Source organism: Rana temporaria, chromosome 1, assembly GCF_905171775.1.
Source record: "Rana temporaria chromosome 1, aRanTem1.1, whole genome shotgun sequence".
In the NCBI taxonomy this organism is placed as follows: domain Eukaryota; kingdom Metazoa; phylum Chordata; class Amphibia; order Anura; family Ranidae; genus Rana; species Rana temporaria.
The window spans coordinates 363,058,233-363,202,411 of record NC_053489.1 but is presented as its reverse complement, the minus strand read 5'-3'; the positions used below and the strand labels follow the sequence as shown (position 1 = coordinate 363,202,411).

The window sequence follows — 144,179 nt, the reverse complement described above, 5'->3', positions numbered from 1 at the left end:
ATCCCTCTCTCTAGGCTCACTTTACTCCCTTCCTCAACCTGTGAACCAACATCGAAGCCTTCAAATCGCAGTGCATCCTCCAGCAGCATATAACTGACACTATAGTTAAATAATTCTGGGCTCTCCTCTGTGCATGATGGTGGGGCTATGGAAGGAGTGACCGTGGACAATGAGCTGGGGGAATAGGCCACTTTGGCAGCTGTGTTGGAAGGCAAACTACTCTGAGCTTGGGTGACAGAGGATGAGGACGGCTTTGTTATCCATTCCACCAACTCTTCTGCATGTTGTGACTCAATAACACAGCCAGCAGCAGAAAAAAAGGACAAGTTTGCCCCGCGGCCACGTTCAGTGGATGCACCATGTCCATGACCAGCAATGTTGACTGTAAACACAGAGCCTGCTTGCCCTTTTTTAGTGGTCTGTGAGTGTCTGCCTCTCCTTGGTGGCCTTCCGGACATGATGTATTTTTTGTTTTGCAACACCACACTACACTGTATTAGATACTGTTACACCGCCTGAAGTGTACCTGAAGAAACTATACACCACGGAATGCACTGTATATATAGACTACACTGAATGCAGAGTATGTGTATTATATATATCAGGGCTCCACAAAACCTGGGCGCCCGTTCACAATTGCGACAAGAAATTGTGACCTGGCGCCCGGCGGTAATTGAGGCGGCGGCTTTGCGGTCTACAATGCCGCAGCCTCAATTACCGTCCGTCGTGGGCCCGCCACAATCGCGCGGCGGGGGAGGTGGGGGCACGCGATCCTGTGTCTCCGTGCGCCCCCACCTCCCCCAGGGCGCGTGATCGCTGCGGGCCCGCAACGGCCGGTAATTGAGGCCGCGGCTTTGCTGCCTTGTGAACGCCCAAGCTTCCTTCTGTGACTTGGAGCCATCTGGTGGTGGCCGTTGGCATTACAAATAAAACAGCAGCTCTAATTAGTTTTTTCACTGTTTTCACTGCCATCTCCTTCCCTCTAATGAGAACCCCCAAAACATTATATATATTTTTTTATTATAACACCCTAGAGAATAAAATGACGATTGTTGCAATACTTTGTCACACCGTATTTGCACAGCGGCCCTACAAGCGCACTTTTTTGGGGAAAAAATACACTTTTTTTAATTACAAAATAAGACAACAGTAAAGTTATCCCAATTTTTTTTTATATTGTGAAAGATAATGTTACGCTGAGTAAATTGATACCCAACATGTCATGCTTCAAAATTGCGTCCGCTCGTGGAATGCCGACAAACTTTTACCCTACCCTTTAAAATCTCCATAGGCAACGTTTAGAAAATTCTACAGGTTGCATGTTTTGAGTTACAGAGGAGGTCTAGAGCTAGAATTATTGCTCTCAATCTAACGATGGCGACGATACCTCATACAAGTGGTTTGAATACAGTTTACATATGCGGGCGCTACTCACGTATGCGTTCGCTTATGCGCGCGAGCTCGGCGGGACGGGGCACGTTTTCTGGCTCCTAACTTTTTTAGCTGGCTCCTAGATTCCAAGCAAATTTGTCAAACCCTGATTATATATATATATATATATATATATATATATTGTGACAGGAAGTCAGGTAAATCTGGGGGTGTTGTCACAGACGGGAGATACATTTCTGCCTTGTTTAGAAAATTCATCAATTACTATCAGGTGTCGGCTGAAGAGGTAGCCAGAAAGGTTTAAGGACGTTGGATAGCTTCAGCTGTTCAGAATGAGAAAATGAAGGCCTCTATAAGTTGTCCAGAGGATTACTACTGAATGCTGCATCCTGAGGCTTGTTGAGTTAAGGAGAGCAGTGAGCTGAGGAAGACTTCTGAAGGTAAAGTGGTTGTTGATATTTTTGCTGTGATAAGAAAATTAAAAAGACTATTGTTTTCTGCATGAAGACCAGCAGTGTCTGCCCAGCAGTAGGCTGTGCCAGACTCCATAGGTAGGTTCCTGTGTTGTGAAGGTAGACGGCCCAAGTGGCCAGGGTTTATTTTATGTTTTGTTTTGTTTATGCTGTTTGGATGCTTGCACTTGTTTCCAGCAATATGGAAGAATAAACCATAACCCTTGTTTTTTCAACCACCCACGGCTGCCTCTCTGTATAATTCAGTGTGTAGTGAACCCACTCAGGAGGTCACACACCCCCGCTACCGAGCTAACCCCTTGCAATATATATATATATACCATTATATATATATACTAGGCCTGCGGAAATTAACAATTAATCCTTTGATTACTTATTTTTTTGATCGATCAAAATTTATTTTAATCGGTTACTTACCTCTCCGCTGTCTTCCGGGTCTCCGCTGCCTTGCCCATAGGAAAGTCTGCGGCTTCGGCCTAGCTCCGGAGCGGCGGCCATCTTGGTCCACCCGGTGAGCTCCTAGAGCGGTGCGCTGACGACATCACCCCTCAACTGCTCGTGGATCCAGACGGAGGGGGTCTGCCAGCTTCTATTCTGGTATGTCTGTTGGGGGAGATGTCTATTACAGTGGGGGAGATGTCTGTTACAGTGGGGGGGAGATGTCTGTTACAGTGGGGGGGAGATGTCTGTTACAGTGGGGGGGGAGATGTCTGTTACAGTGGGGGGGTGTCTGTTACAGTGGGGGAGATTGCGGATATTACAGTGGGGGAGATGTCTGTTACAGTGGGGGAGATTGCGGATATTACAGTGAGGGAGATTGCGGATATTACAGTGGGGGAGATGTCTGTTACAGGGGGTGGAGATTGCGAATATTACAGTGGGGGAGATGTCTGTTACAGTGGGGGAGATTGCGGATATTACAGTGAGGGAGATTGCGGATATTACAGTGAGGGAGAGGTCTGTTACAGTGGGGGGAGATTGCGGATATTACAGTGGGGGAGATGTCTGTTACAGGAGGGGGAAATGACTGTTACAGGGGGGAGATTGCGGATATTACAGTGGGGGAGATGTCTATTACAGTGGGGGGAGATTGTGGATATTACAGTGGGGGAGATTGTGGATATTACAGTGGGTGAGATTGCGGATATTACAGTGGGTGAGATTGCAAATATTACAGTGGGTGAGATTGCAAATATTACAGTGGGTGAGATGACGTGGATATATTACAGTGGGGGAGATGTCTGTTACAGTGGGGGAGATTGCGGATATTACAGTGGGGGAGATGTCTGTTACAGTGGGGGGAGATTGCGGATATTACAGTGGGGGAGATTGCGGATATTACAGTGGGGGAGATGTCTGTTACAGGAGGGGGAAATGACTGTTACAGGGGGGGAGATTGCGGATATTACAGTGGGGGAGATGTCTATTACAGTGGGGGGAGATGTCTATTACAGTGGGGGGAGATTGTGGATATTACAGTGGGGGGAGATTGTGGATATTACAGTGGGGGAGATTGCGGATATTACAGTGGGTGAGATTGCAAATATTACAGTGGGTGAGATTGCAAATATTACAGTGGGTGAGATGACGTGGATATATTACAGTGGGGGAGATGACGTGGATATATTACAGTGGGGGAGATGACGTGGATATATTACAGTGAGGGAGATGACGTGGATATATTACAGTGGGGGAGATTGTGGATATTACAGTGGGGGAGATTGTGGATATTACAGTCTTCTTTTATAATTAATCGAAATTAGTTGATTAATCGATTAAAAAACAAATCGATTAATCGAACACGAAAATTTTAAATCAGTAACAACCCGAATATATACACACACACACATACACTAGACCAGGGGTGTCAAACTCAATTTCATCGTGGGCCGCATCAGCATTATGATTGCCCTCAAAAGGGCCGGTTGTATCTGTAAGATTATATGTCCAGCGCATCCCCTCCCCATATATTAGATATCAAGAGCCACCCCCCCATCAGAAGTTGAGTCCCCCACTCTCCCTTACATCACTTTCCTTATGCTGCTACTGGGAAGAAGCTGGATGCATTGCTTGAAAGAAAGTAGGGGCCTGAAGTAGGACCAGAGAAGGGCTGGAGCTCTCCAGCTGCAGGAGAGGTGCGAGGGCCACATGAAATGACCTGGAGGGCCGGATTCGGCCCGCGGGCCTTGTGTTTGACACCTATGCACTAGACTGACTGTGTATATATATATATCTCAATCACACTGTAACTAACTGAATAACCTGCCTGCCTAATTTAACTCAAGCTATCTCTCTGTCTACACCAACAACACTACATACACCCACTATGTAAGCCGCCTTATATAATGTGGGGTGTGAGGTGAGCCATGATTGGCCAAAGTAACCCTGCCTTTGACGAATTATGGCTCTCTTAGCTGAGCGTGCTGTGATTGGCCAAAGCATGCAGGTCAGGTGCATGCTTTGGCCAATCATCATACAGCAAAGCAGTGCGATCTCGCAGTGCATTATGGGGCGTTCCGCAGTGCTCAAATTTCCGGCAAACACCACATATGTTTGGTTTGTTGTAGAACAAACGAACGTCCGATGTTCCAGTTGAATATACGTTTGACTCGAACCGCTGGCTCATCCCTATTAGAGACAATCAGAATGTTACAGGTATGACTACTGCAAGTACTCAACATAAACTTAGCTTTTTTGCATTATGATATTACCATTTCTACTTTTATAAGTGCATACCATAAACTTAACATTTTTGCTGATGACATTCTTTACTACCCTCCCTAACCTCATGGATGTACTGTCCCAATTCACTACTGTGCCAGGACTTTACATAAACAACCACAAATCTAAGGTGCTTAATGTCATACTCTCACCGCAGACACTCCTTAACCTTTAATAGACCCACAATATTCAGTGGGCCACAAACACCACACTTCCCTATTTAGGAATCCACCTGACCTGGCCTGACCTTATGAAAGCCTATATGTGGTCAATGACCTCTGTTTCCTGCAGAAATGGAAAAATATGCTCATTACACAGGATAAATATCCAACATCTTGGCTAGGCACAATAGCACATAATTTTTCTATCGTTTTTTTAACCATAGGATAAATTTAAAACAGGTTCTATTTTTTTTCACCGATGGGAAAAAAAAACGATGGGGCACACACACGATCGGTTCGTCCGATGAAAACGGTCCATCGGTCCATTTTCATCAGACAAACCGATCGTGTGTACAGGGCTTAAAGTGGAGGTTCACCCTTTAAAAAAAATTCTGACATCACACGGAGTCGCGCCATCCTACCGACAGAATGCCAGTGTTTTTTTTTTTTTCTCAGGACATACCTCGTTATCACGATTTTGACCTCACGGCGATCCCGCGGGAGTGGGCGTTCCCAAGCACTGCCTCAGATTGACAGGCTTCCGAACGGCGCATACTGCGCGTCACAGGTTGCCCAAAAAAATCCGAACGTGATTGACAGGCTTCCGAACGGCACATACTGCGCTTCACAGGTTGCCAACAGAACCCGAACGTCGGTGAGCAGGCGCCGTATAGAGCCGCACCGACGTTCGGATTTTTTTGGGCAACCTGTGACGCGCAGTATGCGCCGTTCGGAAGCCTGTCAATCTGAGGCAGTGCTTGGGAACGCCCACTCCCGCGGGATCGCCGTGAGGTAAAAATCGTGATAACGAGGTATGTTCTGAGAAAAAAAAAAACACCGGCATTCTGTCGGTAGGATGGCGCGACTCCGTGTGATGTCAGAATTTTTTTTGAGGGTGAACCTCCACTTTAAGGCTGAGAACTGAGCAAACACCGCTAATCGCTCGATTTGCAGTGCTCCCAGAGCCGAGAGCCTGTGACTACTCTGCTGAAAACAGGTCACAGAAGTGCAGAATGATCTGCACTCCTGTGATCCACAGGAGAAGTACAGCCAAACGAGCTTTGGTTGTACTTCTCCTTTAAACTCAAAATTAAAAAAGGTAATATATTGCAGCTTACCAATCATTAGATGGTGGCTACATCAGTTTTATTTTTTTTCCCCTTTGTTTTCACCTGGTGATCTGGCGAGTTCTCATACAAATACATGGTACAGCAGGCACATATCTTGTATTGGAGTGCCCCCACCATGTATGAAGGAGCAATGTTCGTTAGTACTTGTAGTTCACCTATTCACAGAACTCTGTGAATGAATGACGTGGCCAGGTAATCAGAGCCCCGCTCGGCTGTGTTTTCTGTTTGTATTGTGACAGCGAGTTCAGAGAGAAGATCCCTGGCTTGCTGTCACTAGAGGCAGTGGGTTGGGGAGCGGCTGCAGCAGTGAGAACATGTTACATATTCCACTCTAAAAACAGCAGGAACATGGAACGTGTTGCCATAGATGAACTTATCCTTAAGGCCTGAATCACACTAGTGCGTTGCGTTTTGGAGCTCCGTTGTCTTTGCGAATTTCTCTATAAGGTGTTCTGCAGATCAACTGCCTTTTAGCTGCAGATCAGGTGCGAATTTGGAGACCTGGGAGAGGGGAGGGGGAGGGGGGAAGTGTATTGAACTGAATGAGACAAATACTGAAGAGAAATGAACACATCTGCGAATTCAGCTGCGTACCCATAGAAGATAATGGGACTGAATTCGTACCTGAGCCGCACCGCAAGACATAAAAACCGCACACGGTTTGGAGGCAATGCGCAGTGCGGATGCATCGCACATATGTGAACCAGCCTCATTGAAAACAATGTATTTTGAAATGTCCTGCGAATTAGATGCGGTTTAAGCCGCACTCAATTCGCATAGGTGTGAACCTGGCCTTAAAGTTCGGTAATTCACAAGTCCAGCAGGAAGGCAGCTGACTGGAAAGAATCACAGAATGCACAGCAATGTATATCAGAGCAGGTCTTGGGTGAGCTGGCCAGTCTGTACCAAAATAGGGAGGTCTCCAGGAAGGATGTTGCATTCCTATCTTTTCCCTACTTGTGTCAAACCTCTCAAAGACGCTAATCAGTTTCTATCAGACAGGTGACCTACACTTACATTACCCACACGCAAAATGCACACCAAGCTTGTGAGCCAGGGTCTTCAATAGGCTCTGCCTGACCGAAGATGACTGCCAGAGTCACACAGGACAGCAGCATCCAAATCAGATATTTCCTCTGGTGATGCAGAATACCATAGAGGAACCATGGTTATTTTGACTTCCCCTGCAACTACAATGCCGCTGTGGTCAAGTGCTGCATACAAAGGAGAAAATAGACTTCATCTGCCTACATACAGGATAAAGGAATATTGCCTAAATACAAGAGGCTTATGCATTCTTGCTTGAATCTCATATTTTGGCATTTCTTCCAAATCTATACATTAACTACTTCAGACCTGGGCCATTGAAAAAAGATGGCCACAAGGTGGCTCTACAATGCCGGGAGGCCGTCTTTTTACAGCCTCGGGTCCTCCGGCCACTGGGGGGTGCGCACGCGTGCCCGGCGTGTCACCGAGATGCTGATGCGCATGCCTGGCAGCCGTGATGTCCGCCAGGTACCCGCAATTGGCAGTTACAGAGGCAGGACGTGGAGCTCTGTGTGTAAACACAGAGCTCCACGTCCTGTCAGAGAGAGAGGAGACCGATGCTGTGTCCCTTGTACATAGGGACACAGATTGGTCACCTCCCCCAGTCAGTCCCATCCCCCCACAGTAAAAATCACTCCCAGGGTACACATTGAACCCCTTCCTCACCCCCTATTGTTAATCCCCTCCCTGGCAGTCACATTTATACAGTAATCAGTGCATATTTATAGCACTGTTCGCTGTATAAATGTGAATGTTCCCAAAAATGTGTCAAAAGTGTCCGATGTATCCGCCGCAATATCACAGTCCTGACAAAATTGCAAATCGCCGCCATTACTAGTAAAAAGAAAATAATAATAATAAAAAAATGTGAGCATTCTATCCCCTATTTTGTAGCCGCTATAACTTTTGCGCAAACCAATCACTATACGCTTATTGCGATTTTTTTTTTAACCAAAAATATGTAGAAGAATACAAAAAGGACGTCAATTTTGTTTGTGAGCCACGTCGCACTACCACACAATTTTCATTTAAAGTGTGACAGTGCCAAAAGCTTAAATTTCGCCTGGGCAGGAAGGGGGTATATGTGCCCAGTAAGCAAGTGGTTAATCGCTTTGTGCAGGGCAACTGGTCCCATAGTCTCCTGCAGGCAGCTTGTAGTGGGTGAAACTGATGGGTATACTGATTTCCGAGCACAGCTAGAGAGCTGATCACGGTGTGCTCTCTGCAAGGGGACTAGAAGGAACACCAGGGATTTCACTCAAAGTAAGCAATACAAAGGGAACAGGAGACTTTCCCATACAATTACATGGTACAGCAGGCACATATCAGGAATATGAAATGTTGGGGTAACAAATGCTTTAAGGGCCTGGTAGCCCACTTTTATTAAAACTGCAGAAAGCAAAACAACATTGCAAATGTCCCATGCAGGGGATCTTTTTCAGCTTCAAGAGAATTCAAAAACTGTAATGTAAAGGTGCCGCCCTCGCATCCGGACACATGGTGCCGGACACATGGATTTCAAAGTAGCATCAATGTGAACCAGAGCTTAAACTCAGTTGGTGCCCCCATATACAGTAAATTAGCCTCAGAAGCTGTGTCATTTATATGTGATCAGGTTTGATGAGGATAAAGTGGCCAGAGGCTCTAATAGGATTCAAAACAGGGTGGGTTTGGGGCGCAGAGTACTGCTCCCTGAGCCCACCCAGTTGTGTGACAATAGCGACTTGACTGACCGGGGGTGAGGGGTGGCTGCGGGTCCAAAAAAAAAACACCAGCCGCCACTGAAAATTTTGAAATAAAAAAAATCCTAAAATTCAAAATTTAAAAATTCGAAATTCAAAGTTAGGAAATTAGATAATTAGAATTTCGGAATATCGACATTTCGGAGATTTGGAAATTAAAAAATTCGAAATTAGGAAATTCAAAATTTTGGAAATTTGAAAAGTTGTAAAATTTTTATTTCTTACATTCACTAACAGAAAGGAAATTCCAATACCTAGAATTTAATAGTTATTATTAGTTAGTTATTTTTTCAAATTTTACTGATTTCCTTTATTTTTTCAGATTTTCGAAAATCAAAAATTTGAAAATTCAAAAATCAGAAATTGAAAATCAAAAATCAGAAAATTCAGAAATTCCAAAATTCAAAGTTCTGAAATTTAAAAATGCAAAGATCGGAAATTCCAAAATACGAAAATCTGAAAAATTAGAACTTCGGAATATAGAAATTTCGGCAATTCGGAAATTCCAAAATTCAAAATTTTGGAAATTTGAAAATTTAGATTTGTTACATTCACTTATAGGCACATTTTGAAAGGAAATTCCAATACCTATAATTTAATAGTTAATATTTGTTATTTATTTTTTAATTTTACTGATATTTCCTTTCTCTGAAATTCGGAAATTCGAAACTTCAAAAATTCGCTAATTCGAAATGCAGAAATTTGAAAATAAAAAATTTGTAAAATCGAAAAGTGGAAATTCGGAAATCAGAAATGAAAAAATTCGAAATTCGAAAATTAGCTTTTCGGAACATCAATTCCGATTTTCAAATTTTCGAATTTTTTCATTTCTGATTTCCGATTTTCCACTTTTCGATTTTACATTTTACAAATTTTAAATTTTCAAATTTCTGCATTTCGAATTAGCGAATTTTTGAAAATTTTTGAGAATTCTAAAATTTTAAATTATGAAATTCAACATTTCAGAAATTCGAAAATTTGTATTCGTTACATTCACTAACAGCCAAATTTTAAAGGAAATTCCAATACCTATAATTTAATAGTTATTAGTTATTTTTTCGGATTTTACTTATTTTCCTTTCTTTTTTTTCAGATTTTCAAAATTCGGAAATTCAAAAATTTGAAAATCAGAACCTCGGAAATTTAACATTCGGAAATCCGAAAAGCGGAAATTCCAAAGTCAGACATTCAAAAATTGAAAATTTGAAAATAGAAAATTCACAAATTTGAAAATTCATAAAATCTGAAATTTGAAAATTCAAAAAATCTGAAATTTGAAAATTCATAAAATCGGAAATTCGAAAACCAAGCATTTGGAAATTCCAAAATTCCAAATGAGGAAATGAAAAATTTCAGAAATTCGAAAATTTGTAAAATTTGTATTTGTTACATTTACTATCCGAATCCGAAAATTTGAAAAATTAAAAAATTAGAAGATTCGAAAATTCGAAAAGCGGAAATTCCTGAAAATTTGAAAATGTGTAAAATTTGTATTCGTTACATTCACTAATAGCCAAATTTTAAAGGAAATTCCAATACCTATAATTTTATAGTCAGAAATTCAAAAATTCGAAAATCAAATTCGAAAAATTCCAAAATCGGAAATTCAAAAATTGAAAATTCGAAAATTAGAAATTCGATATTCGAAAGGCGGAAATTCAAAATTTCAAAATCCAAAAATCGGTAGTTCAAAAATTTGAATTTCAAAAATTCGAAAATCAAAAATTCTAAATTTGAAAATCGATAATTCTAAATTAAAAAAAATCGGAAATTCGAAAACCAAACATTCGAAAATCAGAAATTCAAACATTTTACATTCAAAAAATTCTAAAATTCTAAATTCCAAATTCCAGAATCAGAAATTTGAAAATTCCAAAATCGGAAATCTGAACATTCCAAAATCGGAAATCTGAACATTCCAAAATCAGAAATTAACGTTATTTTACGGATTTACTTTCTATTTTTCAGATTTTCAAAGTTCAGAAATTTGAGATCCAGAGATTTGGAAATTCCAGAAATTTGGAAATTCAAAATTTGTAAAATTTGTATTCCGTTACACCTACTATCCAAATCCGAAAATTCGAAATTTGAAAATTAAAAGAAATTAAAAATTCGAAATTCGAAAAGTGGAAATTCCCAAAAATGTGTAAAATTTGTATTTGTTACATTCACTAATAGAATTTTCACATTTGGATTTTAGAATTTCTGCATTTTTTTAATTTCCGAAAAAAGCAAAAAATTTATGAAACAAATGATACATTTTTCGGCAGTGCAAATTCGAACACTCGAAATTAGGAAATTCAAAATGACAGAAATTCGAAAATGTGTAAAATTTGTATTCATTACATTCACTAACACATTCTAATATCTATAATTTAATAGTTATTAGTTATTTTTTCTAATTTTACTGATTTTTCTTTTTTTTTTTATTTAAAATTGGATATTCGAAAATCTAAAATTCGAAAATCAGAAATTTGTAAATTCGAAAGATTTTAATTTGGAAATTCGAAAACAAGAAATTTGAAAATCCCAAATTCACAAATAGGAAATTCCAAAATTTGAAAATCTAAAATTAAAAAATCCAAAAATTTCTAAAAATCGAAATTCAAGTTAGAAAAATCCAAAATTTGAAAAATCGAAAGTTTCTAAAAATCGAAATTCAAGTTAGAAAAATCGAAAATTAAAAAAAATCTGAATTTTTGAAATTCGAAAATTCGAAAATATTGAAATTCCATAATTCCAAAGTCGGAAATTAGAACATCAAAAATTCGAAAATTAGAGATTCCAAAATTTGAAAAAATCGGAAATTCCAAAACTTTGCAATTCGAAAATCCAATACCAGAATTTTTCGAACTTCTGAAAAAAGCAAAAGAATTATGAATTTTTCGGCAGGGCACACATTGAGCTAGATTCAAGTAGATTTGCGCATTTTTTACGGAGGCGCAGGGCAACGTTTTTGCCCTGCGCCCCCGCAAAATTACTGCGCTGCCCTTGATTCACGGAGCAGTAGCTCCGTAAATTGCGTGGGCGCGCCGGCAAAATGCCCGGCGTAAGCGCGCGCAATTTAAATGATCCCGTAGGGGGTGGGAATCATTTAAATTAGGCGCGTTCCCGCGCCGAGCGTAGAGCGCATGCTCCGTCGGGAAACTTTCCCGACGTGCATTGCGGCAAATGACGTCGCAAGGACGTCATTTGCTTCAAAGTGAACAGCGTCCAGCGCCATTCACGATTCACTTACGCAAACTACGTAAATTTCAAATTTCGCGACGCGGGAACGACGGGTATATGTAACGCGAAAACCACCGTACGGAAACAACGTAAATTGCGTACGCAGGGCTCGCGCAACGTTGTGAATCGGCGTTAGTATGCAATTTGCATACTATACGCTGAGCACAACGGGAACGCCACCTAGCGGCCATCGCAAGAATGCAGCCTAAGATATGCGGGCATAAGAGCCTTATGCCGCGCATATCTTAGGCTGCAGTCGGCGTAACGAGGTTCCTGAATCAGGAGCATTCGTTATGTCGGGGCAAGTAAACAATTGCGCCTGTGTAACTATGGTTACACAGGCGCAATTGCTTCTTGAATCCAGCCCATTATGTCTACTTTGAAAGGAAATTCCAATACCTATAATTTAATGGGTATTCGTTATTTTTTTCCAATTTTACTGAAGATTAAAAAAATTCCAAATTTCAAAATTTCGAAATTCAAACATCAAAAATTCAAAAATCAAATAATTCGAAAATCGGAAATTTTAGAAAATTCAAAAATTTGAAAAATCTAAAAATTCTAAATTTGGAAACTCAAAATTCAAAAATTCTAAAATCGGAAAGTCAAAAATTGGAAATTCCGAAATTCTAAAAATCAGAAATTTTAAAATGTTAGAATATTCGAAATTCCAAAATTTGAAGATCCAAAAATTCTAAAATCGGAAATTCAAAGTTCTAAAATCAGAAAGTCGAAAATCGGTAATTCAAAAATTCTAAATTAAAAGATTCCAAAATTCGAAAATCGGAAATTCAAATTTAGCCATTTTCGATTTTTCTTTAAATTTCCGAAAAAGCAAAAAATGAATGAAACAAACACTCTGTCTCTTGGATTCTGTCTGGGGTCCCCTGACCCCTGGGCGAGACTTTCCATCTCCCACACTGGGATCGGTCTCCAAACTGGAAGCTCTAAGCTATCCTCGACCCGAGTATATAATGACCCTGCACACCTGTGTAATCAGTTACTTGCGGGTGTCTGGCAAAACCCAGACACAGGATTAAATGTTCCGATCCAGCACTACAGGATTCGGAGACAGCAAAATACACAGCTTTCTCTGCCCAGAAAACATCTGTTCTGGAACGTTGCACTTACCCTAAATGCGAATCCTGTGCCACATTTTTCTATATTCATAGGGGAAAATTTACTAAAACTGATGCACACAGAATCTGGTGCAGCTGTGCATGGTAACCAATCAGCTTCTAACTTCAGCTTGTTCAGTTAAGCTTTGGTAATAAAACCTGGAAGCTGATTGGTTTCTATGCAAAGCTGCACCAGATTCTGCACTCTCAAGTTTTAGCAAATAAACCCCACAGTGACGACAGGGCTTCTCACTGTCACACTAGCCAATCACCATGTCCTTAGGCAACAGAGATGGCATCTGTGCTATGTATCTTCTCATGAAGCTGAATAAGGCCCCTTGCACAGTGTTGTCAAGCTGTGCATTCCTCCCAGTATTTAAAGCAGACCTCTACCCAAAAACGGAAGCTCCACTTGTTTGCCTCCTCCCCCCTTCACTGCCACGTTTTGGCACCTTTCGGGGGGAGCAGTTACCTTGTTTTGACAGGTACCCACTCCTACGTTCTGGCTGATCTGGCCATAACAAAGTTTTGCCCCCCTCCTCCTTCCCTCATAGCCAGACCATTCACAAAGCGCAGCACACATGCACAGCAGGGAACAGCTTTACTGCCAGTTTCTCTTACAAGAAGTGCCCGAGAGCCAACTGAAAAATCAGCTGGGGTGAAGACACCGCTGGATTCATGGACAGGTAAGCGTCCTAACATTAAAAGTCAGCAGCTACAGTATTTGTCTGGAGCGCCTCTTTAGAGCCGGTTCACACTGGGGTGACCTGGGATCTGACTTAAAGTCGCCCCAAGTCGTGTGGTCGAGAAAATGAATGGAAGTGAATGGAGCTGTCTTATTGTACACTACTGCAGTCGCTCCGACTTCAGAAAAGGTTCCTGTACTACTTCAATCCGACTTGTAGGCGACCTGTACCCATTGATTTCAATGGAAGTCGCCTCTAAGTCAGATGCCCGTTCACAGTAAGAGTTGGTTCACACAGGGGCAACACGACTTCCAGCATGACTTTGGGAGGCAACTTGGACACGACTTGAGTATGAATCATCAGGCAACTTACAAGGCAACTTCAAGTTGCCTCCAGGTCAGTACAAGGCAACTTCAAGTCTCCTCCAGGACAGGAGACTTTCCAGTGGCCAATCAAACAACAATCAGCTCTGTGGGAGGGAGGGGTTTGCCTGAGGAATGTATGTTATCTTCCTGTAATGTTGCTTCAGTGAAGACAGTGATCCGACTTCTGAGGCAACTTCCATTGAAATCTTCGGGTACAAGTTGCCTAAAAGTTGCCTACAAGTCGGATTGAAGTAGTACAGGAACCTTTTCTGAAGTCGCCCCAGTGTGAACTTGTTCTAAGGCAAGCACCTCCCTCCCACATGGGGAAATCAACGCCAAATTTTAAATAAAAAACCGGCATGGATTCCCTCTAGGAGCATACCAGGCCCTTAGGTCTGGTATGGATTTTAAGGGGAACCCCTGCTCCGAAAAAACGGCGTGGGGTACCCCCCAAATCCATACCAGACCCTAAGATTTATTTATTGTATGAGACTTTGGTATATGATCACTAGTCTTCTTTGTGGATATACACATTACCATATTTTCTTGCAGTCACACGGTGTGTATGTTAGTGACTTGTCATCACTTGTTTTCACGGCTATAAGCACTCCCAACACATGGAGAGTGCTTCATACTGTTAGGTTAAAGGCGCTGCACTTTATTTTCACATTTTGGTAAAAGAGCTGAAAGAAGACAGCGGTGGTGCCCGGCAGAAGGGAGAAGTCGGAAGACGCCCGAAGTCGGAAGAAGACCCCCGGAGCTGCCTAATAAACTACTCTAAAAACCTGTGTAGTGTTTTTTTATTGACATTTTCCTTCCACCAGGTAAATGGGTAGGGGTACGACGTACCCCATACTCATTCACATAGGGTGGGGGGCCGGGATCCGGTGCCCCCTTATTGAAGGGGGCTTCCAGATTCCGATAAGTCCCCCACCCGCAGACCCCAACAACCAATGGCCAGGGTTGTCGGGAAGAGGCCCTTGTCCCCATCAACATGGGACAATTGGAATCTGGAAGCCCCTTTAACAATGGGACCCCCAGATCCTGGCCCCCCACCCTATGTGAATGGGTATCGAGTACATCATACCCCTACCGATTCACCAAAAAAAGGCGTGTAATGTAAAAAAAAAAACAAGAGATCGTTTTTGACAATTCCTTTATTAGTAAAATAGCTCTGAGCCGGCGTCTCTCCCAATGTCTTCTCCTGATGTCGTCACTCCCGGTGCCCTCACCTTCTCCCGCTGCCTTTTCTCCATGCTATCATCTCTCGGGGTCGTCATCTTCTTCCTCTTCCTTGCCGCCGCCTTTTTCTTCCTTGCCGTCGCTGGTTACCCGCTAAAAAACAAAAAAGGCTGCAGAAGAAAGCGAGGGCACCAGGAGAGACAGCGACTCAGAGCTATTTTACTAATAAAGGAATTGTCAAAAACTGTCTCTTGTTTTCTGGTGAATGGGTAGGGGTACAATGTACCCGATAACCATTCATATAGGGTGGGGGGCCGGGATCTGGGGCTCCCCTTGTTAAAGGGGGCTTTCAGATTCCGATAAGCCCCCCCCCCCCGCAGACCCTGACAATCACCAGGCAAGAAAAAGAAAAGTCGCTCTCAAAGCACAGGTTCCAAGTGATACACACCCTTGATAGGCACTCAGGTGCAGGCTCTGCTGGGATCAGAGAACAAACTAACAAGCCTGGATGGCAGCACTCCGATACAACATCTTTTAGGTTAAAATCCAGCGTACTCACCAGGCAAGGGTTGCCGGGAAAAGGACCTTGTCCTCATCAACATGGGGGCAAGGTGCTTCGGGGGGTATTTTAGTTAGGGGTGACAGAGTAAAGGGGGCTAAATAAAAATGCACGCCACACATTTCACATATTAGGTTTTTATTTTTTGTTTACAAATATTTATCATGTTCTTTCCACTTCACAACACAATTATGTGCCACTTTGTGTTGGTCTATCACTAATAAAATACATTTACCCTTTTGGTTGAAAATTTCAAGGGGTATGAATACTTTAAGGCACTGTATGTCTGCATATCTAAGCCTATTATGTTGCCCTAAGATTCTACAGCTTCCCATTAACTGAACATGAATGGAACCTTTTTTGAAATAGCACATAGAGACCCCTGGTGGACAAAATTAATATTTGAATTTAAAATTTGAATGATAGAGAGCCCATCTAACTAACTTATTGCTTCTGATAATTTTCTTTTTTTTTTTTTTTTATCAAATACGAATAAAAAAGAAAATTGTAAGGCACACAGCTCACCACATCATACAAAATAAATTGCAATAAACATAAGAGGCTCTTTAGCAGCGTACATTATACATCAGTAAAAGGATCAAACGGAGTAGAACCTTGGAGAATGAAAATAGGAAAAGTGGATAAGAGGGGCAGTACTAGGAGGAAGAGGGGGAGGAGGAGGAAGGGAAAAAGGAGGAGGAGAGGGGGTGATTGGGATGTGATGGGTAGAAACAAGGAGGGGAATAAAAAAAAAGGAAAAAATGGGCAGTGGGGGAAGAAAAACAAGGATATAGTACCATCCCACTACATTAGTATCACAGCATGTAGTACAGTAGTATACAGTGGCCTTTACCCATTCTCCCCAGATCTTGTTAAACTTTTTACAGTCGACCTCCACTGCAAGGTCGTTGGGGTGGGCCAGTCTGCTTCAATTTGGACAAAATTGTTTTCCTGGCATTAAATGCTGCATAGAAAACAAACAGCTGTTTGTGTATACTGGGAGTAATAGTGTCACATATACCCAGGAGTATCCTAGGATCTACATCTACAGACAACTCTCCCACTACCTCTCTCCAGAATTCCTGAATCAGAGGACATGACTAGACAACGTGCATAAAAGTGTCTGTGTCACTCAAGCATTTTGGGCAACAGTCAGACTGTGTAGGGTAGATCTTAGAGAGTCTCTGAGGGGTATATTATGCTGTGTGAAGAAACATGAGCTGAATATATCTATCTCTAGTAGATATCACCAATGGAATGTATTGTTGAACCCCTTTGTCCCAATCTTCTGAGTTAAGGGAAAGTTGATCCCTTTTCCAGATGGTAAATAGCTGTGTATTTTTACCAGTGTCTCTGGCAGATATTCTAAGGTAAAAGGGACGACAGGATCTTGTCAGCATTGCTAGAAGTCAGGAAACGCTTCAGTGTGAGAAGTGACATTTGAGACATTAGGAAATTGTGATAACACCGCATTTCACACCTGCAGACAGCATAAAAACATCCAGGAGGGTAGATGAAATGTGGCTTTTAGAATATTATTCGACAACAGGTGTCCTTCAGGCATTATATGTTGTATTTTATGTATACCAAACCTAGCCCACACATTGGGATCAGGCATGGACCGGAGGTGCGGTAATCAAGGATTATCCCAAAGTGAAGCGTGGGAGGAGATCACCTGTGGGTCACTTACTAGCTTCGTCATCTGTCCCCATACTCTAAATGTAGTACACATTAGCAAGGTAATGTTATCATGTGCCTTTGGGCTTCTAAATACTAAATTGATCAGGGCCGAGTAAAAAGCCTGGGATGGCTGCCTCCAGACTGACAGTTGGGTTTGTTCTTATCTGCTCAAACCACCAGCATACATCACTAAAACCGCTGCCCAATAGTATTAACGAATACAGGGCAGCACCCCCCCCCCCAATGACAGAGGCAACTGGAGCGTAGAATTAGCTATTCTAGGGGTAGATCCAGCCCAAATGAAGTTACTGACAATCTAATCAAGTTTAGTGAAAAAAGAATTAGGGACTGGGGAATTATGAAACACATACAAAAACCTAGGTAGAAACAGTGGTATACCTGGCTAGGAAGGCACAACGCAGGCTGCTGTGAAAACTGTAGACAGGGATTGGAGAAACGACGTGCCCTGTATCATAGGATGATAAGCACGTTCCATACCCTAACTTCCCTAGGTAGAAAAGGTTTAATTTGTAGAAGCTCAAGGTCAGCTCTCCAGACTAGGGGGATCAAGTCCTGTATTGTCAACAAGTTGGCAATAGTTCAGTAAACATAAGGCAAAGCCTAGCCCCAAGGAGGGCCTATATCAACTACTTCAACAGGCTAAAGTTACAATAGGGGCTAAACAGCCCTTTGGGAAGCTTACGCTTCAGATTAGATCCCAGCAGAGCAAAAGATGAAACTATGAGATCCTCAATTCCAAGGGAGATTCTCCAGCCATAGGGAAGCATCTTCAGGAGATGTGAAGAAACGTACTGTTTCGCCATCTTGCACCCCTAATCTTACCGGAAATAGCATGCTGTATTTAATCTTTTTGTTGCAGAGGTTAAGCTTGACATGGTCGAAAGATCTTCTCAGCCTCTGGGTGTCGATGGAGTAATCCGGGAGTTTAGTAGCTTCATACGTCAAGGTATTGATATTCCTGGCCCCCCTCAGAACTAGGTCCCTGTCACAGAAATTGAGGAGTCGCAGTATAAAGGTGAGTGGGGGTCTGCCCGGACGGCCTCGTGTTGCAGGCATTTTACGTGCCCCTTTCACCACAAAGTAGGCCGAAAACTGAGCCTGAGGCAGTAGTAAGCAGAGTAGACGCTCTGTAAAAGCTGTAGGATCGCCCCCTCTGGAAGACCCACTATACGGAGGTTGTTTCACCTGTTCCTATTCTCTGCATCCTCCACTCTGGATTCAAGGGATTTTATCTTGGTCTTCAGGGTGTGTAACGCTGCTGCGTGGTCATGCAGCATGTCCTCCGAGTCGCCCACGTGGCGTTCGACCTCCGTCATGCGGGTACAGATTTTGTCCATATCCTTGGGAATAAGGCCCACCTCCATTTGTAAGGAGTAGATTTTCTTTGTGAGGGTAGCCTTACAGTCAGTAATCGCCTGCATGAGCGTGGTGAAGTTGCCCTGCTCCAGCAGCGCGGGTTTAGAGTCTTCTGTCTGCGTCGACATATTGTTGTTAGCATACCTCCCACCATTTTGAGATGGGAATGAGTGACACCTACTAACAAATGTATGTAGGCATAGGACACACGCCTGCCACACCCCCTTAAAGGAGAATTAACAAAAAAAAGGTTAATTAAATCCACAAGGACTATTTTTTACCACTACTATTAGGTTTAGCACTGGGAAACACCTTTTGAGAGATAAAAAGTGCATTTTATATACAACTATATAGATCAGACCAAAATGAGGGACAAATGAGGGGGAAAGAGGGACAGAGGGACATTGCTCCAAATCAGGGAGAGTCCCTCGAAATCCGGGACAGTGTTAGTGGCAGGATAAGCAGCTGTTCCACTTGCAAAAGAGGAAGATTTGCCGGGGTTGTGAGGGACAGAGAAGTTCCTACTTCTGGTCATGCTATGCCAGGTGGTTGTTAAAGAGCAGACTGCAGGGAAAGGAGCATATAGTAACAGATATAGGCTGGAGCTCTCTCAAGGTGCTGCTGCTCCAGTGGCCATCTTGGACAAGCCCCCTTCTGATACATTTTAGATGTGGTACAATTTATCCTGGTAAAATTTTCACTTGTTAGACACTGCACCAAAACCAGTAAATGTGATTTTTATTTTGTTTAAAGAAGAATTCTAGGCATGGTCCTGTAGGCCAAGCACTTCTTCCTCACAGCCTGGCCAAAAAACTACCATTGTGAGTGATGCACCCCGTCCTCCTGCCTAGGATCTGGGAAGCACTTTACGTAGAGCAAGGCCCTCAACACACACACACATTCTGAATGAACCCCCTGCACACAGTTGCAGTGTGTTAGGCCTTGGACAGAACAGAGGAAATATTCTGGGCTTTGTGGTCCCCCCAGTTGTAGTATAGCCTTAGCAGTCCCTGTTTAGGACACAGATGAAAGAGCTTTGTAATCCCCCCTGTTGCAGTGTAGTAGGCCTTGATGCCGAGCAGAGGAATACTGGGACCTGTAGTCCACCCAGTTGTAGTGTAGTGAGCCCTAGTAAGGACAAAAGGGAATGCAGGGACCTGTAGTCCCCCCAGTTGTAGTGTAGAAGGCCTTTGTAGGACAGAGGGAATGCTGGGACCTATAGTCCCCCAGTTGAAGTGTAGTAAGCCCTAGTAAGGACAGAAAAGGAATGCTGGACCTTGTAGTCCCCCCAGTTGCAGTGTATAGGGCCCTAGTAAGGACAGTAGATAAATGCTGGGACCTGTAGTCCCCCCCCATAGTGGGAAAATGACAATGTCACTTCCTGCTGAGTGAGAGCGATACCTGAAATGCACGCTAATACAGGGGAACGTACGCCGATACAGCTACCCCATACAGACTGCTGGAAAGGCCTGGTGGCACATAAAATTGTGATCGCAATAGTTTTAAAATTTTTATTAAACAAGATTTTGATTTAAGTTGTTTGGTGGTTGATGTTTGGAACAAAAGACATATCTAACTAATGCTTCACTATTGAATGGGAATGTGGTGAGTATTTGGTTATAATTTTTGTCATAGTTAATAGGTTTATATTCCCTGCCATAGTAGAAGTGTTGCAACATGTATTTAGTAGTTAGCGCAGTTAGCACTTTTCTTTCTAGTCCCCCCCCCCCATTGCAGTGTAGAAGGCCTTGGATAGGACAGAGGGAATGCTGGGACCTGTAGTCCCACAGTTGCAGTGTAGTAGGCCCTGGTAAGGACAAAAAAGGAATGCTGGGCCTTGTATTTCCCAAGTTACAGTGTAGCAGGCCCTTGTCAGGAGAGGGGTGCTGGGCCTTGTAGTCCCCCCAGTTGTAATGTAGCAGAACCAGATTAGGACATACAGTGCCTTAAAAAAGTATTTTATACCCCTTGAAATTTTCCACATTTTGTCATGTTACAACTAAAAATGTAAATGTATTTTATTAGGATTTTATGTGATAGACCAACACAAATGTCACATAATTGTGAAGTGAAAGAAAAAATAGGATTTTTTAATACAACTTACCTGTAAAATCCCTTTCTTGGGAATACATCACGGGACACAGACTTAATTACTTAATGGGGTTATGTAGTCACCACAGGTGATTGAACACTGGCAAACCCAATTAAAATTGAGTTTCTCCCCTATATAACCCCTCCCAAATGGAGAGTACCTCAGTTTTGTAGCAAAGCAATAGGTGTTCCACGTTAACTCCGAAGAGGTGTGGGAGCTCTGTGTCCCATGATGTATTCCCAAGAAAAGGATTTTACAGGTAAGCTGTATTAAAAAATCCTATTTTCTTGATCATACATCACGGGACACAGAGCCTTAATTACTTAATGGGATGTCCCATACCAATGCTAAAATTTGAGGGGAGGGAGACACAGATCATAATAAGGCCGTCATCGAGCCAGAGGATCTATACTGCTGCCTGCAGCACATTACGCCCGAAGGCGGCATCCTCGTAACCTCTCACATCTATCTGGTAGAATTTAGTAAATGTATGGACTGAAGACCAAGTACAGCCTTACAGATCTGACCCATGGATGCCAGGTGATGCACTGCCCATGAAGCACCAATTGCTCTAGTCGAGTGCGCTTTCACCTGAAAAGGAAGGATCTTCTTTTCTAAACCATAGGCCTGAATAATGACTCGTTGAATCCACCTTGCAATAGTGGATTTTGACGCTGCCTGGCCCTTCTTTGGGCCTTGTGGCAGGTAAGAAATTCAGGTGAGGCCGCAGCACCACCCTGTCTTCATAAATAATCATATACAGTTCTTTACATGAAAGAGCCGCCAATTCTGATACCCTCCTTGCCGAGGATATGGCTACAAGAAAAATAGGATTTTTGTACTCGCCGTAAATTTCTTGTCTTGACAAGTGGATTATGTTCCGTCTATTAGGAGAGGACTAGGCAGACATGTTGGGTATGTGTAAAAACATGCAATTATACCAAAGCTGAACAGCCCCGCCCAGGGGGCGGTCCCTCTGGTAATAACCCCTCACCCTGCACTCAGCAGCTCAGTTCGTCAAAAAGCAGTACAAACTCAAACAGGAGGGGTGGGTGCTGTGTCGGTCCATGGACTTCAGAGAAAAGGATTTTACAGTGAGTACAAAAACCATATTTTCTCTTGCGTCCATGGACAGACACATCTCCTTTAGTCTTGACAAGTGGGACGTCCCAAGCAGTGTCAAAAAAACGAGGGGTGGGAACAGCAAGCAAACAAACTTCACCTCAAACAAGCAGAGCTCCTCAATGGAGGAGTTGCAACCTTAAACAGCGGCCTGCAAAACCTTGCTGCCAAAGCAAGCATCCGCACATGCATGCATGTCAACCTTGTAAAATTTAGTGAAGGTGTGAACAGACGACCAGGTTGCCGCCTTACACACCTGTGAGACAGACGCTTGATGTCGAAAAGCCCAGGAGGCAACAATCGCCCTGGTCGAATGCGCCGTGACAGGAAAGGGAGGCGTCTGCCCTTTTAGGGCATAAGCCTGAATCACAATCTGTTTGATCCTTTGAGAAATGGTGGCCGGTGAGACCACCAGGCCTTTCTTTGGACCAGTCACCGACACAAACAGTGAGTCTGACCTTCGAAATGGAGCCGTAGCAGACAGATACACCCGCAGAGCACGTACCATGTCTAAGGAATGTAACGCAACCTCTTTGGGATGCGACGGCCGAGGACACAAGGATGGAAGTACAATGTCAAAATAAGAAGAAAAATTTGACTGAGCAGGCGATTGCCTCCTCAGAATATATAGGACAGTGTGAAGATGGTGTGTCTATTATTTAGGTGAGCAAATACAATACAAAATATATGAAAAAATACAAAATGTATTGCTGGTTACAAAGTAGCTAGATGATGCTGATGCTGGACACCAACATATTTCGCAGTCATGCGTCTTTGAGTCTGATCATACAAATCAAAGTATATGTCATTAGTATAGATCTACATTCACAGATCTTGTTCCATCATTTCTCAAATAATTACATTACTAACAATTATTTACATAGATTGGTGCTCACCAAATCTATGTGGTTCAAGAAAGACCGCATATGCCGCCAAGCGAGTACCTACCAAACACTGAATATTCCCCAGGACCAATACATCTGGTAGGGGTCAGACCCTCCAGTAGGGGTCACACCCCCGGGTTACCGTGGAGCTGTTGGACCGTGCCAATAATCATATAGCACATATGGGGTCAGAATCTACAATATTTAATGTAATAATTTATAGATTATATATTGGTGTATTAGGTATACAAAGAGAAAAAAACAAAAAATATATATATATATATAATGATAACTATGAACATGAACATACCTGCTAACTCAATAGCTCTGCTCCCATAAGATTACCGTATTTATCGGCGTATACCGCGCACTTTTTTGCCCTGAAAATCAGGGCAAAATCATGGGTGCGGGATATACGCCGATACCCGCGCTGTGTTTGAACCACTGCGCCGACATATACCGAGCGCAGTACACTCGGGTATAGTCGGGCAGGTTCGGCTCCTCTCGTGGTCACGTTCTGTGCGTCCTGTACGTCCTTTATGCGAGAGGAGCCGAGCCTGCCCGACTATACCCGAGTGTACTGCGCTCGGTATATGTCGGCGCAGTGGTTCGAACACAGCGCGGGAAGTGGGGATCGAGCGGGGAGGACACCACGATGGCCGCAGAAGGACGCCGGACCGGACGAGGCCGCCGATGGACGACGGGCAGGGCGCGATGGACGACGGGCAAGACAGGGGCATCCAAACTAAGTATTTTTTTTTTCCAGGAATTTTCCTTCAAGTTCGGTGGTGCGCGCTATACCCCGGGGCGCGTTATAGCAAGATAAATACGGTATATCCCTATATGAATGCGGGGCTACTGGCATAAAACAAAGTAGGACCAGCAGGTACTCCACCACAGAAGCACTGGAACGATAATAGTAAAGTGCTATTTAAGAAACAGCCAAATACATTATTTACTGGCATAATTTAAGTAATAATACTATAATATAATGCCTTACTTTCAAGATGGCATTCTGTGCAGTGCAATGATTAATTAAGCACCGACAGAACAGCCATCAATGCTATTTGTAATCAAAACGGCTATTACCTGTTGAGTGCAGCCAGGGTCTTCTGCGGTTGTCTTGGTTGTTCCCCTTACATCTATACTGACACACACAAATGTACTCACCAGTGAATGAGTCGCCAGGGGTCGTTGAAAGAAAACAGCCAAGGCGGAAATCTGCCCCTTAATGGTGCTTAAAGTGGATGTAAACCCACTCTCATCTTTTTTAAAGTAATGGCATAGTGCTCATTTATAAGGATATACATGCCTCCTGCATGTATCCTTACCTTTCAAATATCTCCCCCTTCTTTATTTGGAGCCCCGTAAAATTGTGGATTCAGTGGGCAGGCCTGATGTACGGCGCTCGGTGGGCAAAGTCATGACATCTCCAAACTCTCCGCCCACCTCTACACTCGCGCCTGGCCGGAGTGAAAAGTGCGCGCACAGGAGAAGAAGAGCGCGCTCATGGCCGCTGTCAATTCATGTGTCACTGTCCAGTGACAGTCGGGCAGGACAGCTGTGACCACGGATCCCCCTGAATGTCTTTTCCACGGAAAGCCAGGGGAGGAAGAGAAGCACGGCTGTCCCTCCACTGTACCGATCACCTCTGTGTTCTCCTACACCAACTCCCCTCACCTTCTTCTATGTCCCCCCTTCTCTCCTCCTTATCTGCTGTGTCTTCCTCCTACACGCCCCCCCTTCGTCCCCCGCAGTCGGCTCCCCTCCTCTGCTCTCCCGCGGGCTGGGGGGGTTAATCTGTCAGGATGGAGACCGCTATATATGTCATTTACCGGTCCTTTCCTTTTCTGAATGGGACATAGAGAGAGCGTTCGTTACCGAACACTCTCTCTGTCTTACGATAACTGAGCAGAGTAACCTGTGTGTTACTCTGCTTCAGTTTATGAATGGAGGGGAGAGGCTGTCTTCTCTTTATTCATCTTCAGTGTGAGAAAGGGAGTGGGGAATCTGTGACCTCATTCCCATTCTCTGTCTCAAAGGATGGTGTCAGAGGTCTGTTTTGACCCCTGACATCTCACCAAAGCCCCCCAACAGAGCTCATAAAAAATAAAACTACAATGAATATTAAAAAAAAACTGTAGAAAAAAAGATAAAAAAATAAAAAATATGACTGTGAAAAAAAATGAAGAACAAATTAAAATGTAAAAAAAAAAAAAAAAAAAAAACACATGAAAAACAAAACAAAACAAAAAAACTATTGACACCGACCACTGACGCCGACCATTGCCCTATCCCCCCACCCCCTTTCCCAAAAGCACTGTGAAAAAATAAAACCCCACCCTCCCTTCAATAGTATAAAAATAAATCGTAAAAAAATAAAATTGTAAAAATGTATAAAAATAAAAAAATCCACTGGTCTCAAAAAAAAATGAATTGTAAAATAAAAAAATTATCTGACACCATCCTGCACGTACTACCCACCACTGTACACTCTGCATTCCTGTGATTCACACCGCAATGTAACTGTATGGCTGAAATCGCATCACATTCAGACCAAACACGCACAGGACCCTTTTTTTGGTCCACACCAGAATCGCATGGGTGTTCACACCCATGCGATCCGATTCATGTCCTAACTGTCAGTTCGCAGTGCAATATGTGAGCTGAAATGGGGGTGTCATTACCATTGTATGACACTCCCCAGCAGTTTCGCATATGGCAGTGTGAACTGCCGTGCGAGTCGGGTGCGAGTTGGGAACCCGCAGTGGATTCGCAGGGTTCCCGAATTGCACCAGTGTGAACCAAGCCTCAAATCATACAGCCTACAAATGTCACCTGACTGCTCCCACCAAGGTTTGGTTCACACTGGTGCGATTCGGGAACCCTGCGAATCCACTGCGGGTTCCCACATCGCACCTGACTCACATGGCAGTTCACACTGCCATATGCGAACTGCTGGGGAGTGTCATACAATGGTAATGACACCCCAATTTCAGCTTGCATATCGCACTGTGAACTGACAGTTAGGACATGAATCGGATTGCATGGGTGTGAATACCTATGCGATTCTGTTGTTGGACCAAAAAAAGGGTCCTGTGCGTGTTTGGTCCAAATGTGATGCGATTTCAGCCATACAGTTTGTATGGCTGAAATTGCATCGCATGTGAGATGAACAGCAGTGCGGTGCGAATCACTTGCGATCTCGCACAGCGTACTAATGTGAACCATCCCTAAGTTCATTCAGCCTTACTGGGTGTAAGTATAAAAAGTGAGAAATTCACCCCTCCCCCACATAACACATCCTGGTAATATAGGAATTTTGTCTATGTGATCAGGTGACCTCAGACACACACTGCAATATAACAATAATAATAAGATCACTCAAGCTCGGACTAAATACATCTCCCCTAATCACTTGTCTATGTATATTCTGATGGCTGTTCACTGGAGAATTTTCTCATCACACTGAACTGTGAATCACCCATATTTTGAAAACATTTAGTCAAAACACAGGAAAGACAGACAATCCTAGGAGAGCTGGAGGGGAGAGGAGAGGAGGAGAGGGGAGGGGGATGTGAATTGGGCACTTTTTACAGAAGCTGTGCATTTCTGCAAGCTAGAGCACGAGATATGTAAATAACCTATCAGTTTGTAAATGGATAGAAAACTGGCTGAAAGACAGAATTCAGAGAGTCGTGGTTAATGATTCTTACTCTGAATGGTCTAAGGTTATCAGTGGTGTACCCCAAGGTTCAGTGCTGGGACCCTTACTTTTCAATATATTTATAAATGATATTGGGTCTGAGATCAAAAGTAACATTTCTGTCTTTGCAGATGACACCAAGCTATGCAGTGGAATAACGTCCTTACAGGATGTCACCAATTTACAAGCCGACCTCAATGCTCTGTCTAATTGGGCGACTGAGTGGCAGATGAGGTTTAATGTAGATAAATGTAAAGTTATGCACTTGGGGGCTAAGAATATGCATGCATCACAGTGGCGGTTCGTCCATAGAGGGCGCTGGAGCGCCGCCCCCTCTGGCTCTCACCGCCACTGAGTGAAATAACATAGATTCATGCATTGCACGAATCTATGTTATTTTCGCCGCTGCCGCTGTTATTCAGATGGTCGGCGCTCAATGTCCGGCCATCTGAATAACGCCAGCTGGTTGGCTGTAGGGAAATGTCTATCAAAGCCAACGGCTCTGATAGGCTTTCCCAATACAGCCGGAAGCTTATTCTCGGAGCGCACAGACTGTACGCCCCTTGAATAAGATGACAGGCGTCTCAGCCAATCACGTTGGCCGGTTCTGGCTACCTGTAACCTGATTGGCTGAGACGCCTGTCAGTAATCGAGGGCGGGAGAAGACATCGTGGGACGTGGATGCCTGACTCCAGTAAAGGTAAGTGCCGGGCAGGGGGGGGGGAACACAATTTACAGGTCACAGTGGGGACAATTGGCACAGCGGCGACCATTAAAGGGCACAGTGGCTGCGTTTAATGGCATGGCACAGTGGTGACAATGGATGGCACAGTGGCTGTGTTTAATGGCATGGCACAGTGGTGACAATGGATGGCACAGTGGTGACAATGGATGGCACAGTGGCTGCGTTTAATGGCATGGCACAGTGGTGACAATGTATGGCACAGGGGCTGCGTTTAATGGCATGGCACAGTGGTGACAATGTATGGCACAGTGGCTGCGTTTAATGGCATGGCACAGTGGTGACAATGGATGGCACAGTGACTGCGTTTAATGGCATGGCACAGTGGTGACAATGTATGGCACAGTGGCTGCGTTTAATGGCATGGCACAGTGGTGACAATGTATGGCACAGTGGTGACAATGGATGGCACAGTGGTGACAATGGATGGCACAGTGGCTGCGTTTAATGGCATGGCACAGTGGTGACAATGTATGGCACAGTGGCTGCATTTAATGGCATGGCACAGTGGTGACAATGGATGGCACAGTGACTGCGTTTAATGGCATGGCACAGTGGTGCGAATTGATGGCACAGTGACTGCATTTGATGGCATGGCACAGTGACTGCGTTTAATGGCATGGCACAGTGGTGCGAATTGATGGCACAGTGGTGCGAATTGATGGCACAGTGACTGCATTTGATGGCATGGCACAGTGACTGCGTTTAATGGCATGGCACAGTGGTGCGAATTGATGGCACAGTGGCTGCATTTGATGGCATGTAACAGTGGCTGCGTTTGGGCACAGTGAGACTGCAATTTTTTTTTCCTTTGCGCCCCCCCAAAAATTTTGAGCACCAGCCGCCACTGATGCATCATACATACTAGGGGGGAGTACAACTGGAGGGATCTGTAGTGGAGAAGGATCTGGGGGTTTTAGTTGATCATAAGCTCAATAATGGCATGCAATGCCAAGCTGCGGTTTCCAAAGCGAGCAAAGTCCTTTCTTGTATTAAGAGAGGTATGGACTCCAGAGACAGAGATATAATTTTGCCCCTGTACAAATCATTAGTAAGACCTCATCTGGAATATGCAGTTCAGTTTTGGGCACCAGTTCTCAAAAAGGATATCGGAGAACTGGAGAAAGTGCAGAGAAGGGCAACCAAACTGGTCCGTCCTGATCACCGTCCAGTGAAAGGGAAGGAACGACTTTCCGGACTGAAGGGCCGGAGATGTCAGCCACCAGACCAGGGAAGTGCTGACTAATTGGCTCACCTGGATTTGACAATCCAAGGACAACGAAGACTTGTCCCACTTGGACAGGATCTCATTCTGCAAGACTTGAGTGTGGAATTGAGCATACAGTACCGCCTCGCTATAAAAATGCACTGATCAATGTAAAAATTACACTGGCAGGGAAGGGGTTAACACTAGCGAGCGATTAAGGGGTTAGGCGTGTTCTAATTGTCGGGGGGATGGGCTGCCAGGGACAGGACAGAGATCACTGTTCCCGAACCCTGGGAACAGTAGATCTCTGTCATGTCACTAGGCAGAATGCGGAATGGCCTGGTTTACATAGGCAGTTCCCCATTCTGGCTCTCCTCACCGTGATCACAGGTCGCTAGCAGACATGGAGTCCACGGGAACCGCGTGTACGCTCCCGTTATCCTCCTTGCATGCACTGATGTACAGGTACGTCGGTTCACTCAGGAGAGCCGACCTTCCGCACTATTAGCTAGATTGAGGTAGGCAGGCTTATCCTTGCGGTGGCATAGTATATCGTGTTTACACTACGCCGCCATAAGTTAGCGAGGCAAGTACATGATTCACAAAGTACTTGCCTGCTAAGTTACGGCGGCGTATCGTAAATGAGGCGGGCGTAAGCGCGCCTTATTCAAAATAGGCTGAGGGGGCGTGTTTTATGTTAATTTGGGTTGACCTGATGTGATTGACGTTTTTTTTGGAACGGCGCATTCGCCGTCCTTGTACATATGCCAGTGTGCATTGCGGCTAAGTACGCCGCACGGTCCTATTGGTTTTGACGTGGACGTAAATTACGTAAATCCCTATTCACGGACGACTTACACAAACAACGTAACATGTTCACATTTTGACGTGGGAACGACGGCCATACTTAAAATTACTATTCCAGCTATTTGATGGAATAACTTTAGGCCTGATAATGCGTTACGTAAACGGCGTATCTGTACTGCGTCGGCCGGGCGTACGTTCGTGAATAGGCGTATCTAGTGATATACATATTCTACGCTGAACGCAATGGAAGCGCCACCTAGCGGTCAGCCTAAAAATTACACTTTAGGATACGACGGTGTAAGACACTTACACCGCTCGTATCTGAGCCTAATTTAAGCGTATCTGGTTACCAGAATACGCTTAAATTAGCGCCGGCGCACATTCAGACCTAGGCTGGCGTATCTACTGATACGCCAGCCTAAGTCTTTCTGAATCCACCTATATATCTGCATGAGCTGGTCGGCTAGTGGTTAAACAACCCTAAAAAAAACATAAAACAAAACAACAAAAAAACACAACACAGGTGAACTGTAATTTAAAGAGTGTCTTAGGATAAATGTAAGATAATAAGCAAAATGTTTGAAAAATACATGCTTTTCTTAGTTTCTGTTATAGGTATAGTTATGTAAAACATTAAAGCGGGGGTTCACCCTAAAAAAAAAAATTCTAACATTACATTCAGCTCACTACCGACATTGACAGTATGCAGATCTTTTTTTTTTGTGATTGACTAACTGCTGCATAGGAACGCCCACTCCTGCGTGATTCACTACCTGGAAGCCGGCTAAGAAAATAGCTATACAAGGTATGTACAGCAAAAAAAAAAAAAAAAAAAAAGATCTGCATACTGTCAATGGCCCAGATTCAAGAAGCTATTGCGCCCGCGCAACCATAGGTTGCGCGGCGCAATAGCTGTTTTGCTCCTGCGTAGCGAATGCCCCTGATTCAGGAACATCGCTACGCGGACTGCAGCCTAGGATATGACAGACATAAGCCTCCTTATGCCTTCATATCTCAGGCTGCATTCTTGCGTTGGCCGCTAGGGGGCGCGGCCATTGTGATCGGCGTATAGTATGCAAATTGCATACTACCACCGATTCACAAAAGTTGCGCGGGCCCTGCGCACGCAAGGTACGGAGTTTCCGTACGGCGACTTTAGCGCAAGGTTGCTCCTGCTATAGCAGGGGCAGCCAATGCTAAAGTATAGCCGCCCTTCCCGCTCGTGAAATTTAAATTTCACGTCGTTTACGTAAGTGATTCGTGAATGGCGCTGGACGCCATTCACGTTCACTTAGAAGCAAATGACGTCCTTGCGACGTCATTTGCCGCAATGCACATCGGGAAAGTTTCCCGACGGAGCATGCGCTGTTCGCTCGGCGCGGGAGCGCGTCTAATTTAAATGATTACCCGCCCCCGGCGGGATCATTTACATTAGGCGCCCTTACGTCGGGCTAATTAGCATAGCGCCCGCGCAATTTACGGAGCTACTGCTCCGTGAATCGCTGGCAAATCAAAATATTTGCGTGGGCGCAGAGCAAAAATCGTTGCCCTTTGCCCACGCAAATATTGCGCGGATCTACCTGAATCTGGGCCAATGTCCGTAGTGAGCTGAATGTAATGTTAGAATTTATTTTTAGGGTGAACCCCCGCTTTAAGGCCTCATGCACACTGGACGTTTTTACAGCTGCTGTTTTTAGCTTGAGACATTTTTTTCTACAGTCAATAAACTCTCCAGCATGTTATCCTATGTGTCCATGCACACATAGGCTGTTAAATGCTTAAAAACCACGGCTCACCAGCGTTTAATGTTTTTTGATCACATTGAAAAAAACACTTGAAAACACTAAAAACGCTATTGCAAAAACCCCCAAAAACTTTGAAAAACTCACTGCAAAGCTACTGGCATTTTATTGATGTGTATATTACGGTTAAGCAAAAATTAAAACATACATACATGTTCTTTGCTTTCAAGCATCAGGTTGCGTTGTCCAAGAAGGAAATGCAAGAGAGTAGCAGTCCCTGAATGGTTCAATAAGAAAAGAGATGTAATGACCTATCCCCAGAAAGTGTATAGATTGATAGATAAAATCAAAAACACTGCAACATCATAAATATGCAAGGAATACTTTGTGAGGCTTCCTACGAAATAACATTATTAACCACTTAAGGACCGCCACACGACTAAATTGGTCGGCAGAATGGCAGGGCTGGGCATATGGACGTACAGTTACGTCTCCTTTAAGAAGCCCAACCGTGGGTCGCGAACGCGCAGCTCTGTGCTTCGTGCCCCCCCCCCTGGGGACCCGATCGCCGCCGGTGTCCCGCGATCGGGTGACAGAGGTAAGTGTAAACAAACCTCTCCCCGTGCTTCCTAGTGAGCCTGTCACTGATCGTCTGTTCCCTGTCATAGGGAACTACGATCAGTGATGTCACACGCCCAGCCACGCCCCCCCACAGTAAGAAACATACAATAGAACACTTAACCCCTTTAGCGCCCCCTAGTGGTTAATACGTATCGGCCTAAACTGAGAAAAAAAAACGTTTTTTTTTATATTTTTGGGGGATATTTATTATAGCAAAAAGTAAAAAAATATAGATTTTTTTCAAAATTGGCACTCTATTTTTGTTTATAGCGCAAAAAAATAAAAACTTGCAGAGGTGATCAAATACCACCAAAAGAAATCTCTATTTGTGGTAAAAAAAGGACGTAAATTTTGTTTGGGAGCCACGTCGCACGACCGCTCAATTATCAATTAAAGTGACGCAGTGCCGAATCGCAAAAAGGGGCCTGGTCCTTTAGCTGCATAATGGCCCGGGGCTTAAGTGGTTAAAAAGGATCTTCATCCTAGAAAGAAAAATAATTAAATAAATAAAATAAAAGTCAGCAATTCAGCTGCCACATACTGTATATTGTAGCTGCTGACTTTTAACCAGTTCAGTTCGAGAGCAATTTTTTTCATTTGTTTTGCACATGTACAAATCTTAACTCTTGTAAATATAATTACTTAAACCCCAAAACACTGTATAATTTCTGAAAGCACAGACCCTGTAGAATAAAAAGATGATACTGTAGTTGCAAATGTAAGTCACATGATATTTGCAAAACTGTTTATTAAATGCAAATTTTCTGGAAAAGGTATAGCAAAACAAATTTTAGTGCAAACACACATAATATGATACCAATTTTTTGGTAAAATATAAAAGATGAGGTTGCACCAAGTAAATAAATACCCAATATTCTGTCCTCGTTTCCCTGTGTGTAACTTGACATGCAGCTAAACCGTCCTATTCTGCAATAAGCCATAACTGGATGTAATTTTAAAGCTTTATTAACAAAACAGGGTAGGCGAAACTATTAAGAAATAACATAAAGGTACATATAATCAATGTAAGAACATACAGAAAACATAATTGAATTATTCTATAATGGCAAGCCTACCAGCAATGCTGCCTTTAGGGTATGCAAAGAAATACAAGCTCTAGTCCAACATGTGCTCTGATAGCTAGCTCCTTCTTTCTGGTCTCTAAGATGGAGTCTGATCTCCCAGGAAGCACTGTCTCCTTTTCTTGGACTGAAGGATTATGGGAACTTTTATTAAAGAAAAACAGTTTCTAGTTTCTGTAAAACAGCAAATTTATTCTGGGCTCCATCCAGTGGTCAAATGTAATATTGCAGGTAGAACAAATTAAAAGCGCTTACTGCCCCAACACTTAATGGGCCAAATTCCCAAAAGAGATACGCAGGCGGAACTGCTGTTCAGTCTGTGCCTAACTTTGGAAACGATCCTCAAAAGGCTTTTTCCAAAGTTAGGCAGAAAATCTGACATGTGTAAGACACTTACACGGTCAGATCTTAGGATGCAGTACCGCATCCGCCGCTGGGGGCATTTCTCATTGAAATGCCGCTTTGAGTATGCAAATGAGGACTTAAGCAGATCCACAACGCTTTTCAGCATTGTGATTTCTGCGTAAGTTCCGATTTGCTTGCGCAAAACTAGGGCTGGTTTTACAATGTGGAAAATTAGTCACACCTTGTAAAAGCCCATTCAAGCGAAGGCATTTGGTATGCATTCCCGAGGGAGAACTCCACGGCAATTTGTAAAATCAAAACCGGCATGGGTTCCCCCCCCGGGAGTATACCAGGCCCTTAGGTCTGGTATGGGTTGTAAGGAGACCCCCCCTACGCCGAAAAAGCGACGTAGGGGGTCCCCCTACAATCCATACCAGACCCGTATCCAAAGCACGCTACCCGGCTGGCCAGGAAAGGGAGTGGGGACGAGCGAGCGCCCCCCCTCCTGAGCCGTGCCAGGCCGCATGCCCTCGACATAGGGGGGTTGGGTGCTCTGGGGCAGGGGGGCGCACTGCGGGCCCCCCCACCCCAGAGCACCCTGTCCCCATGTTGATGAGGACAGGACCTCTTCCCGACAACCTGTTACGGAACCATGAACCAGACGTACAACAAGAGATAAGTGAAAATAAGAAGGCTTTATTGAAAAACAAGCTGTAAAGCAAAAGTCCAACGGATGGTGAAACCAGAGGTCAGGAACCAGAAGGGTAGTCAGACGAAGCCAGGATCAGGAACCAGCAGGGAAGTCAGACGAAGCCAGGATCGGGAACCAGCAGAGAAGTCAGACGAAGCCAGGATCAGAACCAGAAGCAGCAGCAGTCTTAGAAGCATGTGCACACAGGAGGACCAAGCAAGGAACTGAAGTCACAGACCTCCTATATGTGTGAGCCAGGTATCCAGCTCCTCCCAGTGGGAAGGAGGAGCCGCAGGGTGGGAGGCTACAAGAGACCTAGAAACCAAGATGGCCGCCAGCACATGTCAAACGAAGGAGACAGGAGAGAGGTAAGACCATGACAGTACCTCCCCCTCAAGGGCCCCTCCTCCGCGGTGCAAAAAACGGTTTCTGAGGGAAGCGTGCGTGGAAGGCTCGGAGCAAGGCAGGAGCATGGACATCTGCGGAGGGAACCCAGGAACGCTCCTCAGGACCATAACCACGCCAGTGGACCAAAAACTGCACCCGACCGCGGACCAGGCGTGAGTCCAGGATATTGCTCACCTCATACTCCTCGTGATTGCCCACTTGGACCGGACGAGGCCGAGGAACCGAGGAAGTGAAGCGATTGCACACCAGTGGCTTCAACAGGGAGACATGAAACACGTTGGAGATCCGCATGCCAGGTGGAAGCGCAAGGGCATAGGCTACCGGGTTTACCCTGCGAAGCACTCGGAAGGGACCAACAAAGCGAGGAGCCAGCTTGGGAGTGGGCACTCGAAGGTTGAGGTTGCGGGTGGACAACCATACACGGTCTCCGACCTGGTAGGAAGGAGCAGGCGCTCGTCTGCGATCAGCCTGGAGTTTCTGGCGCTGCGCAGAGACCTCAAGGGACCTCTGGATCTGTACCCAAGAAGCACGTAGAGCAGAAAGGTGATCCTCCACAGCCGGAATATCCTGGGGAGAGAATGCCTCCGGTAACACGGCAGGTTGAAACCCAAAATTGGCCATGAAGGGAGACGTCCCAGAGGAAGAGTTCACAGCCGTGTTCCTGGCAAACTCAGCCCAAGGCAGGAGGTCAACCCAATTGTCCTGGTGATCGGAGACATAGCAACGAAGGAATTGCTCCAAGGCCTGATTGGATCGTTCTGCGGCCCCATTGGACTGAGGGTGGTAGGCCGAGGAGAAGGAGAGATGAATCCCCAACTGGGAGCAAAAGGCGCGCCAGAACCTGGACACAAACTGACTCCCCCGATCCGACACTATCTCTTTGGGCAAACCGTGCAACCGGAAGACCTCCCGGGCAAAAATCGTGGCCAACTCTTGTGCAGAGGGTAACTTCTTGAGAGGAACACAGTGGCACATTTTGGAAAACCGATCCACAATCATGAGAATGACCGTATGGCCTCGGGATGCAGGGAGGTCCACAATGAAATCCATCCCCAGGTGTGACCATGGGCGCTCCCCGGTGGCTATGGGTTGCAGCAGGCCCAACGGAAGGTGCCGAGGGGACTTACTTTGGGCACAAACGGAGCATGCCGCTACATATGCGGCGATGTCGGAACGTAGGGAAGGCCACCAGAACAGACGTGAAACAGCCCAGGACAGCTGATTCTTACCAGGATGCCCCGCGGTCTTGGAGTTATGGTAGGTTCGCAACAACCGAGTGCGCAACTCCTCAGGCACAAAACATCTGCCGTTGGGTGTCCCAGAGGGAGCACCAGACTGAGCCGCCAAAATCTGCACACCAAGGGGAGAGGTCAGGCTGGTGCGAATGGCGGCCAGGATCTGATTCGGAGGTATGACCGAAGTCGGTATAGATTCCTCCCTGGACAGCTCGGAGTACTGCCGTGATAAGGCATCCGCCCTGATGTTCTTGGAACCAGGTAGGTAGGAGACCACGTAATTAAAACGTGACAAGAACAGAGCCCATCTGGCCTGACGTGGTGTCAATCTCTTGGCCTCAGAAAGGTAGGTCAGATTCTTGTGGTCCGTCAGGATGAGAACCGGAACCACCGAGCCCTCGAGCAAGTGCCTCCACTCTTTGAGAGCCTGCACTATGGCCAATAACTCCCTGTCACCAATCTGATAGTTGCACTCCGCGGGTGACAGTTTCCGGGAGTAAAACCCACAAGGAAGCAGCGGACCCTCTGGTGTCCTACGCTGAGACAGAAGGGCGCCTACTCCCGTCTCGGACGCGTCCACCTCGAGGACAAAGGGCAACCCAGGGTTGGGATGAGACAGAATCGGAGCTGACACAAAGGCGGATTTTAGGGCCTCAAAAGCCCGGATGGCCTCGAGCGGCCAGACCTGGGAATTACTGCCCTTCCTGGTCAGATCCGTGAGAGGCTTGGCCAGCATGGAGAAGTCCCTGATGAACTTCCGATAATAATTGGCGAAGCCCAAAAAACGCTGCAAGGAACGAAGACCACTGGGCTGAGGCCACTGTAAGACAGCCGAAACCTTCTCAGGATCCATGGAGAACCCCTCAGCGGAAATGATGTAACCTAGGAAGGTTACCTGGGATCGGTGAAATTCGCATTTCTCAAGCTTACCGAACAGCTTGTTCTCTCGTAACCGTTGCAACACTCGTTTGACATCCAGAATGTGGGCCTCCCTGGATTCAGAATATACCAAGATGTCATCCAAATAGACCACCACACACTGCTGCAACAGGTCACGGAAAACATCGTTGATGAATTCCTGAAAGACTGCGGGCGCATTGCACAACCCAAAGGGCATAACCAAGGATTCATAATGACCGGTCCTGGTGTTAAAGGCGGTCTTCCACTCATCGCCCGCCTTGATCCTTACCAGGTTATATGCCGCCCTCAGGTCGAGTTTGGTAAAGACCGTGGCCCCTTTAAGGCGATCGAACAGCTCGGAAATCAAGGGTATCGGGTAAGCGTTCTTGATCGTGATGCGATTGAGACCCCTGTAATCGATGCAAGGCCTCAACTCACCGCCCTTCTTTTTCACAAAGAAAAATCCAGCCCCTGCCGGGGACGAGGATTTGCGAATGTGACCACGGGACAGCGCCTCCATCACGTACTCCTCCATGGCCTCATTCTCCGCAACCGACAGTGGATAGACCTTGCCGCGAGGAGGAACGGCACCAGGTTGTAACTCAATGGCACAATCATATGGGCGGTGCGGAGGTAGGGCAACTGCGCGTACCTTATCGAATACATCCCGGTACTCCTCGTATTCAGGAGGCAACAGAGAGTCCGAGGAAGTACACAGCAACTTGACAGGCCCATGGATGCACTTGGCCCCACACTGTGGTGACCATGAGAGGATCTCGGCCGATCTCCAGTCAAAAGTCGGATTATGCTTCTGGAGCCAGGGGTACCCCAAGACCACCGAGTAGTGTGGAGACGAAATAACTTGGAAGCAGACCGACTCTCTGTGAGCGGCACCAATGGCTACCCCCACTGGAAGGGTCTCATGAGTCACGTGTGACGGTTGGAGGGGTCTGCCGTCTATCGCCTCTAGAGCCAGCGGGGAACCTCGAGCCTGTAGAGGAATGGAATTGGCGGCAGCGAACTCACTATCAATGAAAAAACCACCAGCACCAGAGTCCACCAACGCCTGGGTCGTCACCGAGCCCCCGACCCAGGAGAGGACAACAGTGATCAGTGGTTTATCAACACGGGAAACCGGGGACGAGGAGACTCCACCCAAGATCTGCCCCCGACAGGATCTCAGGTGCGAGCGTTTCCCGGACGGTTCGGACATGCCAACCGAAAATGCCCATCGAGACCACAGTACATGCATCGGCCCTCGCGTCTCCGGAGTACCCTCTCCCCCTCGGACAAGCGAGCAAACCCCAGCTGCGAGGGTTCACCCCCAGACAAGTCAACACCAGGAGGCGTGGGAGGAGAGGGAGGCACGGGTGGGACAGCAAACGTAGGCGCCAAACTGTTAGGAGGCCTCCGCAGGCTCACCTTAAAGGAAGGTCTCTCCCTGAGTCTGGTGTCAATCAAAATCAGGAAAGAAATAAGAGCCTCGAGCTCCACTGGTAGGTCCTTAGCTGCAACCTCATCCTTCAAGGCATCCGAGAGACCATGAGAGAAAGCAGCGACCAGGGCCTCATTATTCCAACCTACCTCTGCTGCCAGGGTACGAAACTCAATGGCGTATTCGGCTACGGATCGTGAACCCTGTCTGACGGACATAAGGAGCTTCGCAGCAGAGGCGGCGCGAGCCGGCACATCGAATACCTTCCGAAGAGAAGCAACAAAACCGGAAAACTCGGCAACCACCGGATTGTTGTTCTCCCATAAAGGACTGGCCCAGGCCAAGGCCTTGTCCGAGAGCAGCGAGATCAAGAACCCCACCTTTGATCTCTCAGTGGGAAAGGCATGTGGCAGCAACTCGAAATAAATGCCCACTTGGTTAAGGAAACCTCGGCACTGAGTTGGCTCTCCCCCAAATCGCTGTGGAAGGGGGGCAGAACCGGACATACCCCGAAACACCGCAGGCGCAACAACAGGTGTCGAGGTAGACTCTGGCGCAACAGTCGGATCGGCCGTAGGAGCGGGCCCAGGAGCGACGACCGACCCATCGGCAACGGGAGCGAAATGAGCCGTGCGTTCAAGCAGGGTTTGCAACGCCACGGCGAACTGACCCATCAGGGACTCCAGCTGATCAAGTCTGGCAACCAGCGTGGGTAGCGAGGATGGCTCTGTACCGTCAAAATTCATGGCTTGGTCCTAATGTTACGGAACCATGAACCAGACGTACAACAAGAGATAAGTGAAAATAAGAAGGCTTTATTGAAAAACAAGCTGTAAAGCAAAAGTCCAACGGATGGTGAAACCAGAGGTCAGGAACCAGAAGGGTAGTCAGACGAAGCCAGGATCAGGAACCAGCAGGGAAGTCAGACGAAGCCAGGATCGGGAACCAGCAGAGAAGTCAGACGAAGCCAGGATCAGAACCAGAAGCAGCAGCAGTCTTAGAAGCATGTGCACACAGGAGGACCAAGCAAGGAACTGAAGTCACAGACCTCCTATATGTGTGAGCCAGGTATCCAGCTCCTCCCAGTGGGAAGGAGGAGCCGCAGGGTGGGAGGCTACAAGAGACCTAGAAACCAAGATGGCCGCCAGCACATGTCAAACGAAGGAGACAGGAGAGAGGTAAGACCATGACACAACCCTTGCCGTTGGTTGTCGGGGTCTGTGGGCGGGGGCTTATCGGAATCTGGGAGTCCCCTCAAATAAGGGGGCCCCCAGATACCGGCCCCCCACCCTAAGTGAATGGATATCGTACCCCTACCCATTCACCTGGAGGCAAAAAGTAAAAGTTATTAAACACACAACACAAGGGTTTTTAAAATAATTTATTAGTCTGCTCCGGAGGCCCCCCCTGTCTTCTTTATTAGCTCTAATACCAGGGGGGGCTTCTTCTTCCGCTCTCCGGGGGGGGCTTCTTCTTCCGCTCTCCGGGGGGGTCTTCTCCGCTCTCCGGGGGTCTTCTTCTATCTTCGCCGCTCTCACGTGGGTACCTACCGGAGCATGATGGGACGGTGATGCCTATATAAATGGGATGCAAGGCGCGCTTCCATCATTGCAGTGAGAAGAGGCGACGTGTCAACATCAGAAGAAGGGAGAAGAAGAACATGACGTCACAGAAGACCGCGCTGGCTGCCTGTTAGTAATTGAGCTAACACACGAAGATAGCAGGCAGCCAGCGCTGAAGAAGAAGGCACCGGACAGCTGCAGAAGAACCGGGGTGCGCCGAGTCAACAGCGGAGAGCGGCGAAGATAGAAGAAGACCCCCGGAGAGCGGAGAAGACCCCCGGAGAGCGGAGAAGACCCCCCCCCCCCCGGAGAGCGGAAGAAGAAACCCCCCCCGGAGAGTGGAGAAGACCCCCGGAGAGTGGAAGAAGAAGCCCCCCCTGGTATTAGAGCTAATAAAGAAGACAGGGGGGGCCTCCGGAGCAGACTAATAAATTATTTTAAAAACCCTTGTGTTGTGTGTTTAATATCTTTAACTTTTTGCCTCCAGGTGAATGGGTAGGGGTACGATGTACCCCATATCCATTCACTTAGGGTGGGGGGCCGGTATCTGGGGGCCCCCTTATTTGAGGGGACTCCCAGATTCCGATAAGCCCCCGCCCGCAGACCCCGACAACCAACGGCAAGGGTTGTCGGGAAGAGGTCCTGTCCTCATCAACATGGGGACAGGGTGCTCTGGGGTGGGGGGGCCCGCAGTGCGCCCCCCTGCCCCAGAGCACCCAACCCCCCCATGTTGAGGACATGCGGCCTGGCACGGCTCAGGAGGGGGGGGGGGGCGCTCGCTCGTCCCCACTCCCTTTCCTGACCGGCCGGGTAGCGTGCTTTGGATACGGGTCTGGTATGGATTGTAGGGGGACCCCCTACGTCGATTTTTCGGCGTAGGGGGGGTCTCCCTACAACCCATACCAGACCTAAGGGCCTGGTATGCTCCTGGGGGGGGGAACCCATGCCGGTTTTTTCTTTGAAAATTGGCATGGAGTTCTCCCTCTCAGGAATGCATGCCGAGCGACGCTGTCAATTTTTTTTATAACTATTTGTTTTCCCGGCGCGTATATTTTTTTTCACCCGTCGCAACTTTAGTGTCCCGTCGCAATCCACAAAGCCCGGCGTAAATTACGTTCGCGCGCTGCACGTCGGGAAAATTACGTCACACGCATGCGCAGTACGGCCGGCGCGGGAGCGCGCCTCATTTAAATTTTAAACGCCCCCCGGAGAGGAGGACCGCCTTGCGACGGAGGCACTTAAGTTACACGGCGTGTAATTTCTAGGTAAATGCTTTGTGGATCAGGCACTTAGGTAGAAATTTTAAGTCAGTGTAACTTAACTGCTGAAATTTAAGTTAGGCTACGTTTTTGGGAATTTGGCCCAATATTCCTGATATGTGCCTGCTATACCATGTTCTTGCATGAGAAAGTATACTGTTCTCTTTGTATTTGGTCCTTTATGTGATATAATTGGTGTTCCTTCTAATCTCCTTTCTTTCCTATTAAAATATGACCACACTAAGCAAGAGAGCGCATCGTGGTCAGTTCTCTAACTATGCTGGGAAACTCAGTATACTCTCCTCCAATGATCAGACTTGTCTTAACACGCCCCTGCTGCACAGTCATTCACTGGGAAGATCAGTCTACTGCTGCTTCTCCTCCCCCCAGGCTCTTTTGCAGCTGAGAACAGAGGGAATGTGATCACTTATAAAAAAAGGGAAAAAAAATATTTATAATGTTTTTTATATCTACACAAATGCTTTGCCTTTCATTTCTATCTTAAACTGAATGGGTTGTTTTACAACGTGATCGTTTGCAATCACTTTAATTAATCAAAACAACAGTGGTGAGTGTGCTATAGGGTTAAAGGGACACAAAAGTTAATATATTTTTTTTTTTAAATAACAAACATGTTATATTCACCTCCACTATGCGGCTCATTTTGCACACAGTGGCCCAATCCACGTCTTCTGGGGTCCCTCGGCGGCTGTCATGGCTCCCCCGCAAGAGCTTTCCACCTTCATGCGAGCGAGCTTGCATGGTGGAAAGCTCTTGCGGGCGTGCTCCCGTAATACAGCGGCGGCCATAGCATGTATCACTCGGCCCCGCCCCCCAGCGCGCCGCATCATTGGATGTGATTGACAGCAGCGCCCCGGCCACCCAAGCCCCCTCTTGCCCTTCACTAGCCGTTGTACTTAATTAGAGTAGAACGGCTGGTACTCTTATAGGCAGTACCAGTGGGGAAGCTAGACATTATTTCACCCGGGGCAAAGAATCAGTTTGGTGCCCCCCCTTAAGGGACAAGATTAGGCAGAAGTGAGAAACTCCCAGGCCATAGCTGTTGAGTTAGCTGTCTGTCCCCTCCCCCGTGCTCCTCTGTCGTCGTCCCTGCTCCTCTGGTCCTCCCCCTGCTTCTCTGTTCCCCCAGGTGAGCGCTGCGGGAAGGGAGAGATAGAGAAGCGGAGGGGGGCGGCGGTCCGCTGTCACTGAAGCCGGTCCACTGAGCCATCGGCCCACCGGGAAACTCCCTGTAGTCCCAATGGCCAGTCCATCCCTGCATATATACAGCAAAAATACCATATATAATTTTGGTGGCTAGCTAATTGATAGACTACAGTATATATATGGTATTTTTGATGTATATATGAGATCCTTTTACTATTAGACCAAAAATTGGACTGTATGGTCTCATGCACATGGGGCATTAAAAAAACAAGCTGCAAAGCTAGCTTTGATGCCAGGAAAAAACAGCTTTAACCGCTTCAGCCCCGAACCATTTTGCTGGTCAAAGACCAGGCCACTTTTTGCGATTCGGCACTGCGTTGCTCTAACTGATAAATGCGCGGTCATGCGACATGGCTTCCAAACAAAATGTATGTCCTTTTTTCCCACAAATAGAGCTTTCTTTTGGTGGTATTTGATCACCTCTGTGGTTTTTATTTTTTGTGCTATAAACAAACATAGAGCGACAATTTTTTGAAAAATTCAATATTTTTTACTTTTTTCTATAATAAATATCCCCCAAAAACATATAAAAAAATGTCCTCAGTTTAGGCCGATACGTATTCTTCTACATATTTTTGGTAACAAAAATTGCAATAAGCGTTTATTGATTGGTTTGCGCAAAAGTTTTAGCATCTACACAATAGGGGATAGTTTTATGGCATTTTTTTTAATATTTTTTTTTACTAGTAATGGCGGCGATCAGCGATTTTTATTGTGACTGCAACTTTATGATGGACACATCAGACACATTTTTGGGACCATTTTTACAGCGATCAGTCCTATAAAAATGCACTGTCACTGTAAAAATTACACTGGCAGTGAAGGGATTAACCACTAGGTGGCGCTGCAGGTAATAAGTCAGTACCAGTGAGTGATTCTTACTGTTAGGGGGCGTGGCTACATGTGACACGTCGCTGATGACCGTTCCCGATCACAGGGAACGGTCTTCAGTGACAGTGTCACTAGGCAGAATAGGGGAATGCCTTATTTACAAAGGCATCCCCCTGTTCTGCCTTTGCCGACCGCAATCAGGGGCCGTCCAGGGAACATCGAGTTCCCGGGACCCATGAGCACGCTCACGAGTCTGGGTGGCAAATTTAAAGGGACGTACCTTTACGCTAATGTGCCTGCCCATTCCATTCTGCCGACGTACATCTGCGTGCGGCAAGTGTTTAAAAACACAATTTTAGCAGCGTTTTGCACTGGCGTCAATGCACGTTTAGTCGCATTAGCACTTAGCAGTGTTTTTTTCTATTTTCCACTCCCAAATTACCCACATGCCAAAGAAAATAAATAAAATATGTTAAATAGCATGTGTCACTGCCATTTTGGTTGGAGAGAGAGAGAGAGGAGAGAGCATTTGAGAGCAGCTGTAAATTAGTTGGAGTTTTATTGAAGTTTGTGGAGTTTTTCAGAGTATTATTATTAACCCTGTAATTCTGAATGAGGCAATCTTGCTGATTGTCTTGCAGAGGCTGCGGAGGAGACAGTTGGAGGAGGAGCGAAGCAGCAGATGTCGTCAATTCTGGACGCATCCAATAGTATCCCAGCGTCTTTCTTCTGGGTACTTTAACAACATGTATGCCTAAATTCGCGTGCATCTGGCCAAATTCCAAACCTTTACATGGATGCTTGTGCCAGTCTTTGGTGACCTGTTGGAGAGGCTCGGGCCAAGGCTGGCAAACATGGACACCATGATGCGGAGCAGTGCGTCACCGGAGGAACAGCTGCTTGTGACTCTCATGTAAGAGAAATGTAATGTACACATATAGCTTAGGGTTAGGGGTTAAGGGTTAGAGTTCGGGGTTAAAGGTTAGGGGTTAAGGTTTAGGGGTAGGATTAGGGGTTAAGGGTTAAGTGTTAGGGGTTAAGGGTAAGGACTTGTTATTTGTATGATGTTTTTTTTCAAATGTAATGAATTTTTCGGTTCCAGGACAAAGCTTTGTGTCCTTGCACCATTACTTTCTCCTTGGTGTCTCAACAGTGGCCAAGGTAACAAGAGAAACCTGTGTGGCAATATGGGAGGAGTTAAAAGAATGTGGTAATGCCGAAGCCCACAGACCTCTGGGAAGCAGTTGTAGATGAGTTTTGGGAGAAAACTCAGTTCCCTAATTGTATAGGTGCCCTTGATGGCAAACACATCAGGGTAAAGAAGCCTCCACACTCAGGATCTTTGTATTACAACGACGCCTCTCTCCACGCCACCCAATGGATATATTTGTGCATAGCAGCCCTGGCCATGGATTTTTTTACAGCTCAAACACGCCTATGCCACTTAGACCTCTTTCACATTGAGGCGTGGAGCCGCGGTGACGGTATAGCTGCGCTATTTGTATCGCGGCTATACCATCGTATTTACCGCGATATTCGGGCGCTAGCAGTGGGGTTTTAACCCCCGCTAGCGGCCGAAAAAGGGTTAATACCGCGGTATTACTGCGCTTTCCCATAGATTTCAATGGGAAGGCGCGGTATAGGAGCGGTGAACACACCGCTCCTATACCGCGGTAAAGATGCGACTAGCAGGACTTTTGGAGCGCTCCTGCTAGCGCACCGCTTCAGTGTGAAAGCCTTCGGGCTTTCACATTGAACACTACAGGGCAGGTTTTTTCATGCGGTATAGCAGCGCTATTTTTAGCGCTGTACCGCATGAAAAACGCCTCAATGTGAAAGGGGCCTTACAGCTCCTAAAAGCCTATGTGTGCATGAGGCCATAGAATAAAATGGAGAGGCGTTTTTAAGCTGCAAAAAAAAAAAACATCTCCTAAAAGCGGCTGTAAAAACGCCCCATGTGCATGAGGCCCAAAGATCAGATGATATTATTTTGTTGTATAAATAAACTTTCTATTTTGTTATCAAAAAATACCACAAAGTCCCATGGCAGATACTTCTTTGTGGAATCACTTTAATGAATATCCTGTTTGAGGCAGAACACTCAACATGCCAAGTCTTAAAATTTGCATGCGCCTGTGATATCACAAAAAAACTGCCTGAAAATCACCATTGGTGACACTTTGAATGATTTTACAGAGCATCAGTGTAGTGATAACCAGGAGCTCTTGTGCTAGAATTATTGCTCTCACTCTGATGTTCCTGGCGATATGTGACATGTGTGCTGCAAATGTGGTTTACATACACGTGCGAAACCCTGGGCATGTGCTTGCACATGTGTGTGGGGCAACAGGGTTACGGCAATTTTTGTAAAAAAATGTAAATATATATTTTATTATCATTTTTTTTTTTAAAGTGATTTTTTATTTATATTTACTTGATTGCTATCACAAGGAGTTAAAGGGGAGTTCCAGCCTTTTTTGTATGTTTATTAAAAGTCAGCAGCTACAAAAAGTGTAGCTGCTGGCTTTTGATAAACATATACTTACCTGTTCCACAGTCCAGCGACATGCCACCGGGGGCTTCCTTCTGGTCCCCCCCTTCACCGCCGGCACCTCCATTGCAACTGTGGGCACCCGGCCGTGACAGCTTTCGGCTTCACAGCCGGGCACTCACTGCGCATGCGCGAATGGCGCAGCGCTCCCTGGGACCTGTCACGTGTCCCAGGTGATCGCCTACAGGGAGGGGCCACTAAAAGGCGATATGACGTATCGCCTTAGTGGTCCCTGGGCGGAAGGAGGAAGTGGGACAGGAAGTCCCACTCCTCCTGAAGCCCCCACTCCCCCCCCCCCCAAGAAAATTACATGCCAAATGTGGCATGTAAGGGGGCGAGGAGTGGATTAAGCGGAAGCTCCACTTTTGGGTGGAATTCCGCTGTAATAAACCCACGTGTGAACAATTACCACAATTCTGTTAAAAAAAAACATGCTTGCATCTACTATGTTGATTTAAAATTTTGGTTCGCAACAAGGTGGTTAGCGCAACAATTTTACATGAGTCTCTCCAGGATCCTACATGGAGCATATCTGCAATTGGAGATCTTGTAGAATTAGGAGTTTGATGAATGTTAGGAAGGTCAATTATGTGTATTTACGCATTCGTGAAATTTCAGTGCAAACTTATTAGCATTAATAATCAAGCCCCTCAATCTTGGACTGATCACTGGGGCCCAGCTTGCAGAAAGCACCAGCTTCTGGCCAAAGGACGGTATTTCTGCATGGCTGCTATCCTCTGACTGGAGTCCTCAGAAGTGATGACAGGCTCTAACCCCAAGCTCTCTTGCCTGCTCTTTTATTTGGTCACTGCCATTCCACCTTTTGGAACAAAGAGAGAGAAATGCATGCGTAGCACCCTCTAGTTAGGTGCTAGAGTAAGGATTTTTCTATAGGGTAGAAAAATTTAGGCAGGTCTAGCTGGTGGCTAGGCCTGTTTGTTTTCATTCTCTGCTGGGAGTGGCTCAGGGCTGGGTGACTAACAGGTAGCATCACTGTCACCTCCTTCTTCTTTTTTAGAAGGTGCTAGAATGAGAGGAGAGGTGGAGCTGTCTGGGGTATATTGAGGAGCCTTGACCAATCCCCACTTTGATTGGCAGGCCTCCTTAAAAACCCAGGGTCAGCCTAGCTGGGAGAGGAGTTGTCGGGTGGAGGAGCTGGAGTGAGAAAGTGTGGAGGCCGTCAGGGGCCACAGGGAGCTCCCCAGTCGGAGGGGGGGGGGGGTGACCTTGGACCAGGGGTTTGGTGCATCCAGGAGGAGAGAAGAGATCCTGGGAGAGAGGCACATGAGAGCGCAAGAAGAGAACAGCGGGAGAGAAGACTGCTAGGAGACTCCAGGGAGGACAACTAGTTGCAGCCTGGAGGCCTGGTGAGTGAAGCAGGTCCCTGCCTGCTAAAGGCAATTCACTGAGGCCTGGCTGAGTTATTGTCAGGCCTAACGATGTGGTGCTAGCTGGTCTAAAGGAGTAACGGTTTGCAGCAAGTGAAGTGCTGGAGGAGTAAGGGAAAGAGGTCTTAAGCAAGAGTTGTGCTGGAGAGAAGACAGGAGTGTATATAGAAGTCCCAAGCAAGTTGCATTGAATCTTTCTGGGCATCCCATAATTTCCCATCAAAGTTAAATCCCCTCAATAAAAATAAAAAAACAAAGCTTATGGACTGTTCTATATCTCTGAGTGCCTGAGAAATGGATGCTGGGCTGTGGAGCATGACAGGTAAACCACAGAATTCCGCAACCCCTACAGGGGCATTGCTACATATGGCTTCACATGCAACAAGTTAAAAACAGAGGGCCAGAGCCTCAAAAGAGATACGCAGGCGGATCTGCTGTTCCGCCTGCGTATCCCTGTTTCTATCTTTGGAACTGATCCACAGAATCAGTTTCCAAGAGATAGACAGAAGATCCGACATGTGTAAGGGACTTACACTGCCGGATCTTAGGATGCAGTACCGCATCTGCCGCTGGGGGCGTTTTGCGTCGAAATGCCGCCTCGGGTATGCAAATTAGCACTTACGGAGATCCACAAAGCGTTTACGCTTCGTTTTTTCTCCGTAAGTTTTAGTTTGCAATCGGAAAATTAGGGCTGCTTTTACAAAGTGTAAACTGTTTACACCTTGTAAAAGCAGACCCTTCTGTCCAGCGACGCGTTTTTTTTTTTTGTTTTAAATTTTTTTTTTTCCGCCTTATCTTTTTTTTTTCCCGACGCAACTTTATTGACCCGGCGCGATCCACAAAGCTCGGCGTAACGTAATTTCGCGCTATGCACGTCGGGAAAATGACGTCACGAGCATGCGCAGTACGGCCGGTGCGGGAGCGCGCCTAATTTAAATGGGAATCGCCCCCATTTGAAGAGGAACGCCTTGCGCCGGCGGAATTTAAGTTACACAGCCGAAAATTTCTAGGTAAGTGCTTTGTGGATCGGGCACTTAGGTAGAAATTTTAAGGCAATGTAACTTAAATGGGAATTTTTACGTTACGCCGGCTCTTTGTGGATCTGGCCCAGAGTGCTTAAACAATTCCATGTTCTCCGGGCATAAACATTAAGATCAATCATTACATAGATAGATTAGATAGATAAAGTGTAAAGCCTCATACACACGATCGGATTTCCAACTGCCTTTTCCGTGGATTTTGCTCCGAAGGGCGTTGTCCGTGAACTTGGTATGCATACACACGGCAGGACTTTTTCAGCCAACAAACACGAACGTAGTGACGTAATAGACGTACTACGTGGTTTTTCTGCTCTTTACCGCCACCCTTTGGGCAACGTCTGCTATTGTTGTCTGATCTTTAGCATTGGTTCTGAGCATGCGTGTTTGTACTTTGGACTTTAGTCCGATGGACTTGTGTACACACGATCGGATTAGCCGACGTAGGACATTTGTTGCCGGAAAGTTTGTCTGTTCTCATAGCGAACATTTGTCCGATAAAAAAGCAAAAAAGTTTGTCCGATGGAGCGTACACACGGTCGGATTGTCCCCTAAAACAGGTCCGTCGGACATTTGTTGTCAAAAAGTCTGATCGTGTACACAGTTAACTACACTGCAGAGTGCATGAGTATCATGGAAAATGTAGTTCCAAAACATCTGGGGTGCCAAGGTTTGCCATCACTGGTCTAGTATATCTGGTATGGTCTAGAGCAGGGATCTGCAATTAGCGGACCTCCAGCTGTTGCAAAACTACATCATGCCTCTGGGTGTCATGCTTGTGGCTGTCAGAGTCTTGCTATGCCTCATGGGACTTGTAGTTCTGCAACATCTGGAGGTCCGCTAATTGCATATCCCTGGTCTAGAGCATATCTGGTATGGTCTAGTACAGTGATAGCTAACCTTGGCACTCCAGATGTTTAGGAACTACATTTCCCATGATGCTCAACAACACTGCATGAGCATGAGCATGAGCATGAGTGCATGAGCATCATGGGAAATGTAGTTCCAAAACATCTGGGGTGCCTATTACAGACGCAGCTGAGTAAACAGGAGATACTCCTGTATGTAATCTGATGGCACTCGTCCTGTCCCCTCCGGGGCAGTGCCAATAAATACGATATTTATCTTTTGTGGCCCTGGGGGTCACAAAAGATCTATATATACAAACCACCAGGGGGGCCGTATTGGCCCACGGGCTGGACTTTGAACATGCCTGGTCTAGTATATTTGGTATGGTCTAGTCTGGTATATATGGTCTAGTCTGGTATATTTGGTATGGTCTAGTATATCTAGTATGGTCTAGTTCTAGTATATCTGGTATGGTCTAGTATATGATTATCGAGTATGGTCTAGTTAACTAGTATATCTAGTATGGTCTAGTATATTTGGCATGGTCTAGTCTAGTATATGATTATCTACTATGGTCGAGTTCTAGTATATCTGGTATGGTCTAGTACAGGGGTCTCCAAACTGCGGCCCTGGGGCATTTATCCGGCCCCTTGGGGCACTATTCATCCTACTGATATGAGACCCTATTTTTCCCTCTGACTCCAGAATTGGAGCATAATTCCTGCCACTGACATCACCAATGGGACACTATTTCTCCCCCTAATACCAAAGGTGGGGAATGGTTTACTCCCACTGATACCAGAAAAAAAATTCTGAAAAAAAAGTCTGAAGGACAGTAAACTGGCCCTTTGTTTAGAAAGTTTGGAGACCCCTGGTGTAGTATATGATTATCTAGTATGGTCTAGTTCTAGTATATCTGGTATGGTCTAGTATATGATTATCTAGTATGGTCTAGTTTTGGTATATGATTATCTAGTATGGTCTAGTTCTAGTATATCTGGTATGGTCTAGTATATGATTATCTAGTATGGTCTAGTTTTGGTATATGATTATCTAGTATGGTCTAGTTCTAGTATATCTGGTATGGTCTAGTATATGATTATCTAGTATGGTCTAGTTCTAGTATATCTGGTATGGTCTAGTATATGATTATCTAGTATGGTCTAGTTTTGGTATATGATTATCTAGTAGGATCTAGTTAAAGCGGGAGTTCACCCGAAAAAAATGTTTTAACATTAGATTGAGGCTCATTTTGTCTAGGGGAATCGGGTGTTTTTTTTTAAAATCGAAGCAGTACTTACCGTTTTAGAGAGCGATCTTCTCCGCCGCTTCCGGGTATGGGCTGCGGGACTGGGCGTTCCTATTTGACTGACAGGCTTCCGACGGTCGCATCCATCGCGTCACGAGTAGCCAAAAGAAGCCGAACGTCGGTGCGGCTCTATACGGCGCCTGCGCACCGACGTTCGGCTACTTTCGGAAAATCGTGACGCGATGTATGCGACTGTCGGAAGCCTGTCAATCAAATAGGAATGCCCAGTCCCGCAGCCCATACCCGGAAGCGGCGGAGAAGATCGCTCTCTAAAACGGTAAGTACTGCTTTGATTTTAAAAAAACATCCGATTCCCCTTGACAAAATGAGCATCAATCTAATGTTAAAAATTAACTTTTTGGGTGAACCTCCACTTTAAAGCGGAGTTCCACCTAAAAATGGAACTTCCGCTTAACCCACTCCTCGCCCCCTTACATGCCACATTTGGTATGTAATTTTTTTGGGGGGGGAGTGGGGGCTTCAGGAGAAGGGGACTTCCTGTCCCACTTCCTCCTTCCGCCGAGGGGCTGGAAAGGCGATTAGCTTAATCACAGCCCCTCCCTGTAGGCGAGCGCCTGTCCAAACGGACGGCGCCGCTCGCGCATGCGCACTGCCGCTGGCGAATGCGCAGTGGGTGCCCCGCCGTGAAGCCGAAAGCTGTCACTGCCGGGTGCCCACACTAAGAATGAAGACGCCGGCCGGCGAGGAGCGGAGCCCCGGCCGGCGCGTCGCTGGAGCTGTGGAGCAGGTAAGTGTCTGTTTATTAAAAGCCAGCAGCTACACTTTTTGTAGCTGCTGACTTTTAATAAACTTAAAAAAAAAGTTGGAAAACCCCTTTAACTAGTATATCTAGTATTGTATATGATTATATGTTATGGTCTAGTTCTAGTATATCTGGTATTGTCTAGTAATATATGATTATCTAATATGTTCTAGTATGGGGAACCTTGACATCCCAGATGTTTTGGAACTACATTTCCCATGATGCTAATGCACTCTGCAGTGTAGTGGAGCATCATGGGAAATGTAGTTCCAAATATCTGGGGCCGCCGCCAAGGTTCTCCATCAATGTTCTAGTATATCTGGTATTGTCTAGTACCGCAGTCCCAGTCTCCAGCACTCTTCAGCCGGCACAATGGAAAACAGAAGCCAAGCACTTGACCTTTCTCTCCCAGACACCTCAATCAGCCAGCAACCCCTCCCTCTGTCTCCCTGTCCCGAACCTGACCCCCGCACTACACAAATACATCACACACACACATTTGGTCCCTTCCTCTCGCCGTCAGCCGGTCGCAGCGTGTTGACGTCTCTGTGCGTCATCTCCAAGGCAGCGGAAAATGGCGGAGGCTCTACCGGAGGCCGGGCGGTATTTCTGTCATAATTGTTCCGCCGAGATAAGCCCTCGTCTGCCGGTGAGAGGGTTGGCGGGTATGGGAGGTGGGGGCCGTGTGCCATGCCGTGCAGGGATGTAGTGGAGGAATACCGGCTGTCAATTGGAATGGCAGCAGGTGGGCGGTAATGAATCCGCGCTTCGCTTGTCTATAGTGTCCGCTGTGACATGTGGAGCCAGAGGCGCATAGGGGGGGACGCTGCTTGGTCACCATGTATGGCAGTGGGATGCCGCCATGTCTGCTGGGAGCACGGCGTTCTACCTGAGCTGCATTGGGAACTGTCCTCTTCATGGTGCCCGAGAACGTTCTAGACTAGAGCTCCCATATGAGAGGGGGGTATGAGGCACGCCATGGCGTGCCTGTTTATACAATGGGGGGCCTTCTTCTGTAACCAGACTGAATGATTGTAAGGACAGGAGGGTGAGCCATCCACTGAAAGTGAAAGGACTTGGGCATGGAGTTATGGCAGAAATCCACACAGCTCCTATACTGTGGGCTTTATTTACCTGAAGCAGTGATTCTCAAACGGTGTGCTGCGAAAAAAAAAAAAATTCTAGTATTTTAAAACCTTGAACATATTGAAAAAATTAAATGGTAAATCAATGTGGCAATAGTTAAAGTAACATCTATAAAAACACAAGATCTGCCAGTCTGTCATGCATTGGTTCCTTTTGTAACGTGAGACTTGAGGGAGGGAGACCGCTCCATTCCAACTGTGATGCTTATGAATAAAGTTGGTTCATTGTTCGGCCATGGAGAAATAATCAAGTCTGGGACTCTGTAAGAGAAACCGTTTGGCCCCTTTCACACGATTTTTAGGCAGATCCAATCGGGCCACCCATTGACTTGTATGGGCAGATGGATGTCAGCGGAGATGTGTCCGCTGCCACCCGCCTGCCATCCGATTAGAGTTGCCACCTGTCCAGGATTCACCTGGACAGTTCGGGTTTGATATCATGCGTCCAGGTTTCACACTGCCTGAAACCCGGACACATTATTCAGACTGGACTATGACTTCCCAGCAGGGTTGCTGGCTGCAGTTGTCTAACCCAGTGTTTCTCAACTCCAGTCCTCAAGGCGCCCCAACAGGTCATGTTTTAAGGCTTTCCATTATTTTGCACAGGGGATTTAATCAGTTTCACTGCCTTAGTAATTACCACAGCCATTTCATCTGAGGGAAATCCTGAAAACATGACCTGTTGGTGCGCCTTGAGGACTGGAGTTGAGAAACACTGGTCTAACCAGTTAATCACTTACGTCGGCTTAAGTGCTACGTGAATCCGGGCCAGAGTGTCTGTTACACTCTCATTCCCATTGCCCAAAGCCAGCATTTAACAACCCCCCCCCCCCCCCCAAACACACACACTGACGGGATAGGAGAGCGGGCTCGATCTGCCCCTACCTCTCTGTGTCTGCCCACCCACAATCCAATATCCAGGGCTGTGCCTCAGAAAAGGAAAGTGGGGGGCTGGAAATTTGAAATCCAGCAGCCTCAGATACATCTGGATGAGAAGTGCTGACTGCCAAGGGGTGAGTGAGCACACAATTCATCCTTTTCTGTGACTGAAGTCTCCCCCTTATTTCTCCTGCCTCTAAATGAGTACACTAAGGTAAATCAGGGTTGTCAGAGCACCCCTTACATCACAGTTCCCCTTTACACCAGAGGCCACAGTGTTCCCCCTTCAATCAGAGTTCTTCCTGTACATCAGAGTTCTCAGTGTTCCCCTTTAAATCAGGGTTCCCAGAGCATCCCTTATGTTGGTCTCCAGAGTTCTCCCTTACATCAGAGTCTGCAGACTCCCCCTTACAGTATAAGGGAACTGTGTGGATTTGGATGTAAAAGGGAAACTCTGTCGACTCTGATGTAAAGGGAGACTCTTGTTATTAACTTCATATGATTATAAATGTTATTTATTAGCAAAATATATGTATAAAAAAAAGATTGCTGTGCACTGCTAAAGTGTTCGGGTTCGTCTTGAAGAAAAGGTGGCAACCCTACATCCGATCCGTCAAGATCCGCTCAAAACAGACGGATGGCTATACATTCGCCATCGGATGGGATCTGATGAAAACAGACGTGCTGTCCATCTTTCATCCGATCTCCCCAAAGATATCAGCAGGGCTCTAACAGGTCCGTCCCTGCACAGTGAGTGGAGATGGTTCTGTCATCCGCCTGCTCAGCGGGGATCAACGGAGTGATCCCCTGCTGAGCTAACGGAGTCCATCAAAAAAGATCCGCTCCGTGTGAACACAGCCTTGAATGAAAAGCAAGGTATAATACTAGGGTTGTCCCGATACCACGTTTTAAGACCGAGTACAAGTACCGAATACCGATACTTTTTTTCAAGTACTCACCGATACAGATTACTGATTTTTTTTTTTTTTTTTTTTTTTATGTCATGTGACAATTTGACTAATGGGCACTGATAGGTGGCACTGATGTCACTTATGGGCAGTCACTGAAATGCGGTGTAGTGTCACATTCTGCTCCCTATCACAGAATGCTCCGGAAGTGACGTTTTGTCACCGCCATCTTGCTACACCCCACACCATTGCACAGTAAAGATAGAGTGAGAAGGGGGCAAGCGGACATCTTGTTGCACCCACCGGAGTTTTAGATTTCAGTTATTTTCAGCACAAAAAGCTTATATGCTTAAATACAGTATTTGGAAATCCGATGGATTTTACATGTTAAATTTTAAAAGCGGCAGAAAACCTGCTGACCTTACATCAGGGGTGCCCAACCAGTGGCCCGGGGGCCACTTGTGGCCCGCGGAGCCCTCTGATGTGGCCCGCAAAGCCTTCTGATGTGGTCCACGACCTTGTGCTCTGGAATGGCAGGTTGGCAAGCCAAGATCATGGGATGCTGACCCGACATTCCAGAGCATCAGTGTTGTGAATATAGCCGGCGGTAGAGGAAGCAAGCAGCTGCGGAGCAGACCCACATAAGCCAATGTTTCTTGTATAGTGCCATCTACTGTTACAGGCGGAGTGATACCAAATGCACTTTGTCTGGGACAGCAATAGCTGGAAATACTTGAATGGAAGACTGTTATTAAAGGTAAGCTTATTATTAAAATCACAGTGCATATATGGGTATTGTTCCAAACTGATCCACAGGTGCAGCACAGTTACCGACACTGAGCCAAAGACTTCTGTTATTACCTGCGAGTTTGGTGCACTTTCAGAAAGTGCACCACACCTACAGGATATAATAGAAATCTGTGGCAAAGTGCAGCTAAGCCACAGGTGCATTGCGCTGCACCCGAGTTGTGAGTAATGAGTGTAAAAGCAGCCTTAGGCCCCTTTTACCCGATCTGTCCGATCCAATTGGACCATTTACCTCTATGGAGCTGCAGATGTAAATGGACTTGTGTCAGGTTACACCCACCCACGTACCTCCGATCCGCTTAAAAAACAGAAGGGGGTCCGTCCCCTTCCATCAAGGTGGATCGGATCGAAGGGCCCATAGAGTAGAGTGGGCTGGGTCCATGTCCGCTCTGAATATGCAGAGCGGACACAGACCTGTCACCTGCCCACTCAGCTTATTGTGGCCCACGACTGGTTACCAAGTCGCTAAAGTGGCCCTCGTTCTTCAAAAGGTTGGGCACCCCTGCTTTACATGGTTCCTAATGTGACAGAACACCTCTGATTTTCACATTTAACAAGTAAACAGCCCGTCGGATTTCAAAATCCTGTATTTAAGCACATGAGCTCAGTTTTGTTTTGAAAATAACTGTGACATCTAAAACTCCGGTGTGTGCAACACGATGTCCGCTTGCCCCCTTCTCACTCATTACTGTGTGGAGTATAGCAAAATGGCGGCGACGGAACGTCACTTCTGGAGCAATCTGTGATGGGGAGCGGAATGTGACAAGACAGCGGCACTGATTGGCAATTGCATAATAAATGACATGAATGATGAGAGGAGAGGAAGGATTTTGCAATGCTATTTGGCCTATAGCATTGCAAAATCCTTTCTTTCCCAACTTAAAAAGTGCTGTTTGATCCTGTACTCACATATCCTCCCCTTCTTCCACTGACTCCAAAACATGTCCCGATAAGCCCACGTTCACATTGGGCCAATTTGGCATGCGATTTGACATGCCAAATTGGAACCTATTGGCGGTAATGGCATGTCCGAATCGGTGAAATGCTGACTTTGTGGCGCCGCACAGATTCCCAAAAGTAGTTCCTGCACTACTTTTGGGGGCGATTTCAGCAGTTATCTGTGCATGAACACGGACAGCCAAATGGTCCCCAAAGTCTGACCAATTTTAAATTCAGCTGAACTTGCACAATTTCAAACCCGCCCTCAGTGTGAACAAGGGATAAGACTGAGCTACTCTCTATTGGTAGAGAGTGTTTACTTGGCAGATTGCATGTGATCAGCACAGGGCCAATCAGCACTGTCCAGAGGGTCAGGGGTTCTGCATCCTTTTATAGGACAGCCAGTGCAGTATGAAAAGCTTTAACCAGACACTAATAGAAGTCACAAGACTGCCATATACTGCTGATGAAAAACATTGTTTAGCAGTTTATATTTACTAAAATAATTGCATTTCCATGAACTGTGGGAGACCAGATATAGTGAATGCAGGTCCTGGGTTTAGTAACACTTTAAAGAGGAAGTAAACAAAAAAAAACCCTGCAAGACAAAGGCATAATGAGCTAGTATGCATAGCATACTAGCTCATTATGAATTGCTTAACTGAGATCGAAGCCCCCGCAGCCGTCCTCATTCCCCCTTCTCCATCGCCACCATCTCTCCCGGAGTATTGCGGCTTTGGCGCTGTGACTGGCTGGAGCCTGCGATGACATCACTCACATTGCCGTTTTTCCCAAGGCACAAGTGTTTTCTGTTTTTTTTTATTGCCTGCCTGGAGTTTGCTTTTTTTCCATTTACTCTGGTTTCCTCCCACACTCCAAAGACATTCTGGTAGGTTAATTGGCTCCTGTCTAAATTGGCCTATTGTATGTATGAATGTGAGTTTGGGGCCCTAGATTGTAAGTTCCTTGAGGGCAGGGACTGATGTGAATGTACTATATATCAAGCCTCGACAAACCCCGGGCGCCAGGTTGCAATTGCGACTAGAATTAGCGACCTGGCGCAGCACAGCTGGGGTACCCTGACTCCGTGCGCACCCCACCTCGCGATCGCGTTGGGCCGCACCGGCCTGTAATTGAGGCCGCGGCTTTGCGGCCTTCTGCAGTCCTATGGTGCCTTCTGTAATATGGCACCCTCTTGCGGTGGCTCTTGGTATGACAAGACAACCAGCAATGCTAATGGAGCTTCCCTGCCTGTTTCCCTTTTCTTAGAAGTTAGAACCCTCAAACATTATATATATTTTTTATTCGAACACCCTAGAGAATAAAATGGCGGTCATTGCAATACTTTCTGTCACACCGTATTTGCGCAGCAGTCTTACAAGCGCACTTTTTTAGGAAAAAAGAAACTTTAAAAAAAAAAAAACATCAGTAAAGTTATCCCAATTTATTTTATATTGTGAAAGATAATGTTACGCCAAGTTAATTGATACCCAACGTGTCACGCTTCAAAATTGCCTCTGCTCGCGGAATGGCGACAAACTTTTACCCTTTAAAATCTCCATAGGCAACGTTTAACAAAATTATACAGGTTGCATGTTTTGAGTTAGAGGAGGTCTAGGGCTAGAATTATTGCTCTCGCTCTACCAATCGTGGCGAAACCTCACATGTATGGTTTGAACACCGTTATCATATGCAGGCGCTACTCATGTATGCGTTCGCTTCTGCACGCGAGCTTGGCGGGACGGGGCGCGTTCCTGGCTCCTAACTTTTTTAGCTGGCTCCTAGATGCCAAGCAAATTTGTCAAGCCCTGCATATAAATCCCTCCCCCAGCAAGCAACTATCTTCCCTAGCCCTGCACTGCCTTCTTCCCTTCCTACGTCATTGGGGATATACTGTCTCTTACTGGGTCTCACAGCTGGCTTCAGCCACTGTGTCCTTGCTCCTGCAGCCTCCTTCGGTAAGTGGTAGAGATATCCCCAAAGTCTCCAGGAGAAGGACATATTCTGGCCCAGGTGAGAATGAAGGCTGGAGGGCAGACCAGGAATGGTCCTTTAACCCCTTCATGTTGGAAGGTAAAACAATCTTAACCACTTCAGCCCCGGGCCATTTGGTTGCCAATTGACCAGGCCACTTTTTGCCATTCGGCACTGCGTCGCTTTAACTGACAATTGCGCAGTCATGCGACGTGGCTCGCAACCAAAATTTGACATTTTTTTTATTTTTTGCGCTATAAACAAAAATAGAGCGACAATTTTGAAAAAAAAAAAGCTTTTTTTTTTAACTTTTTGCTATAATAAATATCCCCCAAAAATATATATATATAAAAAAAATGTTTTTTTCCTCTGTTTAGGCTCATGTATTTTTACATATTTTTGGTTAAAAAAAATCGCAATAACCGTTTGGTTTGCGCAAAAGTTATAGCATCTACAAAATAGGGGATAGTTTTATGACATTTTTATTATGTATTGTGTTTTTTTTTTTTTTTTTTTTTTAATCATGACTACGACATTATGGCGGACACCTTTTGACGCTATTTTGGGACTATTCACATTTATACAGCGATCAGTGCTATAAAAATGCACTGATAACTGTAAAACTGTGACTGGCAGTGAAGGGGTTAACCACTAGGGGGCTAGGAGGGGGTTAAGTGTGTCCTAGGGAGTGATTCTAACTGTTAGGGGGTGTGGCTACGAGTGACACGTCGCTTATCGCTCCTCCCGATGAGAGGGAGCAGACCGTCAGTGTCACTAGGCAGAATCGGGAGATGCTTGTTTACACTTGCCTCTCCCCGTTCTGCAGCTCTGTGACCCAATCGCAGGACACCGGGCGGATAGTGAGTCTGCGGGCACAGTCACGGATCTTGTGTCAGGGGTGCGCGCCAGCATGTTGGGGATTTCAAAGTGACGTAAATATACGTCACTTTGCCCAGCCATGACCCGTGCCATTTTGCTGACGTATAGTTCGTGAGTTCGTGAGTTCGTGAGTTTGTGAGCCGGTCGTTAACCGGTTAAAGTGGTTGTAAAGTCAGAAGATTTTTTTTTTATCTTGATGCATGTACAGCAGCCCCCCTCATACTTGCCTGAGCCCATCACTATCCAATGATGTCCTTCGCCTGTCCAGGACTCTCTCTAAAACCACTGCACAGAGCAGGCAAGTATGACATGTTTGTATTTTAAATGAAAAGAGAACAAGACTTTACAATCGCTCCACTTTTGAACTTGTACCTACAGTTAAGACTATAATATAGGCTTACCTGTAGGTACAGTGAATATCTCCTAAACTTGCACTGTTTAGGACAGGGTTTGACAAATTTGCTTGGAATATAGGAGCCAGAAAACGCGCCCCGTCCCGCCAAGCTCGCGTGCAGAAGCGAACACATACGTGAGTAGTGCCTGCATATGTAGACGGTATTCAAACCACACATGTGAGGTATCGCCGCGATCGTTAGAGCGAGAGCAATAATTCTAGCCCTAGACCTCCTCTGTAACTCAAAACATGCAACTTGTAAAAAAATTTAACGTCACCTATGGAGATTTTAAAGGGTAAAAGTTTGTCGGCATTCCACAAGCGGACGCAATTTTGAAGCGTGACATGTTGGGTATCAATTTACTCGGCGCAACATTATCTTTCACAATATAAAAAAAAATTGGGATAACTTTACTGTTTTATTTTTTAATTAAAAAAAGTATTTTTTCCCCAAAAAAGTGCGCTTGTAAGACCGCTGCGCAAATACGGTGTGACAAAGTATTGCAACGATCGTCATTTTATTCTCTAGGGTGTTAGAATAAAAAAATATACATAATGTTTGGGGGTTCTAATTAGAGGGAAGGAAATGGCAGTGAAAACAGTAAAAAAAACACACATTAGAACTGCTGTTTTACTTGTAATGCCAACAGCCACCACCAGATGGCGCCAGGTCACAAAAGGAAGCTTGGGCCTTCACAAGGCTGCAAAGCCGCGGCCTAAATTACCGGCTATCGCGGGGGCCCGACGCGATCGCGTGGACTTGGGGGGGGCACGGAGACAGGATCCTGTGCCTCTGTGCGCTCCCCCGCCGCGGAATCGCGACGGCCGGTAATTGAGGGCGCGACCTTCTAGGCTGCAAAGCCCACGCCCTCAATTACCGGCGGTCGCCAGATCACAATTTCTTGTCGCAATTGTGACCTGGCGCCCGGATTTTGTCGAGCCCTGGTTTAGGAGATATTCACACAACATGCAGCCGATGAAGTCACGGTGCATGCGCGCTGCAGGTATGGCAAACCGTTCCGGAGCCAAGCGCTCCTACGCACATGCATGGTAGTGACTTCATCACAGCCCTGGCCATTCATACACCTGGAAGAAAGCGAAGGTGACAGCACCGAAGAGCCGTGACAGTGCTGCTCTGGAGTGCTCCATGTACAGGCAAGTCTCATAGTGTGCTGGTATGCAGTGTATACTAGTACATTATGACTTAAACCTTCAGGGGGCCCATTGTTTATTTTTCTGTCAGTTTACTACCACTTTAACACCTGAGCCTAGTTTGGCATGTGTTAGTAAAACTGGACATGTGCTTGCAATGACTTGGTGTGTCCAGTGTAATAATGCTGTGTGTGTGTGTGTGTGTGTGTGTGTGTGTGTGTGTGTGTGTGTGTGTGTGTGTGTGTGAGATTTATAAAAAAAAAACGGTTGTATACCCGCAAAAAACAAACCGGCTGTAAGGCAAAGGCATAATGAGCTAGTATGTGCTGCATACTAGCTCATTATGAAATGCCTTAGAACGAAGTGCCGGCATCATTGTTTATTTTTCTGTCAGTTTACTACCACTTTAACACCTGAGCCTAGTTTGGCATGTGTTAGTAAAACTGGACATGTGCTTGCAATGACTTGGTGTGTCCAGTGTAATAATGCTGTGTGTGTGTGTGTGTGTGTGTGTGTGTGTGTGTGTGTGTGAGATTTATAAAAAAAAAAACGGTTGTATACCCGCAAAAAACAAACCGGCTGTAAGGCAAAGGCATAATGAGCTAGTATGTGCTGCATACTAGCTCATTATGAAATGCCTTAGAACGAAGTGCCGGCATCATCGTTGAGGGAGCTGACATGTTCCCTCTGCATTTCTTCCAGGTTCGCGTCTCTGGCGCTGTGAGTGGCCAGAGCCGCGATGATGTCACTCTCGCAAATGCGGGCAGGAGTCCTTTTTCCAACGAGGAGCTTTGATTTTTCCATCAGCATCTGCTGGACCTTCAGAGTGCACGTGCCGCTGACGTCAGTAGCTTGCATGCAAGGTGAATATCGCCTAAACCGTACAGGTTTAGGAGATATTCATTTTACCTACAGGTAAGAATTATTCGAAGCAAAAATCACAAAGCGGGGTATACAACTGCTTTAACTGGGACTTTATTTGATGATGATTTGGTTCAAGGAGCGTGGAGAATGGGGCTCTCTGGATAACAAGCAGACTTTTTAACAAATCGTACACGGCTGCCTCTTAAGATGTGGTTAATGCAGTGCTTCAGAAGAGGGAAGCGCACTCCTATAGGAAAAACAAAGTAGAGAAAAAGGCGCTTCTAAGTGCAGTAATAAAACACTTTGACAAGGAAGGGTTAAAAACGCTTACGCAATGGAAGTGAAAAACGGGCATATCAATGAATCCATAATGTCAAGTGGGATGCCTCCTGGGAGTAAGACCGCTGTAGATAGAAGTTCCATCCCACCAGCGGTTGTAAATACTGTGTGTCTGATCCAAAATGGAGGGCTGTGCTGTCAGGATCGGCATGCAATCCAGGCAACCGTAAGTGACGTCAGAGTGGGCAGTTCGTGTTTTGGAGCATGCCCAGTTGCTCCTTTGAAGAAGACTTGATGGACTTGTCTTTTTTCAACCTCACCTACTATAACTATATGTAAAAGTGCTTTATTACTGCACTTGAAAGCACCTTCTTTTCTGCTTTATTTGATATTTTCTGATTATTATTATTTTTTTACTTAAAGGAAAACTGGGCATAAACAGACTTTTAATAAAAAAAAAAAAACATTTTTTAACCACTTCCCTACCGCGCATTGTCATATGACGGCAGCAGGAACCCTCTGTCCCTACAGGTCGCAGTCATATGACGTCTTTGCCTTTCCGAGCCTCTAGGGGGCGCTCGTGCACCCCCGCAGCATCACTCGGGAGCCGAGGCGCGTGCCCAGCGGCCGTGATGTTCGCCGGGCACCCGCAATTGCCTGTCGCTCAGCAGGGACGTGGATCTGTGTGTGTAAATACTAGTGCTGTCAGTTAAACACGCTATTAACGGCGTTAACGCAAACCCATGTTAACGCCGTCAATTTTTTTTATCGCGCGATTAACGAGGCGGCGTTCGGGGGTTATACCGGATGATGCCTGCAGCCGCAGGCATCATCCCGGTACCGTTGTTTAGAGCGGGCGATCGGCTATCCAAACATAACAACCGATGCGGCTAAAAGCCGCTCGGTTGTTATGCGGGAGGGGACATCCCCCCCCCTCCCGCCGCCTTTTCGCCGCTCTGACCGGGCCTCCCGTCCCACCGGGAGACCCGATCCTAGATCCGCCGCCTTCTGTGTCCAGGTTGGAGACTGACACTAAGCCGTAAGCGGCTTTGATTCAGTCTCCGCATTGAAACCACGGAAGCGGCGTCATGACGTCACTTCCGGGTTTCTCGGCTGCCAATGGCGCCGGATTTAAAAAAGTACACAGTATTCAGAATCGCCGTTTTCGGCGATCTGAATACTTTGAAGTGCAAAGGAGGGCTCGGAGGTCTTTTAGACCCCCAATCCCTCCATAAAGAGTACCTGTCACCACCTATTGCTGTCACAAGGGATGTTTACATTCCTTGTGACAGCAATAAAAGTGATCAAAATGTAAAAAAATAAAAAAACACAATTTAATATTATAAAAAAAAAAAAAAAAAATAAGAAAACAAAAAAAAAATGTTTTAAAGGGTGAACCTCCTTAATCGCGCGATTAATCGTGAGTTAACTATGACATTAATGCGATTAATCGCGATTAAAAATTTTAATCGCTTGACAGCACTAGTAAATACACAGATCTACATCCTGTTATGTGAGAGGAGACCGATCCGTGTGTTCCCAGTACAGAGGAACAACGATCGGTGTCTCCTTATGAGTCCCCCTCCCCCCACAGTTAGAAATCACCCCCTAGAATACATATTTTAACCTCTTGATCGCCCACTAGTGTTTACCCCTTCCCTGCCAGTTACATTTTACACAGTAATTTTTTATAGCACTGATCGCTCTATAAATGTGAATGATCCCAAAATAGTGTCAAAAGTGTCCGATATGTTGCAATGTCATTCATGATAAAAATCACAGATCGCAGCCATTACCAGTAAAAAAATAAAAATGCCATACGTTATAGGCGCTATTACTTTATTGTCCAAACCAATCAATATAAATGTTGTGTGTTTTTTTTTTTTGTTTACCAAAAATATGTAGAAGAATACATATCGGCCTAAACTGAGGCATTTTTTATGGGATATTTATTATGGCAAAAAGTCAAAAATATTATTATTATTTTTTTTTTTTTTTTTTTTAATTGCCGCTCTTTTTTGGTTTATAGCGCAAAAAATAAAAATCGCAGAGGTGATCAAATACCGCCAAAAGAAAGCTCTATTTGTGGGGGGGGGGGGGGAATCATATGGGTACAGAGTTGCATGACCGTGCAATTGTCATTCAAAATGTTACAGCACTGAAAATTGGCCTGGGCAGGAAGGGGGTGAAAATGCCCCGTATTGAAGTGGTTAAACTGCTGTATATTTCTTGCCATTGACCTTACCGACCACCTATAGGTGTTTTTTTTTTTTTTTATTATTTTTTTTTTGCTGGGGAGACTTTTCATGCACTTGAAAAAAAAACACCAGTCCAGGAGTAAAGAACACAAATGGCCATGCCATTGCAGAAATAGTGTCTGTGACTGGCTTTGGTGTGTAACAGCTTTCACTTTGGGAAGGGAAAGAGAACAACCTTCTCCCAGTCAGGTGATTGAATGCTCCTTTTCTTCAGGTCATGAAAGAGGTCAGTGCAGAAATAACTATTGATTGCTGTGTGCCTGTTCCCAGCAGCAGTGGCTCTCACATTAGCGCAGGTTGTCAGTTGTCAGTGTGGTTTAGAAATAGCAGCTGACTTGGGTGTATGAGCTCCCACATTCTGCTTCAATGGTAGGCGGAGCTGAGTGACACTCAGAGCAAGGGACAGGAGAAACTGCCGCTAGGGTTCTGTGCAGCTAGGATTCTGGTGCTTCCTGAAGTGTTGGGTCCTAATGAAGGAGACCTTTGGGATGGTTATAAAACCAAAACGCTCATTCTTACCTCCATACTGCAGCATTGCTCTGATGCTGCAACTGTCCCCTGCCAGCTCCAAGTCTGAGAACTGAACAAGCATATAATTGCTGATCACTCAGTTCTTTGTCCACTCTGACAGATACCCTGCTCTTTACTGGGAAGATCATTGTGTTGCTTTTTCTGTGCCTCCTATATCCCCCCCTCCCACCTGCAGGCTACACCCTCTAAGACCCTTTTGCGGCTGAGAACAGATTGTGATCAACTACAAAAAATAAATAATCTTTTATTTATAATACAATTTTTTACATTTTAAATTAAATGGGCTGTTTTGCAAGGTGAGGGTTCATATATACTTCAAGATTTGGTGACAAAGTCTCATTAAACTGATGCTTACCCTGGGGAGGAAAAGTTTAGATGATGCTGGAGGTCATCCAGCCTGGAAATCAGGGGTGCTCTATCTGACTTGATTCCACTTTCATAAGAAGCTCACAGTGTGCAATGAGAGTGAGCAATTTCAGTACAGGCGGGGAACATGTACCGCTGCGCAAGACCTGAAGGCAAGGCTTGAGTTCAACTTCAAACACTGCAATAATATTGATGTATTATCCGATGCAAACAACATCTGTCATGATTGTGGCTGCTACCAAGGCCCCTTACACACTGAGCATGTGAGGTGCGGTGGCGGTATAGCAGAGCGATTTTTAGCTCCACTTTAACGTCGTATTTACCGCGTTATTCGGTCGCTAGCAGTGCTGTTTTAACCCCCGCTAGCCGCCGAAAAAGGGTCAATACCCTGCAGAGGCGCATTGCCGGCGGTATTACCAAGGTTCCCCATTGATTTCAATGGGAAGGAGCGGTAAACGCCCTGCTCCTATACCACTCCAAAAATGTTGCTTGCAGGAGTTTTTTTTTTTTTTTCCTTCCTCCTGCCAGCGCATCACCTCAGTGTGAAAGCCCTAGGGCTTTCACTCTGAGAATGCTGGGGCAGAATTATTTCAGGCATTAATTATGCGCTATTTTTAGCGCTAAAACACCTGAAATACGCCTTACAGTGAAAGGATTGTTTAGCACATAAGCACTTGTATTACTCAATGGCAGTTCAGTCCCGGTTCACACAGAGGCGACCTAGCCGCCTTACAAGTCGTGCTCCATCCATTGCAATGGAACCGATCTAATAGGAGTGACTCAAGTCGCTCCGACTTAGAAAAAGGTTCCTGTACTACTTTGGGGCGACTTCACAGCGGCTTGCATGGACTTCTATTAACTACTTGCTGACCGCCTGCCACATTTGTGCTGCGGCTGGCACGGCTGCGCGAATTGCTGTCATTGTACGTCGGCTCTTTAAAATGCTTTAGCAGGTGCGCCCGCATCCCTGGAGCCGATGCATGTGGTAGGCGGCCATGATGTCTGCCGGCCACCCACGATCGATCCACAGAGAGCCAGAATGGTGAACTGTCAATGTAAGCAATTCTACAAATCTATCCAATAGTTTGTAGACGTTATAACTTTTGCGCAATAAAAACCGCAGAGGTGATCAAATGCCACTAAAAGAAAGCTCTATTTGTGGGGGGAAAAAATACATCAGTTTTGTTTGAGAACAGCGTCAGGTAAAGCAATGCAGTGACGTATCGCAAAAAATGGCCTGGTCATTAAGGGGTTAAAGAAGTCTTTTACAAGCCACACTGAGTTCACACTGTACGGGGCGGTTTCAGAGTCGGATGATTTTGACGCTGCCTCTGTTTAAAGCGGCACTTAATGTAGCTCAAAAATATAAACAGCCACACTGAAACCTTCTTTGCATAATCCAATAGTTGTTTTGTGTCTCGCTATCTGAACATGTACACGACATTCAGGAAGAAGGGAAATAAACTTGTCCAATATAGGGGTGGACAATTTGGTGCACAATTCAGAATTTACAGATGCCTATGCTTCCAATGATAACAGGGTAAAAATAACCCTCTATTGTTTGTAAGCATGTTTGATACCTTACTGAGATTTGTCTATTCTCTCTTCACCATAGCATAACATTGTTATGTCAATACCACACATTTAGGTTGATTCACTAAGGCTGGGTTCACACCTATGTGAATTAGATACAGATTTTTCCGCATCCAATTTGCATAGCAGGAGACTGTGACTGGCTCTCTATGGAGCTGGTTCACATGTCTCCGCAGCAGGTCCGGTGCAATTTGCTGGAAAACGTGTGCTTTTTTTTTTGGTCTCTCAGGTCCGAATTCGGCCCAAAATTTGGGCTGAAATTGGACCTGAAACGGTGAACCAGCACCCACCGGACCCCTGCTGTGGTACTGGTACGAATCTGGCGATGGTGTGAACCCAGCCTAAAGGAGTAGACTGTTCAGTCGAATTCCCGCTTCCCGCGCTGAGTTTGAACTGCGCCGCCGACATATACCGAGCGCAGTACACTCGGGCACATTCGGTCACGCTCGGCTTCTCGCGCATTAAAGGCTAGGAGGCGTCACAGCGTGACCGCGAGCGAAGCCGAGCCTGGCCGAATGTACCAGAGTGTACTGCGCTCGGTATATGTCGGCGGCGCAGTTCAAACTCAGCGCCGGTATCGGCGTATATCGCGCACCCACGATTTTTTCCTGATTTTACATTGAATATTAAAGTGGTTGTAAACTCTTTGTTGACTTTTACCTATTGGTAGTGGAAATATCTCCTAAACATGCACCGTTTAGGAGATATTTCACTTGTAGTGCGCCGATAATGTACACGGTGCATGCGCTGGGAAGAAACAAAACTGTGCCGTTTCTTCCCTAGCATGTGCCGTTGCTGGCAGCTCCCGTGCGCATGAGCAGGAGTGACGTCATCGCGGCTCCAGCCAATCTCAGCCCCGGAGCCGCGATACCCAGAAGTAACCTCCGGGAGAGATGTCTGCGGCCAGAGGAGGACGGCTTCGGGAGCTTCGATCTAAGGTAAGTAGTTCATAATGAGCTAGTATACTGGTCATACTAGCTTATTATGCCTTTGCCTTGCATTTTCTTTTTTTTTTTTTTTTTTTAACAGGCTTTACTTTCTCTTTAATAATGGTAATGGCAGGAGAAGTTCAGATTGCAATAAAACAAATGTTTTTTTTGTTTTGTTTTTTCTTGTGTGGTGTGTTTTTCCCTTTTTGGTCTTTATTTTTTCTTTTTGCTTTTTTCACTTCACTTATTTGGCACAGTCAGGCAGCAAATGTCATGCATAAAACATGAATACTGACCATTTTTTATTTAGTGCTATCTTAATGTATTTTAACCACTTCCTGCCCGGCCTATAGCAGAATGACGGCCGGGTGGTGGTTGTTATCCTGTCTGGGCATTTTATGACGTCCAGCATGATAACAGCCGTCACGCGCGTGTGGGGGAGCACATTGCGGCGATCGGTGGTGCGGTGTGTCAGTCTGACACACCACTGCACGGATCTTGGTAAAGAGTCTTCGACAAAGGCTCTTTACCATGTGATCAGCCGTGTCCAATCACGGCTGATCATGATGTAAACAGGAAGAGCCATTGATAGGTCTGTCAGACGTGAGAGCGGAAAAGCCAAAGTAGAGGAGAGCCAATCGGCTGCTCTCCTGACGGGGGGGGGGAGGGATCTGTGGTGATTGTTAATCAGGGCAGCCCCCTCCTCGGATGCTGCCAGGACCACCAGGGATATGCCAGTCAGTGCCCAGGCAGCTGCCAATCTGTGCCCATCCACAATGCGTGCCAGTGCCACCAGGGATGCCTATCAGTGCCGCTGTATCAGTGCCCATCCTTGAATTAGAAAACACACTTATTTACAAAATGTTATAACCAAAACAAAAGAAACTTTTTTTATTTGTATTTTTTGGGGCTTTTTTTATTTAGCAAAAAATAAAAACCGCAGAGGTGATCAAATGCCACCAAAAGAAAGCTCTATTTGTGGGAACAAAATGATAACAATTCTGTTTGGGTACAGTGTAGCATGACTGCGCAATTTTCATTTAAAGGGGTTGTAAAGGTTCGTTTTTTATTTTCTAAATAGGTTACTTTAAGCTAGTGCCTTGTTGGTTCACCTACCCTTTCCTTCGATTTCCCTTCTAAATGTTTTTTTTCTTTGTTTTCTTTGTCTGAATTTCTCACTTCCTGTTCCTCCTCAGTAAGGTGTTCAGTAAGCTGTTCTAAATGACTTTCCACTGCTCGGATGATGGTGGAAAGCTTACTGGGAAGAAACAGGAAGTGAGAATTTCAAACAAAGAAAAAAAAATTAGAAGGGAAATCTAAGGAGAAGGTAAATGAACCAACAATGCACTAGCTTAAAGGAACCAATTTAGAAAATAAAAGACGAACCTTTACAACCCCTTTAAACCGCGCTAAAAATTGGTTTGGGCAGGAAGGGGGTGTAAGTGCCTGGTATTGAAGTGGCTAAAGTCAAACTTCACCTTTTGGAACATGTTCATCGTTTTTTAGGGTGGAACACGTAACCTATTTCAGCATCTACTTGTGAGCGCTCTAGTAGTTCATTGATTCTTACTGCACTCGGGTAACTGCCTGCCCACTAGGGGTGGTCAGACAGCTATCCTAATGCCGCGTACACACCATCGTTTTCTGCGATGGAAAAAAAACGTCATTTTCAAAAACGTCAATTTAATTGACCGTGTGTGGGCAAAAACGTCGTTTTATGTCTTCTAAAAAACGACAGAAAAAAATTGAAGCATGCTTCAATTTTATGTGTCGTTTTTGGCCGACGTCGTTTTCTGTGTTCTAAACATTGACCGTGTGTACGTAAAAACGTCGATTTAAGCCCGCGCATGCTCAGAAGCAAGTTAGGAGACGGCAGCGCTCATTCATGTAAAACGACTGTTCAGAATGGAATCAGCAGATTCGTTAAGGTGTTTTTCAGCTTATAGACAATAAAACGAAATTTAAAGCACAGTCACTGAAAATCACGAATCGTATCTCACCAAACTTTTACTAACACGCAGCAACACGATATCAGCAAAAGAGGCCGTCTTCCGCATGGAAACGACCCTTTATAGTGACGTCGTGCGTGATTGACGGAACTGCGCTGTGCTAGAGCGTTGTGAAAAAGCGATGGTGTGTATGCTACGTCGTTGTTCAAATTGAAGTTTGAAAAATGACGTTTTTTTAAAGCACATAAAGCGTCGCATTTTTCCATCGCAGAAAACGATGGTGTGTACGCGGCATGAGAGTCTGCACCTGCTATCTGCTGATCGTGAGTGCAATGCTCTGCTGGCTCCTTTAGAACAAAATAATAAATGCAACCTTTTTTTTTGACCTGCAAAAAAAAGTGCATTTATTTTTGATTTTTGATTTTTTTTCAAAAGGTTAACTTATCCTTTTAAAATAGTTTTTTCTGTCTTACTGTTGGATTACAGTGTGTAGGTTTCACTGTTTGTATGTTCTGTGAGCAATAAAAACCTTTTTGATAAAGAAAAAGAAAAAAAAAATTGTTTTCTAGTTTTAACTTGGTGTTTTTTGCTTACTGTGTTGTTAAGCAATAACATTTTAAGCTGTTGGCTTTTTTACATCCTATTTTCTCTGTAGGAATACACTTGCCCCAGGTGTGAATCGGGGTTCATTGAAGAGCTTCCTGAAATAAGGTAAGTAAATTAAAAAAAAAAAAAAAAAAATCAGCTTTGTTTAAATAATATAGACCTTTTTTTAAAGAAAACCTGTCTTTGAAATACACAGGTTGCCATTGCTTAATTGTAATGCTATTCCTGTGGCTTGAGTACTACAATTTAGGAGTCCTAACTTTACTTGCTGAGTCAGTGGCTAAGAAGGTATTGAAAATGGGCAGTATGCATTTTTATAACGTCAGCAATTGCAATCCTAATTTTTCTCAAGACAGGTTTATTATAATAGTTTTGTCTAAATCCACATCAGACTAACTGGAAGTTTCCATAATTCAGCTGGGTCTCAGGCTTTCAGTATTAGTACTTACAGGAGTTCTAATATAAAAAATTCAAAGTATATGATATAACCTGCAGTGTTTCTGTAATCTTTATCATGTACATTTTAGAATTGTTCTATTTAATATTACATTTTATCAAATGCCCCAAAGCATAGGTATTGGGGTGGTGAGCTACAAGGACTAATAGACCCGCCCTTGCTTAAAAACTTTACTTGGCACAATTTACATTTAAACTACACTTGTTTTGAAGCAGTGGCAGCACAGCGAAAAGCCCTGCAAAAAAGGGATGGAAAAATCCCCAGACCGCTATACTGGTTGCGTGGGCAGGCAGATTCTGACCCATGGAAGCAAGGAGGTTGGCAAGGTGGTTTTTAGGGTGTTCACTTTTTTGGAAAAAAGGCGAAACTTGCACTCTCCTAAAAAGTGGCTTCTCTACTGCTCACTGGGTAATGAAGGGGGAAAAAAGGCAAAGGGATTACAAAATTCTCTATATACAGGTACTGTAAGTAGTGTGCTGTTCTTCTAAGACCGTAGCTCATATGCATGAAGTATTTGCAGACAGGGCTTGTTGTGAGTGTGAACATATAGCTATTTTTTTGCAAGTTGCTTTTTTTATCTGTTCATGCCAAAATGGTAAATCTGGCTTTTACAGGAACACAGAAAATATTAGCACCACTTCTGGGACAGATCAAAACAGACATCCCTTTGAGGTAAATATGCATGCTATGGTCAACTGTTTTATTTTTTTATTTTTATTTTTCTTCTACTAATACAATTTCTATCTAAAGAGCCTAGAATCCACCCAGTTCTCATTACCTCCTGGTTATGGCCAAGTTACTTTTGGGATATTCAATGAGGGCCTAGAGTTTCCCATATTTGGAGCAACTGGAGCAAGTGAAGAGGGTCGCGAAGCGGAAAACAGAAGAGAACAACAGTCACGGCAAAGATACAGCTCAAGACAACCACGTGCTAGACTGAGTACAAGGCGCTCTGCGGGAAGGCATGAGGGTGTGCCTACCTTAGAAGGGTGAGGAGGAGCTGAGCAGAGTTAGGTATGGGGATGGGGTAGTAGCATTTGGCCTAGAGCTTCTTCTTTTTTTTTTTTTTTTTTTCTAAGGGCCAGTTCACACCAGATGCAATTCTGTTTTTTTTTCTGCACCAATACACTCAGTTCCGGAAACTGACTGCACTGGTGTTAACTAGAGCCATTGAAATGCATGAAAAACACTGTGTGTGCTTGCATTTTTAATGCAGAAAAAAAGCACACGGAACTGCGTCTGGTGTGAACTAGCACTTAGACATGATTTGCTTTTGGTGGTATTATGTCTGCATATGCACCCAACTTTTCTTAGGAATCTTTGAGATAATGCATTAACATATCCCAGGTCCAAAAAGAATAAAAAAATAAAAATAAAATCACAGGTCCCAAGAAGATTTGCTTTTAGATTTTCTAGACTTAAAGGGTCACTAAAAAAATGTTTTTTAGCTAAATAGCTTCCTTTACCTTGCTGCAGTCCTGGTTTCATGTCCTCATTGTTAGTTTTTGCTTTGATGTTGCTGTAATTCCTCTCTGTTCTGGACACTTCCTGGTTGTCTGTTTCCTGATCACCACAGTACTGGGAGATTTCTCACTGTGGTGACTAATCAAGGAGGTGTGATTACTGTGTGTCTAAAACTCAGCACCAATCCAGTTTCGTTTTGCAAAACCTTCACTGCCCTCTATTGGCTCTTTGTCTCTGTACATCAGAGAACCAGGAAACAACAGCAAAAACGAAACTAAACTGCAGGTACATTATATGATTGTTTTTTTTATCTATTTTTAATAATTTTTAAAAGGAATCAGTTAACTAATATGTCTCTATACCCTGTAAACAGTCATTTCAGCAAAACATTTTTTTTCCTTTAGTGACCCTTTAACGTGACTCCTGACAAACACAGGCTGTCATTGCTTAACTCTCCTTCAAAACTTGCTTACCTGATCCAGAGTCCTCATTTCCCACTAACTTCACTAAATAAACAAATGTTCTAGAGGCAACCAGGCAACTGCATTCCAAAAAAAATGAAAATATAGGCAGCCTTTATTTATCTGGAACACAGATCTGGTCTGTTCCTTTTCCTGTATCTATCTATTCAAACCAAATCCTGTGCACAAAGATAGTTGTAAACTGCTTCCTCTCATGTCAGAAGTCTTTGTCAATTCCTAAATAACAGCTGTAAAAAAACAAACTAAAAATCAACTTTACCTCCTTTCACTTGTACTGCCTTCATTCTACCTTTGCCTGGAACTATTTGTTTGTTGGTTGTCAGCTTATAGGAAAAAAAATAGTTTCTCTTTCGTTCATGGACGGACACAGCCTTAATCTTGACAAAGTGGGTATTGGCCTTCCTTTAGGAGTGACTAGGCAGAAAGTGTTAACAACTTCAAAGCTGAACAGCCCTGCCCAGGGGGCAGTCTTACTGTCTATATTCCCTCAGCCTGCACTAAGCAGCTCAGTTTTTTTTCTGCCTAGTTAAAGGGGTTGTAAAGGTAAAAAAAAAAAATTCCCTAAAATGGCTTCCTTTACCTTAGTGCAGTCCTCCTTCACTTACCTCTGTAACTATACACAGTAATGCAAGGCTTTCCCCTGGTGTGGAGAAAGCTTCTTGAAGGGGGAGGGGAGAGCAGGAGTGTCAGGACGCCCACTAACACACAGCTCCTTTCTCTATCTGCAAAGTAGAGAGTGTCCTGACACTCCTGCTTGCGCCCTCAAGAGGCTTTCTCCACACTAGGGAGAAAGTCTTGCATTACTGTGTGTGTAGTTACAGACAGAAGAACAGAAAGTGAGGATTTCTCAGAAGAAATAAGGACATTTAAAAGCAAAATCGAAGAATGAGGTAAGTGAAGGAGGACTGCACTAAGGTAAAGGAAGCTATTTAGGGAAAAAGAAAATTACCTTTACAACCCCTTTAAGGAGCCGACATGGCTCCTTTTGGGCCCATAGGCCTGGAGGCTTTATTTCAAATCTACTTTGGATTTTTGGTTTTATTTTTTGCCTGCGGAGTTTAGATTCACTGTTTGTTTTGGTGGCTGGTCCCAAGAAGGGCCCAGCGGTCTCATCGGCCACCATTTAGAGGTGGATCAGACAGATCCTGATCAGGCTTACGCCATAAAGGGTCGGGCGCCTCCCTGTCACGATGCATTCGACCAGGGCAATGGTGCCTCTTGGGCTTTCTGACATCAAGCGTCTGTTTCTCAGGTGTGTAAGGCGGCGACCTGGTCGCCCGGTCACACTTTCACTAAACTTTACAAGTTGATGTGAGTGCATCTTCGGATGCTTCTTCGGCCGCAAAGTTTTGCAGGCGGCTGTTTAGAGTTACAACTCCTCAGTTGAGGAGCTCGGTTTTGTTTTGGGGTTAAGTTTAATTTTATGCTGTTCCCACCCCTCATTTTGACACTGCCTTGGGACGTCCCACTTTGTCAAGATTAAGGCTGTGTCCGTCCATGAACGAAAGAGAAAATAGGATTTTCTACTCACCGAAAAAACTTTTTGTCTGAGTTGATGGACGGAGACACAACACCCGTCCCTCTTTTTTAAGTTTGTACTGCTTTTGACGAACTGAGCTGCTTAGTGCAGGCTGAGGGGATATAGCCAGTAGGACCGCCCCCTGGGCGGGCCTGTTGAGCTCTGAAGTTGTTAACACTTTCTGCCTAGTCGCTCCTAAAGGAAGGCTAATACCCACTTTGTCAAGATTAAGGCTGTGTCCGTCCATGAACTCAGAGAAAAAGATTATACGGTGAGTATAAAATCCTATTTTCAGCCATTTGGGAAAGGAGGAAAGATATCACTGTATCCTGGCAGTCTAACCACAAACGTCTGAAGGTAAAGTGGATTTTTTTTTTTTTTTTTTTTTTTACACACCGCTTTCTCTGTTGCTAGCTAAGGATTTCTAGAGAGCTGTGGCAAAGAGATTGCAAAATTCTCTATGTACAGATATTTTCGGTTTAGTTTTTTTTTCAGCAAAAATGGACACTGCAGACTTGTAGAAACTGAAGACCAAACCTTCTAGAGGCCCTAACTTCTCACACTTGCGCAGTAACATTTTATACCTCTTTCACACTGAGGTGCTTTACAGGCGTTTTAGCACAAGAAATAGCGCCTGTAAAGCACCTCTCCTGTCACTCCAGTGTGAAAGCCCTAGTGCTTTCACACTGGAGCGCTGCGCTTGCAGGCCGCTAGAAAAAGTCCTGCCAGCAGCATCTTTGGAGCGGTGTATATACTTCGCTCCTAAACCACCCCTGCCCATTGAAATGCCAAAGTGCCTGCAAATCGCTTCGACAGCGGCAGTACATGGGCGGTATTAACGCCTTCTTTGCCCGATGGTGGGTGTTAAAAGCGCCCCGTTAGCATCCACTTTGCCGCAGGTGCTTTTACTGACCCAGTGTGAAAGTAGCCTTGGAGCTGCATGCTTGTGCAGAGATTGCATTGGAAAAATGTTGGTCTGTGTTAAGAGCATCCAAAAAAACTATTTTGTTTGTGCCCTTTTGTTTGCTGGGGTAAAATGTACCCACACACCGCTCTGCAGCTTTCGTGCTTTGTGTGGGTGAATGAAATGTTTGCATTACCTTTCATTTTAACTTTCTTTTAGTTTTGGGTCACACTTTTGCGCTGCAAATTCAGTTCAAATTCAAAGCGGTACGTGGTGCGTATTCACATTGCAATTTTCTGCTTGCTGTGAGATTTCAATGCGAATTGGTGAGGAGTGGTCACATCTAGAGTGGATGTCTTTCTCTCTGTTTTGTTTTTTTTGCTTGAACTGTAAGATTTTCCTACTATTAATGGCTACTGATTCAGGCCAGGTATTGAAAATCCTCAAGTCTTTCTTGCCAATGAGCACAGGTGTTCTCAGTTCGTCTAATTTAATGGTGTACCATCTGTGGTGGAACTGAGATTGGCAGTGACATATCATTTTGTGTTCCTTGGCATAAGACTCTGCTTTCAGCTCAGACCAGTTATCTGGGGATTCCTTGCTGAGTGTCGGCACCAGCGGTGTGGCAGTTTTACCTGACTCACTTATTGAAGACTCATGTAATTGTTTTTTACAACTGTAGGGGGGTGTGGCTGTAGGTGTGACGTCATCGATTGTGTCCCCCTATAAAAGGGATGACACGATCGATGCAGCCGCCACAGTGAAGAACGGAGAAGCCGTGTTTACACACGGCTCTCCCCGTTCTTCCGCTTCGGGCACCGATCGCGGGACTCCAGCGGCAATCGGGTCCGCGAGTCCCGTGGTCACAGAGCTTCGGACCGGGTCGCGGGAGTGCGCCCCCACGGCTGGGCTTAAAGAGCAACGTACCTATACGTTGATGTGCCCAGCCGTGCCATTCTGCCGACGTATATCGGCGTGAAGTGGTCCTTAAGTGGTTAAGCAGGGTTCCGGGTATAATTTTTTTTTTTTTTCTTTTTTTTTTTTTTTTGAAAGCTAAAATGAATCGCATTAAATGGTCCCTAAAACATATAGCTCCCCAATTGTTCCAGAAATCATTGCAAACACTGGTCTTATATCCTCCAGCTCATGTTGTGGCCGTATCCATCATATGTGTGGATATGTGAAGCCCAGTTTCCTTTTCTTCCTGGTTTTCAGGGAGAGGTGCATGCTGGGCGATTTTTTTTTTTTTTTTTTTTTTTTTTTTTGGCACAGTAATGCCCAGAGACTCTGGGGAAATGAGTGTCATTTCCTCGGAGGCAATGGGATCTTAGGACAGGAAGTTGTGAACTACCTAGGACCAGGAACTAGGCAGATTACGAAATCGGCCTAGTAACAGCCAGATAGATGGATAGATAGAAAGTGAGTAAAAAAAAAAGTTTTAACACAGAACTCTAAACTGCTCAAAGCTATCTCTTGGGTTAGGTAAACCCTCCTTTCATTTCAGGGACATCCATAGACAAAAAGGAGTCATATTTACATTTCTTTTGAAAGTCTCCAGCAATTTCTGTATATATTTTATATAATATATAATCTCCAACAGCCTCTTGCTAACATTTCTCTTCCTGTTCAATCCCCACATTAATCGTGGGATTTATATTTAGTATTGTCAGTGCTACAAAGACCCCCTGTGTGTTTGTGTTTTTTTTTTTACCACATCAGACTCAACCAAATAAAAAGGGACAGCGAGACATGCTCACGGTTAAATTGCCCATTACGTCTCTTCTATGGTTCCGCATCATATGTGGTTTATACCAAAATGAAAATATCCCCTAATTTTTTAACACCGAATTGCTTTCCCATTCGGGTCTTGTTACCTGGTGGAAAAAAAATTGTGCCTGCTAATGGGATTAATGGGGACTTATATTCCCATTTTCCCGCCTATATAGTGTATCCCATATTCTAAATACATTCTTCGTTATATTGTGTCTGTGCCCATTTTCCTAACTTTTGGCGGTATCCAAACATTCCTATTTAATTGTGTCAAACTTATTGTGTCTTCCATCTGTACCCACTTCTTTTTAGTGTAAATGTTTGTCCATTCTGCTAACCTTACTATAACGCTGTAATTTTAGCATCTCTTTATCTGGGAGCGCCAACCCCCCCGTTTTTTTATTTTTTGTTTTTTTTACGGCTTAGAATAGTATAGCTTACTCTGGCCTTTTTACCTTGCCAAATATATCTCGAAATTCTAGTTCTTATTATCTTAAAAAAGCTTTGTGGAATTCTTATAGGAAGCATTTGGAACTTGTAAATTATTTTCGGTAATATCATTTTTAAATGAATTGAATTGATCCTACCAACCCAGGAGATCGGTTTCTTTGCTAGATTTTTCATATCCTGTTTTATTTTGTTCACTAAGGGTATATAATTGGCCAAGAATAATTTTTCTACTCTGGGTGTAATCTTTATTCCTAAGTATGTTTAATGTTTTTTTTTTCCAGGTAAATGGGAATTCTTTCTGTAACTCTTTTTCTTTTGTTTCTATTACCAGGTTCAGAATTACCGTTTTTATAGGATTGATTTTAAAATTAGAAAGTTCCCCATATTTTTTTATTTCTTTCATTACATTGGGAAGAGAGAGTCTAGGTTTGGTCACATATAGGAGTATGTCGTCTGCGTACGCCGCTACCTTATGCTCCTCTTCTCCCACTCTCACCCCCCCCCCCCCCCCCCTCCTATACCCGGATTGCTCGGTATCCTAGCCAATAATGTTTCCAGCGATATTGCATACAGGAGGGGCGAGAGCGGGCAACCCTGTCTGGTTCCATTCATCATTTCAAACGCAGACAACACGCTCCTGTTGACTTTCACCCCTGCTGTCGGGTGGTTATATAAGTTTTCGACCCATTTCATAAATCTTGGACCCAATCCTATAATTTGCAGGGTTTCCATCATAAACCCCCAGTTGACTCAAAGGCTATTTAAGGCTTTTTCAGCATCTATTGACATGAGTACGACTGGGGGTTTCTTCTTATCGTCCTCCTGTAGTAACAGTATGGTTCTTAAACTGTTGTCCCTCCCTTCTCTCCCTTTTACAAATCCTGTCTGATCTGCATTTATTAGGTCCGGCATTAATGCCTTTATCCTCGTTGCCAATATTTTTGCATAAACCTTTATATCGGCATTCAATAATGCTATTGGACGATAATTGGAACAGAGTACCATCTTTTCCCATTTTAGGAATAATTGAAATATTGGCAAGGAGAGATTCTTTTCTTATTTCTTCCTTTTCTCCCAATCTATTGAAATAGTTGCATAGCTCTGGGACCAAGAGTTCTTTAAATTTTTTATAATACTTAATCGGTAACCCGTCCGGACCTGGGCTTTTACCTCCAGATGTTTCTTGAATGGCTTTCTGGATTTCCTCCTGCGTTATTGGATCGTCTAGTTCAGCATTTTCCTGTGACATCTTTGGTAAATTAGCTTCCTCTACGTATTCCTTAATTTTTATTTTCCTGGTTTCTTTCTGCTCCTGAGTTTCTCCCTTTCTGATGGAATACAGTGCGCTATAAAACGTTTGACAGGCTTCTGCAATTTCAGAAGTCCTATATTTTCTCTGACCTACCTGTTTTTTTTTTTTTTCAATATAGTTTATATTATTTTTTTTTCCTTAGATATTCTAGCAAGATATTTCCCTGGTTTATTCCCCATGTATATCTTTCTTTTGCTACATTCTTGAATATGTTTCTGGTTTCACGTTCCATCATGTCTCTAAGTTGGGCCCTTTTTATCACTATTTTCCGATTATATTTCACTTTCTCCTTGGTTTTTATGTTTTTGTTCAAGGTCTTGTAACTCCCTTATTATATTTTTTTCTATTTGCTTCTCTTGCCTTTTTTTCCCCTGCCCCTATGGAGATTAACTCTATCTTTTTTTTTTTTACGTTGCATACTTCTATATCATCGATCAGTTCTTCGTTTAAATTCCACATCCCTTTTCTTTGTTCTATCTCGTTAAACCGTATTCTAACTATTACCGGGGCGTGGTCAGAGATTGATATAATACCTATTGAAGTTTTATTTACATGCTCCAATACACCGGGATCTACCATTATATAATTCAATCTCGAGTACGTGTCGTGCACAGATGAATAATATGTATAGTCCCTTTTATTAGGATGTGCAATTCTCCACGGGTCTATTAATTGATGGTTGAAAATTTTTTTTTTTTTTCAATAATCGCAGTTGCTTGGAGTCTCGCGTCTGTGCACCAGACCTCCTGTCAAGATGATGTTCCAATGAAAAATTGAAATCACCTGCTAGAATTACGTAACCTTGTTTAAAGTCCATTAATCCGTTTAGAATCCCCCTAAGATATTTTTGGGGGTGTCTATTGGGACAATATATGTTTGCTAGCGTGTATATTTTTTCCCTTGTAGGACCCCTCTTAAAAACAGGTAGTGACCCTCTGGGTCAACTTTCCTTTCTTCAACCTTGAAACTAATGTTTTTCCCTATCCCTATGGCGACCCCCCCTTGGATCTTTTCTGTGGGGAGTCTCCATAGTACCAGGTTGGGACTGCCCGAGAATAGAGTCTGACTCTGGAATCTACTGTTATATGTGTCTCTTGTAGAAAGACTATTTCTGCAGAATACCTTTCAATTTCTTTTAAGACCATATGTCTTTTTTCTGGGGAACAGAGGCCTCTTACATTTATATGTAATAACATTTACGTTGAAATTTTTATTTTTTATTTTTTTTGTCAGGATTTTGGCCTATTTTTTTTTTTCCAGACAGATAACCAAACCTAATATCCTACACTTTCCCATCCACCCCTCCCACTTCCCCCCCCCCTCCCATGATGGAACCTTGACCCTATGGTCTTGATATGGAGCATCATGCACCCCCTTTGGCGCTCTTTTGCTACTATCTATAAGGGGTAGAACTATTCGCCACGGTCTCCTATCCCCTATTTTAGGGAATTGGCCCCCGGGCGTTTCCGGGATCCCCAGTCTCGTATGTCTTTCTTTATAGATTTTACTAATCCCCTTTATACTCCCTCCCCTCCCCTGCTCCCTCCCACCCCCGCGTCCCCTGATTTATATATATATATATAATATATATATATATATATATATATATATATATATATATATATATATATATATATATATATATATATATATATATATATATATATATATATATATATATATATATATATATATATATATTTTTCGTTAACTGTTGGGTATTGGAATGTCTAATTTTTGACAGAATTCCGGTATCTCTTCAATAAATTGTAGCCTTGCCGTAACTCCGTTTTTTCTGCCAATCAAGCATGCTGGGAACCCCCAATTGTACTGTATTCCTTGCTCCTGCAATCCCCTTAGTAGTGGTCTTAAATTTTTTCGTCTTCTAAGCGTCTCTTTTGAGACAAATCCTCATATATTTGAATGTTGTGCTCTTCGAATTTTATTGGAGACTTTCCTCTCAGGTTTCTCCAAAGCTGATTTTTCTCTTCCCAACTTTCAAATCTTATAATGATATCTCTAGGACTCTCCTGTTGTATTTCTCTTGGTCTTCTTATCCTATGCGCTCGCTCTATTCTTAGTGGAGAAGTTATTTCTCTATCCAGTAGTGGGTTACAAATTTTCCTTATTATTTCTGGGAGGTTTTCTGACAGATGAGTCTGGGACTCTGCGTATTCTGATATTTTTCCTTCTGTCTCTGTTTTCTTGATCTTTTAATTTGTACGCTTGTTCCTGTTCTCTTTTTTTTTTTTTTTTTTTTTTTTTTCATAGCTTTAATTTATTCTTCAAGTTTCCTAATAGTATTTTTATTATAATCTGTTTTTTTTTTTTTTTTCTGTTCCTTCCAGTCTTTCCAACATATGCCCCATATTTCTCCATTTGTGATTGAAGTGATTTCTCGAACGCAGCAAACAAACCTTGTATTTTAATTTTAGTGGGAAGTAGTGACCTGTCTTGTTGTTCATCTTCCAGTCACTGTTCAGATTCCGTTTCCATCTCCTAGTCAATCCTGGTCTCGGACAATGTATCCTGTTCTGCTGGCTTTTTAGGAGCCATTTTTGTCTTGTCTTTTTTCTTCTCCTTCTCGGTCTGGGTGTTTTTAACACCTTGTTGTTTTTCCGCTGCCTGTTTATCTCAATCACTCCCATGGGTTACAAATTTGCTCATCGGGCCCGGGCTTTGACTTAATCGGGGGGGTTGATGAAGCCCCCCCTCTCGCTCCTCTGGCCCTTGTACTAAGTTTTGACCCAACTGGCTTATTCGCTTTAAATCTGCTTTGATTGCTTAATGATTTAGACCCTCCTCCCCAAAACCTTACCGTATCCCCGGTATAAGCTACTATGATACCGCTTTTCTTATGAATGGGGGGGGGGGGGCGGCGGAGAGGGAGAAGAAAAGGCAAGGAGCGGCCAAAGGCGCCCCGCTGAAAAGACCGCCCAGGCCAATAGAGGCCAGTAATGACAACCAACTATTTTTTAATTTCTGTGCAGTCCTCAATGTCAAAAACCCCTGTTTTGAACCCATTTCCTTAATGTTATTAATGTTCCTTCCATTTTTAATGTTATCTTGTTTAGTAGCCTTTCTTTTTGCCATCATTTTGGCTAGATGGGTCCCTGAGTTAACAACATTACAGGTGGTCCCCGGTTTACGAACACAATAGGGACTTTAGGTTTGTTCTTAAATGTAATTTGTGTCCAAGTCAGAACCGTGCATTTTTAAGAGTAACTTCAGCCTTTGCAGGCATGTGGGATGTTCTGGGCTCTTCTGGTCATGCAGTACTGCAGTGTGGGATGTGTCCGGCGCTGCAAGATCGCTTCTCAGAGGTTTCCAGGACTAGTGTGGAGCACAAGCGGCCGGCTTTGAGGTCCGTTTGTAACTCGGGTGTTCGTAACTTGGGGACTGCCTGTATCCTCTTAGTAACAAAGCGATCTTATCTTTGTGTAAAATGAAATTTGGCTTCCAAGGACCTCCTTTTTGCTCAAAGTGGTCTCTGCTTTTCACTTTAAGGTTGTGGTGTAACCTTTGTTGTATCCAGCTCTAGTTTACCCAAAAGGGATCTCTCTCCGTTGTAGAGATGTGGTTAGAACTGTCAGGTTTGTGGTGTGTCTCTTAATGGGTTATAAAAAGAAAATGTAATTTGATATGCAACGTAAAATCCTTTTGGCCTTGATCACACAAAATACTGATGCTGAACAAAGACGTCTATAGCGGTAATACAGATTGTTCAGTGCATTTATTGTGCATTAAAGGTGCATTGAAAACGTGCCCCAGTTAGATGGAGAATAAAAAAAAAAAAATTGTAGTTGTAAACATGGACGAACGTGCCGCAAACGCGTGCCAACGCATTTATTGTGCGACGCCGTAGACTTTAATGGTCGGAGTTGAGGCTTTGAGTCCTTCCAAACTTGACATGTACCTTAATTGAAGCACAGCAATGTGAGACAATGCTTCATGTTTTGGTACTGTGAACGGCTCTTTGTGTTGTCCATATTAGATGCAGACTGCTTAACAAGGCATTTAAGGAGCCTTAAAAACGCATCTCAAATGCCTGCTTTTAATACCAGTGTGAACAAGGCCTATCTGCATTAAGGGACAGATTTCACTTCTCATATGCTCTTTCTCCACAGACTGCATGTTTACAATTCAGGTGGGAGGGGTTTGCTTCTAAGGTGCTGGTCTTCAGTTGCTATGTGTCTGGTTCACATGGCTGTGTACCTCAGTGGACTCCAAGGAAAGGATTTTCCAATGAGTACAAAAAAAGATTAAAGCTGTTGTATATCTGCAAAAAAAAATACCAAACCCCTCCCCAATATCCCCCCAAAAAACCTGTAAGGCAAAGGCATAATGAGCTAGTATGTACTGCATACTAGCTCATTATGAAATGCTTGCCTTAGAACAAAGTGTTGGTCACCGCCGAGCTGACATTTTCCCCTCTGCATTTCATCCGGGTTCGTGGTTCTGGCCTGTGAGCGGCCATGTCACTCCTGTACATGCGTGTGGGTGTCCAATGACCGGCAAGGAGCTCCAATTTTCCGGCAGCCTCTGACGTCAGCAGCTGCATGCAAGGTGAATATCTCCTAAACCATACAGGTTTAGGAGATATTCATTTTACCTACAGGTAAGAATTATTATAGGCTTACCTGTAGGTAAAAATGTGCTAAAGGGGTATACAACCACTTTAAGGGGTCTCTTAATTGTCCATACTGTGCTCCTGAGAGGGGTATATTTTTATTTATAAAATAATCAGATGGGTACGGGACAATGGACAATGATTTTGTATATTTATTTTTAACAGAATCATTGGTTTTTTACACAACTGTTGTAAAGTAGTAACATTTTCAAGTACTCTTTTTTTTTAAAGCAGCTTCCCTTAGATATTTCTGTGTCTCTTTCGTTGTTAGGATCATTCAGCAGCTGGTGAATGGGATTATTGCACCCACAGCAATGCCCAACTTGGGACTTGGGCCATGGTGAGTCTGGTAGTTGTCCTGTATGTGTGCCTTGCATGTCTAATATGGCCTTTTCATAATCGGAATTGATGAGAAGACCATTGTAAATTAGTTGTTTCTGAATTAAATTGTTAATGTCTTGATTTTTACTTTCAGTATTTGCATATCATTAGATTAGTATAATATCTGCACAATTCCTAAACTAGCATACATTATTATTAGGCCAAATCTGGGTTTCCATGATGATATAAGACACATATTAATGCAGCTTTGTATTCATTATTACGTCTTTAAACCACTTAAGACCCGGACCATTATGCAGCTAAAGGACCTTGCCCCTTTTTGCGATTTGGCACAGCGTCGCTTTATAACTGACGATTGCACGGTCGTGCGACGTGGCTCCCAAACAAAATTGGCGTCCTTTTTTCCCCAGAAATAGAGCTTTCTTTTGGTGGTATTTGATCACCCCTGCGGTTTTTATTTTTTGCGCTATTAACAAAAATAGAGCAACATTTTTGAAAAAAATGCAATATTATTTACTTTTTGCTATAATAAATATCCCCCAAAAACATATAAAAAAAAGATTTTTTTCCTCAGTTTAGGCCGATACATATTCTTCTACCTATTTTTGGTAAAAAAATTGCAATAAGGGTTTAACGATTGGTTTGCGCAAAATTTATAGCGTTTACAAAATAGGGGATAGTTTTATGGCATTTTTATTCTTGATCAGCGATTTTTTTATTTTTAATGACTGCGACATTATGGCGGACACATTGGACAATTTTGACACATTTTTGGGACCATTGTCATTTTCACGACAAAAAGTGCTATAAAAATGCATTGATTACTGTGAAAATGACAATTGCCGTTTAGGAGTTAACCACTAGGGGGCACTGTAGGGGTTATGTGTGACCTCATATGCGTTTCTACCTGTAGGGGGGCGGGGCTGGACTTGTGACGTCATTGATCGTCTTTCCCTATATCGGGGAACAGACGATCAGTGCCACTGTGAGGAATGGGGAAGGTGTGTTTACGGCTGGGCACTTAAAGGGGACGTGCCTGTGCCCAGCAGTGCCATTCTGTCGACGTATATGTGCAGGAGGCGGTCCTTAGGTGGTTAAATGCATTTTAAAGTGGGAGTAAACTCCTTTGGTTGACTTTTACCTACAGGTAAGCCTATAACGAGGCTTACATATAGGTAAAGTAAATATCTCCTACATAGTTTAGCAGATATTTACTTTTAGAAGCAGCTGGTGCCCTCACCGGCCCATGCATTCTGAAGCAACGGCATTCCCGTCCTATAAACAGGGACTCCTGTGTGGCTTCGCCATTCATACTGCAGAAGCCTGCAAACCTGGAAGGAAGACCAGGTGAATATGGAAGCACCTACAGCAGTAACAGCGCACCGCTAGAGGTCTTTGTTTTCAGGCAAGTCTGTGATAACGGAACAATGGAAGTACCCAAAATTTACTTGCTAACAGCCATGGAGTACCTAGCATATGTCACCTGAGGCCAGTCATATTTTTAACCTCATCACATACAAAACTATTATATGAAGCAAAAAAGCAGCATGCACCACAGTGCATTATGGGTGTATATGAAACTGGCACATGATTTTCTACACACAGCATTCCTTAACTGCTTGCCGACTACATCGGCAGCATTTCACGGACAGGCAGAAGGACGTGTATATATCCCCACGGGGATACCTGCGATCGTCTCGCGGTAAGGAAGAACGGGGAGATGCTGATGTAAACAAGCATCTCCACGCTCTGCCTAGTGACAATGATCACCGCTTCCTGTAATCGGAAGTGGTGATCACTGTTTTGTGGCATGTAGCCTATCCCCCCTACAGTAAGAATCACTTACTAGGGCACACTTAACCCCTAAAGGCGCACACCTAGTGGTTAACCCCTTCACTGCCAGTGTCATTTTCACAGTAATTGGTGCATTTTTATAGCACTGATCTCTGTAAAAATGACAATGGTCCCAAAAATGTGTCAAGTGTCCGGTGTGTCTGCCATAATGTCAGTCACAATAATCGGCGCAATTACTAGTAAAATATATATATAATTATATTAAAACTATCCCATAACTTTTGTGCAAACAGATCAATGCATATTGCAATTTTATTTTTTTACCAAAAATATGTAGAATACGTATCGGCCTAAACTGAGGGAAAAAAATAGTTTTTTTTTATATATTTTTTAGGGGATATTTATTATAGTAAAAAATATTGCATTTTTTTTTCAAAATTGTCGCTCTATTTTTGTTTATAGCGCAAAAAAAAAAAAACGCAGAGGTGATCAAATACCACCAAAAGAAAGCTCCATTTGTGGGGGAAAAAAGGACGTCAATTTTGTTTGGGAGCCACGTTGCACGACCGTGCAATTGTCTGTTAAAGTGACGGATTGCCGAATAACAAAAAATGGCCTAGTCATTTAGCAACAAAATGGTCCGGGACTTTAGTGGTTAAAGGAGAAAGGTGGGGTGATGTATCAAAACTTATGCAGGCAGAATCTGGAGCAGCTGTGTATGGCAGTCAGTCAGCTTCTATCTGCAGCTTGTTCATTAAGGGCCCTTGCACACAGGCGATCTGATCAGGTCCACCTGTCAGTTTTTTTAGGACCCAGACACATCACAATTTGTGCTTTTTTTTTATTATTATTATTTTTTTTTTTTTCTTTCAACTTTATTGAAATGTCAAAATACATTTCAATAATTTTTATACACCACTGCTCCGTTGCGGTGCATAGAAACAGTATGCATTTTGCACCACACTGCTCAGCACGCAGGGGCGCTGTTGCAGTGTGAACAGGACACATAGAAAACAATTTTTTTCTATTGCCCTTGCAAAGACCTGTGTTTTGCTAGTGCAGAAATCAGACCCCCTTTTACATCAGTGTCTTGCTCCCCCCCCCCCTTCATATCACAGACCTCCTTTTTAAATCGGTGTCCTCAGGCCCCCCCTTATGTCTCACCCCCCCCCCCCCATTACAGACTGACCTGACCCATCAGACACAGACTCCCCCCCCCATCAGACTGACCTGACCCATCAGACCACCCCATCACAAACTGGTCCTGACCCATCAGACCCCCCATCACAGACTGATCCCCCAAATCACAGACCCCCCTATCATAGACTGACCCCCCCACCCCATCACAAACTGGTCCTGACCCATCAGATTCACAATCACACGCTATCACAGACTCGCCCCCCCCCCCCCCCCCCCATCACAGACTGACCTGACCCATCACAGCACAAACTGGTCCTGACCCATCAGACTTCCTATCACAGACTGACCCCCCCCCAAATCAGACTGACCCCCACCATTGCAGATTGTCACCCTCCATTACAGACTGAACCCCCCCCCCAATCACAGAACCCCTCATTGCAGACGGACCCCCCATCACAGACACCTTCATTGCAGACTGATCCCCATCACGTGCCCCACCATTGCAGACTGTTCCCACAATCACAGACCCCCCCCATCAGACTGTCCCCCCCCCCCCCCAATCATAGACCCCCCATTGCAGACTGACACCCCCCCCACAGACCACCCATTGCAGACTGACACCCCCCCCCCCCCCATCACAGGCTGACCCCCCAAATCACAGTCCTCTCTCGATATCAAACAGAACCCTACCTTAATTGCACAGGACATGAAGCATGGACGCTCTGTACAATGGGTGGGACTTTTCCCATTAAAAGTGAGTGATTTATTGCTGGGACCGCCCCGCTGCCTAGCAACCAATCACCCACTTTTTAACTTAAAAAGTCCCGCCCATGGTCCAGAGCGGTCGCGTTTCATGTTTGTGTGATTAAGGCAGTGCAGTGATGTTGGAGAAGGCAAGGACCTGCCACGCCGTGTATATAGTGGCATCGGCCGCGGCAGGCGGGTGAGCGAGCGAGATAACGACAAGGAGAGGACACACAGGAAACTACTTAGCAAGGCTGCCGTCCAGGTAGAATGGCCACTGGGGCCCGGAACCGGACCGCTGTCCGCCATTTAGTGACGCCTGCTATAAACCATCGATTTGTCTGATCAGGTCCACTAAACAAAATGGAGAAGGACTGTGCATCCTCTTCCGTTTGGACGAACCGTATTGGAGGCAACTGTATGTGCAGAGCAGAGTTGGGTCTGTCCGTATCAGCTTTGCAGAAACTGCGTGGACACAGACCTGTCATCCACCCATTCTGCTCTGATCAGCAGACAGATCCCCTGCTGATCGAAACAGAAGGCACTTAAAGCGGTTGTATACCCAAAACTATTATTTTTTTACACCCAAAAGGCATAATGAGCTAGTATGCACCGCATAGTAGCTCATTATGAAATGCTTACCTTGGAACGAGGTGTGTAGAACTTGCCTGGTCCACCCTGAGCGAGATGTCATCTTGCCTTGGCGTGTCTTCCAGGTATCGCCGCTCCAGCGATGTGATTGGCTGGAGCAGCGATGTCGTCACTCCTGCGCATGCGCGCGGGAGACTTCATTCTGTCAAGGTCTGGCGGCTGCCGGGCCTCTAGCCGAGGATCCCCGCTGTGCATGCGCCGCTGCAGTCAGCGGCGCATTGCGAGGGGAATTTCTCCTAAACGTACAGGTTTAGGAGATATTCTTTATACCTACAGGTAAACCTTATTATAGGCTCACCTGTAGGTAAAAGTGGTAGTAAAGACTTCACTACCACTTTAAAGCGGGGGTTCACCCAAAAATATATTTTTAACATTACATTCAGCAGAGTTGTCCTAATGACAATCGGCTGTTTATTTTTTTGTTTTTTTTTCCTTGCATACCTTATTTTCACCGCCGCTTCCAGCGGTTCCTATCTGACAGGCTTCCGGCCGTCGCATACTACGCGTCACGAGTTGCCGGAAGAAGCCGAACGACGGTGCGGCTCTATACGGCGCTGCGCACCGACGTTCGGCTTCTTCCGGCAACTCGTGACACGTAGTATGCGACGGTCAGAAGCCTGTCAATCAGATAGGAACGCCCAGTCCCGCAGAAGACATACCCGGAAGCGGCGGTGAAAATAAGGTATGTACGAAAAAACAGCCGATTGTCATTAGGACAACTCTGCTGAATGTAATGTTAAAAATTAATTTTTTGGATGAACCTCCAGTTTAAGCTTTGAAATTACAAAATTGAAGTTAATTGGTTTCGTACACAGTTTTGTTCTGGCAGATTCAAATTTGATGAATTCCATCACGTAACCCCCATATTCCTTACAGTACAGTTCTCCCCTAACATCCCTAAATCTCCTCTCCAAGCATACCTCCCTAAACTTAATCGCAATTAGAGAAGACCAAATACAGTGAGTTTTCAGTGAGTAAAGTCCTCGCCTTTTTTTTTTTGTGGTGCAGTGCAGCACCATGCAACACAAAAAAGAATGATAGGCGGCCACATCACCCCCCCCCCCCTCCGGAGAGTCCACACCGAGTTTAAACCACAACCCCCTTTAGTACATCACTGCGTAACAGCCTCTTGCAGTCCCTGTACCGCAGAGTTGATACTGGGGCAGTAAAAAGTGCAAGGAGCCAATGTGTTCTGCAGTGCAAGAGACCTTCTGGAGAAGAAAGCTGACTGACAGAAACTAGCGCTCTCTGCTGCTCTCCCTCTATTGTCCAGTCAGGATGGGGAGGAGGAGACCTGTAAGTATCTCCTTACAGAAGCAAATCCCTACTCTCTGCCAAGGACGATGTCCCTTTATTGAATCTGTTGCAGTGGTGTTGTATACATGCACACCAGCTATGACACCAAAAAAAGAGCTAATATTGCTGGCAACTGTGATTGTTATCACTAGAGGCATGACTTGTGTGTAGAAAACAATACATACATGCTAGTAGGCAGGATGTAAAAAAAAATTGCAGACAACCACGTGGGTAAAGATTGTTAAATCCCTTTAAACATTGAGAGAAATTGCCCTGTTGTGGGACAGAGCTGTGTAATTCTCTAAAGGATATGAATTGAAAATGCACATCGTTTGCAGGTGAAACTGCTCCCTTCTATTTACTTCATCAGTGTATTATGCCATTTAAAATGTTTGTAGGTTTTTGTAAGAAAACACAGCTGTCAGCTGTAGGTTGTTTGAGCTGAAATGTATATGGCCAAGTTTTACTTCATATGCCACATTGTCCAAAATGTAATAGGGGGGGATGGTGGAAGAAGCGTCTTTTCCCGAGGCGTCTTTCAGGACAGCACCTTGAGATATCATGATCCTCCCACTCCATCAGGAAACACCTTCTTTCATCCTTTTAAAAAGGAGGCCCCTCCTTGCACTCCTCAGTTTTTGTGTTTCCTCCTCCGGAGGGAGCATCTTCTTGGGAAGGGTCTGATATCTCAGGTGCTGCCTGAAAAAAACGGACCTTTCCTCTTACCTTTTTTTCAGGGACTGTCCGCTCTCCCGTACCACCCGAGCGGCGGTGATGGTAGTCGGGCTCCTCTCTCTCCCGGTGCTCAGAGGAGCCAGCCTTCGGCGATCGTAAGGTGCCTCGTTTTTTGCGGGGCGTCGCCATTTTGGCGTAGCCTGGTCGCCGGAGAGGCGCGTCATTTCCGGCGCGCCAGGAGGAGGGGTAGGGCGGACGCTGGAGCCTACTTCCGCTTCCTGGTCCGGCGCAGCGGCGCTATTGGAGTCCGGGAAGCGCCGTGGATGCCACAGAGAACGCCGATTCCTGCGATGGAGACTGCAGATGCATCAGCGGTGGAGACAGGCACGGGCACCAGCAGGACCTCGGCGGGAAGCAGCAACGTAAGTCTGTTTTTCCCCAGGGGTGAGGGTTCTCTCCTTTTTGGGATTTCTCTCTCGGTCTCTTCACTTTTTTCCCTCCAGTGGCATGGGGGCCTGTCAGGGCACGGGTGGACACCTTTTGTTCCTAAGTGCACCTAGGTGAGGGGGGGTCATGTTTGTTTATTGAGACCGGGTCTCATGCTGGATCCCCCTATATTTTTTTCTTCTCTCCCTGTTCCTTTTTTTAGGTCAAACCTGAAAAAAAGAGATGTCCTTCTTGTAAGGAGAAAATGGGGGAAAGTTGGAAGAAACCATGGTGTAAGGCATGTATAGCAGCCTTAGTACAGAAGGAGTCGGCCTCAGTCAGAGAGGAATTGATGGCTTCTGTCAAAGATGAGCTTTTGGCCACCTTTCAGACTATGAGAGAGTCATTAGCTCCTGTCACCATTTCTCAGCCCTCCACATCAGTCTTCTCAGGAGACAGGGTGGGCCCCTAGGCCCTCTGATAACGAGGGGTCCAGGGAAAGTCAGCCTCAGGCCCCCTCTAGTGAGGACTCAGAAAATGAGGAAGAAATAGAGTCTCCCTCAAAATTTAAACTGTCCCTGGAGGATGTGGATGGCCTCCTCAGGGCTATTTATGCCACTTTAGGTCTCAGTGAGGAAAAGAGGGACTTAAGTCTGCACGATCGCATGTATGCCGGTCTCTGCGAGCCCAAGGGGCGTACATTTCCAGTTCACCCGGTCATCTCCGAAACAATCTTGCGGGAATGGCAGGATCCAGAAAAGAAACCATTTTTTTCAAAATCCCACAAAAGGAGGTTTCCCTTTGGAGAAGATCCATCAGTCGTGTGGAACAAAAGTCCTAAACTCGACGCAGCTTTTTCCCAGGTGTCTAGGTCCACAGATTTATCCTTTGAGGATATGGGGATCCTGAAGGACCCGATGGATAAGCGAATGGATCTTCTCCTTAAAAAAGCCTGGCAGTCTATTATGGTTAACCTCAAGCCTGCCATGGCTACCACCTGTGTGGCACGCAACTTAGAGTTCTGGTTAGACAAACTCAAAGCTCATATTGAGGCAGACTCCCCAAAACAGGACATTTTGGACTCTTTTTCTACAATTTCTGCAGCCGTAGCCTATATGGCAGATGCCTCGGCCGAGGCGATAAAAATGTCCGCTAGATCCGCTGCTTTAGCCAACTCAGCCAGAAGGGCTTTATGGCTCAAGACCTGGCCTGGTGACACAGCCTCCAAAAGCAAGCTGTGTGGAATCTCGTTCTCTGGGGATCTTCTCTTCGGCCCTGAACTGGATAGTATCCTGGACAGGACGGCCGACAAGAAAAAGGCCTTCCCGGTCAAAAATAAGAACCCCCCTCCCAAGCGTTTTTTTTCGGACCTTTAAGCAGCAGGATAAGGGGAAAAGACCACAAGGTAAAAGGAACTGGGCAGCGCAGAAGGGTAAAGGAAAGGGAGTCCTTTTCCATCCTCCTGCGCCGGCCAATAAGCCGCAATGACTCGACCCTGAGGGTAGGCGGGAGGTTACAGGGGTTCCTTCCGCAGTGGTCAGCTGTATCAAACAACCAGTACATACTGACCACTCTAGCTCAGGGTTACGCTATAGAATTCTCAGAAACCCCGCCAAAGAGATTTCTGGTCACCCAGGCCCCAAGGGATCCAGTGAAGTACATCGCACTAAAGTCCTCGTTGTTGAAACTTCAACAGCAGGGGGTATTGGTCAGGGTTCCCCTAGTAGAACAGGGCAGAGGGTTCTATTCCCATGTATTCCTAGTAAGGAAACCTACGGGGAAGTTCAGGCTGATATTAAATTTAAAGCCCTTAAACAAATGTGTCCTGTACAGGAGATTCAAAATGGATTCAATATTCTCAATCCGCAATCTACTGACACCAGATTGCTACATGGCGTCGATAGACCTGAGGGATGCGTACCTTCATGTACCTATCTCCCCTCAGTCCCAGACGTTTCTCAGACTGGCGGTAGAGATGGGGGGTCAAGTTCAGCACGTCCAGTACAGGGCCCTCCCCTTCGGGCTGTCATCATCACCTCGGATCTTTACGAAGGTGCTGGCCGAAGCCTTAGCCCCGCTACGGCTACAAGGTATAGCAGTCATCCCTTACTTGGACGACCTCCTCTTCTTTGCCCCCTCAGAGGAAAAATTGTTGAGGGATCTTTCTCTGGCACGAACCCATTTGGAATCCCTAGGATGGATTTTAAACCTTCAAAAATCCGCCCTGGTTCCTTCTCAAAAGATTCGTTTTCTGGGATACCAGGTGGATTCGCGGAACCAAAGAATTTTTCTCCCCCCAGAAAAAGCATCCAAGGTCTTGGACACTGTTCGGTTGCTTCAGTCCCATCAGTCTTTGACGGTCAGGCAGGTAATGGCATCCCTAGGAATTTTGACCTCCACCATGCCGGCGGTCCAATGGGCGAGGTTACATTTCAGGCCCCTGCAGGCTTTTCTTTTAAAGACATGGGATCGGAAAACCAGTTCTCTGGACACCCGGGTAAAAATTCCGGCCCGGGTAGTAAGATCCCTTTACTGGTGGAAAAACCAGCGAGTGCTTGCAGAGGGTCTGGAGTGGTCCTTCCCCGTGGGACTAAGGCTCACCACGGATGCCAGCGCCTGGGGATGGGGAGCGCACCTAGAAGAGAAATTTTCACAGGGGAGGTGGTCAAGGGAGGAAGCCCTGCGTTCCTCAAATTGGAGGGAACTAAAGACGGTGGCCCTGGCACTAGTGGAGTTTGCTCCACGTCTCAGAGGCCATCATGTTCAGGTCCTATCAGACAACGCTACAACAGTAGCATACTTGAACAGGCAGGGGGGTACAAGAAGCCCTTCGCTTCTGTCCCTGGCCACAGAGATTCTCTCCTGGGTAGAGAGCAATTTACTCTCCTTGTCAGCCCTACACCTAAAGGGGTCCCTCAATACGGTGGCGGATTTCTTAAGCAGACACCAGATTCGGGAGTCAGAGTGGTCCCTGAATGCGGAGGTCTTCTCAGAGATCACCAGCAGGTGGGGTCTCCCAGAGGTAGACTTATTTGCCTCGAGGGAGAACTCCCAGGTAGGAAAATACTTTTCACTGAGTCGGGGGGATGGGTCCCTAGGGGTAGACGCTCTGTCGCATCCCTGGGATTTTCGCCTCTGTTTTGCCTTTCCCCCGTTTCAGCTAATTCCCCTAGTTCTGAGGAAAGTTCAGAGAGAAAGTGTGCCAGTCATTCTCATCGCCCCATTCTGGCCCAAGAGGGCATGGTTTGCAACGCTTCTAGCCTTGTCAACCAGGCCTTACTGGCACCTGCCCCTCAGGCAGGACCTCCTAGTTCAGGGTCCAATTTCCCACCCAGATGTGGCACGGCTGTCCTTGACCGCGTGGCTTCTGAAAGGGAAATCCTGAGTGGAAAGGGGTTCTCCGACCGCTTGGTTTCCACCTTACTCAACAGCAGGAAGAAAGTAACCCGAGCCATTTACACCAAGGTTTGGAAAGTTTTTTTCCTCTTGGTGTAGTTCTTCGAGTCAGGACCCTAGGGAACTAAAATCTATCCTGGAATTTTTACAGGAGGGGGCTGATAAGGGCTTAGCTGTTAGCACCCTTAAGGTACAGGTATCCGCACTTTCAGTTTTTTTGGAAAGATCCGTAGCCATAGAACCATTGGTGGTGAGATTTTTTAGATCTCTTTTGAGGTCTAGACCACCAAGGTTAAAGGGTTTCCCGAAGTGGGAACTCTCAGTGGTCTTGAGATCTTTGGCAAGCAAGCCTTTTGAACCCTTAGGGGAAGCTTCAGTTAGGAACCTTACCTTTAAAACGTTATTTTTAATCGCTATTACCTCAGCACGTAGGATCAGCGAGTTGCAGGCCCTGTCAGTGAAGGAGCCTTATTTATGTATATTTTCAGATAGGGTAGTGCTTAAAACTGACCCTAAGTTTTTGCCCAAAGTGGCTTCTAACAGTAATCGTGTACAGGACATTGTACTTCCCACTTTTTGTTCTAACCCTTCGGGTGAAAAAGAATTTATTTTTTCATATGTTGGATGTCAAACGGGTCTTGTTGTATTATTTAGAAATAACAAACCCGTTTAGACGCTCGGATTCTTTATTTGTCCTTTTTGGGGGTAACAAAAGGGGTCAGCAGGCATCTAGGGGAACACTAGCTAGATGGCTGAAGCTGGCTATCAGGGAGGCTTATTTACAGTCAGGCCTGACTCCGCCAGAAGGTATCCGTGCCCATTCGACCAGAGCTCTCGCAACTTCCTGGGCAGAAAGAGCTGGTGCCACGCCGGAGCAAATCTGCAGGGCAGCGACGTGGTCAAGTTTTCACACGTTCGTGCGACACTATAGGTTGGACCTCGCCTCAGCTAGTGATCAGGCTTTTGGCAGGAAGGTCCTACAAGCTGTCGTCCCGCCCTAAGGTAGTAAGTCTCTGTGGTCCTCTCAAGGTGCTGTCCTGAAAGACGCCTCGGGAAAATACAAGTTAGGCTTACCGGTAACTTGTTTTCCAGAAGTCTTTCAGGACAGCAACGACCCGCCCTATTTGTTTGTGATGTACTATGCTGTGACTAACATATATGCTTGTGTGTTCCAGCCGGGGCCGGAGGTTTTCTCTATAACAACTGAGGAGTGCAAGGAGGGGCCTCCTTTTTAAAAGGATGAAAGAAGGTGTTTCCTGATGGAGTGGGAGGATCATGATATCTCAAGGTGCTGTCCTGAAAGACTTCTGGAAAACAAGTTACCGGTAAGCCTAACTTGTATTTTTTTATTTATTTACCTTAACGCAGACAGTGCATAATACATTAAGGTACAAAAAAATGCCTTTTAGAACCACTTTAAATCACTTGCATCAACATTGCTTTTTTTAATTGCATGTTGTTTTTTTCCTAACATAGGGGGGTCCTTCATTCCAATCCAATGGATTATGCTTGGGGAGCTAATGGCCTTGATACCATCATCACGCAGGTATTTCTTAATTCTTTGTAGTGAAGTTATGTGGAAAGTTGGTGATTATTTTTGCAAAGGTGTCCCATTTCCTTTTTTTTCCGTTAGTTACTTAACCAGTTTGAGAACACGGGTCCTCCACCTGCAGATAATGAGAAGATCCAAGCCCTTCCAACAATTCAGATAACAGAGGAGCATGTGGGTGAGTATCTGAAATGGTTTTATCTGTAGTATCTGAAAGTTTAGGACCATTTGCTGTGAAATACAGATATTCATGGGCATTTAATTGTGCAGACATGAACTACTACTGGAGGATACAAAATAGATTGCTTTAAAGATGAGCGAAGTCATTGCATAGATCAGATACGTTTAAGTAAATGGTGATTCTCCTGAAAGCCTGACCGTTGTTCTAATCCATCAATAATTAAGTAAAGCAGGTAAAAAAATGTCGAAATAATGTGTGTTTTAATCAATCAAAACAATTGACCCTAACACACAACCTTTGGCATGCTGACATGGTAGATTTCCAAGAGGATGCATGGCAAGTTGTTACTTACCCACACATCACTTTGGTTATATAATCTAGAGATTAGATGAATTCACCTGAAATAGTTACACCATCTATTCTGTTTAAAATGGATAAACCTTCATCTCCCACCTGTCAAAAGTTCTATGTCAATATAGGCTTTTTCTTTCATATGCTATGGGCATGACACAAAATGAGAACCTTTTGGTTTTGACTGAGGCAACTGAGTTTATAGCCACTATACTGAACCTAATATCTACAGTCCCTCCACATGTCTCCTGGGATATATAGATGGTCTTGACATGCCTACACACTCTAAAACTTCTTAGGCCCCTTTTACACGGGCGGACCATTGAGGTCCGCCTGTCAGTTTTTTTTAGGCGGACATGAACGGACGCTCCGTGCAGGTCTATGGAGTTGCGGATATCAGCGTGACATGTCCGCTGAAATCCGACCCGCTCCGATCCGACGGATGGAGACCCTATTTTCCATCCGTCGATCAGATGAAGGCGTTCCATCTTCATCCGATTCCCCATAGGGGTGAGCGGCACTCTGACAGGACAGTCCCTGCACAGTGTGCAGAGACGGTCCTGTCATCTGCCTTCTCAGTGGGGATCAACGGAGTGATCCCAGCGGAGCCTGTATAAGGACACATCCGTGTGAAAGAGCCATTATCCTTTTTATTTAATTTTATTCAAAGAAATGGGAGGGTCTGCAGATTTCCACCTCAGGGCAATACAATATCTTTGGGACTTGGGGAGCTAGGGGTTGCCCAAAAAAAGTATGATCGCACCAAACCATCCCTCTGGAAAGTCATGCTACAAGAACATAAGATTATGTTTTTATGTATTGGTTTAATATCGCTTGTGTTGATGTGGGTAATCAGGATGGACACTTGAGTAAGTGTGAATGACTTTATTACTGTTTCTTTACATGGTTGTAAACCAAGCAAGATCAAGGGAAAAGAACACATGTATAAACAATATTCTATTTGACATGCAATGAACACAATTGTTGGCAGCATTCATTCAAAGTTTTCTTTACCTGTTTACAACTTTTGATGCAATACCATGCACGATTACAAATGTATCTTGGACCCCACTCCCCCAACTTTAAAATGTAAAAACAGCCACAAAAAATTGTAATGTTTTCAAGAATATTTGTTGCACGAAAATGGCACGCAAAAAATGTGCACAAAAATGGCGCCGTAGGTTGCCAAATTAACCTGGAAGTGATGCTGTGATGTTAATTCCTGGGTTTCTACATCGGAGACACAATCAAAGGCAAATCAATCAATATGTGATATCCTGTATAAATTATTTATTTAAAACAAATACACTCAGCTTTCTCCCACTTTCTCTGGGCTGGGAAAAAGTCGCGCCTCCAAAGGACGGTGCTCTCCCTGCCGAAGCTTCAGGGCGGACTGGCGCTGCCGGAGGTCCGGATCTATTACCAGGCAATACATCTCGGGAGACTACTAGACTGGTGCCGCCATGGTGGCACCAAGCTCTGGACACAAATAGAACAGGGAGAGGTACCACTACATAGAGCCCCCTGGTGCCTCGCGGCACTGCCCTCGAAGATTACGCGACACCCAGTGGTGGGTAACACGATCAGGGTATGTGCACGACTATTCTCACAGTACTCGCTATCGGACCAGATCTCACCCCTCAGACCAATCATTGGACACCCTAATTTTAAACCTGGCTTATGGGACAAGATATTTCTTGACATGCGACGATCAGGGCTTTTTCAGGCATCCCACTTTAGTGTCGCGGGACGGTGGAGGTCAGTGACAGAGCTAGCAGACCCCACAGGGATATATAGACTGGACTTCATGAGAGCGAATCAACTAGGCCACTTCCTCTGAAGCCTCCCCCCTCCCCGGGGATCGCAGACCCCCCTTACGACTCTGGAGGATCTTTGCGAGGAAACTGGGGTGCTCCCCCATGTACTATCACTGATGTACTCCATACTGATCACTCCCCACGGGGAATACCAGATTTATTTAAACAAAATGAAGTGTAGCACTCTTTAAAACTAAAAAAAAATACATGATACCGAAGGAGAGCCTTCAGTGGTTTTAGGACATACAAACACAAGCATAAAGTGAAAACAGTATCAGTAAGTAGAGTGATATGTAATGTATTGTATTGTAAGTCTCTCTATAAAATTTCACCACATGGATAAGTGCAATACTATGAAAATCTTCCAACATGCTCTTCATGTCACCTCCACACCACCACATTGATCACAAGTTAAAGGCTTACTATGAAGCTATGGCACCCTGAGTGATTGTAATAAAAAGCTCTGCAGCTCCTTTCCTCCACTCCACATAAGCTAATATTGAGTCCAGTACACAGCTTAGCAATATAAAAAAAAATAATAATAATTAAAAGGCCATATACCCAATAGAGTAAATCCCAAAAATATTTTATTGAAAATCTAATGACTAGAACTCTAAAAACTGAGCTGTATGGAAAAATCTCAGTACTGAAGACACTGACACACTTCCAGTTTTATGCAATTTTGTGTTGCTCCACTATACACATTTCATCCCAACTGATGTCATAGGGGGCATCCATTTGAACCTTCATTCAAATATTGATTCTTCATATTTATTGTACATCAACTTTTGGCCATTCAACATTGGATCTAGAGGTGTGTGTGTGTATGTGTGTATGTATGTATATGTATGTATATATATATATGTATATATATATATATATATATATATATATATATATATATATATATATATATATATATATATATCTTTATACACAGTCAGAAATTATTGTAAGTATGCCAAGTGGTTGTGTTCAACGTCTACTTTCACACCAGATGTTACAGTAAATCTTTAAGGGGAGCATTGATTTTTCCAGCAGCTGAGTGGGTCACGATAAAGATTACAGTATTTTTTCTGAGTTTCAGATTTTTTAAAAGTACAGCTTCTAGCTTGTCCTGCTTTGTAAGATTTGAGTGGAAGGAATGCCTTGGCCTTGCCCAGGTGAACATGAGACTCAGACATTTGTGAACATATAGGGGGACAACCCTTGGATCCTTCTGGATCCACTCTGTTGCGAGGTCTGATTTTATACACATACACACACACACACACACACACACACACACACACACACACACACACACACACACACTGCAGTCACTGGCATAGATGCTGAGGGTCCTGAGAGGTGGGGGGAGTTTTTGATTTGGTCATTCCTACCCTGCTGAAGGCAACCAAGGTAGGTTTACCACAGGACTTGGAAGTCCTATTTTGCCAGGTGTGAGGCTTTGTCATCCTGGTAAGTATGCTGTCTGCCGAATCCCCGTATTTCTCCCATCCAGAGTTTATCTGGGACTGGTCTTGGCTTTAATCAAGGCTTACATTTCAGCCTTTGTGGTCCTCTTTCACAGACCAATTCCTTCTATTTTCTTTAAACGCCTTTTGTGCAATGCACATATTTTCTTTATCGTACATCACGGGACACAGAGCGGCATTCATTACTATATGGGTTATATGGAGTACCTTCAGGTGTAGACACTGGCAATCTCAAACAGGAAATGCCCCTCCCTATATAACCCCCTCCCATAGGAGGAGTACCTCAGTTTTTACGCCAGTGTCTTAGGTGTTAGTCATGGTTTAGCTTGCCTCCGCATCCTTGGGATTAGGTGAGCTACCGGTTCTGTCCAAAAAAGCCTCAGCGCTAAAGTGGTCAGTAACCGGACCCCAAACCCTTGGGGTATAGCCCATAATGCTTTTCTTTTTAGAGAGCTGGACCCTGGGCCCAGAACTTGGAAACCTTTGGGTACCTAAAGTTTTCTGTTGCCAGGGTGCTATATGGGCCCAGGACAGTGGATCCTTCATAGGAACCCAGGGCCTGAAGGTCTAGACATCCCCACGGAGATGGGGGAAGATTGGGCCTCTTGCTTGGCAAAGTCCTGCGGCATGGAGCAGGTAAGTGAGGGGAAAACTTGCGGAACTTGGTTCTTAGCAGGTTTTTTTCTGGGGGGTCACAGGGGACATGCCTAAAGTTATGCACTGCATCTGGCAAACTAGTCACATATCATAAAGATAGGATGGCTCTCTATGTATTATTCCCCATAAGATGTGACCTCCCTTGTAGTGTTGGAAAAGCATTGAGTGGGGCCTGTGTTATATAAAAATATATGTGTGTGTCAGAGAGCTTTGCTTACCTGCAGGCCTCCAGGCGATGCTCCATTCAGTCTTCCTCCTCAGAGCCTGCAAGCAGGCAAAACGCTGACCTCCTCATGGTTCCAGGCTGCAGGCTGCAGTTTGCTGGAACAGAGAGGTCCCTTCCTCCCAAAATCCCCCCCCCCCCTCCCCCTGTCGGGAGGGGCATTTCCTGTTTGAGATTGCTGGGGGGGAAAGGCGGGTCAGTGGCTTAAAGGAAGGGGCGGCCCTTCCTTGTTTGTTCCATTCAATACTTTGGAACTGAGGAGAAAGACCAGAGCGGCAGCACGGGGCGCCGAGGACACACAGTGGCCAGAAAGGATATTGCAGTCTTCAGAGGACTGTTTTTTCAAGCCTAGAAATAGGCTGTTTCTTTTCCATCTCATAGTTTTTCTTTGCAATACTACTCAGGGGGACAGAATGTTTTTTCTTTCCTGGATTTGAAACAAAAACGAAAAAAAAAAAAAAAAAAAGTCATCTAGGGGAGAGGAAGCATTTTTTTATCCCCCAAACAGGTGTTTGGACAATTAACTTTTATAGTTCCAAATACCAATAGGTAGCAGGTGTACCTCGGTATTGTACCATGGTATGCCGCTGTTTTCCCTACAGGGAGCCTTGGGGCCATCGGGATCTGGGGCTGGAGCTGACGCGGGTCAGTCCAACCCTAAGATGGTCACGGAGGAGGTATTACTCACCTCTTTAAAAGAGATGCAGAAAAGCATGGGAAAAATGATAGCCGCAGCTATGCGGGGCAGTAAGCGGAATAGATCTCCGTCGCCCGAGCGCGGACCCTCAGAAGAGGAGGTCCTTTCCTCAGGGGAATTGGACGACCTCTTGGACAAGGACCAAGTAGGTTCAGGGATCGAAGACCCGGATACAGAGGAGTCTGGGGCAGTCTCCCTGAGGGAGAGCTGGTGGATTCAAGGATTGTCGGACTTGGTCCATAGGGCATTCAACTTGCCAGTACCAGATCTCCAGGTATCGACGGTTTCAGCTTTGGGCTCACTGAGGGCGCCTCAAAGCAATGCTGTGTTTCCGATCCATCCTCTATTAGAGGGAATTTTGTTCCAAGATTGGAACAAGCCAGATAAGATCTTCTTACCACCTAAAAGGTTCTCTGTCCTATATCCTATGGAAGAAAAATTTTCCAAGAGATGGGCTACTCCTGCAGTGGACGCAGCCATCTCATGTGTTAACAGATCGTTAACATGCCCTGTAGAAAACATACAGGTGTTCAAGGATCCAGTTGATAAGCGCTTGGAAGCACTACTTAAGAACTCCTTCACTACTGCAGGGGCAGTAGTACAGCCAGCTGTGGCTGCGATTGGGGTCGCTCAAGCATTATCGGATCAATTTAAGCAGATGCTTAAACTTATTCCGGCCCAGCAGGCAGAAAAATTTTCGGATGTCCCTAAGGCCATATGTTTTACGGTAGACGCAATCAAGGATTCTATCCAGCAAGCGTCACGTTTATCGTTATCCCTTATCCATATGAGAAGACTCTTATGGTTAAAAAGCTGGGAGGCTGAGCCCCCATGCAAGAAGCTCCTGGTAGGGTTCCCCTTCCATGGAGGACGACTCTTCGGAGAAGACCTAGATAAATACATTCAGACCATTTCAAACGGCAAGAGTACTCTCTTGCCAACTAAGAAGAAGGTTCAGGGACCTGCGTTTAAACGACAGTATTCCCCTGGGCAGGGGCCCTCTAATGCCAAGCAGTATCGACGGCCTCCTGCAAAAGCAAACTTCGGCTTCAACAGCAGATCACAAGGACAGGCTGTTAGAGGCAAAAGGCAGTGGTTTCGCAAACCAGCAAAACCAGCCCCCAAGCCAACCTTATGAAGGGGCGCCCCCACCCACGAAGGTGGGGGGAAGGCTGCGACTCTTTTCAGAGATTTGGGAAGCCAGCATTCCCGACGAGTGGGTACGGTCTTCCGTGGCCACAGGCTACAAATTAGATTTCCTAAGGTTTCCTCCTCCTCATTTCCAGAAGTCGAGGATTCCAAACGATCCGGAAAAGGGAGCCGCATTAAGATCGGCATTAGATCATCTACTTTCCCAGGAAGTAATAGTAGAGGTACCAGTCCTGGAACAGGGGCTGGGTTTCTACTCCAACCTATTCATCATCCCAAAATCCAATGGAGATGTCAGGCCAATTTTGGACCTAAAGATGGTAAATGCATATCTAAAGATCCGCTCATTTCGGATGGAATCCGTGCGGTCAGCAGCTGCCACACTCCAGAAGGACGACTTCATGGCGTCCATAGACATAAAGGATGCCTACCTTCATGTTCCAATTTATCAGCCACATCAAAGATATCTACGCTTCATGGTGGCTTCGCGTCACTTCCAATTCGTGGCGCTTCCCTTCGGGTTGGCTACGGCCCCCCGGGTGTTCACGAAGGTCCTAGCTCCAATCCTAGCCAAACTAAGGATCCAAGGGGTCACGATCCTAGCATACCTGGACGACCTCCTAGTCATAGATCACTCGTCTCCCGGCTTGGAGCGAGCAGTGGCCCTCACGGTCCAATACCTCGAGAGGTTCGGCTGGGTCCTAAATCGAGAAAAGTCAGCTTTCCAGCCCACAAAGCAGTTGGAATATCTCGGCATGAGATTAGACACAGAACAACAAGGAGTGTTCCTACCTCTGAGGAAGGTAAAAGCCATCAAGGAATTAATCCTACTGGTTCTAAGCAAGAAAGAACCGACTATTCGCCTATGTATGAGGTTACTAGGCAAGATGGTGGCCACATTCGAGGCGGTACCATACGCCCAGAGCCACACTCGCATCCTACAGGCAGCCATCCTGTCAGCATGGAGCAGAAGGCCACAGGCCTTGGATATCCCGTTGCCGCTCTCATCAAGAGTCCGACAAAGTCTGTGTTGGTGGTTAGACCCTCAGAATCTACTGAAGGGGAGGTCTTTCAGCCCAGTGGCTTGGAAGATAGTGACCACAGACGCCAGCCTGACGGGCTGGGGAGCAATTTTGGATGGTTGCACTCGCCAAGGTACTTGGGCAAAGCCAGAGAAGCAGTTGCCCATCAACATCTTGGAGCTCAGAGCTGCTCGACTAGCCCTCAGGGCTTGGACGTCAAAATTGCAGGGGTTCCCGGTGAGAATTCAATCAGACAATGCCACGGCCGTGGCATACATAAATCACCAAGGGGGAACCAGGAGTCAAGCCGCTCAGAGAGAGGTGAGCTTGATTCTTCTATGGGCAGAGGCTCATGTGCCCTGCATATCGGCAATATTCATTCCAGGAGTGGACAACTTTCAGGCGGACTTCTTAAGCCGCCAGACTCTATGGCCGGGGGAATGGTCTCTGCATCCACTAGTCTTTCAAGCACTCTGCCAAAGATGGGGAGTGCCGGACGTGGATATCATGGCATCGAGACTCAACAAGAAACTAGACAGGTTCATGTCCCGCTCAAGGGATCCGATGGCCTGCGGAACCGATGCGTTGGTTTGCCCTTGGCATTAGTTCAAACTTCTTTATGCGTTTCCCCCGCTCCAGTTACTACCCCGCCTGCTGCGCAGGATCCGGGTGGAGCACATACCAGTCATCCTGGTAGCTCCAGCATGGCCCAGAAGGGCATGGTACTCACTAATCTTAAGGATGGTAGTGGGAGACCCTTGGACTCTTCCTCTACGGCCAGACCTGCTATCGCAAGGTCCGATCCTCCACCCTGCCTTACGGCATCTAAATTTGACGGCCTGGAAGCTGAATCCCTGATTCTCAGGGGTAGAGGTCTGTCTCAGAAAGTAATCTCTACCCTAATCAGAGCCAGGAAACCGGTCTCTAGGGTGATTTATTACAGGGTCTGGAAGGCCTATGTAGGCTGGTGTGAGTCCAAGCGATGGCTTTCTCGCAAATTTACCATCGATAGAGTATTAAGTTTTCTCCAGCTAGGAGTGGATAAAGGATTGGCATTAAGCACAATCAAAGGACAGATTTCTGCTCTGTCAGTGTGGTTTTCAGCGGCCGCTGGCCACCCACTCGCTGGTTAAGACCTTCCTTCAAGGGGTCTTACGTATTAGACCTCCAGTTAAATCCCCGCTTTGTCCGTGGGATTTAAATCTTGTTCTGTCAAGTTTACAGAAACAACCGTTTGAGCCGTTGGCTGATATTCCTTTGGTTCTACTGACAAGGAAGTTAGTATTTTTGGTTGCCATAGTTTCCGCAAGAAGAGTTTCGGAGCTGGCAGCCTTATCCTGTAAGGAACCATATCTTGTTTTTCATAAGGACAGGGTCGTTCTCCGCCCTCATCCTTCCTTCCTTCCGAAGGTCATATCCAGTTTTCATTTGAACCAGGATTTGGTATTACCATCCTTCTTCCCTAAACCTACTTCCAGAAAGGAAGGGTTGCTGCATACCTTGGATATTGTCAGGGCCATGAAGGCCTATCTTAAAGCTACAAAGAAGATCCGGAAGACAGATGTGCTGTTCATTCTACCGGATGGGCCCAAGAAGGGGCAGGCAGCTGCAAAGTCCACCATTTCTAGGTGGATTAAGCAATTAATCACTCAGGCCTACGGCTTGAAAGGGTTGCCTCCTCCAGTATCATTAAAGGCTCATTCTACTAGAGCCATGGGCGCCTCCTGGGCAGCACACCACCAGATCTCTATGGCTCAAGTTTGCAAGGCGGCAACCTGGTCTTCTGTCCACACGTTTACAAAATTCTACAAGTTGGACGTAAGAAGGAATACTGATACTGCCTTCGGGCAGGCAGTGCTGCAGGCTGCAGTTTGAGACCCTCGGATTCCGGGGGCTCCTCTTGTTCGAGTTAAATTTAAAAATTTTATTTTTCTCAACTAAGTTGGATTTATTATGATTTGAGTATATCTCTAAATTAAATCCTTTTGTCTTGGAGATGTTCTCCCTCCCCTCATTGTAAGCATTGCTTTGGGACATCCCATATAGTAATGAATGCCGCTCTGTGTCCCGTGATGTACGATAAAGAAAAAGAGATTTTTAATACAGCTTACCTGTAAAATCTTTTTCTTGGAGTACATCACGGGACACAGAGCTCCCACCCCTCTTTTTTGAGGACCATTTTGGGAGGCATACTGCTTGCTACAAAACTGAGGTACTCCTCCTATGGGAGGGGGTTATATAGGGAGGGGCATTTCCTGTTTGAGATTGCCAGTGTCTACACCTGAAGGTACTCCATATAACCCATATAGTAATGAATGCCGCTCTGTGTCCCGTGATGTACTCCAAGAAAAAGATTTTACAGGTAAGCTGTATTAAAAATCTCTTTATTTCAACCATTAAGCCTCTGTCGACTCTATATGGGACCTTAATCACCGCCCCATAGCCGAATTACGGCTACAAGGCGGTTCCTTAACTCTGGGAGGACGTCCTCCCAGAATCGCGCCCCCTAGGGCACGCACACGGGAGTGTGGCCGTTTACCATGTGATCGCTCCGTCCAATGATGGAGCGATCACATGTAAACAAACCAGCATCATTTGACGCTGGTTCCTCCCCCCTCTCTCTGTACCGATCGGTACAGTGTGAGAGGAGAGAGCGGGTGTCGGCAGCGCTGTGGGCTGGATCTGTGACTATTGCAGTCACAAATCCAGCCATCCCTGCTCAGCCATCCCTGCAATACCCCCCGCGCGGTACTCTGCAATACCCCCCGCGCGGTACTCTGCAATACCCCCCGCGCGGTACTCTGCAATACCCCCCGCGCGGTACTCTGCAATACCCCCCGAACAATTTTCAGATATTGGCACCATAGCTTGTGGACGCTATAACTTTCACAAAGACCAAATAATATTCACCAATTTGTACTTATTTTTACCAAAGATATGTAGCAGTATAAATTTGGGCCAAAAATTTATGAAGAAAAATTTCAAATTTGCTAAATTTTATAACCGAAACCAAGAGGAACCAAGTCTATTCCCTCTTAAAGTGGAGGTTCACCCTAAAAACAAATTTTTAACATTAGAGCCAGCATACTAAGTACATATACTTTTGGCAGGTAATTTTTATTTTTTTTCCCTCTGTACATACCTTTTTATATCCTGATTTTTGTCCAGGGCTTCCGCGTTCCGATGACTGCGGGACTGGGCGTTCCTATCCTTCGGTTCGATGATTGACGGCTTGTGAAACAGGTCCCCTGTCGCACAACGCGCGCCACCAGATTCCCGAAGATAGCCGAGCTGCGCGTCGGCACTATACGATGCCTGCGCCCGCCGTGTAGAGCTGACTACGCAGGCGCCGTATAGTGCCGACTCGCAGCTCGGCTATTTCCGGAAATCTGTTGACGCGCGTTGTGCGACAGGGGACCTGTTTCACAAGCCGTCAATCATCGAACCGAACGATAGGAACGCCCAGTTCCGCAGTCATCGGAACACGGAACCCCTGGACAAAATCAGGATATAAAGGTATGTACAGAGAAGAAAAAAAAAAAACCTCCCGAAAATAAATGTCCTTAGTATCATTGGTATGCTAGATCTAATTAAATTTTTTTTTGGGGTGAACCCCCGCTTTAAGAGTAGCTTAAGGGGGGGGGGGGGGATATGATTAACATGTACAAATACATTAGTGGTCCATTAGTGAACTTGGTGTTGTTCACTTTAAGGTCCTCACAGAGGACAAGGGGGCACACTCTACGTCTAAAGGAAAAAGTATTTCATCTGCAAATACAGAAAGGTTTCTTCACCGTAAGTGCTGTGAAAATGTGGAATAGACTCGGTCCAGAGGTGGTTCTGCCAAGCTCAGTAGATTGCTTTAAAAAGACCTGGATTCTTTCCTAAATTTACATTAATAGGTAAAGTTGATCCAGGGAAAATCCAATTTGGGATCGGGAGGAATTTTTTCCCCTGCTGTAGCAAATTGGAGCATACTTTGCTGGGGTTTTTCGCCTTCCTCTGGATCAACTGTGGGTGAAGAATTGTGTATATGGGTTTGTATTTTTATTTCTATCTTTTTTTTTTTAACTAGATGAATTTTTTTTTTTTTTTTTTTTTTTTTTTATCCTAACTATGTAACTTTGTCAGTGTCTCAATAAATTAGATAGGCCATCAGTACATCAGGTGTGGTAATTTTTCAATGATTAGCACCATAGCTTGTAGACTATAAGGCTGGGTTCACACTGGTACGACAACCACTCCAACATTGGGGCTCGAGTCGCATTACGTGTATAAATGGTTCCCTATGAGGGCCGTCTTCAAGTGGTTGTAAACCCTGTTGCACCACTTGTACCTACCGGTAAGCCTTTAATAAGGCTTACCGGTAGGTACTGTAAATATCTTGTAAACCTGCACAGGAGACATTTAGCATATACTCTTGTGCCTACGTCACCGGCACATGCGCACTGAATAAACTGCTCGCTCGTGCCATTTCTTCAGCAGCTTGCCATGACCAGCGGCTCCCGTGCGCATGCGTCATCGCGGCTTCAGCCAATCACCGCGCTGAACCCGGAAATAACTCCAGAAAACATGTCGCCAGTCCCTCAGTGTGCTGGGGCCACTGCAAACGCTTCTCTTTAAGTATTTCATAATGAGATAGTATACTGGCTCATTATTATGCCTTTGTCTTAAAGGATGTGTTTTTAAACCTGAAAACAAAAAAACACTTGTCCGACACGTCGGTCTGTCTTTGAAAAAGGTTCCTGCACTACTTTGGTCCAACATTGATCTTACTTCAGCCCATTGAATCTCATTGAAGTCGGAACATCTTCTTACCTAATCTTTCTTTGACATGTGACTTGTGCTCTAATCGTGAGGGTTTAAGTGCCCAGTGGACAAGTGGTTAAATACCTTGGTGTTTACTCTCCAAAATGTGGTAATTTTGTGAGCATTTCCACTGCTACGGGGCCTCCAAGAATTTAATGGGTAGTCAGGAAATTGGATGTGCAATGTTTGCCCCAGAAAGCCTGAATGGAGGATGTGAGAGTGGACTGCTGAGTAACGCTCCTCACTTCCTTACCCTCCCCCGGGTGATGAGACAAGCTGTGAATGGCTGGTGATGGAGCGGACCTCCAGCTTTGACTTGCCGACACGTAGGCAAGCAGCGCACAGCAGCAAACAGGAGCTATCCGTGCTTATCTCTTCCCATGTGCGGTTGAGATGGGACGCCAGACGGGAGGAGGGGAAGCAATTGCGTGATGCAGCTAAAGCCGGCGGTGGATCAATGACACCGGCCCCGGGTATTCAAGGCACTGATCGAGGATCCCCTGTGCTAGGAAGGGGGAGAACAGTACCTGGAAGTGGCAACCTAGCATCTGGTCAGGGCACTCCAGTACGGAAGAAGGACTGGCTGACTCCCAAAATGGGACGGCGTGGCGCAGGGGAGAGTGTCATTGAGCCTGGAGTGACAGGATGCAGAGGATCGCTTTAAAGGTGCACCAGGTACATGATCATGATGAACTGACATACCCGGTGGGGACAGGATGGCAGTGTCAGTAGAACTGGCTCCCAGTGGGGACCTGCATGCAGTGAGCAGGGGCTCTCCAGTGTTTAAGAAAGATAGTGTGGGTGCTGGAGGGGGAGGGACTTTGTTTAGGTCAGGTTTCCCTGGAGGAGTATCTGCAGCACAAATACAAGTACGAACAGTGAGCCCCAATCCAGTGCAGTGTGGAGATGACCTGTGTCTAAGGTTGTGGGGGGGGGGGGCGCAGAGGGCCTAGAGCGCTCCTTAGGGCCCTTCCCAGTAAGACAGACATTCAGCAGTTGATATCTGCTGTGGAGCAGTCATGCCAGCAAGCGGTGGACTACGAAAACAGGGACCGCAGACAAAATATTTGCATTAAAGGTTTACCGGAAACAATTCGGGCATCCGAACTGTTACCAACCGTTCAAGAGCTATTTCACCAGATAATGGGCAACTCTGTGTCGGAAGGTGTTGAGATTGATCGGGTACACCGCTTTCCATCTTGCCCTATACAGAATGCAGAGAGACCAAGGGACATTATATGCAAATTACATACATTTTCAGTTAAAGAATCCATTATGAAAAATGCTTGCAGTAAATCAGAAATTATCTTTGGCGTACAGGGGATACTTGAAAAATTTGAAATATTGTGCAAAAGTTCATTTTATTTTGCTAATGTATCTTAAAATGTGAAACTAATATATGAGATAGACTCCTTACATACAAAGCAAGATAATTCCAGTCGTGATTTGTCATTGAGATGATTATGGCTTACAGCTTATGAAAATCCACAATCTCGGAAAACTAATATTGTGAAAAGGTGCAATATTCTAGTCTCAAAGTGTCCCACTCTAATCAGCTAATTAAGCCATAACACATGCAAAGCGTTCCTGAGCCTTTAAATGGTCTCTCAGTCTAGTTCAGTAGGAATCACAATCGTGGGAAAGGTTGCTGACCTGACAGTTGTGCAGAAAACCATCATTGACACCCTCCATTAGGAGGGAAAGCCTCAAAAGGTAATTGCAAAAGAAGTTGGATTGTCCCAAAGTGCTGTATCAAAGCACATTAATAGAAATTTATGTGGAAGGGAAAAGTGTGGAAGAAAAAGGTGCACAAGCAGCAGGGATGACCACAGCCTGGAGAGGATTGTCAGGAAAAGGCCATTCAAAAGTGTTGGACTTTCACAAGGAGTGGACTGAGTCTGGAGTCAGCACATCAAGAGCCACCACACACAGCCAGATCCTGGAAATGGCTTTCAAATGTCGTATTCCTCTTGTCAAGCCACTCCTGAACAACAAATAACGTCAAAAGCGTCTTACCTGGGCTAAAGAAAAACACACCTGGTCTGTTGCTCAGTGGTCCAAAGTCCTCTTTTCTAATGAGAGCAAATTTTGCATCTCATTTGGAAACCAAGGTGCCAGAGTATGGAGGAACAATGGAGAGGCCCACACTGCAAGATGTCCAGTCCAGTGTGAAGTTTCCACAGTCTGTGTTGATTTGGGGAGCCATGTCCTCCTCTGTTTTCAGGTGGAGGTCAATCTGCAAATAACCCACGCACACCTAAGGGGTTTGGCTTCTCAACCTCCAAAAATCCAATCTTCTACCATCCCAAAGGTTGAGGTTCTTGGGCTACGAGAGATTCAGTAAAACAGAATTTTTCTTCCCCAAGAGAAGATAGAAAAAATGCAGACAGTTCTGAAAGCTCTTACAATGCGACTCAGATCTCAGTGAGGCAAGCCATGTCCACTCTCGGTCTCTTGACAGCGGCAATTCCTTTGGTTCAGGGGCCAGATTTCATGCCCGTCCTCTGCAGGCAGACATCCTGAAGAATTGGTCCTATCAGGAACCCCTAGAAAAAAAAATCAAAATAGGACCAAAGACAAAAAAACATCTCGAAGGGGCGTCTTTGGAACCTTCCAGTAACTCACCAAGTAACAACGGATGCGAGTGCATGGGGGTGGGGAGCCCACCTGGAAGAACAGACAACTCAAGGAGTCTGGTCAATGTCAGAGGCAAGGAGATCCTCGAATTGAAGGGAGTTGAAGGCTATACAGCTAAGTCTTCTCTTTTTTTTCAGCTAACCCTAAAGAAACAACATGTACAAATATTATCAGACAACATGACAGCAGTAATATATTTAACAAAACAAGGGGGTACAAGAAGCAGGACATTGATGGAGCTAGCTCATCAAATTCTGAGATGGGCAGAAAACAGCTTGGCCTCTATATCTGCAGTCCATCTGAAAGGTACGGAAAACACTCTAGCAGAGTGGTCTCTGAACCAGGAGGTATTTGAGAAAATCACAGATAAGTGGGGGTTTCTTCAGGTGGACCTCTTTGCAAAACAAGAAAATACAGACATGGCTTGCTTCTCTCCAGAGGCAGGATCAAGCGATCGGGATAAATGCGTTGGCCCACAAGTGGGACTTCCCTTTGTCTTGCGCATTCCCCCCATTCCAACTGGTACCAAGGGTATTGGCAAAATTCAGAGTGGAATCCACAGAACTAATCTTGATAGCCCCCTACTGGTAAAGAGGCCTTGGTTTGGCACCCTGATGAACATTTCAGCAAAACCCCAGTGGAGGTTGCAGATTTGTTGTCTCAGCCTGGATCTGGATGCAGAATCTGATTCTATCTCAACCTAACAGCCTGGTTTCTTAAGAACAAATCTTAAGACGAAAGGGGATTATTAGAAACCCTTATTAATACCCTCCTGGCAAGTAGAAAATAAGTCACCAGAGATATATACTTTAATGTCTGGAAAGTCTATACTACCTGGTGTTCCAGCAAGAACTTTAATTTTAGTAATACTATTTCGGTTCTAGAATTTCCTAAAGGATTGGAGAAAGGTTTAGCTGCAAGTACCCTCAAGACGCACGTAGCTCCCTTATTTATTTTTTTTGGAAAAAACCCTGTCAAGGGAACCTTCAATAATCCGATTCTTTAGGGCTATGGCAAAAGTAAAGCCTAGACCTATTCTTAGTTTTCCCAAATGGGATTTGTCTTTGGTTCTTCAGGCTCTCACCGAGTCTCAGTTTGAACCTATAGAAGAGTCTTCATTTAAAATTTTTGACACTCAAAACTATTTTGCTGGTAGCATTAACTTCTGCTCGAAGAATAAGTGAGTTACAAACTCTTTCAATTAAAGAACCTTTTATGAGATGTCTACCATATAGGCTAGTCTTAAAGACAGACTCTGCTTTCCTGCCGAAAATATCATGAATATTTCACCGTACACAGGAGATCATTCGCCCTACCTTTTGCCCCTGTCCTTCGGGTCCGGGGGAAGAAGCCTTCCACACTTTGGAAGTCAGGAGGTGTCTTCTAAAGTATCTAGAAGTAACAAAATATCAGGAAGTCTCCTTCACTATTCATCCTGATGGAAGGTGCTAACAAGGGCAGTAAGGCTTCCAAGCGTACCCTGGGAAGATGGTTAAAGCAAGCCATTAAAGAGGCCTACATCTCTTTAGGACTGGAACCTCCGGTGGGTATTTTACCTCATTCTACCAGAGCAGTGGCAGCATCATGGGCAGAAAAGGCCGGGGCATCTCCTGAGCAAATCTGCAAGGCGGCCACTTGGTCCAGTTTTTCAACCTTCATAAGGCACTACCGCTTGGATCTGATGTCAGCCTCGGACCAGTCCTTTTGACGGGACTCTGTGTGTGAGAGCCGAGTAAACAGACGACGGCCAGGCTGCTTTGAGAGATGGTGAGGCTGCAGATGGTTATTGAGGCTAACCATGGCATTAATCGGCCTGCATTGATGGGAGATGGACTGCAGATAGACATTGATGGGAGATGCAGTTTCATGGCTGATTGATTCCCCCTATCCCTCTATAATAACCCTCCTACCGTTTTCCTATTCACCAGTGGTACAAGCAACTTCTTGTTCTGGATCACATGCATGACTAGCTGTTTCTCTTTTCTGTGTCGCAAATGCATGCACATTTTATGAAACAAACATATCTCTTCTACCTTGGTAGGCTCTGTTAATTTGATTTCAGATGCACCTGCACTGGACTGAAAGATTGTGGGAGGTGTACATACTTCACAGGAATGGTTGGTTGTTAGACTGCAGACAGAGGTCATGCATTAACCTGTGCAGTGCCATGCCTCATGTTTAAAACAAACATTTCAAAGGAGTGTGACTTGCTGTACAATAGACTCTGTGTACACCATAAATCTATATGATCAGTGCACGTTATGTAGATGGAAAACACAAGGTGCAGGTAGGAAAATGTGTGGGGGCATTTTTTTTTTCTTCTTTGTACTTTTTGGGGGCAGTTGGCAGTTTTTTAAAGTTGCCAGGTTGTTGCCCCTTTAGTTTGATTGCGTCCCATGGTCCTATGAATACAAGTCATACACTGTATGTTTTAAGTTGATGATTTTTATTTTTTTTTGTGTTGTACATTTGTGCAATTACAATACAGGTACCAACGTTACTCCAGACATACATTTTCATTGTTGCAACACAGTAATTGTGTAAGACCAGACATTCCAAGTGAAAGAGAGGGATTTCTGGGCAACAGCTAACAAGTACGTTTAGGAGCATTCTAATTGTAGATACAAAAAAGGAGGGTCCCATAAGGTGACCCAAGGTTGGACTTTGATGGCACAGTAAACAATAAGGATATTGGAAACATTTTATTGGGATATAGAAACATGGTAAAAAAGGGAACATGTAAAAGGATTTGAAAACCATATACATAAAGATACATAGTATATGTCCTTCGCCCGGACACATTCGGGATTCGTTGGTTGCAAGGAAAAGGAAAACAGGTCTCACTGTCTTGCGAAAGAGTCAATCTTATTCAAGATATAGTTAAAAAAGTATTGTCCAATCTAGGAAAAAAGTTGGCTCATAGAGCAATTCTCATGACAAGGATTCATAGGAACCAGTGGCTCATAGATTGAAGTATCCTCATATAGCCTCAAACGGGGTGGTGCATACGGATGACAGCGAAAAGCAGGAGATAACCATATTTTTGTTGTCCAAAAATTTAGATGGATACAGTATTCCTATCCAATAGACAAGCAAACTCCGTTTATACCCAAGCACAAGAGCATATTCTACTCAGAGCCGTGCTTTTGTCCTCAAAAACTAGTTTGATGGTAAAGTTTTCCCCCTGGGAGAGAGCGAGATGCTCTACACCATCTATGAGCCAACTTTTTGTTCCTACATTGGACAATACTTCTTCTTTAACTATATGTTGAACAAGATTGACTCTTTTGCAAGATTGTAAGACCCATTTTTTTTTCCCTTTTCTTGCAACCAGCGAAACCCGAATTGATTCTGACAAAGCTTAACGACGAAACGCGTTAACGTACTAGGGCTTGCATCATATACTATGTATCTTTTATGTATGTGGTTTTTTTTTTTAAATCTTTTCGCATGTTCCCTTTTTTACCATGTATGTTTCTATATGCTGATAAATATTTTTTCTAATATCCTTATTGTTTACTGTGCCGTCAAAGTCCGGCCTTGTGTCACCTTTTGGGACCCTCCTTTTTTGTATTTCCATAACTATTTATGGATGAGGCAATGTGAGTGCTTTCTTTTCTTACGAGCATTCTAATTGGTCGGTGCGGTCACATGGGCAGCGTGGACCAATCAGAAGCCTGTCCTCTTTGCTGGGAAGAAGAGAGAAAGCTAAGGGGATTTCTAAGCGCCAAAGCCGTAAGGCGGCTATACCGGGCCTCAGAACGGGCTTTACCATCGCCTCCGCCCCAGTGTGAAAGGGGTCTTGGGGAATCATGTTATTTGCATCTCTTACATCATTACTGGTAAGTAATGTTACTAAAACTGTAGAGCTAAACTTCAGCTTTTGAACTTATGACTGATTCTAATAGTTAAGTGAGTGAGACATGTAGAGTGGAAGAAAATACCACCAGCGCTGGTGTAAATTTGAGTCAAGCTTCAAGTCAGTTGTAGATATTGGTCTTTCCGCTAGCACACAGACTTTGGGATTGGGAAGCAATACTTTTTGCCATGTCGGACACATTTTGGCCTCCTTGGGTACTGTTTTACTTGCTGTTACAAGAATTAGTAAATTTAGCCATTCTCCAAAAGCCTGTTTCTGATTTATCAGCAAATATTGGACCCATTAATGCAAATAGTTTTTTAATTTGTTTGAAAAATTGATTTTTGAGGGTGTGTTTTTTTTTTTGGGGCGGGGGGGTGGGGTTCTCCTAACACGTTTGGTCATTCTAACAGTTCATATTGTGTCTGGCCCCAGGTTCTGCTTTGGAGTGTCCAGTGTGTAAAGAAGACTATGCAGTTGGTGAAAACGTCCGACAACTGCCTTGTAATCACTTATTTCACAATGATTGCATCATCCCCTGGTTAGAGCAGGTCAGTATGTGGAACAATCGCTTTTCCTTTATGGTAAATTTTGCACAATAACTGACCTCACTTAGATTTAGTGAGCCTACCGGTTTATATACTAGAAATGGGATCTTTACAAGTATATTGGAAAAGATATATATATTTTGTGGATTTAAGCAAAAGTTGGTCTATCGGTCTTCTGTGCAAGTTTGAAAATGATGGCTCAAATATGAATGTCTCCCATCTACATTTGCATGTGATCACTGCATTATGCACTGCTAAATGTGCAATAAAACCTTTCAACTAATCCAATTTTATTTAACTGAAATCACACCAAAGGTGCAGATGGAAAAAGGGGAGCAGTTGGGTATTCAATAACCATCTGACTGCTCTCAGGAAAAAAATCTTGGTCTATCATATGTTTAGCCATGTGAAGTAGGGTTGGAATGCAGACAGCAAAAGGATACATAAGTGTAGCGCTTAAAATGATATAGTGAGTATCAAAATACCATATTGTGTGTAATAAAATAACACACAGAGGTGTCCGTTTATGAAGCAGTGAAATCTATTCACTGCTTTTTTCTCCGGCATTCACGGTGAAGATTTTTCTCCTCTGGTGCCTGTTTATGAAGCGGAGAAGATAGCTTCACCCTTGGAGGAGTGAAGTGATCTTCCAACGCTTCAAACACTGGAGAACGGACCAGAAATTCACAGAAATACGGAGATGTCAGTTTATTGAGCAGTGATAAATTATCACCGCTCAGTTCACTGAAAGACACGTGGTTAATGTAATTAAAATAACGAGTCCCCCTGCATAATATATATATGTATACACACACACATTGTATATACATGTATATACACACACACATTATATATATGTACATGTATACATTATATATATTTATGTATATATATGTATACACATAAAAATTACAGGGGGACATGGTTACAGTGTTGGGGGGTCTGAACGAGGTTGAAGGAAGACCTGTGTGAAGTTGGCACCCCATGTTTGTAAAATCTGAAATAAAAATATACCATTCGTTTGTGGCGCGTTTGTGCTGGTTTGTGCCGCTAAAACGAGCGTTTGTGCAGGTTTGGTTTCTGAGATATTAAACATTCAATTTAATGCAAGCCCCGCCCACTTTGCACCCCATGTTGCTGAATTAAAAAAAAAACTGCGCCATTCGTTTGTGCCGCGTTTGTGCTGGTTTGTGCCGCAAAAAGAAACGTTTGTGCCTTTTTGGTTCCGGAGATATTGAGCGTTATATTTTCTGTAACCCTGCCCACTTTGCACCCCATGTTGCTGAATTTTTAAAAAAAACGGCGCCATTCGTTTGTGCCGCGTTTGTGCCGTTTTGGTTCCGGAGATATTGAGCGTTATATTTTCTGTAACCCCGCCCACTTTGCACCCCATGTTGCTGAATTTTTAAAAAAACTGCGCCATTCGTTTGTGCCGCGTTTGTGATGGTTTGTGACGCAAAAAGAAACGTTTGTGCCGCTCAATATCTCTGGAACCAAAGCGGCACAAACGTTTCTTTTTGCGGCACAAACCAGCACAAACGCGGCACAAACGAATGGCGCCGTTTTTTTAAAAATTCAGCAACATGGGGTGCAAAGTGGGCGGGGCTTGCATTAAATTGAATGTTTAATATCTCAGAAACCAAACCGGCACAAATGCTCGTTTTAGCGGCACAAACCAGCACAAACGAATGGAATATTTTTATTCAGATTTTACAAATATGGGGTGCCAACTTCACACAGGTTTAGCCTAGGTTCACACTGCTGCGAATTCAAAATCGCGGCCGCGATTTTGGCCGCAATTTAATGTAAATCGCGGCCCGAAATCGCAAAAAGTAGTACAGGAACTACTTTTTGAAATCGCAGATGCGGCGTCGCACTGATTAGGACAGTGCCATTGCCGACAATTGCCGCGGATTTGAGATGCGATTTGACATGTCAAATCGCATCTCAAATCGTTCCAAATCGTACCCAGTGTGAACCAGGGCTGAAGGAAGTTAAAAATCTTCCTCCTTCCTCCTCAGAACCCCTGGGATTCTCTCTTCACTCCCCGCTTCACCAGCTCTGAGCTGGTGAATCAGGGAGTGTGAATTCTGACACAGATCACCAGTGAAGAGCTCAGATCACAGCTTCATAAACTGGCCGTTTCTGTGTCAGTCTATGAGACTTCACTGTGTGTAGAGATAATCTGCAGGAGAACAAGTTCAAACACTTCTCCCCCCGATTATCACTGTTTCATAAACTGTTTATGGGCTGTGATCACTGGTGATCCTTGGGATCACCGCTCTTCACTGCTTCATAAACGGACACCAGAAAACATTAATAAATGTTAAACACAAATCATAAACATGTGTAAGTCCCTTTAGGTGAAGAGAACGGTGCCAACCTGGCAAATAGTCTGATACATCTAATGTGATATCAAGTGAAGTACAAGGTCCAACAAAACTCAGTGTTATGATGATTGGATATGTATAACGAAATTCATCATCATCCACACATCCTTCAAGTGAGTGAATAAATGAAAAATACGTGACTTCTATATCGTGACAGTCCCACCACCGATAGAAGTGCAGGCTTACCGGAACTTATTGACCACTGATGGCGTATGCCAAAAGAGGTCGATCAAGGCTTTATATGACAGATGTCAAAAAACGATCCTTGGCAGGAAGCATAGGCCCAATTGGTTGATGTATCTTTGGATGGAATGGGTCCCCAGGAACGAACTGGAAGCTGTGATTTGGCTGGAAGTAAAGAGCTCTTGCATGCAAATGGGGCGACAGTAGAGTCCTCCCGACACGTTTCGTGGTCAAAAGCACATCGTCTGGGGAATGCAGACAGCAGACACCTTTTAACAGTGGCTCATTAGGAGGCAAATTGTGATCAGATAAAGATGTTCTATCCCACCTAGATGAGCAATAGTTGACAGTATGTGTATGAAGCTGGATTGTGTGCATTTTTTTTCATTCCATGTTCATATGCGTTCGCAGGGATGTTTGTCTTTTTTCTATACTGTCTGGGACAATTTTTTTTTTTTTTTTGAAAGTTCTCACATGTTATCTTTTTTTTCCCTAGAAAATTAATTGGTACTCCCCAAACATTATATTTCTCTTCTGTTCATGGACAGACACAGCATCTTATTCTTGACATTAGGGTATTGGCCTTCTATTAGGAGAGGACTAGGCAGAAAAGCATGTTAAGTGTTAAACCTACATCTAAACTGTACAGTACCGCCCTGGGGGCGGTCCCTCTAGGTACAACCCCTCTCCCTGCATCATGCAGCTTCAGTTTTTTTTTTTTTTTTTTTCTGCCTAGCATAGGAGAATGACATGGCTCTTTGGGCCCATGTGGCCTGGGGATTTTTAAAGATTTTAAAACATTTTTATTTAATTTTTTCTGCCCTTTTGATCCTGAGATCTACTATCAACTGCCGCCTGGGTGGCGGGCTGGATCCTCGATCCTTGTAGTCGTCATACCCCCCCCCCCCCCCCCAGTTCGGCCTTCGAAGCGTGTGCCGGCCTTTTAGCTACGCACTGGGCCATCCACTACATGCCCCGTTGCTCCAGGGGTGGCCGGTGAGCTATATGCTCCAGGGCACACATATGACCGGGCTCTATGTCCGTGTCAGTGTGCCGGGCCGACAGCCATGCCGTAACTGCGCGGACGTTGGTTCTGTCTGGGATGCCGTCAGCCGGTCGCCGCAGGACGGGTAAGTAGCAGTTTCCCTGCTCCGGCAGGGTGGTGCGGCTGGGCATTCCTGGGGAGGTCGATTTAGGGGGTTCCCACCCTTCCTTTCCTCTCTCCCTGTCCTTTCCCCCTTCCCATGCTCTGTGGAGCTGGGCCTGCTGTACTGACCGGGGGTCCCTTACCTTCATCTACTGACCGGTGGTCCTGGCTGGGGGCTGTGCAGGGTGCCCAAGGTCTGCTCTCTGTGGGGGGTGATGTTTGTGCCATGGGGGGGCCTCCGCACTGAGGCCTAGCGTGTTCGCTTTTCCTCAGAAGCGCTCAGTGGTAATTTTGGCGGCATCCGGCGCCATTTTCTTGTAGTACCGCATGCTTTGTATAGGGGTTGCTGGTGCCCATTTTCTTGTAGTCCCGGCTCGGCTTTTGCCTTTAGCGGTGAAAATGTCCTTTCTGAGTGGCACGAACTGCGCAGAACACCTAAGGCACTAGAATACACCGCGGCCATGCCTGTTAGGAGGCATATGGGGAGAGCGGCGCTGGCAGCACCTGGATCAGAGCGGTGAGTCCCCTGGGGTCCCTCACTCTGAGCAGCCGGGGTGGGTTTTGTTTTTGCTGTCTTCCCTGGTCCCTATGGGTGTCAGGCAAGTGCAGGTTGAATGACGTCAGAAGCTGGCGTTTTCTTTCCCTGACATCCCTGTGGTGGCAACCGGTGCCCTGTACCTGGGGTGCGTATGGACGCCTTGTCGGTGGTCCTGGAGTCCCTTTTTATTACCAGGGTAGAAGCGGTGTGCGGATGCAAGAGGGTAAAAAGGCCCTCTTCCCCCACCATCTTCGGGGTAAAGTTCTGATTCAGACTTGGACCTTGCTGTGGCAGATGTCCCCTGCTCTGACCTGTCAGAGGATGCAACCCAGGACCTTCGGACTGTGGGGAACAGTTCTCGCTTGCTTCCGTGTCCAGGTCAGCGCTAGAAGGCGCTCGTTGGAGCACTTATTACCGCGTGCGGGCTCCCCAATAAAATGGGGGTTACGGCGAGTGCATCCATTATGGTGTCAGTCCCTTTTTGGGTCCTACAAGCTGGCCCGCACCGCTGGGAGGTTTTCCCTACAAGCTTATTAGATAAGTTTACATGCTAAAAATGGGAACGGCCACAGCGTTTCAAAAAATCGCATTGCTGTCCGTTGTCCCTTTGCGGAATGTTTCCTGATAAGGGACATCTTCCCCCGTGGGGCCCCCTGGTATCCAAGGCCCGGCCCTTGTTCAGGGTATGGGGGTCAGCATGGCGGCCACTGTTGGCCATGACCCTGGGGTCACTGATACGTCCTAAATGGACAAGATTGCTGCACCGTGATTTGGATTGCAAATGGCTTCCTCGGTCTGCTTGATGGCGGACCAGGTGGTGCATGGCATTACATATGTCTGCAACGGGGTCTTAGATACAGCTTCCTGGCTGTCAAGTACCATCAGTATCTGCAGTGGGGCTACGCCGTGTGGTTTGACTGGGATGCTGGTCTGCGGCTCTGGTGGCGTTGCTCTGCCGGGGTTAGAGGTTTTTGGAGCCTCGCTGGATAACATTATTAAAAAAAAAAATAGTTTTGGATGAGAGCACTGTGCCCGACTATGGGTGGGGGGTCGCCCTCGTGAGCTTACAGCTCGGTGGACCTCCCTACTTCCGACCAGTGGGTCTGTGAAGTGGTTTCTTCTGGGTGCAAGATGGAGTTTTTCTTTTTCTTCTCTTCTCCACAAAAAAAGAAAAGATTTTTCTTTATCGTACATCACGGGACACAGAGCGGCATATTCATTACTATGTGGGTTATATGGAGTACCTTCAGGTGATGGACACTGGCAATCTCAAACAGGAAGTCCCCTCCCTATATAACCCCCTCCCATAGGAGGAGTACCTCAGTTTTTTCGCCAGTGTCTTAGGTGTTGGTCACGGAATAGCTTGCCTCCATATCCTTGGGATCAAGGCGGGCTAACCGGATCTGTCCAGAGTGCCTCAGTGCCGAAGTGGACAGTACCCGGGCCCCCAAATCCAGGGGGTTTTGCCTATAATGCCCTCTCTGGAGGGCTGGACCCTGGGCCCAGGGCTCACAGCTTTTCTAAAGCCAAGAGTTCCCTGTTTGCCAGAGGTGCTGTATAGGTCCAGGACAGCGGTTCCTTTCAGGACCCCAGTGCCTGAAGGTCTACTACACTTCCCACGGAGATGGGAGAAGATTGGACTGTGTTTGTTACAAACGTCCTGCGGCATGGAGCAGGTAAGTGGGGAGCCTGCGGAACTTGGTTCGACTGCGAGCTTCCCAAGGGGGACCACAAGGGGGGGCAGCCTAAGTATGCTCTGCATGGGCACCAGGGTCACTATGTCCGTTAGTGGACAGGATGATTTGTTTTGTTCCTCCCCATTTCTGGCCCCCTGTCCAAGCAATCTTCTTCTGGCTACCTGCTGTTCTGCTGGGCATACAGGGTCTGGGAAGAGACCCTTGGGCTAAGCAACTGATTCCTTAGAGTCTCTATTTGCAGCCTACCTGTCCGGGGGATTCAAATTTGCCGCCCTGCAGCGCGTCCTTTCTCCCAGCTCTGTCGGCGTCTGGCGTCTCCATGTGTCTCTCTCTCCTCTCCCTGTCGCGCGCGCGCGCGGGCACGCAAGAAATAGATGAATTTCGCGACATCGGGAGGAGGGGGAGGGCGGGAGCACGCAGGAAGAGGCGTGTCTCGCCTCTGTTAAGAGTGACAGGGTGCGCGCATAGATCAGTCTGAAGCTGATCTGGAGGAGAGAGGACACAGAGCGGCACTCCTGCGACCCCCGGTGGCAAGAAAGGGGTAGTACATCATAGGCTTGGCCTATTTTTTCTTATTAAGCCAAAAATTCCCCTTTGTCAGCAGGTTGAAGGGCTGGAAAAAGATATTGGTGGGGCCGTAAAAAAAAAAAAAAAAAAAGAAGTAAAATATAAATACTTCTAATTTAAAGGAACATAATAGCATATTAAAAAAAAAAAAAAAAAAATGTTTTCCTTTATATTTGATTTCGGCCTCACCAGGGTTTTTGGACACTAGTAATCCTATTGCTCCCTAAACCTTTCAAGATTATTTCCTAGCTGCGTACAGTTAGTTGTTGCAGGCTAAGAACCTCGGTTTTGTACCATGGCACCCAAAGGCTCAGGATCAAGGGGAGCTAAAAATGTCAAAAAGCAAAAGGGTTCCCCCTCGGATTCTGAGGATACGAGTCAGGCTATGCCGGTACTCTCCCCGCCTGACCCAGTTGTGGCCGCCTTGGTTGAGCCAATAGGGGGGTCTGGTGCAGCGGCTGGCCCAGATCCACCCAACCCTGTGTTCGTCACAGAGGAAAAGCTAGCTACCGCATTAGAAGGACTAGAGAAAAGATTGGCAGCTATGCTCACTAAATCTTTTCCAGGCAAGAAGCGGGCTAGGTCCCCTTCGCCAAAATGTGTATCCTCGGATGCTGAACTGATTTCACTGGAGGAATCAGAATTTCAGGAGGATCTATTGGACGAGAACCCAGAGGGTTCAGAAATTGAGGAATCTACTATTGAGGAACCATTCTCAGCCTCCCAAGCGGAGAGCCTGTGGGTCCAGTCTTTGACGGACATGGTACACTCAGCATTTAACCTGCCTTTACCGGAGCTCCGGAGTCCGGCAGTTTCCTCTTTGGGCTCCTTAAAGGCGCCCCTGAATAACGCAGTTTTTCCAGTCCATCCGTTATTAGAGGAGCTAATTTTCCAAGATTGGGTACGACCAGACAGAATTTTTTTGCCGCCTAAAAAATTTTCTGTTATCTACCCGTTAGAGGAGAAGTTTGCCAAAAAATGGGCGCTCCCAGCTGTGGATGCTGCCATCTCTTGTGTAAATAAATCACTAACTTGCCCGGTAGAAAACATTCAGATGTTTAAGGACCCGGTTGATAAACGGTTGGAAACTCTCTTAAAAGCTTCTTTTTCCACGGCAGGGGCAGTGGTACAGCCAGCGGTGGCTGCTATAGGAGTCTGTCAGGCTTTAAAGGATCAGACGAAACAGATGCTTAAGGACATCCCTGCCCAACAGGCAGAAGAGCTGTCCGATATACCCAGAGCTCTTTGCTTTGCGGTGGATGCTATAAAAGATTCCATTCAGCAGGCATCTCGCTTATCTCTATTTTTAGTGCATATGAGAAGGCTCTTATGGTTAAAGAACTGGGCGGCCGAGCCCCCATGCAAAAAGCTTTTGGCAGGTTTCCCTTTCCATGGAGGTCGACTTTTCGGAGAAGATCTGGATAAATACATTCAGACTATCTCAAGTGGCAAGAGTACCCTTTTGCCAGTCAAGAAGAGATCTCGGGGTCCTACATTTAAGAGGCAACTTTCCCCTGTGCCAGGGCCCTCTAATGCCAGGCAGTATCGACGGCCTCCTGCGCGATCAAATTTTAAATCGCAGGGACAGGCCCCAGGAGGCAAAAAGCCTTGGTATCGCAAGCCAGCAAAGCCTGCTCCTAAGTCTGCCTTATGAAGAGATGCCCCCACCCACGAGGATAGGGGGAAGGCTTCGTTTCTTTTCAAAGATCTGGGAAGCCAACATCCCCGACAGATGGGTCCGATCTTCTGTGGCCACAGGCTACAGATTAGAGTTTCTAAAGTTTCCTCCTCATTATCAGGAATCAAGAATTCCAAACGATCCAGCAAAGAGGTCCCCCTTTTTGGCGGCATTGGATCGTCTAATTTATCAAGGCGTGATAGTAGAGGTACCAGCCCCAGAACAAGGGCTAGGTTTCTACTCCAATCTATTTGTCGTGCCAAAGCCCAACGGCGAGGTCAGGCCAATTTTGGACCTAAAAAATTTAAACATTTATCTAAAGGTTCAGTCATTCCGGATGGAGTCTGTTCGGTCAGCAGCCGCCGTGCTCCAGAAGGGCGATTTTCTGGCCTCCATAGACATAAAGGATGCTTACCTTCATATACCGATCTTTCGGCCACATCAGAGATTTTTACGTTTCTCAGTGGCTCAGCGTCACTTCCAATTTGTGGCGCTTCCTTTCGGGCTGGCTACGGCCCCCCGGGTGTTCACGAAGGTTCTAGCTCCAATATTAGCCAGTCTAAGAATCCAGGGCGTCACGGTCCTGGCATATTTGGATGACCTCTTGATCATAGACCACTCATCTCCTTGTTTGGAGCGAGCGGTTGCCCTCACGGTTCAGATTCTCGAGAGGTTCGGCTGGGTCATAAACCGAGAAAAATCAGTATTCCAACCCGCACAACAGTTGGATTATCTCGGCATGAGGTTAGACACAGCTCAGCAAAAGGTTTTTCTACCCCTGGTAAAAGTCAGGGCTATCAAAGAATTGATTCAGCTGGTTCTGAGTAAAAGAGAACCAACTATTCGCCTATGTATGCGTTTACTAGGCAAGCTAGTGGCCACGTTCGAGGCGGTACCTTACGCTCAGAGCCACACTCGCATCCTACAGGCAGCCATTCTGGCAGCTTGGAGCAAGAGGGCGCAGGCCTTGGAGTTTCCGTTGCCTCTGTCAGCAAGAGTCCGGCAAAGTCTGTGTTGGTGGTTAAACCCTCAGAATCTGCTAAAGGGAAAATCTTTCAGTCCCATAACCTGGAAGATAGTAACCACAGATGCCAGCCTAACGGGCTGGGGAGCGGTCTTGGATGGTTGCACTCGCCAAGGCACTTGGGCACATGCGGAGAGGCAGTTGCCCATTAACATCTTGGAGCTCAGAGCTGCTCGGTTGGCCCTCGAGGCTTGGACATCCAAGTTACAGGGGTTCCCGGTGAGGATTCAGTCGGACAATGCCACGGCTGTAGCATATATAAATCACCAAGGGGGAACCAAAAGTCAATCAGCTCAGAGAGAGGTGAGCTCGATTTTCCTGTGGGCAGAGGCTCATGTGCCCTGCATATCGGCAATCTTCATTCCCGGGGTGGACAACGTGCAAGCGGACTTCTTGAGTCGTCAGTCTCTGTCGCCAGGGGAGTGGTCTCTGCACCCTAAAATTTTTCAGTTAATCTGCCAGAGGTGGGGAATGCCGGACGTGGACGTCATGGCATCAAGATTCAACAAAAAACTAGACAGGTTCATGTCCCGTACTCGGGACCCTATGGCCTGCGGAACCGATGCATTGGTTTGTCCTTGGCATCAGTTCAAACTGCTATATGCCTTTCCCCCGCTACAGTTGCTACCCCGCCTGTTACGCAGGATCAGGGTGGAGCACAAACCAGTCATCCTGGTAGCTCCAGCATGGCCCAGGAGGGCATGGTACTCACTAATCCTGAGGATGGCAGTGGGAGAACCTTGGGCACTTCCTCTACGGCCAGACCTACTCTCACAAGGCCCGATCCTACACCCTGCATTGCGGCGTCTAAATTTGACGGCCTGGCGGCTGAATCCCTGATTCTCAGTAGTAGAAGCCGTTCTGGGCAGATAATCTCTACCCTGATCAGGTTTAAAAAAAAAAAAAAAGAAAGAAAAAAAGCCGGTCTCCAGGGTGACTTGTTACAGGGTCCGGGAAGCCTAGGTAGGCTGGTATGTGTCGAAGGAACAGCTTGCCGCAAGTATACCTTTAATGAAGTGTTAAGTCTCTCCAGCTAGGAGTGGTGGACTCCCACTCGCGGTTGAGACCTTCTTTCAGAGGGTCTGGCGCATTAATCCTCCGGGCATGTCACCACTTGCCGTGGGACTTGGATCTAGTTCGGTCAACTCTACAGGAACAACCTTTTGAGTCGTTGGCTGAAATTCCTGTGATTTGGCTATCAAGGAAGCTGGGATTTCTGGTTGCCATAGTTTAGCCAAAGAGAACAGAAATAGCAGCCTTATCTTATAAGGAGCTATATCTTAAATTTTCTCACAAGGACGAGGTGGTCCTCCATCCTCATCCTCCCTTTCTACCGAAGGTTATATCCAGTTCTTTCCTAACCAGGATTTGGTACTATCATCCTTCTCCGAAACCTACTTCCAGAAGGAAGGGTTGCTGCATACCTTGGGTATGGTCACGGCCATAAAGGCCTATTTTAGAGCTACAGAGAAGTTCCGGGAAACAGATGTGTTGTTCATTTTTGCCAGATGAGCCAAGAAGGGGCAGACAGCTGCAAAAGCCATCTTCTCGTGAGAGAGGAAGCTATTATTTACTCAGGCCTACAGCTTGAAAAGACTGCCTCTTCCACTGCCAGTAAGGGCTCTTTTTACCAGAGCCATGGGCGCCTCCTTGGACAGCACACCATCAGTTCCCTGTGGCTCAAGTATGCAAGGCGGCAACCTGGTTTGAGTCCACAAGTGTTCTAAAATCAGACCGGTTGGACGTAAGAAGGAATACTGATACAGCCTTTTTGGCAAGAACTGCTGCAGGCTGCATTTTTAAGACCCTCAGAATCGGGGGCACCCTTGAGTTAAAAAATTTAATTTTTATTTCTCGACTAAGTTGGATTTATTATTATTATTTGAGTTATCTCAGAAGTAAATCCTTGGGAAGATGTCTCCCTCCCCTCATTAAAGCATTGCTTTGGGACATCCCACATAGTAATGAATATGCCGCTCTGTGTCCCGTGATGTACGATAAAGAAAAAGGGATTTTTAAATACAGCTTACCTGTAAAATCCTTTTCTTGGAGTACATCACGGGACACAGAGCTCCCACCCCTCTTATGGGGACCATTTTGGGAGGCATACTGCTTGCTACAAAACTGAGGTACTCCTCCTATGGGAGGGGGTTATATAGGGAGGGGACTTCCTGTTTGAGATTGCCAGTGTCCATCACCTGAAGGTACTCCATATAACCCACATAGTAATGAATATGCCGCTCTGTGTCCCGTGATGTACTCCAAGAAAAGGATTTTACAGGTAAGCTGTATTTAAAAATCCCTTTTTTTCCTCCAACCTTCATCCCCTTCTGGCTTGCCGGGCTGCCTTGTTTGGGGCAGTGCAGGACCTGCTCATGCGCAGAGGATAGTGCCTGTGCCGGAAATTTTTTTTTTTTTTTTTTTCCCCCCCCCCAAGGAATCTACAATCTGTTTGTAGTTCCAGAGAAGGGAGAGGTCGGTCCGGTCCACTTTGTGGTCACTGCATTACATCCAGGGGATTTCTTATTTTTTTGCTGCCTTCCTTGGACATCAAGGATGCTTTTTATTGCAGCCCCCATATGCGTCAGGTATCAGAGTTTTCTGTAAATTGCAGTCTGGGATGAGCACTGCTTAATGGTGGCTCTCCCCTTTTGGCCTGGTGTCGGCACCGGGCGTTTGTCTGATGCTTGCCCCGATCCTGGCCTTGCTGAGGCAGCGAGGGATCTCAATCAAGGGCTTTTTGGTTGATCTCCGTCTGAGTGCAGATTCCGTCTCGGAATTCGGGGTGGATGTGGCGTTTGTCAGTTTGACTCTTCGGGAGTTTTTGGTTGGGTACTGAACCCCCAGAAGTCGGTGTTGGTGCCGACTTCATGCCTGGAATACCTGGGTTCGATCTGGACGACTCAAAGGCGAGTTTTTTTTCTCCCTTAGCAAGTTGCATTCACTTCAGGCTGCGGTACAGCGGGGGGCATCATGCTGGTGGTGGTCACTGCGCTTTTACATGCGTGTCCTTGTTTTTTCCGGTAGCCACCTTTTTTGAGGCGGTCCTGTGTGTTTAATTCCACTCTCGAGTCTTGCAGAACGGAGATCCTGTCGACTTGGTACTCGGCTCCATTGTCCCTGGATTGTCAAAGCCGGGTAAGCCGGCTAGTCTGGGATCCCTGATCCGGTGGCTGAGGTCTCCAGCCTTTCAGTCTGGGAAGTCGTTGCCTTTGTTTTGTTGGAACACAGGGTCGCTGGACGCAGGAAGAACCCCACCTGCTGATCAGGGTGCTCCTTTGGGCGTTCAGGTGGTGCTCCTCTACTTGGTCACGGGGGCTGCAGGAACGTCCAGTCAGGATCCAGTTGGACAACGCCACGGCGGTGGCATATGTCACCCATCGGGCAGAACAAGTCTCTTTGCTGCATGCTGTCGCTCACGTCCTGTGGGAGCATGGCAAGGCTGTGCTGGCTCTATCGCCCGCATACAGTCTGGGCGTAGAACTCTAGCAGGTGGACTAGCAGTTGCTTGGCCATGGACTATGGTCTCTACACCTAGAGGTGTTTCGACTCCTCTACCGTAGATGGGGATCTCCTGGCTTCTCGACCCAATCAGAAGGTTTTGGGGTTGTGGCCAGGGGTCGTTTAGGTGCTTCCACCGTGCTGAGGGCACTGAAGTCCTCTTTCGGATGAATTATCGTCACACTTGAAGGGCCTACATCTCTAGGTGTGGAGTGGCGTTCACGTACATATTCGGCTTCCAGAAACCTGTTGTTTTTTACAGCGTGGAGTGGTTGTAAGACTTGCTTTTCACTCCATTGTGGGGTGGATGTCTGCCTTGGCTGGGTTTTTCCGCGACCCTTGGCGACTCATTCACTGGTGGGTACGTTGTCCAAAGGGGTTCCACGTGTGGCCCCTCCGGTTCAATCACTGCTGCCTTTGTGGGATTGAATCTGGTACCCTGGGTGATTTCAGAAACCACCTTTTTTAAGGTACATTGAGAAATTCCCCTGGTGGTGCTCACTTGGTAAGTAGCTTTCAGATGGAAGTTGCCTCTACCAGGGGGTCTTTGAGTGGCGGCCTTGTCTTGCAAGTCTCCCTACTTACTCTTTCTAAAGGATAAGGCGGTGCTGCGTTCGCCGCCTTTGTCTCTACCTGAGGTTTGTTTCGGCCTTTTTATCAAAATGTGGACATTGTGCTTCATCCTTGTGTTCTCGGCCGTTGCATTCCAAGAGGTTGCTTGCTTTCCTTGGTGCAAGCTCTGCGGGTGTATCTGTCTGCTACGACTCAGTTTTCGGAGGTCGGATTCACTGTTTGTGTCGGTGACTGGCCCATAGGCAGGCCTGGCGGTCTCATCAGCCACTGTGTCTCGGTGGATCAGACAGATTAAGGGCATAGCCTGAATACAAAGGGCGGGCGCCTCTTTCCTGTCACGGTGCATTCACCAAGGGCAATAGGTGAATCCTGAGTTTTCCGACATCACGCGTCGGTCTCGAAGGTGTGTACGGTGACGTCCTGGTCGTTCATTCACACTTTCACTTAGTTTTCCTAGGTTGACCAGCATGCATCTGCGGATGCCTGCTTCGGCCGCAAAGGGTTTGCAGGCGGCTGTTTAAGGTTGCAACTCCTCGGTTGAGGAGCTCTGTTTGTTTGGGGTGAAGTTGGTTTCATTGCTGTTCCCACCCCTCGTTTGACACTGCTTGGGGACGTCCCTAATGTCAAGAATAAGATGCTGTGTCCGTCCATGAACGGAAGAGAAAATGGGATTTTTGTACTTGCAGTAAAATCCTTTTCTCTGAGTTCATGGACGGACACAGCACCCACCCCTCCTTTTTTATGTTTGTACTGCTTTTTTGAGGAACTGAGGCTGCATGATGCAGGGAGAGGGGTTGTACCTAGAGGGACCGCCCCCAGGGCGGTACTGTACAGTTTAGATGTATAACACTTAACATGCTTTTCTGCCTAGTTCTCTCCTAATAGAAGGCTAATACCCTAATGTCAAGAATAAGATGCTGTGTCCGTCCATGAACGGAAGAGAAAAGGATTTTACGGTACAAAAATCTTTTTTTTTCCTGAGAAACAGTCTCAGAATAACAGTCTGGAGAATAAAATCGGAGCCATTACAATGTTTTTTTTTTTTTTTTTGTCACTCAATATTTGCTCATCCATTTATCTAATGCATATTTTCTGTAAAAATAAATACATTTTACCCTCGTAATGACCAGAGCATTTTTTGCAATTCGGCACTGTCGCTTTAACCACTTAAAGCGGGGGTTCACCCTATAAAAAAAAAAAAAAAAAAAATTTTTTTTTTTCTTCTAGCATAAAATTGGGCATAGTAGCGCGAGCTACAGTATGCCTGTCTTAATTTTTTTTATCCCCGTACTCGCTGTGTAATCGTACATAAAAGATTCCGACTGCCCACGGGGAATGGGCGTTCCAATCCAGACGGAAGGTGATTGACGGCCGGCTCTGGCGCGTCACACTTCTCCGGAAATAGCCGAAATAGGCTTGGCTCTTCACGGCGCCTGCGCATAGTCTGTGCGCAGGCGCCGTGAAATGCCGAGACCTACTCCGGCTGTCTTCGGGGAGCGTGATGTGCCAGGGCCGGCCGTCAATCACCCTCCCTCTTGAAAGGAACGCCCATTCCCCGCGGGCAGTCGGAATCTTCTATGTACGATTTACACAGTGAGTACGGGGATAAAAAAATTAAGACAGGCATACTGTAGCTCGCGCTACTATGCCTAATTTTATGCTAAAAAGTTGTTCTGCAGGGTGAACCACCGCTTTAAGCCCCGGACCTTTAGGCAGCTAAATGCCCAGGGCAGGTTTTGCGATTCAGCACTGCGTCGCTTTAACAGACAATTGCGCGGTCTTGCGACGTGGCTCCCAAACAAAATTGACTTTTTTTTTTTCACAAATAGAGCTTTCTTTTGGTGGTATTTGATCACCTCTGCGGTTTTTATTTTTTGCGCTATAAACAAAAATAGAGCGACAATTTTGAAAAAAATGCAATATTTTTTACTTTTTTCTGTAATAAATATCCCCCCAAAAACATATCTAAAAAAAAAAAAAATTTCCTCAGTTTAGGCCGATACGTATTCTACCTATTTTTGGTAAAAATCGCAATAAGCGTTTATCGATTGGTTTGCGCAAAATTTATAGCGTTTACAAAATACGGGATAGTTTTTATTGCATTTTTATTATTTATTTATTTTTTACTACTAATGGCGGCAATCGGCGATTTTTTTTTTTTTTTTTTTTTTTTTTTTTTGTGTGACTGCGACATTATGGCGGACACTTCGGACAATTTTGACACATTTTTGGGACCATTGTCATTTTCACAGCAAAAAATGCATTTAAATTGCATTGTTTGTTGTGAAAATGACAGTTGCAGTTTGGGAGTTAACCACAGGGGGCGCTGAAGGAGTTCGGCTTCACCTAGTGTGTGTGTTTACAACTGTAGGGGGGTATGGCTGTAGGTCTGACGTCATCGATCGTGCCTCCCTATAAAAGGGATGTTTTACATACGGCTCTCCCCGTTCTTCAGCTCCGGGGAACGATCGCGAGGGGGCGGCTAGAAACGAATAGCCGCACCCTCGTCCCGGATCGCTCCCGGCGGGTTTCCGACCGCCGCATGTACCGGGGGGGGTACGTGTTACCCCTGCTATATGAGGCGTAGCCAATGTTATGTATGGGCGTCGTTCCCGCGTTGAGTTTTGAAAATGTTACGTCGTTTGCGTAAGTCGTTCGTGAATAGGGCTGTACATAAGTTACGTTCACATCTAAAGCAATGACGATTTGCGGCGTAATTTCGAGCATGCGCACTGGGATTTTTTTCACGAACGGCACATGCCGTCAAATACGCAGGGTCACCATTCATTTAAATAAAACACGCCCACATCATCCCCATTTGAATTAGGCGGGCTTACGCCGGACAACATACGTTACGCCACCGTAACTAAGGGCGCAAGTTCTTTCTGAATACGGAAATTGCGCCCTAATTTACGGCGGCGTAATGTATCTGAGATACGTTACGCCCCGCCTAAAGATACTCCAAAGTATCTGAATACGGCCCATTGTGTCTACAAAATGGGGGATAGATTTAAGACATTTTAAGTATAATTTTTTTTTTTTCTATGATTATTCGTAATGGCAGTGATCTACAATTTTTTTTGGGACTGTGACATTGCGGTAGACAGATCGGACACTTTTGACACTATTTTGGGACCCTTGACATACAGTAATCAGTGGCTATTTTTAGCACTGATTGCTGTATGTCACTGGCAAGGAAGGGGTTAAGTGTGTTGCCTCGGTGTGTTCTAATTGTAGGGGGGGATGGACTACAACTGACATGAGAGATCACTGTTTCCGATGACAGGGAACAGAAGATCTCTCATGTCACTAGGCAGAACAGGGAAACGTCTTGTTTACATTTCCCAGTTCTGCCTCTCCTCGCTATCCCGAGAATACAAAGGGGCATACAAGTACGCCCTTTTGCGCACCTGTGCCATTCTGCCAATGCATATCGGTGTGTGGCGATCGGGAAGTGGTTACATTTTGATTCCCCAATTAATACAAATACCAGACCGAAGTTGTCAATTGATGGGGCCGACACTCAATGAGTCAGTCTCATCCCTTTTCCTGGGACCTATGGTTATACCACGTAAATCCAAGGACTGCAAAAGAATAGCCTTTGGCCCAATAGCCAGTGCAAAGATGGCAGGTGAAAGTGCCTGGTTCCCCTTTGATGATAGAAGGGAGGGAAAAGAGTTGACCCAGTACGCACTCTAGCCTTCAGCAATATGTATAAGGCCTGCACCCAGGAAACAAATTTAGGCCTAAAGCGACACAGGAGGCACTGCATTACTTTAACTGACAATTGCGTGGTCATGCTACGCTTCACCATAAGAGAATGTCCTTTTTGTCTTTTTTTTTTTTTTTTTTTTTTTTCACAAATTTCGTTTTTTTTTTTTTGTTGACCCCTGGTTATTTTTTTAGCTATAATCAAAAAAAGACCAATTTAAAAAAAATAAAAATTTAATATTGTTTACTTTGTTATGAAAAATGGAAAAATCTAATGTCTTCATCATTTTGGGTCAATATGTATTCTGCTACATATTTTTGGTTAAAAAAAAACGCGCGCCCAAAACCCAGGAATGCAGAATTGCGTACCTGTATGTGATTATGCACAGAGCGGCCGCCCTGCTGCAGTAAATGTACGTGGGGCGGTCTGCAACAGGTTAATGCCGCTTCTTTCCCTCCCATTGTCATATGACGCAGTCGAATTTGAGCAGTGACATCTGAATGATGCTTGCAGTTACAGGTATCATTCAGATATAGTCTTTTAGAGCCGGCGATTCCCTTCACCATTAGAACAATAATAGCCTATAGGTGGGGGACGTCATGTTACCCCGCCTCCCGACGCCCTCTTGGTTCACACCTGTAATCGGCGAACCAGAGAAGGATCCGACCGGCGCCAGATGTTGACCATAGAGTTTTCCAGTGGGCCAGATGGTCACCAAAGTCTTTATGCTTGTTCCGAGGCCAGCACGATGTTATGTCACACCCGGCCTCTGCATTTGAAAAAATGTCACCACCTTGGCCAGGAAACAATGATCTTCTGCTCCTTCTTCTTTTTTCTTTTTTTTTTTTTTTTTTTTTCTTCATGCTTCCCAGCCTAGAGGCGAGATCTTGGACTTATTGACCCCAGATCTCACTGTAAAGAGGACCTGTCACACACTATTCCTCTTACAAGAGATGTTTACATTCCTTGTAATAGGAATAAAAGTGATCAAAACAATGTAAAGCATCAAACTAGAAAAATAAAAGTAAAACATTTTTTTTAAAGCGCCTCTGTCCCCACGTGCTTGTTTGAAGAAGCGAACACATTCACAAGTCGCTCCCACATATGTAAACAACATTTGAACCATGCATGTGAGGTATTGCCACGAATATTAGAGCAATTATTCTAGCACTAGACTTCTAACTCAAAACATGTAACTTGTAAAAAATTTGAAAGCGCCGCCTATAGGGATTTTTAAATACCGAAGTTTGGCGCCATTCCATGAGCGTTTTCAATTTTGAAGCGTGACCTTTTTAGGTATCTATTTGATCAGCGCTGTTCACCCCTTTGATTATATCTTCTGTCCTCATTTGTCTGATTTGGACAGCAGCCTCTGGATTTTTGTTTTTAGTATCTATTTACTCGGCGTAACATCTTTCACATTGTGCAAAAAAATTGGGCTAACTTTGTGTTTAAAAAAAAAAAAAACTGTACGAGATAAAAGGTTGCAACGACCACCATTTTATTCTCTAGGGCAGTGATGACGAACCTTGGCACCCCAGATGTTTTTGAACTACATTTCCCATGATGCTCGTGCATTCTGTAGTGTAGTTGAGCATCATGGGAAATGTAGTTTGAAAATATCTGGAGTGCCAAGGTTCGCCATCACTGCTCTAGGGTCTCTGCTAAAAGAAAAATACATATATAGTGTTTGGGGGTTCTGTGTCTTTTTCTAGCAAAAAAGATGGTCTTTACATGTAGGAGAGAATTGCCGAATTGGCCTGGTAGGCAAGTGGTTAAGGCATTTTACTGCAGAAAAACTGCATTGGCCTTTTTTCTTTTTCTTTTTCCTTTTGACCGCTTCTAAAGGCATTAGTTAATTTTTTATTTACTGTGACCAATTCTAAAACTGACCATTTCAAATGGCAAATTCCGTACTACAAAATCTTAGGAGTCTTTGTGGTCCCTTTATAATGTGATGACCCTCCGTCTAGAGAATTTTGCATGCAATATGCCTATGTACTACTGAGAGAATCTCATGTTCTAACGTTTCCTTCTTTTTTACAGCATGATACATGTCCTGTATGCAGGAAAAGTCTGAGTGGGCAGAACACTGCAACCAACCCCCCAGGACTTTCAGACCTGAATTTCTCTGCATCTTCTGCTTCTTCCTCATCGTCCACCTCCCCTACTGAAGAAAATAACTCTGCCAACAATTCCTGAGCAGCTGAAATTGGGTGGGGGAGCAGTTGCCGTGCACCTGCACCTCTTGCCACCCTCTCGCCTGCTGCTTTTGTCACCACTGCATTCAGAGCCGAAAGGAACAGAGCACAGGGGTTCCTAAGAGAAGAAAAAATAAAAACAGACTTTTTAAGGCTTTTGGGGGTTGAGTCTGGATTTCTCTTCCTCCTTACCAAGTGGGAGCAGCTGGTAACCAAAGTGTGACATCTAATATGGAAGAGACTGAGTGGGTGTGAGGTTTTTTTTTTTTTTTTTTTCTGTGAAGGGTTTGGGTTTCCTCTTTTAAAATATAGAGGTGCGGTAACTCCTTTTTATCATTTTTATTTTTTAATGCTTTGAAGTTTTTAATCTCTAAATTAAACATGTATGATACTGCTCCTAGTGTGAGCAGTGACTGCACCATACTTGGAGGATGTGTCTTCTTCAGTGAGATGAATTAAGTGTGTGTAGAATGTGCCATACTTGTGACTTGAGTGACACACAGCACTTGACTGTGGTTCCAGTTTCATGTCTCATAATCCTTAAAGACTACTCTGTATAGTGCTAAGGTTCCATTTGACAGTATTGGTATTGTGTGTTTTTGTTTTATTTTTTGTTTTTCTTTTATAATTTTTTTTGGTGTCTTTACCTAGTCTTAATGTTTCTCTATATGCATATATAGCATGGTGTTTTAGCCCAGTTTGTCAATACATTCTGTTCATAAGCTAATTTTTGGGCTACAAATTTTGCTACAAGCAAACCGAATATAATACGAGCTATGCTGAGCAATTTGTGTGGCAGGTCCTGCAATTTTTCTTTTATTTTCTTTACTTTTTTATTTATTTGTTTGTTTAGCAGTCTATTTGTTCTCAATTATCCATTTTGACACAGTCACACAGATGACTAGCAGTTGCCTACCGTGTTCTCTTGGAACCTGGAGATTGGAACCATATTTCTCCTGGGAGATTGTATGTTAGAGACTAATTTCCAAGAGTCTGGTGCGAACTATCTTCTCATGTAGCACACGTTAAGTCAATGGTTAATTTATTTTTTCCCAAGTGGTTTTGTAACAGTTAATGAAAGACACCGCAGAGCATTGCACAAAATTCATCCTATTTAGCGTGTGTGTGCGCGCGCGTGTGTGTGTGTGTGTATATATATATAATTATTATACTTTTATGCTGGTTTCTTTTCTTTTTTTTTTTTTTAAGAATGTGTGTTTTTTGTTGTTGAAGAAGGTGGAGCATATAATCTAATTTAAAGGGTCACTAAAGGAAAAAAATGTTTTTGCTGAAATGACTGTTTACAGGGTATAGAGACATAAAAGGTAACTGATTCCTTTTAAAAATGATTACAAATAGATAAAAATCAATCCTATAATGTGCCTGCAGGTTAGTTTCACTTTTAAACTGGTTTCATGTTCCTGTGAACTAGAGAGACACACAGAACAAAAACAAACAAATCCAGGGCAGTGTTTTGTTTTTAAAATGAATCTGATTGGTTCTGTTAAGTTTTAGACACACAGTAATGACAGCTTAACCCACCGTGAAAAGCTCCCAGTATGATGGTTATAAGGAGCCAGACAAGCAGGAAGTGTGGAGATCACAGCAGAATTACAGCAACTTCAAAGCAAAAACGAACAATGAGGACATGAAACCAGTACTGCAGTAAGGTAAAGGAAGCTATTTAGCTAAAAAAAAAAAATCCTTTAGTGATCCTTTAAGGCCCAGCAGAAAAGGTCACAAAACTTCTGCAATTTCCATTCCACATATTAAATGGCTTTTATAAACCCTAGTTATTAACCTCTTGACCACCGCCCCATGTCAAAGAGACGTCCTCTTTTTAAAGTTGAATATCTCGATAACGGCAGCAGCTGCTGCCACAACCGAGATATTCATCTTTTCAGGGGGCGGTGGTGTACACGATAACGGCGGTCTCCGCGGCGGATTCGCCGCGAGATCGCCGTTATCGGTGGCGGGAGAGGGGCCCCCCCTCCCGCCGCTCTCCCGCGCCCTCCGCCGCTTACCGGAGCCGTCGGTAGCGGCGGAGGGGATTGGATGTGTCCGGCAGCTGAGCTGGGACGGGACTGAAGGAGAAATCTCCTTCACCCGTCCTCATAGCTCTGCTGGGCGGAAGTGACGTCAAAACGTCAGTCCCGCCCAGCCTCTTAAAGAAACATTTTTTTTTTTTGTCATTTGAAAAAATGACTTTTTTTTTTTAATTTTTTTTTTTTGCATTTAAGTCTAATTATGAGATCTGAGGTCTTTTTGACCCCAGATCTCATATTTAAGAGGACCTGTCATGCTTTTTTCTATTACAAGGGATGTTTACATTCCTTGTAATAGGAATAAAAGTGATCAATTTATTTTTTTTTTTTTTTCAGTGTAAAAAATTATAAAACTAAATAAAAATAAATAAGAAAACCAAAAAAAAATTTTTTTAAAGCGCCCCGTCCCGACGAGCTCGCGCGCAGAAGCAAACGCATACGCGAGTAGCGCCCGCATATGAAAACGGTATTCAAACCACACAAGTGAGGTATCGCCGCGATCGTTAGAGTGAGAGCAATAATTCTAGCCCTAGACCTACTCTGCAACTCAAAAAATGCATCCTGTAGAATTTTTTAAACGTCGCCTATCGAGATTTTTAAGGGTAAAAGTTTGACCCCATGCCACGAGCGGGCGCAATTTTTGAGCGTGACATGTTGGGTATCATTTTACTCGGCGTAACATTATCTTTCACAATATATAAAAAAATTGGGCAAAATGTATTGTTGTCTTATTTTTTAATTCAAAAAAGTGATTTTTATCCAAAAAAAGTGCGCTTGTAAGACCGCTGCGCAAATACGGTGTGACAAAAAGTATTGCAATGACTGCCATTTTATTCCCTAGGATGTCTGCTAAAAAAAAATATATAATGTTTGGGGGTTCTGATTAATTTTCTAGCAAAAAAAATGTGATTTTCACATGAAGGAGAGAAGTGCCAGAATTTACCTGGTGGGCAAGTGGTTAAACAAAGATGCTTCATTTTCTCAGCCCAGTACTTTGATTGCTGTAGAGCCGCCAACTTGGTATCTATCTGTGGTTTACAGACTTAATTTCTCCAGTGTGAGTTCTCTCCAGCTTGTATTACTTGCAACCATTTACTAGCTTATCAGGAAGCCCACTACACAGGATTCATTTCTGTGATGTAAGAAATAACATGGTAAGTAGTTAATATTAAAACAGGTGTAATTTCGTATTGTGTATTAATAATGTTGCTTGCCCAAACACCAACTTCCAAGGAGGTTAACACATACAGCACCTCTTCTTCCCACTACGTAAAAAAAAGCATACAAAAGATTAAACCTTTTGGGTCTACTGCAGCCTACAGATGGATTAAACATTGGCTCACAAACTGTAGCCTACCCACCACCACTGCCAGCATGTCTCCTCTTTTTGCTAATGTACTAGCTAGTAAGAGGGATGTCTGTCTTGGCTTCAGTAGTTTAGGACTTGGCCTACTTTTTATTTATTTTTTTTCCTCTTTTTGTAAGATTTATCTCCAGCTGCAGGAGGTCTTTGTGTTCTTTCAGCTTCCTTGCACAGTTCTTATTGTGGTCTTGGGGTGACCAGGTCTCACTGCTTTTGACATCGCTGGGTAAGCCTCTAGGTGACTCTTGGGCACCGATTGAGTGCTTTTCAGACTGGTTTTGGTTAACCTAGCTACACAGCGCTTCCCCAGCCTAGAGCTGTTACCTTTGCACTTGCTCTTTCTCTGAAGACTAACACTGTCAGTGCAGAGGCCTTGGAAGTCTGTGCACCATGTGTCTTATCTGCTGATAAAAATCCTGGAGCTTTGGACAAGACTTGACTGTCTCTCCACTGTTGGATTGCCTGTTGTCAAGTCAGTTGCTCCAGATTCAATCAGATAAATCTATGGTAGAAGTAGCAAGAGAGGAACCAGAACAGACAATTGGCATGCAGATTTCCCTAACCACAAGAGTGGCATTTGCACCCAGTTGTGTTCCAGGACCCATCAGATGAGGCATGCTGGATTTCAGTTTTCAGCAACAAACTGGATAGGTTTGTATCTAGGTCCAGAGATTTGCTAGCAGAAGTGGTAGATGCACTAGTACAGTAGAGGGATCGCAAATCTTGATCTATGCCTCCCCTGAAACATCTTAGATGGCTTTTTTCATAGGATCGAGATTCCAGTTCTTCCCAAAACGCCAGATTGGCTCAGGAGAGCATGATACACTAACCTGGTAAGAATTCTTTAAATGCATTATTGGCTGTGCCAAACTGCCTCAATCTTCTACCCCAGGGCCTATTTACCACCTCTGCTTCTTGGTTGCATGGCTGTTAAATCCCAAGTTCTGAAGCACAGGGGCATCTGTAAGCGTTATCCCTTCAATCTTTAAGAAAATCTGTTTCCAACAAAGTACATCATGGAAGGTGTACTTGCTTTGTGTTTGAGGCTTTTCTCCATTGGGGACAGATCCTTCCTTTCCTGCAGTTGGGTCAAGTACCATCAAGGGCTGGACCTCTATTCTTGCTATGAGATCATTGGCTTCCCACTCCTTAATCAAGACCCTTGTGCAAGGTGTCTCCCATTTGATCGCATCTCCCCTAACAATATGGGATTTGTTTTTTGTTTAGGTGTTTCAGAAGTCCCCATTTGAACCTATCAGCCACATTCCTCTCTGTTGTGACTCGCAAGGTGGTTTTCTTGTGGTTATCACTTTGACTATACTGGTGTCCGAACTGGCAGCCTTATCCTATGTAGGGTCAAGGTGGTTTTTGAGGCCTATACCTTCCCAAGATGGTCTCTGCATTTCTTTGAAAAGTATTTTTTATTAAATGGGGAACGAGGTGTCATGAGTGATTTCAGACAATGTCTAAGACATTACACATTCATTGCATTATCATGGTTACAGATGAGCAAAATAAAATGGCAATATATGTAGACTCCACGGGTTCAGTGGTCTCTGCATTTCATCTTAATCAGGACATTGCCTTTCACTCTTTTTGCCCAGCTCCAGTTCACAGAAGGGAGATTTCACTTTACTGTCTGGACGTGGTTCTGGAATGTATCTGTGTGACCAATACTTAAAGGAGTAGTATAGGTTCATGTTTTATCACCTTAATGCTTCCTATGCTCTACTGCAGTCCTACTGAGTCCTGTAGTTGGCGGCTATGGACGCCGAATACAGGACTCGGGAGCATGCCCACAAGGTAACCAACTTGGGAGAGCGCTTCCGGGGGCGTTACCAGAAGCGGGAGGAGCCGAGGGAACGCAGAAGAGGACGATCGGGGCCACTCTGTGCAAAACGAGCTGTGGAGGTAAGTATGACCAGTTTGTTGTTTAAAGAAAAAATAAATAAAGCTTTAACAACCCCTTTTTTAATGATTTTCCTCTCCTCCCCTCCAGTCAAGGCTCACTCCCCAGGACTAGGAGTGCTTTTTGGAGGCTTCACATCAGGCTTCTGTTTGCAAAGCTGACACCTGGCCTTCAGTTTACAAATTTTTCCAGGCTTTACCAGGTGGCTGTGTTGGCTGCTTGTAATGCTAGCTTTGGATGTAAGGCCCGAACTGCATTCCCAGTTCTTTTGTTTGTTGGGACTGTTGGTGGCAGTTTGCTGTGTTGCCTGACCCACACTTGCTGTAAATCCTGGTCTTGGAGTCCATTGAAGGACATGGGTGCATCCATCTGACTATGCTTTTGATGCAGCTTTTGCCAGTGTCCAATCCCTCCTGTAGGTTGTAATATAACCGAAAAGTTTAAGACCTCCCGTGTTGCTTGATTAAACTCCGGAGAAAAGGGATTTTAAGGTGAGTACAAAAATCCAATATTGTAATCGTACAGTACAGGATGAATATTTTTAGACCCTGTGATTATAGGCTGCTACCATCTGGCGTCTATAACGCCACCCTACTCTGTGAGTTCTTGATTTCTTTTTTTTTTTTTTCTAGTATCCCTGGGTGATGGACCTCTTCTCCCATGTAGAAAAGTTTGGTATGTTTAACTCTGGGATCTTGAAACTACGGCCCTCCAGTTGTTCAGGAACTACAATTCCTGTCATGTCTGTGAATGTCAGAGGTTTACAATGCCTCATGGGATGTGTAGTTCCACAACAGCTGGAGGGCCATAGTTTAAGGATCCCTGGCTTAACTTTTTTTTTTTTTTTTTTTTTTTTTTTACTTTTGCGGTCTTCTATGATGACGATAGGAGTGCATCCAGTTTAGTGTAACTGGTGTACATTAAAGGGGTTGTAAACCCTCCTCCTGTTTTTTTCACCTTAAGATTTTCATTCTAAAACAGAGCTTTAAGGATTAAGTGGATAAAAAATTGGAGACACTCTTAAAGGCTCTAAACACTTTTATGCCGCGTACACACGATCATTTTTCGGCATGAAAAAAATTACGTTTTAAAAAATGTAATTTTAAATTATTGTGTGTGGGTTTCACATCATTTTTCGGGTTCTGAAAAACGAGCAAAATTTTTTTTCGAACATGCTGCATTTTTTTTTTTTTTTTTTTTTGAAAACTAACATTTTATTGATTTTCAACATTTTCCAGACAAAAGAAAAAAAGGGACAAAAGAAAAACATAGGACATAAATCATTACAAAGAGTCAGCACTTGGCAGGACAAACCGCATTGCTGGCTGTAAAACTGAAGTAAAATAAGCAGGACAAACTATTAAAGCGGGAGTTCACCGATAAATGCTGTTTTTTTACTCTTTTACCCTTAGTCTGATGCTCATTTAGTCTAGGCGAATCGGCTAGTTGTTTTAAAATCCGAGCATTACTTACCGTTGTAGAGGGCGATCTTCTCCGCCACTTCCGGGTATGGGTCTTTGGGAGTGGGCGTTCCTTCTTGATTGACAGTCTTCCGACGGTCGCATCCATCGCGTCACGAGTAGCCGAGCGTCGGTGCGGCTCTATACTGCGCCTGCGCACCGACGTTCGGCTACTTTCGGAAAACCGTGACGCGATGGATGCGACCGTCGGAAGACTGTCAATCAAGAAGGAACGCCCAGTCCCGAAGACCCATACCCGGAAGTGGCGGAGAAGATCGCCCTCTACAACGGTAAGTAATGCTCGGATTTTAAAACAACTAGCCGATTCCCCTAGACTAAATGAGCATCAGACTAAGGGTAAAAACAGGATTTTACAGGTGAACCTCCGCTTTAAAGACAGTACAAAGGCAGATCCATTTAAGTGAACATAAGGCCAAGAGCCTTTACCATCACAGTACCCTGCCTGCCAGAGTGTGCATTAGCGAACAAAGGAGAACGGGTGCAGTATAGAAGTTAAAAAGTCAGTAAAAGGGAAAAGGAGTGAAAAGTAGAGAGGAGGTTGATCATGTGATCGGGGCTTCCAGCACATTCCATAGTTCCCATACCCGGTTGTGAGAGTCGAGAGTGTTGTTCAGGGATGCCGTCATGTACTCCATCCTCTTGACGTCCCTGATTCTGGAGTGCAGTTCAAACAAGGAGGGAGGTTCCCTCCTTTTCCATTTCAAGGCAACCAAACACTGTGCGGCCGTGAGGACCTGTGCCAAGAGTTTTTTTTTTTTAGAAGATTTGGAAAAAGAGGGAGGTGGGAAGAATATGCTGCATTTTTTAACAGCGTTTTAAACTATGTAGTTTTTCAGGTTGTAAAAAATTATCGTGTGTGTGCTAAAACGACGTTAAAAACCTGCGCATGCTCAGAAGCAAGTTATGAGACGGGAGTGCTCGTTCTGGTAAAACTAGCGTTCTTAATGGAGTAAGCACATTCATCACGCTGTAACAGACAGAAAAGCGCGAATCGTCTTTTACTAACACAGAATCGGCTAAAGCAGCCCCAAGGGTGGCGTTATCCGCATGGAACTTCCCCTTAAGGTCCCTTTCACACGGACGGATAGAATGGTGCTTTTAGCTGCAGATTTTCTAGTTTTCTACCGTAGCTAAAAGCACACAATGCTTTCCTATGGCCCCATTCACACACGAATAGAAAAAATAGAATTGAATGCGTCGGTGCGATTTAGCTCAGCTATTTGCACTTAACCCCAGGTAATCGCAGTCTTATGTGTCAACTGCGGATAGCGGCGTGAGAAAAAAAAGAACAGGAAGCACATCATAATCAAAAAAAATAAAAAGGGTTGCTATGAAAATGACTACCGCAGCTAAACGCGGCCGCATGTAATCGCAATGTACAAATGCAGCTAATCGCAGTGCCCAGAGCCTTAGGCCCCTTTCAGACGGACGGCAGTTTTGCCGCAATTAAAAGCATGTACATTTTCAGTGAAATTCAAGGCTCTGGGCCCTACGATTAGCTGCATTTGTACATTGCGGTTACATGCGGCTGTGTTTAGCTGCGGTAGTCATTTCCATAGCAACCCTTTTTTTATTTTTTTTTATTATGATGTGCTTCTTGTTCGTTTTTTTTTTTTCTCACGCTGCTATCCGCAGTTGACACAAAAGACTGCGATTACCTGCGGTTAAGTGCATATAGCTGCGCTAAATCACACCTGGACGCATTCAATTCTATTTTTTCTTTTCGCACCAAACCGCATGCAACGAAATCGCAACTAAACGTTGTGTGTGAATGGGGCCATAGGAAAGCAATGTGTGCTTTTAGCTGCGGTAGGAAACTAGAAAATCCGCAGCTAAAAGCACCATTCTATCCGTCCGTGTGAAAGGGGCCTTAAATTTCACTGAAAAAGTACATGCTTTTAATTGCGGCAAAACTGCCGTCCATCTGAAAGGGGCAAGCTTACGGAGGAGAAACAGGATGTGAGAAATTCAGACAAAAAAATTAATAAATTTAGAAGGAAAAGGTAAGTGAAATGCACTAGCTTAAAGGAACCCATTTAGAAAAAAAAAAACAAACCTTTACAACCCCTTCTGGAGATCTGTGTCATGACTTCAATGCAGAAAAATAGGACAGAAGGCAATGTTTGTCCCACCAGAACTCAGTCCTGAAAAACAAAATTGGTAAAAGACTCGAACAATCTGCACAAAGCAATTGCAGTTTGACAAACAAATTGCAGCAATAGCTGTTTACAGGGCTGTATGTGTAATGCCGTGTACACATGATCATTTTTTGGCATGAAAAAAAAACGAAGTTTTTCAGCATCTCGAAAAACATAGTTTTTTCCAACTTCATCATTAAAATGACGTTGCGCACACACACACACACACGATCGTTTTAAAAAAAATGCTCTAGCAAAGTGCGGTGACGTACAACGGCACTATAAAGTGCCGTTGTACGTCACCGCACTTTGCTAGAGCATTTTTTTTAAAACGATCGTGTGTGTGTGTGTGTGTGCGCAACGTCATTTTAATGATGAAGTTGGAAAAAACTATGTTTTTCGAGATGCTGAAAAACTTCGTTTTTTTTTCATGCCAAAAAATGATCATGTGTACACGGCATTACACATACAGCCCTGTAAACAGCTATTGCTGCAATTTGTTTGTCAAACTGCAATTGCTTTGTGCAGATTGTTCGAGTCTTTTACCAATTTTGTTTTTCAGGACTGAGTTCTGGTGGGACAAACATTGCCTTCTGTCCTATTTTTCTGCATTGAAGTCATGACACAGATCTCCAGAAGGGGTTGTAAAGGTTTGTTTTTTTTTTTCTAAATGGGTTCCTTTAAGCTAGTGCATTTCACTTACCTTTTCCTTCTAAATTTATTAATTTTTTTGTCTGAATTTCTCACATCCTGTTTCTCCTCCGTAAGCTTGCCCCCATCATCCGAGCTGTTCTAGCTGGGGTTTAGTCAGCATGCTTGCCCCCTCCCTTGGGACAAAATCCCTGCATGGATGTAGGCCCAAGGAAGGGGGCTAGCATGCTGACTAAACCCCAGCTAGAACAGCTTGGATGATGGGGGGAAAGCTTACTGAGGAGAAACGGGATGTGAGAAATTCAGACAAAATTTTGTTTTTTAAGAAGGAAAAGCTAAGTGAGTCACCAATGCACTAGCTTAAAGGAACCACTTTTGTTGTTTTTTTTTATTTATTTTTTTATCAGATTAAAGGTAGGCAACCAACAAAAATCTGTTTACATCTGCCGTTCTATAGAGGTTAATGGAGGGTCTGACTGATCGTGTGAAAGGGGCCTAAGGCTTCTTTTACCCTGATGGTCTGCAATCTACTCCCACCATGGTGTGGTGCAGTGTACCTGTGGTTTTACTGCCAGTTAGCTGCACTTTGCAATAGACGTCTATTATAGCCTGCAGGTGTGGTGCATTTTCTGAAAAGCCGCTTGCTTCCTCTACCACCGGCTTCATTCACAACAATGATGCTCTGGGCTGGCAGGTCAGCACTTTGCAATCTGGGCTTGCCAACCAGCCATCCCAAAGCAGGAGGTCGCGAGCCCCATCAGAGGGCTACTTGTGGCCCCCCTGCTGTAAAGAATGCCTTGCTTATTCCTTTTGGATGCGGCTGTCTCTTTAGGATGGCACTTGACAAGCGCATAATGGGTCACAGAGTGAAAAGTCGTCCTTCCACAATGGAGCCCAGGTTCCCACTGGGTACGATTTGAGATGCGATTTTACATGTCAAATTGCATCTCAAATCGGTGGCATTTGTTGGCAATGACACTGTCCTAATCTGTGTGACGCCGCATCTGCAGCGCTGCACCGATTTAAAAAAAAGTAGTTCCTGTACTACTTTTTGCGATTTTTTTTGCACAGATGTCTCTTAAATCGCGGCCGCAATTGGGACTGCCAGCGGGAGTGAAATCGTGCGAGTTCAGCTGAACTCGCACGGCTTCACTCACGCAGCCCAGTGTGAACCTGGGTGGAAGGTTCCAAAACGCCCCTTCTTGGGCGACGTGCATCTCCTCTAAACTAAAAGCACCTCATAACTTTTTTCCCAGGCTTCATCTTCCAAGCCAAAATTCTGCCCTTCATTTTTAGTACAAAAATTGGCACGCACAGTCCTTCTAATCAACCCCAGTTTCTAATACTTTGGCCTCAATATGAATACAACACAGTTTTCCCTCCAGCAAACAAATCATGTGTTTGGACCTTTAAAGCGGAGCTCGACCCTAAAGTGGAACTCCCGCTAATCGGAACACTCCCCCCCCCCCTCCGATGTCACATTTGACACCTTTCAGGGGGGTGCAGATACCTGTCTAAAGACAGGTATTTGCACCGGCTTACGGCCACACATCTTGGGAAGACTGTGGGCATGACTTCACCCCCCCCCACCCCCCCCTTTGTGTCCTGGGAACACTCGGCTCCCAGTACACAGCGGGTGCCAATCGGCAGGCGTAGCGCGACTCGTGCATGCGCAGTAGGTAACCGGGCAGTGAAACTGGAGCGCTTCACTTCCTGGTTCCCTCACTGAGGATGGCGGGGGGGGGGGGGCAGCAGAGTGACGAACGATCGCTCGTCCTCTGCTGCGGACGGCGCTGGACTCCAGGACAGGTAAGTGTCCTAATATTAAAAGTCAGCAGCTGCAG

At 45.2% G+C, this 144,179-nt stretch overlaps 1 protein-coding gene across 1 annotated transcript; it reads left to right on the top strand.

Annotated features, from left to right (window-relative positions):
• The first annotated feature begins 51,159 nt into the window (after nt 1-51,159).
• Nucleotides 51,160-133,535, top strand: RNF126 (ring finger protein 126). The gene is made up of 9 exons (XM_040322084.1): nt 51,160-51,305; nt 69,158-69,213; nt 70,180-70,237; nt 70,316-70,554; nt 82,368-82,436; nt 94,037-94,106; nt 94,194-94,287; nt 113,425-113,540; nt 132,594-133,535. The coding sequence occupies exons 1-9, from the start codon at nt 51,231-51,233 to the stop codon at nt 132,747-132,749; spliced, it is 933 nt and encodes a 310-aa protein (XP_040178018.1). The 5' UTR covers nt 51,160-51,230; the 3' UTR covers nt 132,750-133,535.
• Nucleotides 133,536-144,179: the final 10,644 nt, after the last annotated feature.

Coding starts and splice junctions, on each gene's coding strand:
- RNF126 (XM_040322084.1), top strand. CDS start 51,231: ATGGCGGAGGCTCTACCGGAGGCCGGGCGGTATTTCTGTCATAATTGT. Junction 51,306..69,157: donor AGATAAGCCCTCGTCTGCCG/GTGAGAGGGTTG, acceptor TTTTCTCTGTAG/GAATACACTTGCCCCAGGTG. Junction 94,107..94,193: donor TTGATACCATCATCACGCAG/GTATTTCTTAAT, acceptor TTTTTCCGTTAG/TTACTTAACCAGTTTGAGAA.